The sequence below is a fragment of the Chelonia mydas genome, chromosome 13 (genome assembly GCF_015237465.2).
Source record: "Chelonia mydas isolate rCheMyd1 chromosome 13, rCheMyd1.pri.v2, whole genome shotgun sequence".
NCBI classification, from domain to species: Eukaryota; Metazoa; Chordata; order Testudines; family Cheloniidae; genus Chelonia; species Chelonia mydas.
The window spans coordinates 36,971,616-37,115,794 of record NC_051253.2 but is presented as its reverse complement, the minus strand read 5'-3'; the positions used below and the strand labels follow the sequence as shown (position 1 = coordinate 37,115,794).

Here is a 144,179-nt window from a genome sequence, read left to right as displayed (position 1 = left end):
ACTGCTGTGCTGGGCATCACAAAATGGGGAAGAGATGGCCAGCCCTCTGTAGAGATAGAGGTGGTTAGGGACTATTTAGAAAAGCTGGACGTGCACAAGTCCATGGGGCCGGAAGAATTGCATCCGAGAGTGCTGAAGGAATTGGCAGCTGTGATTGCAGAGCCCTTGGCCATTATCTTTGAAAACTCATGGCGAACGGGGGAAGTCCCGGATGACTGGAAAAAGGCTAATGTAGTGCCCATCTTTAAAAAAGGGAAGAAGGAGGATCCTGGGAACTACAGGCCAGTCAGCCTCACCTCAGTCCCTGGAAAAATCATGGAGCAGGTCCTCAAAGAATCAATCCTGAAGCACTTAGAGGAGAGGAAAGTGATCAGGAACAGTCAGCATGGATTCACCAAGGGAAGGTCATGCCTGACTAATCTAATCGCCTTTTATGATGAGATTACTGGTTCTGTGGATGAAGGGAAAGCAGTGGATGTATTGTTTCTTGACTTTAGCAAAGCTTTTGACACGGTCTCCCACAGCATTCTTGTCAGCAAGTTAAGGAAGTATGGGCTGGATGAATGCACTATAAGGTGGGTAGAAAGCTGGCTAGATTGTCGGGCTCAACGGGTAGTGATCAATGGCTCCATGTCTAGTTGGCAGCCAGTGTCAAGTGGAGTGCCCCAGGGGTCGGTCCTGGGGCCGGTTTTGTTCAATATCTTCATAAATGATCTGGAGGATGGTGTGGATTGCACTCTCAGCAAATTTGCGGATGATACTAAACTGGGAGGAGTGGTAGATATGCTGGAGGGGAGGGATAGGATACAGAAGGACCTAGACAAATTGGAGGATTGGGCCAAAAGAAATCTGATGAGGTTCAATAAGGATAAGTGCAGGGTCCTGCACTTAGGATGGAAGAATCCAATGCACCGCTACAGACTAGGGACCGAATGGCTAGGCAGCAGTTCTGCGGAAAAGGACCTAGGGGTGACAGTAGACGAGAAGCTGGATATGAGTCAGCAGTGTGCCCTTGTTGCCAAGAAGGCCAATGGCATTTTGGGATGTATAAGTAGGGGCATAGCGAGCAGATCGAGGGACGTGATCGTTCCCCTCTATTCGACACTGGTGAGGCCTCATCTGGAGTACTGTGTCCAGTTTTGGGCCCCACACTACAAGAAGGATGTGAATAAATTGGAAAGAGTCCAGCGAAGGGCAACAAAAATGATTAGGGGTCTAGAGCACATGACTTATGAAGAGAGGCTGAGGGAACTGGGATTGTTTAGTCTGCAGAAGAGAAGAATGAGGGGGGATTTGATAGCTGCTTTCAACTACCTGAAAGGGGGTTCCAAAGAGGATGGCTCTAGACTGTTCTCAATGGTAGCAGATGACAGAACGAGGAGTAATGGTCTCAAGTTGCAATGGGGGAGGTTTAGACTGGATATTAGGAAAAACTTTTTCACCAAGAGGGTGGTGAAACACTGGAATGCGTTACCTAGGGAGGTGGTAGAATCTCCTTCCTTAGAGGTTTTTAAGGTCAGGCTTGACAAAGCCCTGGCTGGGATGATTTAACTGGGACTTGGTCCTGCTTTGAGCAGGGGGTTGGACTAGATGACCTTCTGGGGTCCCTTCCAACCCTGATATTCTATGATTCTATGATTCTATGATTCTATGTGTGTAAGTGCTTGAGACAAAAATAAAGTGCAGCTCTTGTATTGTACTGTTTGCGCCAGTCACCTATCAGTCGAACGGCCGTGTCTCCATTAATTTATTTCCTGCCACCACCTCGACAAGTGTAATAGTTACCAAAAGCTTTGGGTGAGTACCCCTTGAGCAAAGAATTACAAGGGATGTTCCCCCCAGATCAGGTCCTGCAGCCACGGTAGGCAGAGGAACACCAGTCTTCCCCCAGTTTATGAACTGTACTGGGGCATAGGTGTCTTCACTCCTGGTGTGGGGCTGCATGCACAGAAGTGGAAAGGTAGACATAGATGCCTAGGGACCTCCAACTGTAGAAATGTAGATGCTGAATGAGTTTAGGTGCCTACATGGAATGGGGGCACCTGACTGGGGGGTTCTCTTTGAATCCCAGTGGGGCCTGATTCTGGTATTTATGTGGCTGAAATGGCAGTTAGGTGCCTAAATCCCTTTGTAAATCTGGCCCCTACTGAGATTTTCAAAAGTTCCTTAGCAAGTCAGGTGCCTAACTTCCATTCAGATCAGGTGATTGACCCTGTTTACTTGCTTTTGAAAATCCTACTAGGCACCTGTCTGCATCTTTAGGTTCCTAAATACCTCTGATAATGTGGCTCTTAGGACCAGATTTTGAAAGGTATTTAGGCAACTGGTGGGATCTTCAAAGGAATCTAGGGGCTAAAATACATTGAAATCAATGGCTAAATGCCTAACTGTTTTTGAAAATCCCATCACTCACCTAAATATCTTTCAAAATCTGGTCCTTACTTTATTAGAATAAGAGACATTTAGTGCAATGAGCCAGATCCTCAGAAGATAGATAGGGCACATTCACTTCAGGGGAGATACACCGATTTACACTAGCTGTAGATCTGACCTATAGCCTCCAATGGATCCACACTTCTAGACATAGGCTTGTCAAAAATTATTATTTGTTCAATAATTTTGACAGATAATGTCCATATAATATCAAAAAAGAACTTGGTAAATTCATGGAGGATAGGTCCATCAACGGCTATTAGCCAGGAGTCTGGATTCAGACGGGTTTAAAAAGCTCACAACATAAAATAATTTCATAAGTATTAATTACTAATATGCCCTTACTGTAGCATTCATGCAAGGTTCATGCACTTGGCAACATTCAGGGCATACCCGGAGTGTTGTGTAGGAGCAGTGCACACACGGCTCCTCTCAACGGCATGAACCTTGGAATCTCGCCCAGATGACATGAACCGTGGGAAGCCTCCCAGGACTGGGCTCAAGGCCCGAGAGCAAGGAATGCGGTAGATAGAAATTGGTAAATAAGAATATTATACAAAGCCAGTGTATTCCTTTTATCTGTTGGAGTATGTAATGCACGGGGGGAGAGAGAGAAATAAAGGAGAGCGTGGAAAAGCTGACAGGCGGACCAGCCCGTCGGCAGACCAGCCTGCTTGCTTGCTTAAAGCCTTGTCCTATCTTGTATTTGAACCGCAACACTTACTTATTTGAGGAGATGACTGTCCCTTTATCTATCTATCCATATACCCACCCTCTCCTTCTATCTATCTATCTATCTATCTATCTATCTATCTATCTATCTATCTATCTATCTATCCTTTGAGAATCTCAGCCTTACAGTGCTGTAGCCATAGGCCTTAACGTAGCCTTATATTAATTTACTTTGGTCCTGGTACGTCTCCATTGAAATCAGTGGAGATACACGTCTGTAAATTTGGAGTAATACAGTAGTTAATCATGTCCACACTTCCTTCATGTCCCAGGTGTCCTCATGGAGTTGATGACATCACTGTGCTGAGCTGTGCAATAGAAATGAAGTCTGGATTCTATGAGCACCCTCAAAGGTGAAGGGAAATCACTCATTGTCTTACAGGGCTAGGGCCCAAAAAACTCTCACCTGGTATAAGCTGAGGTAGGCACAAAGACTTCAGTGGAGCTATGGAGACTTATCAAAGCAGAAGAGGTAGTCCTTTCTCTAAACACAAAAGAAACAGTCCCTTGCTTTGCTTTCTTTCTTTCTTTCTTTCTTTCTTTCTTTCTTTCTTTCTTTCTTTCTTTCTTTCTTTCTCAAACACTTCCTCGTCTCTCCCTTTAAAGTAATTTCTTAATTTTATTTTCAGTGGCTTACACTTCCATGGGAAGTGATTTCTGTACTTCAGCTGAAGATCCTCACTGGAGTGAGAGAAGATAGGAGCCCAAATGACTGGACAACAAGCGTATACAATTCACATAAAGTAGAATAAAAAAATAGAAAAAAAGAATACATTTATAAAAATTGAAAATAAATTCAAAATAGTAATAAATAAAATACAAAAATATTAACAGACTTAAAAAGTAAAACAATAAAAACAGAAAAAAATTAAAGTAATAAAAAATGGTAAAATACAAAAAAAAAATAAAAAGAGAAATAAAATAAAAATTAAACTATATATAAACGACAATAAAATAAAAACAGGAAAAATAAGTAAACTATATTAAAAAGGTAAAAAATATAAATATTCAGAAAAAACACACAAAAAAAGAAAAAAAAAAAGAAAGTAAAAAAAAGAAGTAAAATTTTAAAACTGAGGGCGAGAGTCCATGGGACTTGTGTGCCTATATCATAGGTGAGGAGAGCTTTGGTGTGTGCTCCCATATCCCCATCTCTCTCTCTCTCTGTCCTCCAATGTCGACAGGGCTGGACAGCAGTCTCAATCCGGCCATGCGGCCACCCCAGGCTGGGAGTGAGGGGCGGCGCCCCCCCAGGCTTCCAGACCAGTGTTTTCCCCAGGAATTGAAATGGGAGGGGGTTGAATTTACGGGGGGGGGGGGGGGGGTAGTCAGGGCCAATGAGGGGTGAGACCGTAAGGGTGAAAGTGGCTCTATGGCACCGTAGTAAAAACTGAAAAATGTTTCATGACCATTTTATTAGATTTAACTCATGTTTTGAAATCATCACAAAAATTAAAGTTGGCTACTCAAGCCTTCTATGAAGCACTACATCTTCATCCTTCTTGGTTTCTTGTTATAAATTTGCACAACTCTGTTAATGAACTTCTTGAATGCAATGCGTTCATCTTTTGTGGCTTCTCGTGTGTCCACTACTTCCATTCCTTCAATTGATATGCTCATTAGATCATTCACATGATCAGGCAGAAGGCGACTTCTTTCAGAACACAAAATTCTATTCAATGAGGCAAAAGAATGCTCAACTGTAGCTGTTGTGACTGGGAGTAGCAAGAGATGAATTCCTACTTCTTTCATCCCAGGAAACATAGCACAAAGATTGGGTCAAGCCACTAGTGATGACAAAAAAGAAGCTGAAATCAAGTCTTCATCCATTTGTCGTACGATATTCCACTGTGAGTTCAAATTCTCTATTCTATCCCGAGCACATGGCAGCCCCATTGCTGGTAGTGCCTCACTCCACTCAACTGTCAATGTTTTATAGGACAGGGATCTGTAAAAGCTATGCAGAGGTTGAGTAGAATCTATAAGTCACCATTGTAGTTTTTTAAGAATCAAGTCTGTGTACTTTTTCAGTTGTCTTAAACACTTCTTGTCCTCTTCACTTAAGGATTCAATATAAATGCCTTCATTACTCAACTTCTGGACTGAAGTCTTAGCTTCTTCCAGTACTTTTTCAATGGATAGATCTCTGCTTGATCCAAATGTAGCTTCTATTGCTGGACAAAGATCTACTACTGTTGTAGCAGATGCCTGGATGGCATTGTTTAATGACCCAAGTTGTTTCAACAGTAGACTTACAAGGGAGAGAATGGCAATAGTATTCTCTGAATGTAGTCGCAAAAGTAATCCACCAGCCTCACTACTTAGATCCATCCCATCTTGGTAGATACTTTCCAAAGCCAGTAATAATGGCTGGCATAATTTTAAGATAACAGCCAAGGATCACTCATGAGAAAGCCAGAGGGTTTTCCCAGGTTGGACTAATTTGAACTTCCGTCCCAGCGTATCTTCTATATTTTCCAAGATATTCAGTCTTTTTGGATTCTTGCTGAAAAAAGAATATAATGAAGACATTAAATTTATAGCTTTTTAAATGTCTTTTGAAGAGTCTGCAGCTCATACTAGTGCTAGTTGGAGTAGATGGCCTTTGCAGTGTGTATAGGAGAGATTAGGGTTACACTTTTCTCTGAGCAAAGCTTGTACTTCACCATGTTTTCTAAAGAAGTTTGCAGCTCCATCAAACGCACAAGCAGCCATCTGTTTGGGGTCCAACTGACAAGCATTTAACTGTTTTAAGATGTGGGTTGTCACAGATGCAGCCAATGTGTCTTCTATAACTCGAACATCTAGAAATGCATCTACTGGCCTACACGGACATCAAGATAACGTATACGACGACTTAATACTTGATGCCCATTTGCATCAGTGCATTCATCAGCCATGTATGCAAATTTTTTTTGTGGTGACAGAGTTCTTCACGTTTTCAACTGTTGAGTCTTTCACTGTTGTACCACATGCTTCTAGCCAGTCAGTTGAGTTTCTTGCAGAAAGATAGTGAGCAATTTGCTGATCTTGTTCAGAACCAGTGTTCAGCTTCAGGATGAACAATTGACAATGCACTTAACATTGGCCTCCAATTTATAGTGTGTGGTATCTCGCGCTTAAATAGAAAGTATGATGCCACAGCCATGTTTGTTTGCATGAACTGTGTTGTGTCTCCAGCATGCTTAACAGCCTCATTAACACTCACCAGTGTTGTCCTTGGTCAGTGGAGACTCAGAGCTCAGAGTTCATGAATTCACCTCCCAGGTGGGGGGCAAGAAGGCACCTTGCTCGTTCCTCCAGCTGCTCAGTGTTCTCTTGCCACTGTTGTTCGTCATGCCACTGTTCACTCCATTGCTCTGTTGCCAATGACCCTGCACCGTCACCTTCTGCTGCCACCTGCCACTGTGACCTCTGCGAGTTGGTCTCTTGAGGTTCCACCCAGCTCTCAGTGATTTCAGGTGAGATCTCAGTGTGGGAACCTTGCTGCTAGTGCAGACTGGGCCATCCCCCAGCAGGTTCTAAGCACGTAGACCTGATTATCAGTGATTTCAGCTGTAGTGATCACTTAACAGAACAAAAGACTATCTATGGAGCCTAATCAGCTCTGCCTTTAAATAGTGGAGAGGGGCAGGTCAAATAGTACTTGTGACTGAGGCAGACCATCAAGCAAAACACCTGTCCCCACCCTCTCTCTCGATGCCCTCAGAACAGTTCTACTGCCCTTTACTCAGACAATAAGAATAGCAACATTTCCTGTGGATGCAGGGGAGGGACCAATTGGGGTACAGTTTTCCCGGACATTTCCTCTTATTTGAAAAATCCACCTGGACAGAGGGCGGAGAATCAAAAGAGAGGTCATGTCTGGGAAACCCCGGCCATATGATAACCCTCACATTATCTAGCTGGCCAAGGGAAGCGAGGCCCTGCACTCAGTGTGATGGCATTTCTCTGTCTGTGTGATAAATGAAAGGGGCAGGGTAGCTCCCTTTTATGGACCCAGCCAGCCAGTTAGCTATAAAATCCCTCTTAGTAGCTGTTCTCTACTTGCTTTACCTGTAAAGGGTTAAAAGAAGTGAGTGGGCACCTGGCCAGAAGAGGCAATGAGAAGGCTAGAACTTTTAAAAATTGAAACAATACTCCCCTTCTGTCTGTCTGTGGTGGTTCTTCCAGAGCGAGGGAACAGGAAAAAACTATGCTGTAAGAAGCTTATGGCCAGGTATGAAAAAATCATCAGGATCATATCTCGAAGGATCGTACTCATTTAAAACCCCAGATATGAAAGTAGATCAGGAAATGTCTAGGAAGACGCAATTAGGTTTATTCCTTTTATTTCTTTATGGCTTGTGGACTTCTCTGTGCTAACCCCAAATGCTTTTGTTTTGCTTGTAACCTTTAAGCTGGACCTCAAGAAAGTTATTCTTGATGATTAATCCTTGTAAGTGTTTTTTTTTTAAAGACCTAGAAATAGCCTGAATTTCCAGATGTTTTCTTTCTTTTTGTTTTTAATAAAATTTATCTTTTTTAAGAACAGGATTGGGCTTTTGTGTCCTAAAAGGTTTGTGCACATTATTTAATTAGCTGGTGGCAACAGCTGATTTCTTTCTCAGCTCTTCCCCGGAGCGGGGGGTGAAAGAGCTTGAGGGTACCCCACAGGGAAGAATTCCCAAGCATGCCTTCCTGGATTCTCAGAGGGGTTTTGCACTTGGGTGGTGGCAGCATTTACCAATCCAAGGTCAGAAAAAACCTGTAACCTTGGGAGTTTAATACAAGCCTGGAGTGGCAAGTATTAATTTTTAGAGTCTTTGCGGGCCCCCACCTTCTGCATTTGAAGTGCCAGAGTGGGGAATCAGCCCTGACAGTCTGTCTGTCTGTATTTATCTAACATGGCAACTTTTGAAAATCACATCCAATCAATTCCAAAATGTCAAGAAATGTCCTAGGCCCTTATATTCCTTTCTAGTTTCACCTTAACTGTCAATTTCCTGGTTTCCAATGCTTCCTTTTGGGGTAATTACAAATTCCTTCTAATATAGTTTACTCTAAATTACTAATACACACTATCAGCCTTTACTGCATGTGTTGTGTGTAACTGGTAATACTCTCAAGGTTGCACAGGTTATGTTGTCTTGGAATGACACAGAGGTTGAATCTGTTTAAATACAGACTTGCAACCAGGGCCCCCGTAGACATTGTATTATTTTAAAAAATGTTTAGGTCCTAATTCCCTGGTAATCCCCTAGTTGCTTTGGGCTGCTCCTGGGCTGCTCCTGAGTGATGCAAAGCAGCCAGAGCAGACTGCCCAGTGAAACTGACATTACTTAGATTGTAAGATGCATGGGGCAGGAACTGTCTTGTTGTTCTCTGTTTGTATAGTGCCTAGCACAATGGAGTCTTGGTGAATGGTGATCCTAGATGCTAGGAAAATACTACTACTGATGATGATGATGATGATGATGACGCATGGCTGTTTTGAACTGTCAGAAAAGTGTGAAGTACCTACTTTTGAAGATGGTGCTGTGGTTCCTGAAACTGCGAGAGGGGCTACAGGCAGATGCACAGATGGAGTGATGGTCGGATGGGGGCTTCGGCCTTGAGCTTATCCCCAGAGTGACCAGGAGGAGGTGCCATTCTGGTGGTGAGCGATGTGCTCCATTGACACAAGGGGAAAATATTGAGCAGAACTAACAAACATGAAAACACTCAAGAGGCGAGAGTAGCTGAGCAGTGTTATTTTTTTATTCAGTGAGCTGACTGCCGAAGTTTTGAATGTTGAGGAGAAAGAGGGACATGTTTCTCAAGAAAGTTTCCCCATTTTTCAGTCAGCTCTATTCATTTTTTATGAAGAGTGTGAAAGAAGAAATTCCCCCAGTGAAAATGGGAGACTTGTTATCGGGGACAGGGGATATTCCACGAACACCAGGCTGGTGGGAGGTCCTCTAGGGGCGAGAAGGTAGCTACAATCTAGCCCCCATGTTTATACAGTCCTTTAAATAGTAAAAGATTCTACCAGCTATGGTAAGGGTGATCAGCACCCACACCCTTTAACTGTGGCTGGACCTGATGCTTTTGAGTTAATCGTGCCTCTTTATCAACACAAAAAAACTGCCCAAAATTGGAAAAAATGGTTTTCAGATGTTTTTTTTTGATTTTCCAATAAAAAATCAAATATTTTTGAGGCAAGAAGAGACAGACCGGGAAAATGCAATTTTGCATCAAAAAAAGTTTGGAAAAATGTGGATGCCCCACCAATTCTTTTGGAACCTTCACCTTCACCTTCACAAATCTGGTTTAGGCCATGTCTATAACAGTGAGTTTACATTGGCATAGCTGCACTGAGTGGTGGTAGCTATGTTGGTGGGAGATGCTTTCCCGCTGACATAGCACTGTCAATGTCGCTGCTTCTGGCAGTGTAACTTATGTCGCTCAAGGGGTTGTTTTTTCCACACCCCCGAGCGACATAAATTATATCGACAAAAGTGGTAGTGTAGACATAGCCTTATTCTTATCTGAGAGTCACTCAGGGACTAATCCAAAGCCAAATGTAGTCAGCAAGAGCCTTTCAAATGACGTTGATCAATGGGCTTTGGATCAGACTCTTTCTGACTCCAGGACCCCTTAGTGCCAATGGGCAGGGGCAAAGGGGGTGCATAGGATTTTACAGGGATCCCCTGGGTCAGATATATACAGAATAGTTCAGCAAAGGGTGACACGTGAGATCGCTACGAGCCAGTAGCTCACTGGTTGTCATAATTATTGCAAAATGTATGTATGGATAATATTTAGAGTTATGTATCTATACTGAAAATTATTTCTAAGGTCTTGGAGCTGAGGCAGGTTACCAGGAGGCAACATACATCAGAAATGTCCCTTTCAGACAGGAGGTAAAAGACACTATCTCCCTGTCTGGTCTTTTGTGTATTGGGTATTGTCTGCCTCACAATAGAGGCCTATGTGCATACTGAGCCACAGACAAAGCAGAGATTGCAAAATCTGCAAGAGAGGAAAGAAATCTACAGGAATAAATGAACAGCAGAGAGTGTCCTGTTCATAAGTAAAAACAAAAAGATTGTTCTGGTCTATCCTGGAGAGAAAAGTGACATGCTGGATTCTTCATCTAGGAGTCAACTAACAGCGGGCTTGTGCCATGAAAGGAGGGTCACCACCAACCGTTGTGTAAAGCACTGCAAGGATTTGGGAGAGAAATCGTGTCTCTACAAGACACGAGAGTATCTAGTCAATTAGCTCTAGGCTCTAGAATGTGGGCTATAATTTTATTTTACATAATGTAATCATTCATTTCTGAGATGTCTACTTGCTCTCACTTGAACCTCTATGCTTTGTCACTTAAACTTATACCTGACACTTAAAAATATTTGTAAACATCTGGCTCCAAGTGCTGATCAGTCTATTCAGCAATTATCTTCGCTAAGGCCAGTTGTAAAGTGAGGCTGATTCCCAGCAAGGGGAAATTTAATGTTAATTTTTTACCATTATTAACTAAGTAGCTTCACTTGAGTGAGTCAGATGTAATGAAAAAAACTGACCATCTTTTGGTGACTTGTGGTGGTCAGGTCAAAATTCAGAATTGGGATTCATGAACAGGAGACTGTCAAGTTAGAGTAGAGTGGTTATTTTACCTCTGTATATGGCCCTGGTGTGACTGCTGCTGGAATACTGTATCAAGTTTTGATGCCCACAATTCAAGAAGAATATTGACAAATTGGAGAGGATTCAGAGAAGAGCCACACAAATGATTAATCTAGCAGACAGAGGTCTAACACCATCCAATGGCTGGAAGTTGAACCTACACACATTCAGATTGGAAATAAGGTTTACATTTTTCACAGTGAGTGTAATTAACCTGCTCGATGAATTATTTTGGGGAAGTTCTCTGCCCAGCGTTATACGGAAGGTCAGACTGACTGATCACAGTGTTCCCTTCGGGCTTTGAAATCTATGGCTCTAGTAAAAAAGTGTCTAAGCCAGTAAAATGCCCATATTCCACTGAGTGGGAGGAGGTAGGACACCAGATACGATGAAAAAAACCTCTCATGGCAGCAGCTGGATCTGTGGATAAATAGAATACTTGGGTCAGCTCTCATAAAAGGAGGGGTTAGGATAAAAATGAATTTGTACACAAGGAAAATCAGATATTCAGACTAATGAGGGCCAAATAAAATGCTAGATAAATATAGAAATGATGTTGGCTATACAGTTGAAATGCCAGGCAAATCATTTTCCTGGTCAAGATTCTTGACCCAACTGTTGGGCAACTAAATAGCAGGGACAGCGGAATCTCAATACCTCTGGAATTAAGGTAGAGGGATTAGTTAAAAATGTAATTTATTTTCTTCAGTTAAAATTGCCACATTTTCTCTCCCTTAGATGCAATCAATAGAAAACATGGAGTGGGGAAATCAAACCAAATTCATCACCAAATTCATCCTCCTGGGATTTGGAAATCTCTCTGAACTGCAGATCCTTCTCTTCCTGCTGTTTTTAGTTAGCTACCTTGTGACGATGGCTGCGAACATCCTCATCTTTGCTCTAGTTGTGGGTGATCAACAACTTCACACCCCAATGTACTTCTTCCTGGGGAACTTGTCGTGCTTGGAGACTTGCTACACCTCCAACATCCTGCCCAGGATGCTGGCCAGTCTTCTGACTGGAGACAGAACTGTTTCTTTTAGGGGCTGTATTGTACAAATGTATTTCTGTGATTCTCTGGGAGCTACAGAATGTTACCTCCTGGCAGCAATGTCATATGATTGGTATTTAGCAATATGTAAATCCCTGTATTATGCAACCCTTATGAATAGCAGGTTCTGTCTCCTGCTAGCACCCATCTCTTAGCATAATAATATTATTGGTGTCACAATTAACTTTCTGTGGCCCCCAATGAAATTGACAATTTCTTCTGTGATCTCACCCCTGTGTTAAAATTCTCCAGAACGGATAACCACCTGATGCAACTTACAGTGTTCATGTTCGCTTCGATTTTCACTCTCCCCCATTTCTGTTCACGGTTATAGCCTATGTTGCTATTATAGGCGCCATCCAGAGAATCTTGTCCGCCACGGAGAATCAAAACGCCTTTTCTACCTGCTGGTCTCACCTCCTGGTGGTTACAGCTATCTATGGGACCTTGACACACAAGCCATAAGGGCAGTGGTTCTCAAACTTTTGTACTGGTGACCCCTTTCACAGAGCAAGCCTCTGAGTGCGACCCCCCCCCCGATAAATTAAAAACACTTTTTAATATATTTAACACCATTATAAATGCTGGAAGCAAAGGGGGGCTTGGGGTGGAGGCTGACAGCTCGCGACCCCCCCATGTAAAACCTCGCAACCCCCTGAGGGGTCCCGACCCCCAGTTTGAGAATCCCTGCATAAGGGGGATGCATGCTGGTGAGCCACACTTCCACAATCCTCCTTGCACAACGGCCCTGCCATGTGGGGCAAACCCACTTTTCAACTATGAACTCCAGAGGCGTGGAGGCGTCTAACAATGAATCATCTGGTGTGTGCATAGGCTGTGTCTGCACTACAGATGCCTGTCTACATGGTAGATACACCTAGTTCTGCAGAAGAATTATTCCACGAAATTAGCGACTGCCTCTCAGGGAGGTGGATTAACTCCATGGAAAACACCCTTCTGCCAACGAAGGAAGTGTCTACACTAAGGTGCTACAGATAACCAATAGCTATACTGGGAGAGCCCCCTCGTCTAGACACAGCATATGCTGAGAGAAGGAGTTTTTCTGCTGGTGTAGGAACAGCACCACCTGAACAATGTTAGCTGTGCAAACAGAAGCCCTCTTCTGTCTACATAGCTTTGTCTATGCCAGAGGTTTCGTTGGCTTAGTTGTATTGCTTTGGGGTTGTGGTTAAGGGTAGACCAAGGCTTTGATCACATGATCAGTCTGCATTTGGAAGGGGTCACCTGACAAAGGAAATTGGAGGTTATAAAAGAGAGAGTCTCTCACCAGTTATTTAAGAAAGAAAGTAGAATGACACTGACTGCAGGGGTCAGAGATAGAGATTCCATGATTCAGAGAAGGAGCCATGAACTGCAGGAATGGGAATCCTGGGTACCCTAAAGGACTCCTGCCCAAGTTCTAAGAATGCCTCAGATGGGTGAGGAAACTGAGGCAGGGAAATGCATGTAAGTGTTCTATTGTTTCCTCCACCACAGTGTATTTCTCGTGCAATGTAAGTAAAGAATAATTGTGTTTAGAGACTTTTGCAAAGCCTGTGCACCTCTTTGCTTCACCTGTCACCTGCCCTTGGAGGTATCCGTAAACTCAGAGCTGCTACATGGGTGGAGTTCTGGGATGGGGTGTGCTTGATCTACTAGGGCATCTGGGGCATCAGCACTGGTCCTGGGGGCATAAGGCAACTGGGCCACATCATTCATTTCCATGAAGGGTTAGAAAGGAGAAACCATACTGCAGCATGCTGAGATCCAGAAAACACATGTCTAGAGAACTGGGACCCAACACAGCAGCCTGGCGAATACCCAGTCTTGGTTCCAAATGAACCATTTTTTCCTGGATTTTTTTATTTAGCCACTGAACCAAAAAAAAAATGAATTTTTTGCTCAGTTCTAATCATCAGGCACCTAATATCTCTAAAGCCCTGGCCATACATGGCTTATGAGTACAACACCAACTGGCACTTTGATGATTTAGGTAAAAATATGTATTATCCACACCATCTGTACATTAGTGTACATTAGGCACAAATAGTATAGCAGTTATATAGCTTAAACTGGCCTACACCTTAACTCTACTCCTATCCTCTTATGATTAGTATCCCACAACTCCTTGCATTATCTTAAGTCAGCTTTGGCTGAAGTAGATCAGATAGTTGTCCAAATCAGGATATATAATTATTTTATTATACCAACAGGTAGGAAATTGTTTTCACAGTCCTGTACTGGAATAACCCAAAGAGGACAAAACATATGATTGTACTGCCCTAGTAGAGGCTTAGCAGGTGCTTTCGTGCCCTTTGGTACTTGAAATGCATCTGTTCAGACCAAGGAGATAGGAGGTACAGCATGGTACCAGAAAACAAGGTATAACTCTGATTAGTTTCAAATGATGAACACAGCATCTTTTACTTGTAAACAGGACAGGTATAAAAAGATGGGCATAGCAGTATAAATTTGGGGGCTCACCTTCTGCGTCAGGTGAATGTAACACGACAACATGAGATGGCTTCCTGGAGATTGGTATCATACAAAACCTTTTTCCTGTAATATATTATTACTGGTTTATAGCAATAAACTTGACTGAAATTGATTACTTGGTCTCTTTTAATGAACCAAAGTGGGTGACGCAATTTACTATATGACAAATAAACACTAAGTAATGTTGTATTGGTTGCAATATAATAAAAGAGCAAATGGTATCAGTTGAACTGGTTTGTGCATGTCCTCAGATCAATACCGCCCCCTGAGTCAACTTCCCATCACCAACCAGCCTCCTACTGTATAAGTTGTCATCCTGTTAGTAGATACAAAATAGAGGCCAAACCATTCTTTATCTCACTATGGCTCATATGCACCAACATCTTGCACCTTATAATAAAGAGCCAGGTCCAAAGTCATCTGTAGCTAGGGAAAGACTCTCAGGACACGTCTTCACTAGTAATGTTAAAGCTTTGCCGTGGCAGCGCTATCATGGCAGCACTTTAATGTGGCTGTGAAGTCATGGCACCAATGCTGGGAGAGAGCTCTCCCAGCACTGTAAAAAAACCATCCCCACAAGGGGAGTAGCTACCAGAGCTGGTGCATTGTTGTGACGGGATCCCCCTGGGGTGCAGCCTGGAACTGTGGGACTGCTGTGCCCCCTGAATTCTCTCTAGCCTGGGCTGTCTCTCACAATGCCTCACTAGTGATCAACAGCAATCCCCTCCAGGCGCTGTGATCACTCAGCACAACAGCATGTGGAGCCCCCCACCCAGCTAGATTACATGAATGCTCCCAGAGCTACTCATGAATCTCACCAGAGCCAAATCCCCCCAGCTCCCAACACTGTACCCCAGTAATATACCATCCTGTACTGCTCAAGATGGGCAGTGCACATTTATTAATTGGTTCACCACTTCATCAATGCCCCACACTTCATACAAACTCACTGGTAAAGATAAACAATTAACAAAATTTATTGACTATAAAAGGTTGATTTTCAGTGATATTAAGTGATAGGCAAAAAATCTGAGTTAGTTTCCAAAAGAAAGAAAATATAAGCACACAGTCTAAACTCTCAACTCTACTACACTGGGCAGCAACTAGATTAAGCAGTTTCTCTCACCCCACAGAATATTGCAGTCCTTCTGTCAAGGTTCCTTCCCCACTCTGAACTCTAGGGTACAGATGAGGGGACCTGCATGAAAAAAACCCTAAGCTTATTTTTACCAGCTTAGGTTAAAACTTCCCCAAAGTACAAACTATTTTACCTTTTGTCCCTGGACTTTATTGCTGCCACCACCAAACATCTAACAAATATAACAGGGAAAGAGCCCGCTTGGAAACGTCTTTCCTCCCAAAATCCTCCCAAGCCCTACACCCCCTTTCCTGGGGAAGGCTTGATAAAAATCCTCACCAATTTGCATAGGTGAGCACAGACCCAAACCCTTGGATCTCAAGAACAATGAAAAAGCAATCAGGTTCTTAAAAGAAGAATTTTAATTGAAGAAAAAGTAAAAGAATCACCTCTGTAAAATCAGGATGGTAAATACCTTACAGGGTAATTAGATTCAAAACAACAACAAAATGGGCAAATGAAATGTAATGTGAATGAATGTAAAGTAATGCACATTGGAAAAAATAACCCCAACTATACATACAATATGATGGGGGCTAATTTAGTTACAGCTAATGAGGAAAAATCTTGGAGTCACCATGGATAGTTCTCTGAAGATGTCCATGAAGTGTGTAGTGGCAGTCAAAAAAGCAAATGGGATGTTAGGAATCATTAAAAAAAGAATAGAGAATAAGACGGAGAATATCTTATTGCCCTTACATAAATCCATGGTCCGCCCACATCTTGAATACTGTGTACAGATGTGGTCTCCTCATCTCAAAAAAGATATACTGGCATTAGAAAAGATTCAGAGAAGGGCAACTAAAATGATTAGGGGTTTGGAATGGGTCCCATATGAGGAGAGATTAAAGAGGCCAGGACTTTTCAGCTTGGAAAAGAGGAGACTAAGGGGGGATATGATAGAGGTCTATAAAATCATGAGTGGTGTGGAGAAAGTGAATAAGGAAAAGTTATTTACTTGTTCCCATAATATAAGAACTAGGGGCCACCAAATGAAATTAATGGGTAGCAGGTTTAAAACAGATAAAAGGAAGTTCTTCTTCACACAGCGCACAGTCACTTGATCATTACCTGTTAAGTTCACTCCCTCTGGGGCACCTGGCATTGGCCACTGTCGGTAGACAGGATACTGGGCTGGATGGATTTTTGGCCTGACCCAGTATGGCCATTCTTATGTTCTTATGTCTTCTTCTCAGTGTCTTGGTTGCTTGCAGCATAGGTGGGGGCAGGAGAAGGGCCCAGTATGTGTCTACTTTGTCTATTTTATATCCTCAGTCCATGTGCTTGGAGATCACAAGTCCAGGCATATCTGGGGCATTGCTGAGTCACCCAGTAAGGTTGAGCAATTCCCCTGGTGTGGCCTCATGCAGGTGAGTCACTGTATTGTAGCTCCCTTGCTGGACAATGGCTATTGATGGGTTGCTTGACACCCCGCCCGGGCATTGGTTACTTTCCTTGTTGATGCCTCTGGGGAGCTAATATCTGGCTGATTCTTCAATTTACATGTTTTAGTGACAACCATACAATGCAATTCTCGTAACTTCATGTGCATTAATGATATACGTATACAAAAAGAGAAATGACTTTCAGCAGATCATAACCTTTCCCCTGATACCTTACAAGGCATGCTTTATAAGTAAGATCACGATTATATGAAAATGAGGAATATGGGGATTACACTATGCTCCTCCAAAGTATAGAATGTCACAGTTATCAACACTGTTTTTTCACACCCCTGAGCGAGAAAGTTGCAGCGCTGTAAAGTGGCAGTGTAACCAAGGCCTCTGTCATTTACTACAAAGGGTTTTATGTCAAGCCCCGTACAGGGCAAAGGCAACAGTTATTTTCTCCATGTCTGATAAGGGCTACATTAATGTTTTACAGTACAGTAATCCACCTCCACCTTTCCCATCCCACATCCACAGTATATTCCCTCATACTGTGGGAGAAGGAGCCCCCGGCTCTTTCAGCAAAGACCAGAAGGATGGGTGCAAGGTAGGCCATCACGCATCAAAGTGGGGATTTTCAAAACAGCATAGAAAAGTTAGGTGCCCAACTCCCTTTGACATTCAAAGGCAGTAGGGTGCCTAGCGCCCTTAGGTTCCTACAAAAACCACAGCCAATGTCAACAAGGAATTAAAACTTTGTTCAGGTGGCAGCTTAGGGGTCTTCTTGCCCTGCTATTTGGAATTCCAGGTCCAGAGATCAGACTGACCTGGGAGCTTTATCCAAAATTTTATTTTTTACTTGGGAGCATTTAATTTTCTTCTTCCTGTAAAAATGAATTGATATTGGTTCCTTTTTTCCCCTATTATTCTAGCAGATCTACTCATCTAATATATAAGATGAACACAGATTTCCATTGAGATCAGAAGTTCTGTCTGCATTAATTTCCTTTGAAATGAGACATCCCTTTTTTTCTAATGCTTTGCCTTTTAGGTCAACAGTTCTCCTGTCTCCATTATTTTCCCTTTGGAATCACTTGTTTTCCATGACTTCCCCTTTGAGGTTAGTAATAGGACTGTCTTTCTGCTGTTGTTTTTCCTTTCTAAAAACAAATATTAACTTTCCTCTATGCAATAATTTCAGATTCCCAGCAGCAGAAGTATCAGGGGAGATTACATCATCTCATAGGAAGGAGAAATTACCACCCAGAAGAGACATTAATTGCTGTGAAAGGGAATAATAACAAAATACACCAAGAAGCACTGTAAGATCTGGCATCCAGATAGGAACCCAAAGCTCAGTTTACTGAGATAATTGAAGAATATGAATAGTAGAAGAGAGCGGAAAAGTAAGTGCACAGACTACAATCTTATCTCAGAAAATCTGAAGGAAGGGTTAGGGTCAGGGTGCAGCTGGCAATAGATCATCAGTGTGACAGGTAAAGCAGCACAGTAAAAATGAAAGAATCTGATTTAGAAAAGAAAAATACCTGCTCAGGCCCCCCCATATAGGGAAGAATAGGATTTTGCTTGTTCAATCCAGGAGGGAAGTAAATAAAGGTAGATGAGTCATAGCAAAACATGCCTAAGAAAGAGCAATGAATGGCTCTCAGATTTAGAACAGAAAAATGGCCATGCTGGGTCAGACCAAAGGTCCATCTACCCCAATATCATGTCTTCCAACAGTGGCCAATGCCAGGTGCTTCACAGGGAATGAACAGAACAGTTGATCATCAAGTGACCCAATCCCTCTCACCTATTTCCAGCTTTTGGCAAACAGAAACTAGGGACACCATCTCTGTCCATCCTAGCTAATAGCCATTGATGGATCTATCCTTCAGGAATTTTTCTAGTTTATTGGCTCCTTTTGTGTGTATTTTTCACCACATGAGTTTTATTGCTTGTTAAAATTTTGAAACAAAAATATAGTCTCACTTCTCTGTGCATGTGTGTTTTTCTGCATTTCCATTTTTCTGTCATGCACTTATGTTGTACCAGGGTCAATGTACCATTGCCGTAGACATAGTGCATATGGGTGCATCATGAATCAGTGGATGAAGAGATCAGAAGCTAGGATATATTAAGAATTGATATATTAAGATATACCAAGAAGGCCACATTTGGAGTATTGCGTCCAGTTTTGGGCCCCCCACTACAGAAAGGATGTGGACAAATTGGAGAGTCCAGCGGAGGGCAACGAAAATGATCAGGGGGCTGGGGCACATGACTTACAAGGAGAGGCTGAGGGAACTGGGCTTGTTTAGTCTGCAGAAGAGACGAGTGAGGGGGGATTTGATAGCAGCCTTCAACTACCCGAAGGGGGGTTCCAAAGTGGATGGAGCTCGGCTGTTCTCAGTGGTGGCAGATGACAGAACAAGGAGCAGTGGTCTCAAGTTGCAGTGGGGGAGGTCAAGGCTGGATATTAGGAAACACTATTTCACTAGGACGGTGTTGAAGGACTGGAATGGGTTACCTAGGGAGGTGGTGGAATCTCCATCCTTAGAGATTTTTAAGGCCCAGCTTGAGAACACTCTGGCTGGGATGATTTAGTTGGGGTTGGTCCTGCTTTGAGCAGGGGTGTCATAAATATAAAGGGAAGGGTAAACCCCTTTAAAATCCCTCCTGGCTAGAGGAAAAATCCTCTCATCTGTAAAGGGTTAAGAAGCTAGGATAACCTCGCTGGCACCTGACCAAAATGACCAATGAGGAAACAAGATACTTTCAAAAGCTGGGAGGAGGGAGAAAAACAAAGAGTCTGGGTCTGTCTGTGTGATGCTTTGGCCGGGGACAGAACACGAATGGAGTCTTAGAACTTAGTAAGTAATCTAGCTAGGTATGTGTTAGATTATGATTTCTTTAAATGGCTGAGAAATTAAGTTGTGCTGAATAGAATGACTATTCCTGTCTGTGTGTCTTTTTTGTAACTTAACGTTTTGCCTAGAGGGCTTCTCTATGTTTTGAATCTAATTACCCTGTAAGGTATTTACCATCCTGATTTTACAGAGATGATTCTTTTTTACTTCTATTAAAAGTCTTCTTGTAAGGAAACTGAATGCTTTTTTCATTGTTCTAAGACCCAGATAAACGTTTGGTGGTGGCAGTGGAAATCCAAGGGCAAAGGGTAAAATAGTTTGTACCTTGGGGAAGTTTTAACCTAAGCTGGTAAAAGTAAGCTTAGGAGGTTTTCATGCAGGTCCCCACATCTGTACCCTAGAGTTCAGAGTGGGGAAGGAACCTTGACAAGGGGATTGAACTAGATGACCTCCTGAGGTCTCTTCCAACCTTAATCTTCTATGATTCTATTATTCTAAGTGTGTAGGAGAAAAAGCAGGAAGAGATTTCAGAGTTACTGTCTCTGATACCTTTGCTTTAATAGCAAGGATCTGCTACTTCTCTTTAAACATATATGTATTTTATTGCTCATAAAATTTGGAGAAATAAACAACCTCTCTCTCTCTCCATATATTCATCTCATTCTGTCTATATATCTCTGTAATTCTCCAGCTTTTCATTTTTCTACAGGCACATTCTTCCTTCTGGATAAAAATGACTCTCTAATTTCTCTCTTGATGAGTTTTCATTTTTATTTCCCTTACATTTCTTTATATGGGGTTGGATTCTGATCTCAGTTGCACTTTTGTAAATCCATATGAAGCTGATGCAATTTACCCTGGAGTAACTGAGATCAGGAAACAGCCTGTGATGTGTGTTTAGGGGGTTTTTTGTGCGTCTTTGTCTGTTTCTCAGCTCCATCTATCAAATGGTGCAAATTTTTCTTTGAATCTAGTGTGCTAGAAGACAGCTGGATAGACCTTCATACAAACCACAGCCTCTTTGTTGTTTCAGTTTGTGTCTTACGGGGTATATCTATACTACATCTGGGCAATGTAATTCCCTGCTCTGGTAGACCTACACACACTAGCTTTGATTGAGCTATTGTGCTAAAAATTGCAGTGTAGCCTCAGCGGCACAGCCTAGCTGTCCGAGCCCGATCCCATCGGCAGTCCCAGGTACGTACACAGGTGCCTATCCCAAGCCGCTGCTTCTAGTGCCATGTTCTCACTGCTCATTTTCTCCTGCTAACTTGATCAAAGCTAGTCTATGTGTGTCTATCCAAGCTGGGAATTACACCTCCCCGCTGCAGGGGAGTCGTACCCGCAGTTGAACTCTAAACATCTTTCATTTCCAATCTATTGATTTTTGTCATATCTTCTAGATTTGTTGATGTGACACTGATGTGATAAAGATACTTCAAAATCCAAACTTAAAAGTCTCTATTTAGAGTTCAAGAGAGCTTATGGGTCTCAGATGGGACATTTCTGTAGTTCAATAGGGTTCCATGCTCTTGGTTCACCTATATTGGAAGCTCAACTTCTTAATGATATGAGTCTTCCTCTGTTTATTGACAACTTCATTTTTCCAGTGGAGAGATGCAGTGGCATGAGGTTAACTACTCCAGCTTTCAACCATGTAATTGACAGCACAACCTCACTGCGTGTACTCCATCAAGATATAATTGTTTTGTGTTTCTAGATACATATTATGGAGAAAGCGGAAGGAAGAAATGAAACCCTGATCATGGAATTCATCCTCTTAGGATTTGGGAATGCCCCCGAACTGCAGACCCTTCTCTTCCTGCTGTTTCTAGTGATCTACATTGTGACTATGGTCGGGAACATCCTCATCATTATCCTAGTTGTGGCTGATCAGCACCTTCACACCCCCATGTATTTCTTCCTGGGGAACTTGGCCTGCTTGGAGATCTGCTACACCTCCACCATCCTGCCCAGGCTGCTGGCCAGTCTCCTGACTGGGGATGGAACCATTTCTGTTAAGTGCTGCCTTGTGCAAACATATTTTTTTGCTATCATAGCAACGACAGAAAATCTGCTGCTCGCAGCAATGTCTTACGATCGGTATTTAGCAATATGCAATCCACTCCGCTATGCTGCTCTGATGAATGGCAGGGTTTGTTTCCAGCTAGTGGCAGAGTCCTGGGTATATAGTTTTCTGGTCAATGGCACACTAAATTATTTCTTGTTCCCATTAACATTCTGTGGTTCCAAAGAAATTGACCATTTCTTTTGTGATTTTTCACCCATGATAAAGCTGTCTTGTGGTGACACCCAGACTCTGCAACTGGCGACATTTACTGTCTCTACCATTGGGACACTTGTGCCTTTGCTACTGACCCTGACATCCTACATTTATATCATCACCGCCATTCTGAGAATCCCTTCCACCACAGGGAGACAAAAGGCCTTTTCCACCTGCTCCTCCCACCTCACTGTGGTGACAATTTTATACATGAGCGTGATTACTGTCTATGTGTTTCCAACAAGCAACACTCCCAAGGTCCTACACAAAATATTCTCTCTCTTCTACACAGTCCTGACTCCCATGATCAACCCTGTTATCTACAGCCTGAGAAACAAGGAGGTCAAAGAGTCCCTGAGAAAAACTATTCTGAAACAGGTTGCTTTCAGAAACAGGCATAGAAGCTTAAAGGAAAAAAATTAGCCTATAGTAAAATAGAGATGAACTGATACAGTTTCTTAGACATGGCCCATTTCATTCCTTCAGAAAAGGGTTACCCCTTATTGACCTTTCTTTCTTTCTTTCTTTCTTTCTTTCTTTCTTTCTTTCTTTCTTTCTTTCTTTCTTTCTTTCTCTTTCTTTCTTTCTTTCTTTCTTCCTGTGACTCTGCTGCTTTTTGAGCATTCATCTTTCATACAATTAATGCACATTTCTTTATACAAAACTTGATACTGTAAGAGACATTCTTTTTGAAAAGACAAACGTTTCAGTAGAGCACTCTGCTTCAGTCATCCGTACATGAACACTAAGGCTCAAATTCTGCAAGGAGCTTAATATCTCTTGAGTGCTTCTGGGTCTCTTCCACACCTACTGATGCCAATGACATTAATTCTCCAGTGATTAGGATCATCTGTTGTCAATTATGCCTCTGAAAAGTAGGTAAACAATGTTGCCGCTGCTGTGAGTGAAGAACTTTGATTAGGTAGTATTCTCTGCAGATCTGTAGCTGGGTAAACAAAACATGAAAGTTTGTGGAGGGTTGGGAGTCTCAGTGTCCTGCCATGTAAAATGTCCTGCCTATTCATCCATCTTTGCATGGTGAAGGCAACATTAACATATCTATTTCTATATTGATACTGATATCAATATAGACATCGATACATATATATAAAATGCTAACAGAAGATGTCTGGCCAAAATTTTCAAAGCTCGTAAGACCTGATTTCCCTCCCCCACCCAAATAAAAAGAAATGAATGAATTAAAACGAACGGGAAATGAGCACCCAAAAGCACTAGGCAACTTTGCCAATCTCAGCCTAAATAGTGTCACATGGCCTCCCTTGCCACACACAGTAACACCCTATACACATATAAATATTTACCACCAAGGTTTGACCAAAAAAATGAATTAAAGAATAAATTCTCACTGAGTCTTCCTGACTCTTTTTCCTGGTACTTTTTTCATAGTAAGTCTCAGGGCAGATCGGCACTAGGGGGAAAAGCTGATCCAACCGACGCAATTTGAGTTACATTAGTAGCATAACTCAAGTCAACATAGCTTAGATCTACTTACCACAGGATCCACACTGCCCTGGGTTGATGGGAGAAACTGTCCCATCAACTCCTCTTAGGCTATGTCTACACTACTGCGGTAAGTCGACCTACGCTACGCAACTCCAGCTACGTGAATAATGCAGCTGGAGTTGACTGAAAATCTCCAGTCGACTTACCTTACTCTTCTCACCGGGGGTAGAGTACAGGGATCGACTGGAGAGCAATCTGCACTTGATTTGGCGGGTCTTTACTAGACTCGCTAAATCGACCACCAGTGGATCAGTCTCAGAGCTTCAATCCCTGCCGTAGTGTAGACCTGCCCTTACTCATTCCGGTGGAGTACCGGAGTCGATGTCTGAGCGATCAGCAGTTGATTTAGTGGGTCTTCAGTAGACCCGCTAAATCGACCCCTGGTGGATCGATCACCACAGCGTCAATCCCGGCTGTAGTGGAGACCATCATCATCACCACTAGCATCTCTCTTTCTCTTGGAAAAGAGAAAGGTTTTTTGTTTGTTTGTTTCCTTCTTTTGTGGAGAATTTCAGCTGAAAATGTTAAGTTTTCAGCAGTTTTTAGCTAAAAATGTTTGGTTCTTTGTTGCCAAAACCTAAATATATGGGATTTTTTGTGGACTTCTCTGAACAGTCATTTTTTCTGCTAAAAAAAAAAAAAAAAAAAAACCTGCCAGGCTCTAGATGCTGATTGAATAGATAGCAAATGTTGCAATTGTAATTCATAATTATTGTTAGGGGACTTATTCCTTCACCCACATACTTCCCTGGTCCTTCTCGCATGAACAGAGAGCAACAATACCCGAAGTCCAAAGGTGCAAACAAGTCAATGTTTATTGGGGTGAACTTCCAGCAAGCATGAATCCAGTTTCCTTCTTTAGTGTCCCCCGTACCAACTCTGACACCACAGAGCCTTACACCTGTGTCCCTGTTCCCATTCCTACCCTTAGGCAAACATGATTTCAATTTCCCCACCCCCATTCCCTGTTCCCATTTCCCCCTTTAGCAAAACATGATTCCAATTTCCTTACCCCCATTCCCTGTTCCCATCTCCCCCACCCACACACCCACCCCCTCACTTCCTGATTGACTGCAGACTATATAGTAAAACTTGAGTTCGGCTTAGCTATACCTTAACCAATCATTTTCCTGAAATTGAACTAACCAATCCTAACATATTGTAACATGATTATGTAACCAACTATATCCCACCACCTTAATTAGTTTACACCCAGCAAAATTAATTATACAGCAGACAGGAACAATCACAGAACCAGACAGAGATTATACAGACAAACAATAGCAAAGTGGGAACTATAATGACAAAACAATACAGAAGTGGGGATTTCACATCCCAGCTATTGATAAGTGAGTTCTTGCCAGGCAGGATGCTATCAGACTAAGTTTCCTTTTACATTTTCTAGGCACTTCCCTTTCTCTGGAGGCGATGGGCACTATCAGGACAGGATTGTATTCCTAACAGACCAATAGCACCTTCTTTCAGTGTGACTAGTTCACTGACTAGCTCTCTGATCCTCTAAACCTCCAGCCCCCAAGAACACCACAGCCCCTAATCGATCCCTCTAAACCCTAACCACAAGGTCACGGCCTCACGCACCCCTGAATCCAGAACCTATGTAATCACATCGACTCAGATAGTAATGGAAATTAAAGCAGATTAAAAATTTCCGTTTGGAACATTTTTATTACAGAAAATAATGTTGATTGAAATCAGAACTTGCCATGTGTATATGTCAATTTCATTTTAGTAAATAAAAAGAATTGATATAAAATAAAAAAAAATGTATAATAATGTGTATGCATATATTACAAAATAAACCAAAAGAATATGAAACAAAAACTACTTAAATAAAAATTAAAAATAAAATAATACAAACAAAAATAACATAAAAGTCGAGAATTCGTAATATTTTTTTTAAAAAGTAACAATAGAAGTTTAAAAGTGTAATTTAAAAATGGAAATGAAATGTGCTGGTATGAGTCAATGAGACCTGTGCTCCCAGTTACACTTTAGGAGCTTCCGGGCCCCCTCCCCTTTCATCTCTCTCTACCCCTCAGGAACGGGGCTAGACAGCAGTCTCACTCCGGCCATGGGGGCCACCCCAGCCCTGGGAGGGAGGGGCGGCGCCCGCCCGGGCTTCCGAACCCACAGGCAAAGCCCGGGGGGAACCACAGACACTGAAACACCATCATCACACTTGGATGGGTATCCGAGGTTCTCTGATACAGGTGCTACATTTCTTTAAAGTGCTCATTAAGAATCAACGGTAACACATTACTGTATTTACTTGTAATTTCTCGGGCAGTTCATAAGAGTCGAAAACAGTAGAGGGACATTGTAATTAACCCAAAACCAAGCACTGCAGACACTGAAAAGCTGAGCTAAGATTACATTGAAAAGAAAGCCAGGTTTGTGCCAGTAAGAAATGTACAGTTAGGCAACCGACCAGCGTTAAATCTAAACGAAACGATCCTTAAATCTAATCAGGATTGACTCAAAACAACAATTACGTGTGTTTTCTTACTGAAATGAAAAACAGTTTACTACAATCTGAAAAAAAGAAATATTTTGGGTGGATTTTTAGCGATTTTGAGTAGGTGCACAGACGATAGTTAAGGTTTATAAATACAGTTTTTGAAACGCGTAGTTTTTAAAATGTGGAAACAAAACTGGAAGGGCTCTGTGTAAGCTGGAAGTTTGTCTCTCTCACCGAGGGCAGTGGGACCAGTAACAGATATGGCCGGACCCGCCTGGTCTCTCTGAAACAACCCTGAGGCCGTGTCCGCACTGACGAGTTGACAGCAGCGTAGCGGAGCCGTAGCTGAGCGGAGCGCTCCCGTAGCCAGGTTTTGCGGGCAGAAGTGGGAGCATAGCGTCGGTGTCAGAGGCCCTGCGGTAACCAGCCACGTGTGGCGATGGTGTTTCAGTCTCTGTGGTTACCAGTCAGATGAAACGGAGCGTTACAGGCAGGTGTTTCTGTCCCGCTTCCTGCTGCGAGCGCGACGGGGCCCGGCTCTGGAAGTCTCCATGGGCTGCGATCCGAGCGGCGGCCCCGGAGGCAGTTCCAGGAGGGCGGGGCGATTCCCCGCCCAGCCCGGCCGGGGGCCGCGTTGCCCTTTTCACTTGGCTCATTCCGAAGGCTTGGCCCGGAGCCGTGACACAAGGTTGTGTGAGCGGGGTACACGCTGGGAAAAGCCCTGAGTGGGGGGACTCAGGCCGGTGCAGAGAGGGGAGCAGAGCCCGGAGGCCTCCAGCCTGGCTCGCTCCCTCCCTCCCCTCTCCACCTATTACCTTGTGTACCCCGCTGCGGCTGGGCTGAATCTCGCCCCAGGGGGCCCAGCCGAGGGACACCCCGTCTCTCTCTCGCTCTCCCGGGGGTCTCTCCCGGAGTCAGGGTCACCGTCCACTGACGGAAGAGGTGCCTGGAGGTTGCGGGGAGTCTCGCTTGCTCAAGCAGAGATGACCCCCGTCCAAGGCAGAGTGGCGCCTGCCGACACTCCCCGCTCCGGCGGGGTCTGTACACCAGCTACCTCGTCCCTGGAGCGCAGGGTCTCGCCTCTGCCCACACGGAGGGGAGCCCTCATTGCTCAGTGTATAACAGGAGGGTCGCATATAGCCTCCTGTACAACAAGAGCAAGAGCCTTGTGTCCAGCAAGTATAAATGGGACTGGTTCCCCCCGAGCTTTGTCTGTGGGTCCAGAAGCCACGGGTGGGCGCCGCCCCTCACTCCCAGACTGGGGTGGCCGCATGGCCGGAGTGAGACTGCTGTCCAGCCCCGTCCCCATGGGGCACAGAGAGAGGGGGGTTTGCTGAAGAAGCCCCTGCCCCTGTGATTGGGGTTGACCAGATGTCCCGATTTTATAGGGACAGTCCCGATTTTTGTGTCTTTTTCTTATACAGAGGCTCCTATTATACGCCCCCCCCCCCCACCTCCGTCCCAATTTTTCACACTTGCTATCTGGTCACCCTTAGAGCGATCATACATCCCTGATATAGGAGGAGCAGCTGAGACATGCCCATATGATAACAGCAGGGGGTCCTGAGAAAGTCTGGCCTCCGGAAAATTCCTTCCTGAACCTAAACCTGGTGATCAGTCTCACCCTCAGCAGGTGAGCAAGGCCCAGTCAGGCATCTGGAAAGGACTGACTGGGTCTACCTCAAATTCTTCCCGATGGGGGGGGGGGGGATTGTTAAAACTGTACACACACACACACACACACAGTGCCGGGGGAGCAGGGGACTACTGAGAAGCTCCTCAGCTGTGATTGGGCGCACGGGTCAGGTCCCATGGTCTCTCACCCACCACATTTCAGTTTCAAAGTTCACATCTTTTTTTTTTTTTTTCATTTACCTCTCCATTTCTTTTCCTTTGAGATTCAGAATAGGTGTCTAGTTTTCCTCTGAGGGCGACATGTGTTGCGTTGTCCGTTACTGCTCCATGGGGGGGTGTAACGACCACGGAGGGAAGTAGCAGCAGTTTCCTCACATGGAAGGAACACGGGTGTTTATTCCGTCTGGGAGCATAAATGAGCTAGTCCCTTTCCCTTCCCTGTCATCTCAAGTGCCCATCGCGGGCCAATGGTACTTGCCACCCTTCACGTATAGGGGATGGACAATGCATCAAAAGAAACATTAACATTGTGTGGGAATGGATGCAGGACAAAATGATACAATTAAGGCAGTAAAACCAGGCATTATGGGTAGGGTCTCCTTCCATATATAGATTCTGAGTTAGGTAGGTTAAAGGAATCAGGATAGAAAATAGTCTTGTTGGACCATATCCTGATGCAAGAATCCAGAGTCCAAAGGCTGATGTCTGAAATTCAAGCTGCCCCCCTCATCCCCCGACTGGTGCCTCATCTTAGAGGTGAAAACTTCCTTTGTCATTTTCTAAAGTTTAATGTCTGTTAATGTCTGTTCATCCGATTTGGAGATGGAAACCGATGTGATTACTTTTGAGGTCATTTTGGGAGTGACTTTAAAAAGGTATCGGGAGCCTAGTCAGATTTTTTAACAGCATTCTCTAGTTCTTGTTTAGTTTTTGGTGCCTTAGGGTGCTTCTGAAAATCCCCCTATGCACATAAATACCTTTAAAAATGGCTATTTTTTGTTAATTGAAATCAGAACTTTGCTATGTGTGTATATATGTCAGTTTAATTTTTTAAATAAAAACAATTGATATAAAATAAAAATTAATGTATAATAATGTGTATACACAATATGATAAAATAAACCAAAATAAAATATCACCACTTTTACATGGCCTTCACTCAGTGTTTTGAATACATTATATCCTTGCTCAATATTTGTTTCATTTCAAATTACTTTTTTTCAAAAATGAAAATTTCACTAAAATTGTTTTTTTTTTTTAATTTTCCCCCCAAATTTGTTTCACAAAAAGTATTTTTCAGTGTGTTTAAGTTTGGGGTTTTCTTTCATTCTTTCACTGAATACCAAAAAATGAAAACATTTTGGTTATCCAGTTTTCCAAAATTCCATATTTTCATGGACAATTTTGATGTTTCCCTTTCAACATTTTTCATCCAGTGCTTGCTTCAGTAAAATGTCTGTCATATATGATTGCTGAGAAAATGAATTAATTGTTGATTTTAATAAATCATTTTGGGGGAAAAAGGATTGTTTTATGGCTCCAACTCAGGATAGACTTTAAGGATGTGCTTAACTTTAAATATGTGCTTTAAGTCCTTTCTAAGCAAATTCAGTGACTATTTAAATCAAGAGGAGTTTTGCTAAGATTTCACCCATTAACTCCAACAGGACTTCAGAACATGATTAAAGTCAAGTCCATAGTAACTTGTGCCTTGAATGTAATCATGATTTTTTTTTTTAAATCAAGATCTATGTACTTTATGCTAACTATCTTATTTGCTTCTCCTAAAGGGATAATGCTAAAGACACTGAATAGACAATGATAACTTCTCTGAGTAATTTTTAAACCAGCCTAGCAAAGATTTTATATTGTTTAGGTTGGTTTAAAAACTTTAAAGCAATTTTTTTATTCTCTATTGAATTCTATAGGCTTTTAGAGTTTTATTTTTTAAGAGAAACTTTACTAGTTTTATCTCTAGGCTTTTATTTTAAATGTTCAGGGGTTTTTTAAATTTATTTTATTAGTTATTGCTCGTTACGGAATCATTTATAATTATTAAGATGCAGAGGAAATTTTATTATAAGCCATAAAATGGGATTCTCAAATGGGGCCCTAAAGAATTTAGGCTCGCTACTGCTACAGAAATTAAATGGGAATTAGGGGTAAAATTTTCAAAAGCACCCCTAAGTAGCTTAACATTCTAAATCCCATTTTCAAAAGTCACCTAGGCACTTAGACACACATTTTAAGGGTATGTAGGGTGCCTAGTGGGGTTTTCAAAAGCACCTATATCCCTAACATCTATTGATTTAAAATACCTTTATAATACCTCAATACCTTTAAAACTCTGGCCCTTAGCCTAAGTCTTATTGACAGTCAATAGTACTAAGGTTCCTAAGTCCATTGGGCTATTTAAAAATTTGAGTGTAAAGTAGATGCAAAAATATTACCATTGCTGCTGGAGAATAGAAACATCCAGTCTGGAATTTCCCCCCACAACTTTTAAATCCCTTTGCAAAGGAAGGAGAGAGCAAGGCTCATATACCCATATAGAATTCAGTGCTTTCCGTCTGGATGTTTTGACTGGAAGGTCTGTCAAAATATTATTTTAGACTGATACAATTTCAGTCTTGAAAGCAAATTAGATGCCATTGATATTATTTTTACTAATATGCATTTGTGCTGGGCTAACAAAATGTTGTGCATTTTGAAACTGAGAGAGAGAGAGAGAGAGAGAGAGAGAGAGATCAGCTGCTTTAAGAAATTTTTGTAAACACAAGATGATCTGGACAATGAATAAAATAAACAACAATATTTTTCCCACCAGTGCAACCAAACATATATTTGTGTTTCATGGTGTTCACATCAGGTATCCCCATCAGAGCTAATTCTGTGGCTGAATTTTAGAAAGAACAGAACATTTGTATGATCTGTTATAATATTTTCTGCAATTCCAGCTGTGCCTCTGATAGTGATGTATCCTGTGGAAACCCTGCATTTGAAGAACACTTCCTTGTCAGGTTAAAAAGTGAAACATCAGCGAACCAGATTAGACTGTATTTTATTTTATTTTACTTTGACTGTGCTGTGATATTAATTCCTGGCATCAGAAGTGTAATCTCATTTTAGCAGCCCCTTTGTTCTCTAATATATCAGGACTCCCATTGGATGGGTTTAATCCTCCATCCCCATGGAAATTTTTGATTTTTCATTGAAAAAGCCAAAACCTGAAAATTGTTTCTTTGGTGGAGGGTGGGTGGATGTTTTGGGATTTTCAGCAACTGAATGCAAACATATTTGTCAATGTACTAAATATTTTCAGCCAAAGGCTGCTCAAAACTGAAACATGTTCATATTTAAAAAAAAAACAAAAAACGTTTGGGGTTTACAGATTTCAGACGAAATTTGGTGAAAATCATATACTTTCCATGAAGACTTTCAGTTACTCCAAACCCCAGTATTCCATTACAAAATCTTAATCAGTCCTAATCCAAAGGGAAATGAAGCCGTTTTCTGATTTTTTGAAGTGTAGTGGAGTTTCCAGAGACACAGTTTTTCTTTGCTCTGTTAGTGGAGAAGATAGGTACTCACATCTTAAATAACATATCACAGTAGTCCTGATACCAAGCAACCTGGGCAATTTCCTGGAGGCTTGATCAAGTAACAGAAAATTATAGAATTGTAGGGCTGGAAGGGAGCTCAAGAAGTTATCAAGTCCAGGCCACCTGGAAACCAAGGAAACCTGGACCATCCCTGAGAGCTATTTGTCTAACCTTTTCTTAACCATCTCTAATGATGGGGATTCTATGAAGAGAGGGCATAGATTTTTGAACATTTCTGCAATTAAACTGATGACATTTCAGTTCACTGCGATATTCAGCTTATATTGCAGAGTTTGTTAGTTTTCATCTAGTTCGACAATGAATTGACTTAAAAGTTGAGTTTATCTTTAAAATATATTAACAAATTTGCTTCATTTCCCCTAGATACATCCCAGGGCAAATGCTAACTGTAGCAATCAAACGTCCATTGAGGAATTTGTCCTCCTGGGATTTGGGAATCTCCCTGAATTTCAGATTCTTCTCTGCTTCCTGTTTCTAGTGATCTACATGGTGACCATGGCTGGAAATATCCTCATTGTTGTGCTAGATGTGGCTGATCAGCACCTTCACGCCCCTGTGTACTTCCTCCTGGGGAACGCGTCCTGCTTGGAGATCTGCTACACCTCCACCATCCTGCCCAGGGTGCTGGCCAGTCTCCTCACTGGGGACAGAACCATTTCTGTTAGTGGCTGCATGACACAATTTTATTGTTTTGGTATCCTAGCAGCCACAGAATGCTATCTGCTAGCAGTGATGTCTTACGAATTGTATCTAGTGATCTGCAATCCACTCTGTTATGCCACTCTGATGAACGGCAGTGTTTGTTTCCAGCTAGCGGCTTGTTCCTGGACAAGTGGCTTTCTGAGCAGTACCATCGTAATCATTTTAATGACTAAAATAAAGTTTTGTGGCTCCAATGAAATTGACCATTTCTTTTGTGATTCCTCACCCATCATAAAACTATCCTCTACTGTTACCCAGCTTCTAGAACTCACGATTTTCATGGTCTCCTCCGTCAGGTGACTAGTCCCATTTCTATTCACATTGGCATCCTACGTTTGCATCATCAACACCATCCTGAGAATTCCTTCCACCACCGGGAGGCAAAAGGCATTTTCTACCTGCTCCTCTCACACTGTCACTGTCACAACATTTTATGGGACTCTGATTATTGGCTACATGGTTCCAACTGCCCACCATTCAAAGGACTTATACAAGGTATCTTCTGTCTTCTACACAGTCCTGACCCACATGGTCTACAGTCTGAGGAACAAAGAGGTCAAAGAGGCCCCGAGAAGGGCTGTCAGTAAGTTTCTGGCTTTTGCAAGACTTCAGACTGTAAAATTAACAGATCTCTATCAGTGACCTACAGCAGGAGATTCTGGAAGACTGGCACCTCTCCCCAATCAGCTAATTTTGATCTTTGCAGTTGTAAAATAAGATTGAGATTTTTAAAAGGGACTTTAGGGGTTAGGAGCACTGTATTCCATGCTTTGATTTTCCAGAAACTTTTGGAGGGTTACTTAGGGTGATATCTCAAAGGAGTTGAAGGGAGTTAAACACCTAAATTGGAGTTAATCACCAAAGGGATTTAATCACCTAAATTGGAAGTTGAGTCACCTAATTCCTTCACATTTCTTTGAAAATCCTGGCCTAAAACTTTGGCAGACACGGATTTCACTGAATTTTAGGACTGATACTTGCTGCTGCTGCCTTTAGGGAGCGGTATTCGTATGGTATGCTTTGGCTGATATTTTTCTTTTCCAGGTGATGGAGGATAATTTGGGGAGAGGGGAGAAGGAAGCGGGAAACAATGATTGCATGAGTGAGAAAAGTAAATCTGAATTCAAATGCAATGTTAACTGTTGTAGATGCCTGTGGAATTACATCAGGCTTCCCTTTGCAAATCTAATAATAAAACAGGGCAACTGCATAAAAGTTTGGGTCAATATTTTTTTGGTCTTTGAGTCATATTTTAAGGTCAGAAGGGACTCTGATCTAGTCTTCATGACACAGGCCAAAGAACCTGACCAGCCATCTATGTTTCCCACTCCCTCCTATCTGGACTTTTCAGAGTCTCTGATTACCCTAGATTTACTGAGCTGGCCAGTGGAGATGCACTGATTCACAGAAACTCTGGACTCTTTCTTTTAAGGCATATTTCAACATTGTGGGCCTGATTCAACACTGGGTTACTTAGTCTCTATATATGCTACTTGACATTTGAATCAAAGCCTTCTGGTAGGGGAAATTCTTTCCAGCAGTTTATAGATAGACCCATTGTGACTGAGATTTCCAAAGAAACTAGGAAGACTTTCTAAAGAACCGGTGAATAACAGGCCACTAAATTTCACCCAGTTACCCCTGTGTTGAGCCCAATAACTTATACATTTATAAATTACCAATTTATAAATTTACCGATGAAGTGGGCATTCACCCACGAAAGCTTATGCTCCAATACATCTGTTAGTCTATAAGGTGTCACAGGACTCTTTGCTGCTTTTACAGATCCAGACTAACACAGTCCACCCCTCTGATACTTATAAATTTATAGATTCCGAGGCTAGAAAGGACGGTTGTGATCATCTACTCTGACTTTTTGTACAGCCCAGGCCAGAGAACTTCCCCAAAATAATTCCTAGAGCAGATTGTTTTTGAAAAAACAACCAAACATGAAATCTTGATTTAAAAATTGTGATGGGGAATCCACAACAGTTGGCAAATTTATCCAATGGTTAGTTAATCTCACTGTTAAAAATGTATGAGTTATTTCCAGTCTGAATTTGTCTAGCTTCAACTTCCAGCCATTGTTAGAACTTTCTCTGCTAGATCGAAGAGCCAACTGTTACATATTTGTTCCCTCTGTAGGTACTTATAGACTCCTTAACCTTCTCTTTGTTAATCTAAATAGATTGAGCTCCTGGTTCCAAATACAGAGGAAAAATAACCTCTCCACTCTGACTCAAGCTTCCCTGTTTATGCATCCAATGATCATATTAGCTCTCTTGACCACAGCAGCACACTGGGAGCTCATGTCCCCCATCCTGTAAATAAGGCCCACATTCTTTGTTCCTAGTTGTATATGTTTTCATTTAGCTGCATTACAACACAGATTCTTTGCTGGCACCCAGTTTACCAATGATCCAGATGGCTCTGAACATATGACCTGTCCTCTTCAGTATTTACCACTTTCCCAGTTTCTGTGTCATCCTCACATTTGATCAGCGATGGCTTATGTTTTTCTTCCAGCTCTTTGATAAAAATGTTAAATAGTGTAGGGCCAAGAAACTATCCCTGCAGGACCACACTGAGAACACACATGCTCGATGATCAGTCCCTGTTTATACATTTTGAGACCTACCACTCACCCGGTTTTTAAAACATTTAATGTGTGCCATGTTAACTTTATATCATTCAAGTTTTTTTAATCAAAATATTGTTTAGTCAAACGCCTTACCTCACTCTAAGTATATATGGTCAACACTCTTACCTTTCAGATTAACAGCCGTGTTAGTCTGTATTCACAAAAAGAAAAGGAGTACTTGTGGCACCTTAGAGACTAACCAATTTATTTGAGCAGGAGCTTTTGTGAGGTACAGCTCACTTCATCGGATGCATACTGTGGAAATTGCAGAAGACATTATTATATACACAGACACCATGAAACAATACCTCCTCCCACCCCACTCTCCTTCTGGTAATAGCTTATCTAAAGTGATCATCAAGTTGGCCCACGAAAGCTCCTGCTCAAATAAATTGGTTAGTCTCTAAGGTGCCACAAGTACTCCTTTTCTTTTTACTCTTACCTTTATCAACCAAACTTGTAATCTCATCAAAGAAAGATAGTTAGTGCAACAGGATCTGTTTTCCATAAACCCATGTTGATTGGCATTAGTTACATTGCCTTTCTTTAATTTTTTGCATTCGACTAAACATAACTTGTGTTTGACTAAGTCATGTCTTCCAAAAATGCATCCAAGATCTTAAGGGATGGAGAATCCAGCACTTTCCTTGGTCTTTTTTTTGCAATGGTTAATGTTCTTCATTGCTAGAAATTGTGCCTTATTTTTCATTTGAATTTGTCTGGCTTCAGCTTCTAACCATTAGTCTTGTTCTGTCTGTCTCCACTATATTAATGAGCCCCTTAGTATCTCTTGTTGTCTCCCCAGAAATGTACTTATACGTGGTGTCATAAATATAAAGGGAAGGGTAAACCCCTTTAAAATCCCTCCTGGCCAGAGGAAAAATCCTCTCGCCTGTAAAGGGTTAAGAAGCTAAAGGTAACCTCGTTGGCACCTGACCAAAATGACCAATGAGGAGACAAGATACTTTCAAAAGCTGGGAGGAGGGAGAGAAACAAAGGGTCTGTGTCTGTCAGTATGCTCCTTTTGCTGGGGATAGAACAGGAATGGAGTCTTAGAACTTTTAGTAAGTAATCTAGCTAGGTATGTGTTAGATTATGATTTCTTTAAATGGCTGAGAAAGGAACTGTGCTGAATAGAATGACTATTTCTGTCTGTGTGTCTTTTTTGTAACTTAAGGTTTTGCCTAGAGGGCTTCTCTATGTTTTGAATCTAATTACCCTGTAAGGTATTCACCATCCTGATTTTACGGAGGTGATTCTTTTTTTTTTTTTACTTCTATTAAAAGTCTTCTTGTAAGGAAACTGAATGGTTTTTCATTGTTCTAAGATCCAAGGGTTTGGGTCTGTGGTCACCTGTGCCAATTGGTAAGGATTTTTACTAAACCTTCCCCAGGAAGTGCAGTGCAAGGGTTGGGAGGATTTTTGGGGGGAAAGACGTGTCCAAACTCCGTTTTTTCAGGAACTCAGATAAAGTTTGGTGGTGGCAGTGGAAATCCAAGGGCAAAGGGTAAAATAATTTGTCCCCTGGGGAAGTTTTAACCTAAGCTGGTAAAAGTAAGCTTAGGAGGTTTTCATGCAGGTCCCCACATCTGTACCCTAGCGTTCAGAGTGGGGAAGGAACCTTGACACATGGTATTCAAGTCATCTTGCAGTCTTCTATTTTATTAGCTAAACAGACTAAACTCTTTAAGTCTTTCACTCCACGGCATTTTCTCCAACCTTTGAATAATTTTTGGTCACTGGTCTCAGCACCCACTCCATTTCTTTCTTTCTTTAAAAATGTCGATGCCAGAACTGGACACAGTGTTCCTGCTTGTGGAGGACAATGTAGTCCCTTATCTGCTCTTGCTCTGTAGTTCCGAAGAACTATTTGGTGAAGCATAGAGCAGGTTGGCATGGATTTGTTACAGTATTATTGCAACACCTGGGCAAATGTATGAGAAAAGTAGCACATTTTAAATTCTCACTCATAGTTGTTTTCAACTTTTTCAGATATTTCCCTTCCCAAAGGAAATTCAGACTATTCCTCTCAATCATATGTGGTTTAAGGGGAAAAGAATCTAGCAGATTTTGAATTAGGAAGCCAGGAAATGTTTATGCCTGCATTTAAACTTGATCCCTAAGTACATAAGAACGGCCATACTGGGTCAGACCAATAGTCTATCTAGCCTGGTATCCTGTCTTCTGGCAGTGGCTGATGCTAGATGCTTCAGATGAAATGAACAGAACAGGGCAATTACTGAGTGAGCTATCCCCTGTCCTCTTGTCCCAGCATCTGGCAATCAGAGGCTTAGGGACAACCAGAGCGTGGGGTTGTGTCCCTGACCATCTTTGCTAATAGCCATTGATGGACCTATCTTCCATTAACCTGTCACATTCTTTTTTTAATCGAGTTATAGTTTTGAAGTAAACATTTGAACAGTAAATGTACTTTCATGCTACAAATTTCTCAAGTAGTTTTGACAAAGGAGAGTTTAGACCTTGTGAGTGACACTCTGGAGAAGTAGTAGTCCCTCGAACGCTATCTGAGCATTCAAGTTTAATTAGGAGCAATTTATAGGATTTTTTTTTTTTCATCATAAGAGGGTTGCTATGAATGTTTCCTATCCACCAGCTTCAGGACTGAGTGCTTGTCCACTCTTACTTCAAACTACTTCTTTTCCATACACTTATCTGATCCCTTGACCTCTCTGAAATGAGACCGGGAACTTGCAGGCATGACCAGAGAATCATACGGGACACATGGTCAATGACAATACATAAGATGATACTAACCACCAGAGGGCCCCGCAGCAAAAATCACCTGTCCAGTGAATGAATGCCACTGTGACAAAAAGATATCCTGAAATGTTGCTAAGACTAGATCTGGGCGTATAACTGATTTTTTATTTCTCAGGTATAATATTAAAAATCTCAATTTGAGTCAAAGGACATCAAAAAATGCCAGAAAATGTTGCATTGAAAATGTCAATAGAAATTTAGTTTTGAGTGAAACATAATGTGTCTTTCATTTCACTTCATTTCATTTCTGGGATCTTTTTAACACAAAGGAAAGGAAACGAAGGATGCCTTTCACAATACAGTTGGCAGTGGTGACACTGCACTCTTTAGAGCTTTTAGATCAGTGGTGAGGGCACTCACCTGGCATGTGGGAGACCAAGGTTCAATACCTCCCTTTGCCTGATGGGGAGAAAGTATTTGAATTTGGATTGATCACAGTACAGCAAAGTGCTCCAGCCACTGGTCTATGGGGTACTCACACGTGTTGCACAGGGATGTTTCCTGTAAAATGACCAAGCTAAGCCAAAAATGTGAGGCAATTTAAATTAATTCAATGCAATTTACCAGAAGCTGGGAATGTGCGACAGGGGATGGATCACTTGAGGATTATCTGTTCTGTTCATTCCCTCTGGGACACCTGGCATTGACCACTGTTGGAAGACAGGACACTGGGCTAGGTGGACCTTTGGTCTGACCCAGTATGTCTGTTCTTATGTGTAATGTATATAAAGGAAAAGGGTTTGTATGTAACTTTGGCGCTGTGATGTATCCAACATCCACGCCCCCTCTGTTTGAGTCTATGCCAAATAAAAATACCTGAGTGACAAAGGCTAGAATCAAACTGAGTTCTTGAGAAGTTGAGTTGAATTAGGGCTCGGAAAATAGGCACCAATTCTGTGGGGGCTCCAGGGCTGGAGCACCTATGGAAAAACACCAGCAGCCTAGCTCCCTGCCCCTCCAGCACTTCCCACGAGCCGGCGACCCCACTGATCAACTCCTCCCCCTCCCCCCCAGTGCCTCCTGCCCACCATGATCATATGTTCCATGGCATGCAGGAGGCACGTGGAGGTAGGGGGAGGAGCGGAGATGGGGCATGTTTGGGGAAGGGGGTGGAAAGAGGAGGGGAAGAGGTGGGGAGGGGATGGGGGTTTGTGGAAAGGGGTGGAGTGGGGGCAGGGCTTGGGCTGGAGGGGGAGATTGAGCTTTCCCCGGGGTAGAGAGGAAGTCGGCACCTGTGGCCCAGAAGAAATCTCATCAATCTCACCTCACCTCACTTTAGTAGAACAGCACTGAGATGAATGTATAATAAAACCAGATTAAGTGTATTAACAAAGAACAGACATTTCAGGGATACTGAGATCAGAGACAGAGAAAATGGTGACAAATAAAACAAAACATATAATCATGCCTTCTCATGACGAAAATGTAACTCAACAGGTTATAATGCTTGTCAAAGACATTGTTCTCCCCTACAGCTGCTTCATAGCGTCACCAACCCACATGGCTGAGGAACGGCGTTTCCTAGACGCAAAGAGCGCTGACCTCTTTTCCCCCTCAGTGACGGATAACAAGATGCCCTTTTGTTTCTCCTTATATTCACCAAAGTTAATTTTCTTTGTCTCAAGAGTTAGGATGACCCCCTGGGTTCTCACTCTGGTATGTCCTCTGGTGTTTTGGTGCCATGCGGTTTCCTCAGCCTCCTGATATCTGGGGTTTACAAATGCAATGCCCATTGTCTCTAGCTCATCCTGCTTGATTTACGGTCGAGACGCAGGCAAATCAACATTCCTTTGTCCAGGACAAGCATGTTTACCAACTCTTCCTCCAAAACACATTTCAGGAACATATTTCCAGCACACATTGATTATTCTTTACACACCATCCATCCATCCATAATGCAATGATATTAATGGCCAACATGTCACCATCTTTCATTTGATACTTCACATGACATTCTTTATACATAAATATTATCACAGAAGAACATAAAAACTGCCATAGTGGGGGAGAACAATGGTAGCCCAGTATTCTGTCTTCCAACAGTGACTGGTGCCAGATGCTTCAGAGGGAATGAACAGAACAGGATAATTATCGAGTGATCCATCCCAGTTTCTGGCAGTTGGAGGCTAGAGACACAAAGAGCATGGGGTTGTGTTCCGGACCATCCTGGTTAATAGCCATTGATGGACATATCCTCCATCAGCTTATCTAATCCCAGACATATTTTTGGCCTTCACAACATCCCCTGGCAATGAGTTCCACAGGTTGACTGCCTTGTGCCAGGAACTACTTCCTTATGTTTGTTTTAAACTGGCTGCCTACTATTTTCATTGGGTGACCCCTGGGTCTTGTGTTATGTGAAGGGGTAATAATGACAGCAAAGTGTTAGGTGTAGTGAGTATGTCAGGCCTAATATGAGTGACTGTCCGGTGGCTCCTCTGCCAGTTGGCACCGAGGGGCTCTTAGCACCCCAAGAACATACTGCACTTGGCCAGTCTGGAGGTAAGAGAGACATGACAGAGTCGAAAAGACAGCTTACAACTTTCCCACTGGATGCAGAGAGAAAGACCCACCTTGGTCAAGGCAGTTCTTTAGCAAGCTTAAAAGCACATAGGAAACCAGCTAGGTACCCTCCATGCCTCCCGCACACCACCATACTTTGAACTCAGATCAAATTGGAGTGCACAAACCCTCAGTCAAGCGGGTTTTTTCAAAAAACACAGACACACAAACTCACTCTCCTGATGGTAATAGCTTATCCAAAGTGACCACTCTCCTTACAATGTGCATGATAATCAAGATGGGCCATTTCCAGCAAAAATCCAGGTTTTCTCACCCCCCTCCCTCCGCAAATACACACAGATACTCACTCTCCTGCTGGCAATAGCTCATCCAAACTGACCACTCTTCCCACAATGTGCATGACAATCAAGGTGGGCCATTTCCAGCATAAATCCAAGTTTAACCAGAACATTTGGGGTGGGGGGGTTAGGTAAAAACAAGGGGAAATAGGCTACCTTGCATAATGACTTAGCCACTCCCAGTCTCTATTTAAGCCTAAATTAATAGTATCCAATTTGCAAATGAATTCCAATTCAGCAGTTTCTTGCTGGAGTCTGGATTTGAAGTTTTTTTGTTGTAAGATAGCGACCTTCATGTCTGTGATTGCATGACCAGAGAGATTGAAGTGTTCTCCGACTGGTTTATGAGTGTTATAATTCTTGACATCTGATTTGTGTCCATTTATTCTTTTACGTAGAGACTGTCCAGTTTGACCAATGTACATGGCAGAGAGGCATTGCTGGCACATGATGGCATATATCACATTGGTGGATGTGCAGGTGAACGAGCCTCTGATAGTGTGGCTGATGTTATTAGGCCCTGTGATGGTGTCCCCTGAATAGATATGTGGGCAGAGTTGGCAACGGGCTTTGTTGCAAGGATAGGTTCCTGGGTTAGTGGTTCTGTTGTGTGGTATGTGGTTGTTGGTGAGTATTTGCTTCAGGTTGGGGGGCTGTCTGTAGGCAAGGACTGGCCTGTCTCCCAAGATTTGTGAGAGTGTTGGGTCATCCTTCAGGATAGGTTGTAGATCCTTAATAATGCGTTGGAGGGGTTTTAGTTAGGGGGCTTATTCCTTCACCCACTTACTTCCCTGGTCCTTCTCGCATGAACAGAGAGCAACAATACCCGAAGTCCAAAGGTGCAAACAATGCGATGTTTATTGGGGTGAACTTCCAGCAAGCATGAATCCAGTTTCCTTCCTTAGTGTCCCCCTTCCCAACTCTGACACCATAGAGTCTTACACCTGTGTCCCTGTTCCCATTCCTACCCTTAGCCAAACATGATTTCAATTTCCCCACCCCCATTCCCTGTTCCCATTTCCCCCTTTAGCAAAACATGATTCCAGTTTCCTTACCCCCATTCCCTGTTCCCATTTCCCCCTTTAGCAAAACATTATTCCAATTTCCTTACCCCCATTCCCTGTTCCCATCTCCCCCACCCAAACACCCACCACTTCACTTCCTGATTGACTGCAGACTATGTAGTAAAACTTGAGTTCGGCTTAGCTATACCTTAACCAACTATATCCCACCACCTTAATTAGTTTACACCCAGCAAAATTAATTATACAGCAGGCAGGAACAATCACAGAACCAGACAGAGATTATACAGACAAACAATAGCAAAGTGGGAACTATAACGACAAAACAATACAGAAGTGAGGATTTCACATCCCAGCTATTGATAAGTGAGTTCTTGCCAGACAGGATGCTATCAAACTAAGTTTCCTTTTACATTTTCTAGGCACTTCCCTTTCTCTGGAGGCGATGGGCACTATCAGGACAGGACTGTATTCCTAACAGCCCAATAGCACCTTCTTTCAGTGTGACTAGTTTGGAATGTGAGGCTGTGACCATTCGCTTCCCAGCTTATGGCTGCCTCTGCTGCTTAGCCAAAGGCCTTGGCCTAAGAACAGGGCCTCAGACTGTCAGAGTAAGAGAAAGACCTTGCACCGGCAGACAGTGATTTTGATTCTTTCTTGTATACCTGTATAACTAGCCAAGTGATAAGAATACACCTAAATTCTTCGAGTACAGGCCTTTACCGACAGGCCTGAATATCCATATCCTAACAATTATATGCTTAAATTTGCGCTCTATATTAATACCCTAACATATTTAAGTTAAATAGCAAACTTACTGTTTTGGTCTCTGGAATTTTTCCCAGCTTTTGATGAATTTGGTCCTCCAGTGCTAGGTATTATTTGTCATTAATCTAATCTATCTACCACTGTATTACCTTAGATCCTTTACCCTAGACAGCTACACCCTATTGTCTGTGTTGGGTAGAACTGTCTGAGAGGGGCTGGGAAGGGAGATGGGGAGGAGGTACTACGCACCAGAAAAAGTTACCAGAAGCCTGATGTTCACTAGCATTCAGGCCCACGCATTTGGTGATCCAGGTAAAGGAAGCTCTCTGATCCTCTAAACCTCCAGCCCCCAAGAACACCACAGCCCCTAATCGATCCCTCTAAACCCTAACCACAAGGTCACGGCCTCACGCACCCCTGAATCCAGAACCTATGTAATCACATCGACTCAGATAGTAATGGAAATTAAAGCAGATTAAAAATTTCCGTTTGGAACATTTTTATTACAGAAAATAATGTTGATTGAAATCAGAACTTGCCATGTGTATATGTCAATTTCATTTTAGTAAATAAAAAGAATTGATATAAAATAAAAAAAAATGTATAATAATGTGTATGCATATATTACAAAATAAACCAAAAGAATATGAAACAAAAACTACTTAAATAAAAATTAAAAATAAAATAATACAAACAAAAATAACATAAAAGTCGAGAATTCGTAATATTTTTTTTAAAAAGTAACAATAGAAGTTTAAAAGTGTAATTTAAAAATAAAAATGGAAATGAAATGTGCTGGTATGAGTCAATGAGACCTGTGCTCCCAGTTACACTTTAGGAGCTTCTGGGCCCCCTCCCCTTTCATCTCTCTCTACCCCTCAGGAACGGGGCTAGACAGCAGTCTCACTCCGGCCATGGGGGCCACCCCAGCCCTGGGAGGGAGGGGCGGCGCCCGCCCGGGCTTCCGAACCCACAGGCAAAGCCCGGGGGGAACCACAGACACTGAAACACCATCATCACACTTGGATGGGTATCCGAGGTTCTCTGATACAGGTGCTACATTTCTTTAAAGTGCTCACTAAAAATCAACTGTAACACATTACTGTATTTACTTGTAATTTCTCGGGCAGTTCATAAGAGTCGAAAACAGTAGAGGGACATTGTAATTAACCCAAAACCAAGCACTGCAGACACTGAAAAGCTGAGCTAAGATTACATTGAAAAGAAAGCCAGGTTTGTGCCAGTAAGAAATGTACAGTTAGGCAACCGACCAGCGTTAAATCTAAACGAAACGATCCTTAAATCTAATCAGGATTGACTCAAAACAACAATTACGCGTGTTTTCTTACTGAAATGAAAAACAGTTTACTACAATCTGAAAAAAAGAAATATTTTGGGTGGATTTTTAGCGATTTTGAGTAGGTGCACAGACGATAGTTAAGGTTTATAAATACAGTTTTTGAAACGCGTAGTTTTTAAAATGTGGAAACAAAACTGGAAGGGCTCTGTGTAAGCTGGAAGTTTGTCTCTCTCACCGAGGGCAGTGGGACCAGTAACAGATATGGCCGGACCCGCCTGGTCTCTCTGAAACAACCCTGAGGCCGTGTCCGCACTGACGAGTTGACAGCGGCGTAGCGGAGCCCGTAGCTGAGCGGAGCGCTCCCGTAGCCAGGTTTTGCGGGCAGAAGTGGGAGCATAGCGTCGGTGTTAGAGGCCCTGCGGTAACCAGCCACGTGTGGCGATGGTGTTTCAGTCTCTGTGGTTACCAGTCAGATGAAACGGAGCGTTACAGGCAGGTGTTTCTGTCCCGCTTCCTGCTGCGAGCGCGACGGGGCCCGGCTCTGGAAGTCTCCATGGGCTGCGATCCGAGCGGCGGCCCCGGAGGCAGTTCCAGGAGGGCGGGGCGATTCCCCGCCCAGCCCGGCCGGGGGCCGCGTTGCCCTTTTCACTTGGCTCATTCCGAAGGCTTGGCCCGGAGCCGTGACACAAGGTTGTGTGAGCTGGGTACACGCTGGGAAAAGCCCTGAGTGGGGGGACTCAGGCCGGTGCAGAGAGGGGAGCAGAGCCCGGAGGCCTCCAGCCTGGCTCGCTCCCTCCCTCCCCTCTCCACCTATTACCTTGTGTACCCCGCTGCGGCTGGGCTGAATCTCGCCCCAGGGGGCCCAGCCGAGGGACACCCCGTCTCTCTCTCGCTCTCCCGGGGGTCTCTCCCGGAGTCAGGGTCACCGTCCACTGACGGAAGAGGTGCCTGGAGGTTGCGGGGAGTCTCGCTTGCTCAAGCAGAGATGACCCCCGTCCAAGGCAGAGTGGCGCCTGCCGACACTCCCCGCTCCGGCGGGGTCTGTACACCAGCTACCTCGTCCCTGGAGCGCAGGGTCTCGCCTCTGCCCACACGGAGGGGAGCCCTCATTGCTCAGTGTATAACAGGAGGGTCGCATATAGCCTCCTGTACAACAAGAGCAAGAGCCTTGTGTCCAGCAAGTATAAATGGGACTGGTTCCCCCCGAGCTTTGTCTGTGGGTCCAGAAGCCACGGGTGGGCGCCGCCCCTCACTCCCAGACTGGGGTGGCCGCATGGCCGGAGTGAGACTGCTGTCCAGCCCCGTCCCCATGGGGCACAGAGAGAGGGGGGTTTGCTGAAGAAGCCCCTGCCCCTGTGATTGGGGTTGACCAGATGTCCCGATTTTATAGGGACAGTCCCGATTTTTGTGTCTTTTTCTTATACAGAGGCTCCTATTATACGCCCCCCCCCCCCCACCTCCGTCCCAATTTTTCACACTTGCTATCTGGTCACCCTTAGAGCGATCATACATCCCTGATATAGGAGGAGCAGCTGAGAGATGCCCATATGATAACAGCAGGGGGTCCTGAGAAAGTCTGGCCTCCGGAAAATTCCTTCCTGAACCTAAACCTGGTGATCAGTCTCACCCTCAGCAGGTGAGCAAGGCCCAGTCAGGCATCTGGAAAGGACTGACTGGGTCTACCTCAAATTCTACCCGATGGGGGGGGGGATTGTTAAAACTGTACACACACACACACACACACAGTGCCGGGGGAGCAGGGGACTACTGAGAAGCTCCTCAGCTGTGATTGGGCGCACGGGTCAGGTCCCATGGTCTCTCACCCACCACATTTCAGTTTCAAAGTTCACATCTTTTTTTTTTTTTTTCATTTACCTCTCCATTTCTTTTCCTTTGAGATTCAGAATAGGTGTCTAGTTTTCCTCTGAGGGCGACATGTGTTGCGTTGTCCGTTACTGCTCCATGGGGGGGTGTAACGACCACGGAGGGAAGTAGCAGCAGTTTCCTCACATGGAAGGAACACGGGTGTTTATTCCGTCTGGGAGCATAAATGAGCTAGTCCCTTTCCCTTCCCTGTCATCTCAAGTGCCCATCGCGGGCCAATGGTACTTGCCACCCTTCACGTATAGGGGATGGACAATGCATCAAAAGAAACATTAACATTGTGTGGGAATGGATGCAGGACAAAATGATACAATTAAGGCAGTAAAACCAGGCATTATGGGTAGGGTCTCCTTCCATATATAGATTCTGAGTTAGGTAGGTTAAAGGAATCAGGATAGAAAATAGTCTTGTTGGACCATATCCTGATGCAAGAATCCAGAGTCCAAAGGTTGATGTCTGAAATTCAAGCTGCCCCCCTCATCCCCCGACTGGTGCCTCATTCTGATGAGGTTCAATAAGGATAAGTGCAGGGTCCTACACTTAGGATTGAAGAATCCAATGCACCGCTACAGACTAGGGACCGAATGGCTAGGTAGCAGTTCTGCGGAAAAGGACCTAGGGGTGACAGTGGACGAGAAGCTGGATATGAGTCAGCAGTGTGCCCTTGTTGCCAAGAAGGCCAATGGCATTTTGGGATGTATAAGTAGGGGCATAGCGAGCAGATCGAGGGACGTGATCGTTCCCCTCTATTCGACACTGGTGAGGCCTCATCTGGAGTACTGTGTCCAGTTTTGGGCCCCACACTACAAGAAGGATGTGGATAAATTGGAGAGAGTCCAGCGAAGGGCAACAAAAATGATTAGGGGTCTAGAGCACATGACTTATGAGGAGAGGCTGAGGGAGCTGGGATTGTTTAGTCTGCGGAAGAGAAGAATGAGGGGGGATTTGATAGCTGCTTTCAACTACCTGAAAGGGGGTTCCAAAGAGGATGGCTCTAGACTGTTCTCAATGGTAGCAGATGACAGAACGAGGAGTAATGGTCTCAAGTTGCAATGGGGGAGGTTTAGATTGGATATTAGGAAAAACTTTTTCACTAAGAGGGTGGTGAAACACTGGAATGCGTTACCTAGGGAGGTGGTAGAATCTCCTTCCTTAGAGGTTTTTAAGGTCAGGCTTGACAAAGCCCTGGCTGGGATGATTTAACTGGGAATTGGTCCTGCTTCGAGCAGGGGGTTGGACTAGATGACCTTCTGGGGTCCCTTCCAACCCTGATATTCTATGATTCTATGATTCTATGATCTTAGAGGTGAAAACTTCCTTTGTCATTTTCTAAAGTTTAATGTCTGTTAATGTCTGTTCATCCGATTTGGAGATGGAAACCGATGTGATTTTTTTTGAGGTTATTTTGGGAGTGATTTTTAAAAGGTATCGGGAGCCTAGTCGGATTTTTCAACAGCATTTTCTAGTTCTTGTTTAGTTTTTGGTGCCTTAGGGTGCTTCTGAAAATCCCCCTATGCACGTAAATACCTTTGAAAATGGCTATTTTTTGTTAACTGAAATCAGAACTTTGCTATGTGTGTATATATGTCAGTTTAATTTTTTAAATAAAATAATTGATATAAAATAAAAATTAATGTATAATAATGTGTATACATAATATGATAAAATAAACCAAAATAAAATATCACCACTTTTACGTGGCCTTCACTCAGTGTTTTGAATACATTATATCCTTGCTCAATATTTTTTTCATTTCAAATTACTTTTTTTCAAAAATGAAATTTCACTAAAATTGTTTTGTTTTTTTTTTTCAATTTCCCCCCCAAATTTGTTTAACAAAAAGTATTTTTCAGTGTGTTTAAGTTTGGGGTTTTCTTTCATTCTTTCACTGAATACCAAAAAATGAAAACATTTTGGTTATCCAGTTTTCCAAAATTCCATATTTTCATGGACAATTTTGATGTTTCCCTTTCAACATTTTTCATCCAGTGCTTGCTTCAGTAAAATGTCTGTCATATTTGATTGCTGAGAAAATGAATTAATTGTTGATTTTAATAAATCATTTTGGGGGGAAAAGGAATGTTTTATGGCTCCAACTCAGGATAGACTTTAAGGATGTGCTTAACTTTAAATATGTGCTTTAAGTCCTTTCTAAGCAAATTCAGTGACTATTTAAATCAAGAGGAGTTTTGCTAAGATTTCACCCATTAACTCCAACAGGACTTCAGAACATGATTAAAGTCAAGTCCATAGTAACTTGTGTCTTGAATGTAATCATGATTTTTTTTAAAATCAGGATCTATGTACTTTATGCTAATTATCTTATTTTCTTCTCCTAACGGGATAATGCTAAAGACACTGAATAGACAATGATAACTTCTCTGAGTAATTTTTAAACCAGCCTAGCAAAGATTTTATATTGTTTAGGTTGGTTTAAAAACTTTAAAGCAATTATTTTATTCTCTATTGAATTCTATAGGCTTTTAGAGTTTTATTTTTTAAGAGAATCTTTACTAGTTTTATCTCTAGGCTTTTATTTTAAATGTTCAGGGGTTTTATTTATTTATTTTATTAGTTATTGCTCGTTACGGAATCATTTATAATTATTAAGATGCAGAGGAAATTTTATTATAAGCCGTAAAATGGGATTCTCAAATGGGGCCCTAAAGAATTTAGGCTCGCTACTGCTACAGAAATTAAATGGGAATTAGGGGTAAAATTTTCAAAAGCACCCCTAAGTAGCTTAACATTCTAAATCCCATTTTCAAAAGTCATCTAGGCACTTAGACACACATTTTAAGGGTATGTAGGGTGCCTAGTGGGGTTTTCAAAAGCACCTATATCCCTAACATCTATTGATTTAAAATACCTTTATAATACCTTTAAAACTCTGGCCCTTAGCCTAAGTCTTATTGACAGTCAATAGTACTAAGGTTCCTAAGTCCATTGGGCTATTTAAAAATTTGAGTGTAAAGTAGATGCAAAAATATTACCGTTGCTGCTGGAGAATAGAAACATCCAGTCTGGAATTTCCCCCCACAACTTTTAAATCCCTTTGCAAAGGAAGGAGAGAGCAAGGCTCATATACCCATATAGAATTCAGTGCTTTCCGTCTGGATGTTTTGACTGGAAGGTCTGTCAAAATATTATTTTAGACTGATATAATTTCAGTCTTGAAAGCAAATTAGATGCCATTGATATTATTTTTACTAATATGCATTTGTGCTGGGCTAATAAAATGTTGTGCATATTGAAACTGAGAGAGAGAGAGAGAGAGAGAGAGAGAGAGAGAGAGAGATCAGCTGCTTTAAGAAATTTTTGTAAACACAAGATGATCTGGACAATGAATAAAATAAACAACAATATTTTTCCCACCAGTGCAACCAAACATATATTTGTGTTTCATGGTGTTCACATCAGGTATCCCCATCAGAGCTAATTCTGTGGCTGAATTTTAGAAAGAACAGAACATTTGTATGATCTGTTATAATATTTTCTGCAATTCCAGCTGTGCCTCTGATAGTGATGTATCCTGTGGAAACCCTGCATTTGAAGAACACTTCCTTGTCAGGTTAAAAAGTGAAACATCAGCGAACCAGATTAGACTGTATTTTATTTTATTTTACTTTGACTGTGCTGTGATATTAATTCCTGGCATCAGAAGTGTAATCTCATTTTAGCAGCCCCTTTGTTCTCTAATATATCAGGACTCCCATTGGATGGGTTTAATCCTCCATCCCCATGGAAATTTTTGATTTTTCATTGAAAAAGCCAAAACCTGAAAATTGTTTCTTTGGTGGAGGGTGGGTGGATGTTTTGGGATTTTCAGCAACTGAATGCAAACATATTTGTCAATGTACTAAATATTTTCAGCCAAAGGCTGCTCAAAACTGAAACATGTTCATATTTAAAAAAAAAACAAAAAACGTTTGGGGTTTACAGATTTCAGACGAAATTTGGTGAAAATCATATACTTTCCATGAAGACTTTCAGTTACTCCAAACCCCAGTATTCCATTACAAAATCTTAATCAGTCCTAATCCAAAGGGAAATGAAGCCGTTTTCTGATTTTTTGAAGTGTAGTGGAGTTTCCAGAGACACAGTTTTTCTTTGCTCTGTTAGTGGAGAAGATAGGTACTCACATCTTAAATAACATATCACAGTAGTCCTGATACCAAGCAACCTGGGCAATTTCCTGGAGGCTTGATCAAGTAACAGAAAATTATAGAATTGTAGGGCTGGAAGGGAGCTCAAGAAGTTATCAAGTCCAGGCCACCTGGAAACCAAGGAAACCTGGACCATCCCTGAGAGCTATTTGTCTAACCTTTTCTTAACCATCTCTAATGATGGGGATTCTATGAAGAGAGGGCATAGATTTTTGAACATTTCTGCAATTAAACTGATGACATTTCAGTTCACTGCGATATTCAGCTTATATTGCAGAGTTTGTTAGTTTTCATCTAGTTCGACAATGAATTGACTTAAAAGTTGAGTTTATCTTTAAAATATATTAACAAATTTGCTTCATTTCCCCTAGATACATCCCAGGGCAAATGCTAACTGTAGCAATCAAACGTCCATTGAGGAATTTGTCCTCCTGGGATTTGGGAATCTCCCTGAATTTCAGATTCTTCTCTGCTTCCTGTTTCTAGTGATCTACATGGTGACCATGGCTGGAAATATCCTCATTGTTGTGCTAGATGTGGCTGATCAGCACCTTCACGCCCCTGTGTACTTCCTCCTGGGGAACGCGTCCTGCTTGGAGATCTGCTACACCTCCACCATCCTGCCCAGGGTGCTGGCCAGTCTCCTCACTGGGGACAGAACCATTTCTGTTAGTGGCTGCATGACACAATTTTATTGTTTTGGTATCCTAGCAGCCACAGAATGCTATCTGCTAGCAGTGATGTCTTACGAATTGTATCTAGTGATCTGCAATCCACTCTGTTATGCCACTCTGATGAACGGCAGTGTTTGTTTCCAGCTAGCGGCTTGTTCCTGGACAAGTGGCTTTCTGAGCAGTACCATCGTAATCATTTTAATGACTAAAATAAAGTTTTGTGGCTCCAATGAAATTGACCATTTCTTTTGTGATTCCTCACCCATCATAAAACTATCCTCTACTGTTACCCAGCTTCTAGAACTCACGATTTTCATGGTCTCCTCCGTCAGGTGACTAGTCCCATTTCTATTCACATTGGCATCCTACGTTTGCATCATCAACACCATCCTGAGAATTCCTTCCACCACCGGGAGGCAAAAGGCATTTTCTACCTGCTCCTCTCACACTGTCACTGTCACAACATTTTATGGGACTCTGATTATTGGCTACATGGTTCCAACTGCCCACCATTCAAAGGACTTATACAAGGTATCTTCTGTCTTCTACACAGTCCTGACCCACATGGTCTACAGTCTGAGGAACAAAGAGGTCAAAGAGGCCCCGAGAAGGGCTGTCAGTAAGTTTCTGGCTTTTGCAAGACTTCAGACTGTAAAATTAACAGATCTCTATCAGTGACCTACAGCAGGAGATTCTGGAAGACTGGCACCTCTCCCCAATCAGCTAATTTTGATCTTTGCAGTTGTAAAATAAGATTGAGATTTTTAAAAGGGACTTTAGGGGTTAGGAGCACTGTATTCCATGCTTTGATTTTCCAGAAACTTTTGGAGGGTTACTTAGGGTGATATCTCAAAGGAGTTGAAGGGAGTTAAACACCTAAATTGGAGTTAATCACCAAAGGGATTTAATCACCTAAATTGGAAGTTGAGTCACCTAATTCCTTCACATTTCTTTGAAAATCCTGGCCTAAAACTTTGGCAGACACGGATTTCACTGAATTTTAGGACTGATACTTGCTGCTGCTGCCTTTAGGGAGCGGTATTCGTATGGTATGCTTTGGCTGATATTTTTCTTTTCCAGGTGATGGAGGATAATTTGGGGAGAGGGGAGAAGGAAGCGGGAAACAATGATTGCATGAGTGAGAAAAGTAAATCTGAATTCAAATGCAATGTTAACTGTTGTAGATGCCTGTGGAATTACATCAGGCTTCCCTTTGCAAATCTAATAATAAAACAGGGCAACTGCATAAAAGTTTGGGTCAATATTTTTTTGGTCTTTGAGTCATATTTTAAGGTCAGAAGGGACTCTGATCTAGTCTTCATGACACAGGCCAAAGAACCTGACCAGCCATCTATGTTTCCCACTCCCTCCTATCTGGACTTTTCAGAGTCTCTGATTACCCTAGATTTACTGAGCTGGCCAGTGGAGATGCACTGATTCACAGAAACTCTGGACTCTTTCTTTTAAGGCATATTTCAACATTGTGGGCCTGATTCAACACTGGGTTACTTAGTCTCTATATATGCTACTTGACATTTGAATCAAAGCCTTCTGGTAGGGGAAATTCTTTCCAGCAGTTTATAGATAGACCCATTGTGACTGAGATTTCCAAAGAAACTAGGAAGACTTTCTAAAGAACCGGTGAATAACAGGCCACTAAATTTCACCCAGTTACCCCTGTGTTGAGCCCAATAACTTATACATTTATAAATTACCAATTTATAAATTTACCGATGAAGTGGGCATTCACCCACGAAAGCTTATGCTCCAATACATCTGTTAGTCTATAAGGTGTCACAGGACTCTTTGCTGCTTTTACAGATCCAGACTAACACAGTCCACCCCTCTGATACTTATAAATTTATAGATTCCGAGGCTAGAAAGGACGGTTGTGATCATCTACTCTGACTTTTTGTACAGCCCAGGCCAGAGAACTTCCCCAAAATAATTCCTAGAGCAGATTGTTTTTGAAAAAACAACCAAACATGAAATCTTGATTTAAAAATTGTGATGGGGAATCCACAACAGTTGGCAAATTTATCCAATGGTTAGTTAATCTCACTGTTAAAAATGTATGAGTTATTTCCAGTCTGAATTTGTCTAGCTTCAACTTCCAGCCATTGTTAGAACTTTCTCTGCTAGATCGAAGAGCCAACTGTTACATAGTTGTTCCCTCTGTAGGTACTTATAGACTCCTTAACCTTCTCTTTGTTAATCTAAATAGATTGAGCTCCTGGTTCCAAATACAGAGGAAAAATAACCTCTCCACTCTGACTCAAGCTTCCCTGTTTATGCATCCAATGATCATATTAGCTCTCTTGACCACAGCAGCACACTGGGAGCTCATGTCCCCCATCCTGTAAATAAGGCCCACATTCTTTGTTCCTAGTTGTATATGTTTTCATTTAGCTGCATTACAACACAGATTCTTTGCTGGCACCCAGTTTACCAATGATCCAGATGGCTCTGAACATATGACCTGTCCTCTTCAGTATTTACCACTTTCCCAGTTTCTGTGTCATCCTCACATTTGATCAGCGATGGCTTATGTTTTTCTTCCAGCTCTTTGATAAAAATGTTAAATAGTGTAGGGCCAAGAAACTATCCCTGCAGGACCACACTGAGAACACACATGCTCGATGATCAGTCCCTGTTTATACATTTTGAGACCTACCACTCACCCGGTTTTTAAAACATTTAATGTGTGCCATGTTAACTTTATATCATTCAAGTTTTTTTAATCAAAATATTGTTTAGTCAAACGCCTTACCTCACTCTAAGTATATATGGTCAACACTCTTACCTTTCAGATTAACAGCCGTGTTAGTCTGTATTCACAAAAAGAAAAGGAGTACTTGTGGCACCTTAGAGACTAACCAATTTATTTGAGCAGGAGCTTTTGTGAGGTACAGCTCACTTCATCGGATGCATACTGTGGAAATTGCAGAAGACATTATTATATACACAGACACCATGAAACAATACCTCCTCCCACCCCACTCTCCTTCTGGTAATAGCTTATCTAAAGTGATCATCAAGTTGGCCCACGAAAGCTCCTGCTCAAATAAATTGGTTAGTCTCTAAGGTGCCACAAGTACTCCTTTTCTTTTTACTCTTACCTTTATCAACCAAACTTGTAATCTCATCAAAGAAAGATAGTTAGTGCAACAGGATCTGTTTTCCATAAACCCATGTTGATTGGCATTAGTTACATTGCCTTTCTTTAATTTTTTGCATTCGACTAAACATAACTTGTGTTTGACTAAGTCATGTCTTCCAAAAATGCATCCAAGATCTTAAGGGATGGAGAATCCAGCACTTTCCTTGGTCTTTTTTTTGCAATGGTTAATGTTCTTCATTGCTAGAAATTGTGCCTTATTTTTCATTTGAATTTGTCTGGCTTCAGCTTCTAACCATTAGTCTTGTTCTGTCTGTCTCCACTATATTAATGAGCCCCTTAGTATCTCTTGTTGTCTCCCCAGAAATGTACTTATACGTGGTGTCATAAATATAAAGGGAAGGGTAAACCCCTTTAAAATCCCTCCTGGCCAGAGGAAAAATCCTCTCGCCTGTAAAGGGTTAAGAAGCTAAAGGTAACCTCGTTGGCACCTGACCAAAATGACCAATGAGGAGACAAGATACTTTCAAAAGCTGGGAGGAGGGAGAGAAACAAAGGGTCTGTGTCTGTCAGTATGCTCCTTTTGCTGGGGATAGAACAGGAATGGAGTCTTAGAACTTTTAGTAAGTAATCTAGCTAGGTATGTGTTAGATTATGATTTCTTTAAATGGCTGAGAAAGGAACTGTGCTGAATAGAATGACTATTTCTGTCTGTGTGTCTTTTTTGTAACTTAAGGTTTTGCCTAGAGGGCTTCTCTATGTTTTGAATCTAATTACCCTGTAAGGTATTCACCATCCTGATTTTACGGAGGTGATTCTTTTTTTTTTTTTTACTTCTATTAAAAGTCTTCTTGTAAGGAAACTGAATGGTTTTTCATTGTTCTAAGATCCAAGGGTTTGGGTCTGTGGTCACCTGTGCCAATTGGTAAGGATTTTTACTAAACCTTCCCCAGGAAGTGCAGTGCAAGGGTTGGGAGGATTTTGGGGGGGAAAGACGTGTCCAAACTCCGTTTTTTCAGGAACTCAGATAAAGTTTGGTGGTGGCAGTGGAAATCCAAGGGCAAAGGGTAAAATAATTTGTCCCCTGGGGAAGTTTTAACCTAAGCTGGTAAAAGTAAGCTTAGGAGGTTTTCATGCAGGTCCCCACATCTGTACCCTAGCGTTCAGAGTGGGGAAGGAACCTTGACACATGGTATTCAAGTCATCTTGCAGTCTTCTATTTTATTAGCTAAACAGACTAAACTCTTTAAGTCTTTCACTCCACGGCATTTTCTCCAACCTTTGAATAATTTTTGGTCACTGGTCTCAGCACCCACTCCATTTCTTTCTTTCTTTAAAAATGTCGATGCCAGAACTGGACACAGTGTTCCTGCTTGTGGAGGACAATGTAGTCCCTTATCTGCTCTTGCTCTGTAGTTCCGAAGAACTATTTGGTGAAGCATAGAGCAGGTTGGCATGGATTTGTTACAGTATTATTGCAACACCTGGGCAAATGTATGAGAAAAGTAGCACATTTTAAATTCTCACTCATAGTTGTTTTCAACTTTTTCAGATATTTCCCTTCCCAAAGGAAATTCAGACTATTCCTCTCAATCATATGTGGTTTAAGGGGAAAAGAATCTAGCAGATTTTGAATTAGGAAGCCAGGAAATGTTTATGCCTGCATTTAAACTTGATCCCTAAGTACATAAGAACGGCCATACTGGGTCAGACCAATAGTCTATCTAGCCTGGTATCCTGTCTTCTGGCAGTGGCTGATGCTAGATGCTTCAGATGAAATGAACAGAACAGGGCAATTACTGAGTGAGCTATCCCCTGTCCTCTTGTCCCAGCATCTGGCAATCAGAGGCTTAGGGACAACCAGAGCGTGGGGTTGTGTCCCTGACCATCTTTGCTAATAGCCATTGATGGACCTATCTTCCATTAACCTGTCACATTCTTTTTTTAATCGAGTTATAGTTTTGAAGTAAACATTTGAACAGTAAATGTACTTTCATGCTACAAATTTCTCAAGTAGTTTTGACAAAGCAGAGTTTAGACCTTGTGAGTGACACTCTGGAGAAGTAGTAGTCCCTCGAATGCTATCTGAGCATTCAAGTTTAATTAGGAGCAATTTATAGGATTTTTTTTTTTTTCATCATAAGAGGGTTGCTATGAATGTTTCCTATCCACCAGCTTCAGGACTGAGTGCTTGTCCACTCTTACTTCAAACTACTTCTTTTCCATACACTTATCTGATCCCTTGACCTCTCTGAAATGAGACCGGGAACTTGCAGGCATGACCAGAGAATCATACGGGACACATGGTCAATGACAATACATAAGATGATACTAACCACCAGAGGGCCCCGCAGCAAAAATCACCTGTCCAGTGAATGAATGCCACTGTGACAAAAAGATATCCTGAAATGTTGCTAAGACTAGATCTGGGCGTATAACTGATTTTTTATTTCTCAGGTATAATATTAAAAATCTCAATTTGAGTCAAAGGACATCAAAAAATGCCAGAAAATGTTGCATTGAAAATGTCAATAGAAATTTAGTTTTGAGTGAAACATAATGTGTCTTTCATTTCACTTCATTTCATTTCTGGGATCTTTTTAACACAAAGGAAAGGAAACGAAGGATGCCTTTCACAATACAGTTGGCAGTGGTGACACTGCACTCTTTAGAGCTTTTAGATCAGTGGTGAGGGCACTCACCTGGCATGTGGGAGACCAAGGTTCAATACCTCCCTTTGCCTGATGGGGAGAAAGTATTTGAATTTGGATTGATCACAGTACAGCAAAGTGCTCCAGCCACTGGTCTATGGGGTACTCACACGTGTTGCACAGGGATGTTTCCTGTAAAATGACCAAGCTAAGCCAAAAATGTGAGGCAATTTAAATTAATTCAATGCAATTTACCAGAAGCTGGGAATGTGCGACAGGGGATGGATCACTTGAGGATTATCTGTTCTGTTCATTCCCTCTGGGACACCTGGCATTGACCACTGTTGGAAGACAGGACACTGGGCTAGGTGGACCTTTGGTCTGACCCAGTATGTCTGTTCTTATGTGTAATGTATATAAAGGAAAAGGGTTTGTATGTAACTTTGGCGCTGTGATGTATCCAACATCCACGCCCCCTCTGTTTGAGTCTATGCCAAATAAAAATACCTGAGTGACAAAGGCTAGAATCAAACTGAGTTCTTGAGAAGTTGAGTTGAATTAGGGCTCGGAAAATAGGCACCAATTCTGTGGGGGCTCCAGGGCTGGAGCACCTATGGAAAAACACCAGCAGCCTAGCTCCCTGCCCCTCCAGCACTTCCCACGAGCCGGCGACCCCACTGATCAACTCCTCCCCCTCCCCCCCAGTGCCTCCTGCCCACCATGATCATATGTTCCATGGCATGCAGGAGGCACGTGGAGGTAGGGGGAGGAGCGGAGATGGGGCATGTTTGGGGAAGGGGGTGGAAAGAGGAGGGGAAGAGGTGGGGAGGGGATGGGGGTTTGTGGAAAGGGGTGGAGTGGGGGCAGGGCTTGGGCTGGAGGGGGAGATTGAGCTTTCCCCGGGGTAGAGAGGAAGTCGGCACCTGTGGCCCAGAAGAAATCTCATCAATCTCACCTCACCTCACTTTAGTAGAACAGCACTGAGATGAATGTATAATAAAACCAGATTAAGTGTATTAACAAAGAACAGACATTTCAGGGATACTGAGATCAGAGACAGAGAAAATGGTGACAAATAAAACAAAACATATAATCATGCCTTCTCATGACGAAAATGTAACTCAACAGGTTATAATGCTTGTCAAAGACATTGTTCTCCCCTACAGCTGCTTCATAGCGTCACCAACCCACATGGCTGAGGAACGGCGTTTCCTAGACGCAAAGAGCGCTGACCTCTTTTCCCCCTCAGTGACGGATAACAAGATGCCCTTTTGTTTCTCCTTATATTCACCAAAGTTAATTTTCTTTGTCTCAAGAGTTAGGATGACCCCCTGGGTTCTCACTCTGGTATGTCCTCTGGTGTTTTGGTGCCATGCGGTTTCCTCAACCTCCTGATATCTGGGGTTTACAAATGCAATGCCCATTGTCTCTGGCTCATCCTGCTTGATTTACGGTCGAGACGCAGGCAAATCAACATTCCTTTGTCCAGGACAAGCATGTTTACCAACTCTTCCTCCAAAACACATTTCAGGAACATATTTCCAGCACACATTGATTATTCTTTACACACCATCCATCCATCCATAATTCAATGATATTAATGGCCAACATGTCACCATCTTTCATTTGATACTTCACATGACATTCTTTATACATAAATATTATCACAGAAGAACATAAAAACTGCCATAGTGGGGGAGAACAATGGTAGCCCAGTATTCTGTCTTCCAACAGTGGCTGGTGCCAGATGCTTCAGAGGGAATGAACAGAACAGGATAATTATCGAGTGATCCATCCCAGTTTCTGGCAGTTGGAGGCTAGAGACACAAAGAGCATGGGGTTGTGTTCCGGACCATCCTGGTTAATAGCCATTGATGGACATATCCTCCATCAGCTTATCTAATCCCAGACATATTTTTGGCCTTCACAACATCCCCTGGCAATGAGTTCCACAGGTTGACTGTCTTGTGCCAGGAACTACTTCCTTATGTTTGTTTTAAACTGGCTGCCTACTATTTTCATTGGGTGACCCCTGGGTCTTGTGTTATGTGAAGGGGTAATAATGACAACAAAGTGTTAGGTGTAGTGAGTATGTCAGGCCTAATATGAGTGACTGTCGGGTGGCTCCTCTGCCAGTTGGCACCGAGGGGCTCTTAGCACCCCAAGAACATACTGCACTTGGCCAGTCTGGAGGTAAGGGAGACATGACAGAGTCGAAAAGACAGCTTACAACTTTCCCACTGGATGCAGAGAGAAAGACCCACCTCGGTCAAGGCAGTTCTTTAGCAGCTTAAAAGCACATAGGAAACCAGCTAGATACCCTCCATGCCTCACGCACACCACCATACTGTGAACTCAGATCAAATTGGAGTGCACAAACCCTCAGTCAAGCGAAGGGTGGATGGTTCGGAGTTTAAATCAAGACATTGAGACTTGAGATACTCAGGCATCTTACCTTACGACTGGAAAACTGCAAATATAGAACCTATATTTAAGAAATGGGGTGCGGGGGGGGGAGGGATGATTCAGGAAACTACAGGCCTGTTAGTTAGATCTCAATTGTTTGCAAGCTCTTAGAACAAATATTGAAAGAGGGGGTAATTAAAGTTATACGGATAAACTGCAAATGGGATCAAATAAACTATGGTTTTACTGAAGGTAAATCATGTCAGACTAACCCAATCTCTCTCATTTTTTCTGACATAGTCTGTGAGTTACTAGAGAGAATTCTTCCCCAGGTGTCTGGATGGTGGGTCTCTCCCACCTGATCAGAGTCTATTTGACCACCATATTTGGGGTTCGGAAGGAATTTTCTCCCAGGTCAGATTGGCAGAGACCCTGGTTTAATTTTGGTATTTTGGGTTGTTTTTTTTCCCCACCTTCCTCTGCAGCCTGGGACATAATCACTTGCTGGTTTTAACTGGAGTAAATGGTGGATTCTGTGTAACTTGAAATCTTTAAATCATGATTTGAAGACTTTAGTAACTTAGCCAGAGGTTATGGGCCTCTTACAGGAGTGGGCTGCTGAGCTTCTCTGGTCTGTGATGTGCAGGAGGTCAGACTAGATGATCATGATGATCTCTTCTGGCCTTAAAGTCTGTGAGTCTAAGACTCTACTTGGCTCTCTCACACATTCACTGTGTGTCTTGGAGATGCTGTTGAATCTCCCCTTGCCTCAGTTTCCCTTGTGCATAATGATGCACTTGGATGCTGGGAGACTAAATCCATGAATGTGTGTGACACTCCCTGATGCCACATTGATGGGCATATTAGAGCCTAGATAACGAAAAATGTGAAGTCACTAAGATGTGTGTGTGTAGACATTTGTGTCTCCATAGAAGTCTGGGACCTGAGGCTAGGCTTTTCACGAGTGTCTACATGATTTAAGAGCACAGGTCCACTTGAAAGTCAGCGGCATCTCGGAAAATCCCAACCATGAACTGTACACTGAGTACATGAACAGGTGTCACACCCTCCCTTTCTCTGGCCACCCTGAAGACATGGGTGAGGGACTCCACTCTGTTTTTTTAAAGAGTCTCCTAAACAGCGATTGGGTGGGAAAATCTGCAATAGGTTTCTTGTAAGCATCTCTTCTTGGACTGTGGCACCATAATTGGAGGTGACCACTGACCTCATCACCTGCATGTAGTAAGGAAGGCCATTTCCTTGGAGGATAGAAGTTTGTCTCCATTCACTCTGGTGTTTGTACCGTCGACAGTGCTAGCATGTTACTGAGGTTTCCTTCTCATTAATCAATGTAAGCATCAAGGGAGATGTCGCCTTCCCACAGAAAGGATAAAAGCGAAATCTTGAGAGGGTCTCTCTTGCAGGAACTGGGCATGAGGCAAATAGCACCATATAGAACACTCGGAGTAGATCTCTTTCCTGGCACTGTTAAAGAACGTGAAGCAGATGATGGTAGAAGATAAACTGCGGAACCAGTATCCTGGTCTCTGAATCACTGTGAAAAGGGGCAGTATCTGAAAATCAGCCTCACTTAGAACAGATTTAAAGGTAAAACATTTCCACCATTTCTGTTTCAATTAAATCATGGGATTTTGAAGTGGCAAACATGAGCTTCTGTGCACCGTACTCCGGCCACCTCACTGGGGTGGTGGGGAAGAATGGTCTTTAACGGGCTAGGAATATTCAATGTGCTGTGTCAAAACTATGTCTTATCATGCTTCTTCTTCTCCGGAATTACTGGGAATGTTGATGAATGTGAATAATTGACTGATCTGAATAATTCCATAGACCACACTAAAATGAGGAGTAATTCCATTATTATATGAAATTGAATTAAAAGAAGATACACATGTTAAGAAGGTCTGAAAAAATACAGAAGGGTTCAGAGATAGATAGGTAGATAGATAGATAGATGTGTATGGGGATAGGACTTTCTTTCTTTCTTTCTTTCTTTCTTTCCCAATACACCTCATCTATCTATCTATCTATCTATCTATTTATCTATCTAACCATTTCCATATACCTTTCTCCTCCCCCCTTTTTCTCTCTCTTTCTGTCACTATAGACTTCCTGCAGAGTCCAAATATTTTTTTTTAATCCAGAACATTGAGCTGAAAACTCTAGCTATAATAGCAGACTTGGTGTAATCCCATTTAAATCAATACATGAGGTTCTCTCATTTAAATCAGTGTGAATTAGGGGTGACTCATTTCTCCTTGCATTCACACTGGAAGTAATGGAGTTATTCTCAGGGCAGTGGCCAAGAATTTCAAAATTGTCTAACCATTTTGTGGTACCTAAATATAAAGAAGGCTGAACTGAGACAACTCAAAGATGCACTTTCTGAAAACCGGATGCTTTGAACATATTTCAGGCAGAACATCCAAAATCTATGGTCCCTTCTTGACCACGGTATGGAGACACAACCAAATCAAAATCCTAAAATTCTCCCACCATAGTAAGAGGAAGATCCTATAGTTGGACAGGAATATAGGAATGGATCCAGAATGGAGGAATTCAGTGGTCCATATAATCAATAGACTCTGTTTGACAGTGGTCAATATCAAATGCTTCTGAGGAAGCAAAGGAATTATATAACACATTTCTGTATTATCCCAGACAGATATTCATTGCTTTATGCCCTGAAACAAAGGTATTTATTTCTCTTATGAAACTATAGATTATGTAATGTACCTGGACATATTCTGATTATTCAAATCAAAATCCAAGTCTTGTGTTGATATTAAGACTGGTCCAAAACTTTCCATGCAAAGTTTTCTGTAAATTTGAGATTTTGATAAAACAATGGCTTTCACCAAAAGGCTCTGCTTTCCTGCAAAATTCTTTCATTTTTACATGAAATGCCAAGAACACAAAATAAGAGAGAACACATTCAGGCAAAAACAGGAAATGTTTTTGTTTGGTGTTGAAAAATGTTCAGTAATTTTCAGCCAATTCAGTGGCCAAAGCAAAAATAACTGACAAATAAATATTTTTTTAAAAATGTTTTGAGGTTTTAACTTTTTTTTTCAACTAAAAACCAGCATTTCCTTGGGAGAAAATGTCTGTTGACATTGTGAGGGATGGGACACTGAACAAAACACTCCTCTGATCTTCTTCAGTGTGTTCCATTTTATAATGCCTAAGTATAATGATGTTCAACACTTCAAAAATGGTGAAGAGAAAAACAAATATATTAAAAGGGAGAGATAGGGAGATAAAGAAAGAAATCAGGATTGAGAGGACAACTCTTAGAAGAATTGTGTCTGACCCTCCTTTAAAGAATGGGTGACATTAGGGGTTATTAGTTCATAATGGTAAATGTCTATCTTATGAAACAAGAAAAAAAAACATGATAAGAAGTGAAGCCCCAGCCTAGGAGATTATTTCTGCTGTAAAGTATTCGGAGTTTAGGGTACCATTGAGGATTTATAAAATTAAACTTTCAGAGTTCTGTCAGGGGTATGGATTGGTAGAGAATTTGTTGATCTCTTGGAGAAGGTGGGAAACTAGAATGTGCATTATCCAAAGCAGAAGGTCAGAGATGCACCAGCGATATGGACACATCACCAGAAGGGGAAGTAGAGGACTCAGCATTTGTGCAATGAAATAGAAACAGTACATTGAAAAGTACCCTGATGTTCTTCAACTGCCAGTTCAGTTTGTTTTCTCTTCCAAGGTAGAACCCATGGCAGACACAGAACTAGGAAACAAAACGGCTGTCAAGGAATTCATCCTCCTGGGATTTGGAGACCTCCCTGAACCGACGAGCTTTCTCTTCCTGCTCTTTCTACTGATCTACATTGTGACCCTGGCGGGGAACATCCTCATTGCAGCATTAGTTGTGGCTGATGAGTGCCTTCACACCCCCATGTACTTCTTCCTGGGGATTTTGTCCTGCTTGGAGACCTGCTACACCTCCACCATCCTGCCCAGGGTGTTGGCCAGTCTCCTGACTGGGGACAGAACCATTTCTGTTAGTGGTTGTTTTGTACAGTATTATTTCTTTGGTGGCCTGGCAGCTGCAGAATGTTACCTCTTATCTGTGATGTCTTATGATCGGTATTTAGCTATATGTAAACCACTGCATTATGGAACTGTTATGAATGGCAAGTTTTGCCTCCGGTTAGCAGCAGGGTCTTGCATCATTGCCTTTGTGGTTGTCACCATATTCATATGTTTGATGTCACAATTAACTTTTTGTGGCCCCAGTAAAATTGACCATTTCTTTTGTGACTTTACCCCAGTGGTCCAACTGTCCTGCAGTGATACCTACTTGATAGAACTTGTTGCTTTCTGTTTTGCTTCCATAGATATCTTTCCCCCATTTCTATTAACCCTGACATCCTATATCTGTATCATAGCCACTGTCGTAAGAATCCCATCCACTACTGGGAAGCAAAGGGCATTTTCCACCTGCTCCTCTCACCTGATTGTAGTTACAACCTTCTACGGGACCCTAATCATGGTGTATGCCGTACCAAAAACACATACACTGAGAAATCTGAACAAAGTGTTCTCTGTCTTCTACACAGTCCTGACTCCAATGCTCAACCCCCTCATCTACAGCCTGAGAAACAAAGAGGTCAAGGAGGCTTTGAGGAAATCTCTCAATAGAGTTGTGGCTTTTGTGAGAATTTGGTGACACTGAGCTAACTCATTTAAGTTACACTAAAACATGATACCCTGAGCTGTGTTTTTGAATCTGAAAGGCAATTAATCAATGTCTTGTTCCCTATCATAGTCTTGGCAATTTTGGTTCATTCTTAAGAAACCACTGAAATAAGCACCATCTCTGTCTGGGCTTTCAGGATGGTGTTTTCAGGAAGATCACCGATGGATTGTAGTTTCTGTATGAGTTTTCTCATGAAGTTGATAGATTTCCATTCCATACAGCTAAATTCAGTGCCTTGCATAATGACAGGTTTCAGAGTAGCAGCCGTGTTAGTCTGTATTCTCAGAGTAAATGTGGGAAGACAAAAATACAAAAGAGTAAAGTTCAGAGAGAGAGAGAGAAGCAACCAGCTTTACCATAAAAGTTATTTATTGAACAATAGTGATAACTACACAAGGAGGGCTAAACCAACATAACATACATTATTAAAGGTTAATACCTGAGGTAGAAAGGAAAACAGAGAGAAAGAGTACTTGTGGCACCTTAGAGACTAACAAATTTATTTGAGCATAAGCTTTCATGATCTATAGCTCAATTCATCGGATGCATTCAGTGGAAAATACAGTGGGGAGATTTATATACATAGAGAATATGAAACAATGGGTGTTACCATACACACTGTAATGAGAGTGATCACTTAAGACGCCCCATCATCTCAGGCATTGGCACCCTGACAGCAGGATTGTCTGGCTATGTAGACTCTCTTCTCAGGCCCTACGCTACCAGCACTTCCAGCTATCTTCAAGACATCACTGACTTCCTGAGGAAACTACAATCCATCGGTGATCTTCCTGAAAACATCATCCTAGCCACTATGGATGTAGAAGCCCTCCACACCTACATTCCACACAAAGATGGACTACAAGCCGTCAGGAACAGTATCCCCAATAATGTCACAGCAAACTTGGTGGCTGAACTTTGTGACTTTGTCCTCACCCATAACTATTTCACATTTGGGGACAATGTATACCTTCAAATCAGCGGCACTGCTATGGGTACCCGCATGGCCCCACAGTATGCCAACATTTTTATGGCTGACTTAGAACAATGCTTCCTCAGCTCTCGTCCCCTAACGCCCCTACTCTACTTGCACTACATTGATGACATCTTCATCATCTGGACCCATGCAAAAGAAGCCCTTGAGGAATTCCACCATGATTTCAACAATTTCCATCCCACCATCAACCTCAGCCTGGACCAGTCCACACAAGAGATCCACTTCCTGATACTACAGTGCTAATAAGCGATGGTCACATAAACACCACCCTATACAGGAAACCTATTGACTGCTATTCCTACCTACATGCCTCCAGCTTTCATCCAGACCACATCACTCGATCCATTGTCTACAGCCAAGCTCTACGATACAACCGCATTTGCTCCAACCCCTCAGACAGAGACAAACACCTACATGATCTCTATCAAGCATTCTTACAACTACAATACCCACCTGCTGAAGTGAAGAAACATATTGACAGAGCCAGAAGCGTACCCAGAAGTCACCTACTACAGGACAGGCCCAACAAACAAAAGAACAGAACGCCACTAGCCATCACCTTCAGCCCCCAACTAAAATCTCTCCAACGCATCATCAAGGATCTACAACCTATCCTGAAGGATGACCCATCACTCTCACAGATCCTGGGAGACAGGCCAGTCCTTGCTTACAGACAGCCCCCCAACCTGAAGCAAATACTCACCAGCAACCACACACCACACAACAGAACCACTACGCAGGAACCTATCCTTGCAACAAAGCCCATTGCCAACTGTGTCCACATATCTACACAGGGGGCACCATCATAGGACCTAATCACATCAGCCACACTATCAGAGGCTCGCTCACCTGCACATCTACCAATGTGATAGATACCATCATGTGCCAGCAATGCCCCTCTGCCATGTACAGTGGTCAAACTGGACAATCTCTACGTAAAAGAATAAATGGACACAAATCAGATGTCAAGAATTATAACATTCAAAAACTGGTTGGAGAACACTTCAATCTCTTTTGTCACTCGATTACAGACCTAAAAGTTGCAATTCTTCAACAAAAAAACTTCAAAAACAGACTCCAAGGAGAGACTGCTGAATTGGAATTAATTTGCAAACTGGATACAATTAACTTCGGCTTGAATAGAGACTGGGAGTGGATGGGTCATTACACAAAGTAAAACTATTTCCCCAGGTGTGGCGGTTCAATGACAAGACAGAACACAGCTTTTAGCAAGCAAGCAGGCTGGTCTGCTAATGGGCTTCTCTCTGCCTGTCAGCTTTCCACCTTCCCCTTTATTCTCTCTCTCTCCCCCCGCGCATTACATTCTCCAATAGATAAAAGGAATACACTGGCTTTGTTTAACATTCTTATTTACCAATTTCTATCTACTGCATTCCTTGCTCTCGGGCCTTGAGCCCAGTCCTGAGAGGCTTCCCATGATTACTGTCCTTTAATTAACTTCCCAGGGTTCATACCTGGTCCTCGTCCTTGGACGGAGCAATGTGTTGCTCCTACACAACAGTCAGGGTGTGCCCTGACTGTTTCCAGGTGGATGGACAAAACATGAACCCTTCACCCCACGTTTATCCCCCCCCACACACACACACACACTGTTCCTGGGGGAAGTCCCAGATGACTGGAAAAGGGCTAATGTAGTGCCAATCTTTAAAAAAGCGAAGAAGGAGGATCCTGGGAACTACAGGCCAGTCAGCCTCACCTCAGTCCCCGGAAAAATCATGGAGCAGGTCCTCAAGGAATCAATCCTGAAGCACTTACACGAGAGGAAAGTGATCAGGAACAGTCAGCATGGATTCACCAAGGGTAGGTCATGCCTGACTAATCTAATCGCCTTCTATGCTGAGATTACTGATTCTGTGGATGAAGGGAAAGCAGTGGATGTATTGTTTCTTGACTTTAGCAAAGCTTTTGACATGGTCTCCCACAGTATTCTTGTCAGCAAGTTAAAGAAGTATGGTCTGGATGAATGCACTGTAAGGTGGGTAGAAAGTTGGCTAGATTGTCGGGCTCAACGGGTAGTGATCAATGGCTCCATGTCTAGTTGGCAGCCGGTGTCAAGTGGAGTGCCCCAGGGGTCGGTCCTGGGGCCGGTTTTGTTCAATATCTTCATAAATGATCTGGAGGATGGTGTGGATTGCACTCTCAACAAATTTGCAGATGATACTAAACTGGGAGGAGTGGTAGATACGCTGGAGGGCAGGGATAGGATACAGAGGGACCTAGACAAATTGGAGGATTGGGCCAAAAGAAACCTGATGAGGTTCAATAAGGATAAGTGCAGGGTCCTGCACTTAGGATGGAAGAACCCATTGCACAGCTACAGACTAGGGACCGAAAGGCTAGGCAGCAGTTCTGCGGAAAAGGACCTAGGGGTTACAGTGGACGAGAAGCTGGATATGAGTCAGCAGTGTGCCCTTGTTGCCAAGAAGGCCAATGGCATTTTGGGATGTATAAGTAGGGGCATAGCGAGCAGATCGAGGGACGTGATCGTTCCCCTCTATTCAACATTGGTGAGGCCTCATCTGGAGTACTGTGTCCAGTTTTGGGCCCCACACTACAAGAAGGATGTGGATAAATTGGAGAGAGTCCAGCGAAGGGCAACAAAAATGATTAGGGGTCTGGAACACATGACTTATGAGGAGAGGCTGAGGGAACTGGGAATGTTTAGTCTACAGAAGAGAAGAATGAGGGGGGATTTGATAGCTGCTTTCAACTACCTGAGAGGTGGTTCCAGAGAGGATGGTTCTAGACTATTCTCAGTGGTAGAAGAGGACAGGACAAGGAGTAATGGTCTCAAGTTGCAGTGGGGGAGGTTTAGGTTGGATATTAGGAAAAACGTTTTCACTAGGAGGGTGGTGAAACACTGGAATGCGTTACCTAGGGAGGTGGTAGAATCTCCTTCCTTGGAAGTTTTTAAGGTCAGGCTTGATAAAGCCCTGGCTGGGATGATTTGATTGGGGATTGGTCCTGCTTTGAGCAGGGGGTTGGACTAGATGAACTCCTGAGGTCCCTTCCAACCCTGATATTCTATGATTCTATGATTCCTCAGACGTTCTTGTCAGCTGCTGGAAATGGCCCACCTTGATTATCACTACAAAAGGGTTTCCCCCCCTCCCTCTCCTGCTGGTAGTAGCTCACCTTAAGTGATCACCCTCGTTACAGTGTGTATGGTAACACCCATTGTTTCATATTCTCTATGTTATAAATCTCCCCACTGTATTTTCCACTGAATGCATCCAGTGAAGTGAGCTGTAGCTCACGAAGGCTTATGCTCAAATAAATTTGTTAGTCTCTAAGGTGCCACAAGTACTCCTTTTCTTTTTGCGAATATAGACTAGCATGGCTGCTACTCTGAAACCAGAGAGAAAGAGGGTGATCTCACCCATTCCATGAGGTTTGAACTGGTCGGGGTTCCCAGGTGATGGTGGTAGCTCTGGGTCCTGAGTGCTGGAGACAGGCAGAGCCCCCAGCACGATCAGTCAGGAGAAGATGGAGTCCCATGGAACTGATGCATAGTTTGGATCTAAGCATCAGAACACTTACTTGGGCATAGGTAGGGGTTTTAGTAGAGAAAATACAATGGTTCAAGGGAGATCACTAGATTTGTTTATGGGTAAACTGATGACTTAAGGGTTTTCTTTAGGCTAGATAATAGAAGCTGATCAGTCTTGGCTATGGGTGGTGTTTTCTTCCAGGGAGCTTACAATGCAATTAGGCTGCTTCAGTATTTTGGATATCAATCAAGGATTTATTACTAGAATTGGTCTGATAATTGCTGAGCTGGGTGTGTGCAGGTGTCGGTTCATTAACATCTGGAGCAGAGAGCCCCATGATGCAGTGCATCCCAATTTTTCTGATCCCAGAGTTCAGCGCGGTTCTCTGTTTTCCATTCTGTATGCAAATTGAGATGTCTCCCTGTCCCATCTTTCATGCAGATGAGGCTAGGGGAGTTGTCTCTGTTTTCCATTCTGTATGCAAATGGAGACGTCTTAATCTTTTCACCCTTGTCAGGAGGGGTCTAGGTGTGTCTCCCATCCACCCTTCATTGTTCTCTGCAAACCTTTTCTCTGATCGATTTTGGTTCAACAAGAGACTGGTGGTGTGGGGGGGTGTCTTTCATGAGTCAGACAGGCTACATACTACATCCTGGTTCCCCAAAAACACAGAGCTGACTGGTATAACCCCATGGAAAATGTTGACTTTTCACTGAAAAAGTCACAACCTGAAAATTGTTTTTTGGTGGAGGTGGGTGTTTTGTTTTTTCAGGAACTGAATGCAAACATATTTCTCAAAGCACTAAATATTTTCAGCCAAAAGCTGCTCAAAACCGAAACGTGTTCTGATTTTAAAAAAAGTTTTGGATTTATAGATTTCAGATGAAATTTGGTGAAAAGCATATAGTTGAGTTTATCTTTAAAATATATTAACGAATTTGCTTCATTCCTAGATACATCCCATGGCAAATGCTGACTGTAGAAATCAAATGTCCATGGAGAAATTTGTCCTCCTGAGATTTGGGAATCTCCCTGAACTTCAGATTCTTCTCTGTCTGCTGTTTCTAGCAATCTACATGGTGACCATGGCCGGGAACATCCTCATTGTTGTACTAGATGTGGCTGATCAGCACCTTCGCACCGCCATGTACTTCTTCCTGGGGAACTTGTCCTGCTTGGAGATCTGCTACACCTCCACCATCCTGCCCAGGGTGCTGGCCAGTCTCCTCACTGGGGACAGAATCATTTCTGTTAGTGGCTGCATGACACAATTTTATTGTTTTGGTATCCTAGCAGCCACAGAATACCATCTGCTAGCAGTGATGTCTTATGATCGGTATCTAACGATCTGCAATCCACTCCGTTATGCCACTCTGATGAACAGCAGTGTTTGTTTCCAGCTAGTGGGTTGTTCCTGGACAAGTGGCTCTCTGGGCAGCATCATAGTAATCATTTTAATGACTAAAATAAAGTTTTGTGACTCCAATGAAATTGACCATTTCTTGTATGATTCCTCACCCACCATAAAACTGTCCTTTAGTGATACCCAGCTTCTAGAACTCACGATTTTCACGCTCTCCTCCATCAGGTCACTGGTCCCATTTTTATTCACATTGGCGTCCGTTTGCATCTTCAACACCATCCTGAGAATTCCTTCCACCACCAGGAGGCAAAAGGCATTTTCTACCTGCTCCTCTCACATTGTCACTGTCACAACACTTTATGGGACTCTGATTATTGGCTACATGGTTCCAACTGCCCACCATTCAAAGGACTTACACAAGGTATTCTCTGTCTTCTACTCTGTCCTGCTCCCACGGTCAACCCCCTCATCTACAGTCTGAGGAACAAAGAGGTCAATGAGGCCCTGAGAAAGGCTCTCAGTAAGTTTCTGTCTTTTGCAAGACTTCAGACTGTAAAATTAACAGATCTCTATCAGTGACCTACAGCAGGAGATTCTGGAAGACTGGCACCTCTCCCCAATCAGCTAATTTTGATCTTTGCAGTTGTAAAATAAGATTGAGATTTTTAAAAGGGACTTTAGGGGTTAGGAGCACTGTATTCCATGCTTGAATTTTCCAGAAACTTTGGAGGGTTACTTAGGGTGGTATTTCAAAGCAGTTGAAGTGAGTTAAACACCTAAACTTCACTGGAAGTTGTGTCACCTAATTCCTTCACATTTCTTTGAAAATCCTGGCCTAAAACTTTGGCAGACACGGATTTCACTGAATTTTAGGACTGATACTTGCTGCTGCTTCCTTTAGGGAGCAGTGTTTGTATGATATGTTTTGGCTGATATTTTTCTTTTTCAGGTGATGGAGGATAATTTGGGGAGAGGGGAGCAGGCAGGGGGAAACAATGATTGCATGAGTGAGAAAAATAACTCTGAATTCAAATGCAATGTTAACTGTTGTATATGCCTGTGAGATTACATATTTTTTTCCTTTGCAAATCTAATAATAAATAATAATAAAATAGCGCAACTGCATCAAAGTTTGGGTCAATATTTTTTTGGTCTTTGAGTCATATTTTAATGTCAGAAGGGACTCTCATCTAGTCTTCATGACACTTGACCCGCCATCTAAGTTTCCCACTCACTTCTATCTGGATTTTTCAGTGTCTCTGATTACCCTAGATTTACTGAGCTGGCCAATGGAGATACACTGATTCACAGAAACTGGGGCTCTGGACTCTTTCTTTTAAGGCATATTTCAACATTGTGGGCCTGATTCAACACTGGATTACTTAGTCTCTATATATGCTATTTTACATTAGAATCAAAGACTTCTGGTAGGGGAAATTCTTTCCAGCAGCTTATAGATAGACCCTGTTAGGCAAGAGTTCAAATTCAGTTAGCAGCTGAGACAGAAACCCATGTAACTAACAAGCAGGAACACTGGAAGCCCAAGGACACTGGCAGCTGTAAACACTTGATAAACTTGTATGGTCAAATGTCTGCCCAGTAACTTGGCTCTTAGAACAGAACAAACCCTCACTTCACAGCCCTCCGGATATCTGTAAACACTCACCCCCCCACCCCATCCCTTCACTTTAAGGTAGTCATAGATAATTGATGTAATCAAAATAGTTTTATGCGTATGTTCTGCTCCTGTCAATGTCATGTTAAATGTTTTCTTTCTCTCTGAAACAATGTTTGCCTCTGTAAGTATAAGGTATGTGCAAATGGAGTGATAAGAAAAGGTATATAATTGGTCACTGTGGTACTACACTTTTGAAGCTGTTCTGTCAGTCTTCCCGGTACCGTGAATAAACCCCTTCAGTATTGTCTGTGCCTGCCTGATTCTTGGGGAAAAGAATCTCCTTGCTTCACAGTTTGGCATAGCGAGCAGGGTGTGATCGGGAATCCTCAGAGAGTTTGTCACAACCAGGGATAGAGGTGAGTATCCTTTTACTTACCACCTCTAGTGCACACCTTGGTTTGGGACTCCCCGAGACACCCCTTAGCACCTTTTTTTTTAAATATGAACCACATATAGGATGCACAGAGAAGAGGATGGAACAGGATTTTGTTTGTGGTCAGGGTTTTCGGGTTGCAGGGATCACTGTGAGTGAAGGCTGCAATACAAGTACTGAGCACCAGAGTGTTCTTCAGTAGTGCTGCGTACAAGAGTGTGCTCAGTCAGTTCCCCTGAAATGCCACTTGAGTGGGTTTCAGGAAGCTGGGTAATAATGTTGTATGACTGGCCCCAGGGTGTATCAATGATACCCTCTAAAGGAGGGAGACTCTTTGATTTTATAAAAGGAAAACATGGGACGGTTCAAAAGACTATGGCAAAGGATGGATGGAATGAGGGTATGAGTGTGAAGGATAGCATGTTGTGGTGGTCTGGTCAGATGAAAGGAAAGTTAGAGAAAGGAATTGTGATACTGTACTGTGAATATGAAAGAAAGTTACGGAAATTGGAAACGCTCCAAAAGATTCTTACATCAGAGCTGAACAAAAAGACAGATTTAAACCACAGATTAAGCGAGCTTCAAGCAGAGAACAACACTCTAAAAGCAAAAATAAAAGAAAGCAGCTCCTCTGCATGCCAGATTGCTGCTAGCATACAACAGAAGGGTAATTTTACTGACCCTGGTTCAAGCAGTGAGACTGATAAAGACCAAAACTAAATCAATTGGAAACACCTTGAAAAACAAATCCAGTATTGGAACCTGGCACACACGGGGAAAAACTGGGATAATTGGCCTCCTTTTAACCCAGACTTAAGTGCCAGCACTCCCCTGGCCCCTCTTCAAGTAACCATGCGGTGGTCAGGGCCAGAAAATAACAGAGTGGCTCATGATACTTATAAGTACACTCCTCTCAGCACAGAGAAAATGAGGGGCTTACTGAAAGATCTCCCTGATTTAAAGCCCAAAGATCCAAATTTGGTATTTTGGAAAAAAAATAAGTTAGATGGTTACCACGTATACATTACATCCCTGGGATCTTCATATCCTAACTAAGGCTAAATGCCCTCACCTTTCATGGGGCAAGATCCCCTCAGAAGAGCAGTGGAATGGTACTTGGGCCTCTGTCAAATTTGTATTAGAAAGTGACATGACTCGTGCCTGCACTGATTTTAAGGAAGCCGTCCAAAATGCCTTGGGGAATGGAGCTGGTAATTGGGGACTAATAGTGGGATGCGTACAAGGCAAGGACGAACCTGCTGCTCAATATTGTGAGTGGAAATGGGAAAGGTATTCAAGTAATGCAGGCACTGGCAATCCAAAGAAAACTGATCAGGCATTTCTAAAAATGTTAAAGGAAGGTTTTAACTCCCACCTGCAAATAGCCCTTAACTTGGGAGTGAATCCAGGCTCTGATTATGAATCCATCTGTATTTGGGCCTCTGAATGTGAAGCCAGTCAAGCTAAATATATAAAGAGCAAGGCTACTCGCATTCCTGTGGTAACAGCAAAAAGTAAACTATCCTGTTATAATTGTGGGTTTCTCGGGCATACCCAACAGAACTGCAGGTGCAAGATCCAAAAGTCTAGTCAGGGACAGAATCATGGCCAGTTGAATCCCCGCAGTACCTCACTGCCCTTTCAATCTGGTCCTGATCCTGCCCCCACCGCCTCCCCTACCTTACAGTGTTTTGTATGTGGGGAGACCAGATACTGGGCAGCTGGATGCCCAAGCCGAGTAGCCCTGGGCAACCAGCCCCAACAGGTATCTCAACCAGCTGCTAACCCTTACTAACACCTAAGCAAAGAGCAAATGGCCAGGCTTTTAAATTCCATGACCTGCTAGGATCCAGCAGCCCCCCTTGCTCATCAGTACTGCTGATGCAGATATAAATCTCTTGAGGCCACACTTACAAGCCTGGATAAGGGGCCAGTCATGCACAATTCTTGTGGACACGGGAGCATCTGTTTCCATTACTGACCTCCCCCTCCCCACTACTAAACAGTATTTTACTATTTCAGGGGTAGGAGGTGCACAACTCATGTCTTATAAAAGCTACCCTGTTCTTGTAGAATCTAATCTTCTGGACTCAGTCTTTTTATGTAGCTCCAAATGCAGAGGGGACTATTTTGGGCACGGACGCCCTCTGCAATGCAGTGACTCTTAACCTTTCTCAGAGTACAGGTGCCTTTGCTGATAAACTTCTGCATACTCATACGGTTCCTCTCCGTAATGATAACTCTCTCACTTCTGTTGCAGCTGCCAAATCCATGGCTCTCACTTGGGACACCTCTAACCCTTTTCAAGAATTATGTTCCAGGTTCCCCTCTGTTTGGGCAGAGAATAAGCTGTCTTGCATTTTGGTGCCAGCTCATCTCTGCCCACCCATACAGGTTACCAGTCAACTCCCTCCACCTACCTGAGGCTGTGAACATGGTAGGTGACATTGTTCACTCTTTACTTCAGCAAGGTATATTGGTTCCTTGTGGGAGTGCACCCTCTTAAGCCCGCACATTACAATTGCACACTTTAATCTTCTTAATTCTGCTACTTTGATGCCGACTAAGGGGAACCTCATCAGTGCCCTCTTTCTGAGGATACTATTGTTAAGGAACCAACTGGGTAGCACAACCACCTGCTGCCCTTCTTTCCATGAGGGCAACCCCTCTCGCTAGTACAGGAAGAAAAGGAGGACATGTGGCACCTTAGAGACTAACCAATTTATTTGAGCATAAGCTTTCGTGAGCTGCAGCTCACTTCATCGGATGCATACTGTGGAAAGTGTAGAAGATCTTTTTATATACACACAAAACATGAAAAAATACCTCCTCCCACCCCACTCTCCTGCTGGTAATAGCTTATCTAAAGTGATCACTCTCCTTACAATGTGTATGATAATCAAGGTGGGCCATTTCCAGCACAAATCCAGGGTTTAACAAGAACGTCTGAGGACGGCGGGGGGGGGGGGGGGGAGGTAGGAAAAAACAAGGGGAAATAGGTTACCTTGCATTATGACTTAGCCACTCCCAGTCTCTATTCAAGCCTAAGTTAATTGTATCCAATTTGCAAATGAATTCCAATTCAACAGTTTCTCGCTGGAGTCTGGATTTGAAGTTTTTTTGTTATAATATGGCAACTTTCATGTCTGTAATTGCGTGACCGGAGAGATTGAAGTGTTCTCCGACCGGTTTATGAATGTTATAATTCTTGACATCTGATTTGTGTCCATTTATTCTTTTACGTAGAGACTGTCCAGTTTGACCAATGTACATGGCAGAGGGGCATTGCTGGCACCTGATGGCATATATCACATTGGTGGATGTACAGGTGAACGAGCCTCTGATAGTGTGGCTGATGTTATTAGGCCCTCTGATGGTGTCCCCTGAATAATATGTGGGCACAGTTGGCAATGGGCTTTGTTGCAAGGATAGGTTCCTGGGTTAGTGGTTCTGTTGTGTGGTATGTGGTTGCTGGTGAGTATTTGCTTCAGTTTGGGAGGCTGTCTGAAGGCAAGGACTGGCCTGTCTCCCAAGATTTGTGAGAGTGTTGGGTCATCCTTCAGGATAGGTTGTAGATCCTTAATAATGCGTTGGAGGGGTTTTAGTTGGGGGCTAAAGGTGACGGCTAGTGGCGTTCTGTTATTTTCTTTGTTAGGCCTGGCCTGTAGTAGGTGACTTCTGGGAACTCTTCTGGCTCTATCAATCTGTTTCTTCACTTTCACAGGTGGGTATTGTAGTTGTAAGAATGCTTGATAGAGATCTTGTAGGTGTTTGTCTCTGTCTGAGGGGTTGGAGCAAATGCGGTTGTATCGCAGAGCTTGGCTGTAGACGATGGATCGTGTGGTGTGGTCAGGGTGAAAGCTGGAGGCATGTAGGTAGGAATAGCGGTCAGTAGGTTTCTGGTATAGGGTGATGTTTATGTGACCATCATTTATTAGCACTGTAGTGTCCAGGAAGTGGATCTCTTGTGTGGACTGGACCAGGCTGAGGTTGATGGTGGGATGGAAATTGTTGAAATCATGGTGGAATTCCTCAAGGGCTTCTTTTGCATGGGTCCAGATGATGAAGATGTCATCAATATAGTGCAAGTAGAGTAGGGGCGTTAGGGGACGAGAGCTGAGGAAGCGTTGTTCTAAGTCAGCCATAAAAATGTTGGCATATTGTGGGGCCATGCGAGTACCCATAGCAGTGCCGCTGATTTGAAGGTATACATTGTCCCCAGATGTGAAATAGTTATGGGTAAGGACAAAGTCACAAAGTTCAGCCACCAGGTTAGCCATGACATTATCGGGGATAGTGTTCTTGACGGCTTGTAGTCCATCTTTGTGTGGAATGTTGGTGTAGAGGGCTTCTACATCCATAGTGGCCAGGATGGTGTTTTCTGGAAGATCACCGATGGATTGTAGTTTCCTCAGGAAGTCAGTGATGTCTCGAAGGTAGCTGGGAGCGCTAGTAGCGTAGGGCCTGAGGAGGGAGTCTACATAGCCGACAATCCTGCTGTCAGGGTGCCAACACCTGAGATGATGGGGCGCCCAGGATTTCCAGGTTTATGGATCTTGGGTAGTAGATAGAATATCCCAGGTCGGGGTTCCAGGGGTGTGTCTGTGCGGATTTGATCTTGTGCTTTTTCAGGGAGTTTCTTGAGCAAATGCTGTAGTTTCTTTTGGTAACTCTCAGTGGGATCAGAGGGTAATGGCTTGTAGAAAGTGGTGTTGGAGAGCTGCCGAGCAGCCTCTTGTTCATATTCCGACCTATGCATGATGACAACAGCACCTCCTTTGTCAGCCTTTTTGATTATGATGTCAGAGTTGTTTCTGAGGCTGTGGATGGCATTGTGTTCTGCACGGCTGAGGTTATGGGGCAAGCGATGCTGCTTTTCCACAATTTCAGCCCGTGCACGTCAACGGAAGCACTCTATGTAGAAGTCCAGTCTGCTGTTTCGACCTTCAGGAGGAGTCCACCTAGAATCCTTCTTTTTGTAGTGTTGGTAGGGAGGTTTCTGTGGATTAGTATGTTGTTCAGAGGTATGTTGGAAATATTCCTTGAGTCGGAGACGTCGAAAATAGGATTCTAGGTCACCACAGAACTGTATCATGTTTGTGGGGGTGGAGGGGCAGAAGGAGAGGCCCCGAGATAGGACAGCTGCTTCTGCTGGGCTGAGAGTATAGTTGGATAGGTTAACAATATTGCTGGGTGGGTTGAGGGAACCATTGCTGTGACCCCTTGTGGCATGTAGTAGTTTAGAAAGTTTAGTGTCCTTTTTCTTTTGTAGAGAAGCAAAGTGTGTGTTGTAAATGGCCTGTCTAGTTTTAGTAAAGTCCAGCCACGAGGAAGTTTGTGTGGAAGGCTGTTTTTTTATGAGAGTATCCATTTTTGAGAGCTCATTCTTATGGCTCACCTTGATTATCATACACATTGTAAGGAGAGTGGTCACTTTAGATAAGCTATTACCAGCAGGAGAGTGGGTTTGTGTATGTGTGTGTGGGTGGGGGGGTGGGGTGAGAAAACCTGGATTTGTGCTGGAAATGGCCCAACTTGATTATCATACACATTGTAAGGAGAGTGATCACTTTAGATAAGCTATTACCAGCAGGAGAGTGGGGTGGGAGGAGGTATTTTTTCATGCTTTGTGTGTATATAAAAAGATCTTCTACACTTTCCACAGCATGCATCTGACGAAGTGAGCTGTAGCTCACGAAAGCTCATGCTCAAATAAATTGGTTAGTCTCTAAGGTGCCACAAGTACTCCTTTTCTTTTTGCGAATACAGACTAACACGGCTGTTACTCTGAAACCAGCTAGTACAGGAGTTTCACTTTGAACTCATTACCGTAATGACTATGTCACTGGGGGAAGGATGTGTAGTCCCGGCTCCCCTCTCCTGATTTCTGACACTGCACAGGAATATATCAAAGGCCTAAATGAAGTCTTGCACCCCCTAAAACTAACTGTCCAAGACCGACAAGAAGCCCAGGACCCTCCAGAGACCTCCTCCTGGATGGACGTACAGAGGGCGCTCTGGTGGCTGGACGAGCTAATTCCCGACAACGACCAACAGGAGGCACCGCCGGGTGAGTCCGAACCTTTACACCATAACAAAACACTTTTGCATGATGCCCTTATGGTCTCTGTTCAGTTTAAATATGTTTTGTCCAATTTTTTGGCACCCTTGCAAAATGTATGCTCAGAGCACCCCAGCTCCCTGCAATGGCTGCAGGATCAGCTACAGTTTCTAATGCACCAGTATGTTATTCGGGCCCACACAGCCAAAAGTCAAAAATGTAGCATCTTAGGTGATATTGGAGGATTCTTTAGAAGCACCAATTCTATACTAAATACACTTAACCTAAACTCTGAAAGGTCATACAATTCTTGGGTCAAAAGCCAAACCACCCAAGCCCTTAGATATACAAACACAGGTTTATCCTATGCTCTTACTGAAATTGATGTAGCAATAAAGGATTTTTACCAAATCATTGAAAAGACCTCAGACTCTATAGTCATCCTGGCCAAGTCACAAGCTAAAGGCCGTGCTTGTGATATGTTAGCTCATGACCTATTTAATATTGCAAAAGAAGACATGCTAGATGTATGCCTGGGTTTCCCCCCTTCCCATACCCTTTCTTCCCCTACCCTTGCCCACATTGCAAGCATTTCCACTCAACTCATCGTGGCCTCTTTACTTCCTCCAGACTCACCCTTCCCCTTTAATTTCCTCCTTGTGTACCCCTCTGTTATTCCTACTCATGTGTTTCCTTCTTCTTTCTGTTTCAAGTGTATTGGATATGTAACTAACAATACAGTGTACGGAGTAGGACTGTCTGGATACCTGGCACCATCTCCCCATAATACCACACTAATGACAACATCGGACTGCTGCATAGAGACGGATAATTATATCGTGTGTTCCTGTTCTACTCTCCGTCCTTTAACGTCATCCACTTCTATCATCCTTCCTCTTATAGATGCTGAAGCTGCTGTGCAAGTATCCACCACTCAGTGGTGTTTTAGCACTGCTGCATCCAAATATATATACGGACCCCTACAGTGCCAGGCAAACGCTTCCATGTGCATGCAGATTACTGACTCCTTTACCCTAGGTGATGTGCACCTCCCGGGCAGTGTGTTCACTGGAATGACAACGGCTCCACAATCCACTGTGACTGAGATTTCCAAAGCAAATAGGAAGACTTTCTAAAGAACCGGGAAATAACAGGCCATTAAATTTCACCCAGTTACCCCTGTGTTGAGCCCAATAATTTATAATTTATAGATTCTAAGGCCAGAAAGGACTATTGCGATCATCTAGTCTGACTTCTTATACAGCCCAGGTCAGAGAACATCCTCAAAATAATTTCTAGAGCAGATCTTTTAGAAAAACAAACAAACATGCAATCTTGATTTAAAATTGTGATGGGGAATCCAAAACCACGAATGGCAAATTTATCCAATGGTTAGTTAACCTCACTGTTAAAAATGTGTAACTTATTTCCTGTCTGAATTTGTCTAGCTTCAACTTCCAGCCATTGGATCGTGTTAGAACTTTCTCTGCTAGATTGAAGAGCTAACTATTACATATTTGTTCCCTATGTAGATACTTATAGACTATAACCAAGTGTCTCCTTAACCTTCTCTTTGTTCATCTAAATGGATTGAACTCCTTGAGTCTACCACGACAAGGCAGGTTTTCAAAATGTTTAATCATTCTCATGGATTTTCTCTGAACCCTTTCCAATTGATCAATATCCTTCTGGAATTGTGGGCACCAGAACTGGACACAGGATTCTAGCAGCGGTTGCACAAGTGCCAAATACAGAGGAAAAATAACCTCTTTACCCTGACTCAGGATTCCCCTGTTTATGCATCCCATGATCACATTAGCTTTCTTGACCACAGCAGCACACTGGGAGCTCATGTCCCCCATCCTGTAAATAAGGCCCACATTCTTTGTTCCTAGTTGTATATGTTTTCATTTAGCTGCATTACAACACAGATTCTTTGCTGGCACCCAGTTTACCAATGATCCAGATGGCTCTGAACATATGACCTGTCCTCTTCAGTATTTACCACTTTCCCAGTTTTTGTGTCATCCTCACATTTGATCAGTGATGGCTTATGTTTTCTTCCAGCTCTTTGATAAAAATGTTAAATAGTGTAGGGCCAAGAAACTATCCCTGCAGGACCACACTGAGAACACACATGCTCAGTGATGAGTCCGTTTATACATTTTGAGACCTACCACTCACCCGGTTTTTAAAACATTTAATGTGTGCCATGTTAACTTTATATCATTCAAGTTTTTTTAATCAAAATATTGTTTAGTCAAACGCCTTACCTCACTCTAAGTATATTTGGTCAACACACTTACCTTTATCAACCAAACTTGTAATCTCATCAAAGAAAGATAGTTAGTGCAACAGGATCTGTTTTCCATAAACCCATGTTGATTAGCATTAGTTACATTGCCTTTCTTTAATTTTTTGCATTTGACTAAAGCATAACTTGTGTTTAACTAAGTCATATCTTCCAAAAATGCATCCAAGACGTTAAGGGATGGAAAATCCAGCACTTTCCTTGTTTTTTTTTTTCTTTTTGCAATGGTTAATGTCCTTCATTGCTAGAAATTGTGCCTTATTTTTCATTTGAATTTGTCTGGCTTCAGCTTCTAACCATTAGTCTTGTTCTGTCTGTCTCCACTATATTAATGAGCCCCTTAGTAACTCTTGTTGTCTCCCCAGAAATGTACTTATACATGGTATTCAAGTCATCTCGCAGTCTTCTATTTTATTAGCTAAACAGACTATTCTCCTTAAGTCTCTCACTCCTAGGCATTTTCTCCAGCACTTCAAACTTCTTCTTTTCCATATACTTATCTAATCCCTTGACCCCTCTGAAATGAGACCAGGAACTTGCAGGCATGACTACAGAATCGTACGGGCCATATGGTCAATGATAATATGAAAGATGATAGAAAGCATCATAGGGCCCCACAGCAAAAATCACCTCTCGAGTGAATGAATGCCACTGTGACAAAAAGATATTCTGAAATGTTGCTAAAACTAGATCTGGGCGAATAACTGATTTTTCATTTCTCAGAAATAATTTTAAAAAATCAGTTTTGGTCAAAGGGCATCAAAAAATGCCAGAAAATGTTGCATTGAAAATGTCAATAGTAATTTAGTTTTGAGTCAAACATAATGTGTCTTTTGTTTCATTTCATTTCTGGGATCTTTTTAACACAAAGGAAAGGAAACGAAGGATGCCTTTCACAATACAGTTGGCAGTGGTGACACTGCACTCTTTAGAGCTTTTAGCCCAGTGGTGAGGGCACTCACCTGGCATGTGGGAGACCAAGGTTCAATACCCCCTATGCCTGGGGAGAAAGGATTTGAACTTTGATGGCTCACAGTATTGCAGAGTGCTCCAGCCACTGATCTATGGGTTACTCATATATGTTGCACAGGGATTCTTTCCTGCAAAGTAACCAAGCCAATCCAAAAATGTGTAATGCAATTTATAATAAATGCAATGAGATTTAGCAGAAGCTGGGAATGGGAGACGTCCACCATGACAATCTGTTCCATGGCATGCAGGAGGTGCTGGGAGGTAGGAGGAGGAGCAGGGATGGGGCATGCTTGGGGAAGGGGGCGGAAAGAGGAGGAGAAGAGGTGGGGAGGGGATGGGGGCTTGGGGAGAGATTGAGCTCCCCCAAGGTAGAGAGGAAGTTGGCATCTATGGCCCAGAGGGTATCTCAACCATGCCCACCTCACTTTAGTAGAACAGCACTGAGATGAATGTATAATAAAACCAGATTAAGTGTATTAACAAAAAATAGACATTTCAGGGATACTGAGATCATAGACACAGAAAATGGTTACAAATAAAACAAAACAAAACATATAATCATGCCTTCTCATGACGAAAATGTAACTCAACAGGTTATAATGCTTGTCAAAGACATTTTTCTCACCTACAGCTGCTTCATAGCAACACCAACCCACATGGCTGAGGAATGGCTTTTCCTAGACGCAAAGAGCGCTGACCTCTTTTCCCCCTCAGTGACGGATAACAAGATGCCCTTTTGTTTCTCCTTATATTCACCAAAGTTAATTTTCTTTGTCTCAAGAGTTAGGATGACCCCCTGGGTTCTGACTCTGGTGTGTCCTCTGGCGTTTTAGTGCCATGCGGTTTCCTCAACCTCCTGATAACTGGGGTTTACAGATGAAATGCCCATTGTCTCTAGCGCATCCTGCTTGATTTACGGTCGAGATGCAGGCAAATCAACATTCCTTTGTCCAGGACAAGCATGTTTACCAACTCTTCCTCCAAAACACATTTCAGGAACATATTTCCAGCACACATTGATTATTCTTTACACACCATCCATCCATCCATAATGCAATGATATTAATGGCCAACGTGTCACCATCTTTCATTTGATACTTCACATGACATTCTTTATACATAAATATTATCACATAAGAACATAAAAACAGCCATACTGGGGGAGAACAATGGTCTATCTAGCCCAGTATTCTGTCTTCCAACAGTGACTGGTGCCAGATGCTTCAGAGGGAATGAACAGAACAGGATAATTATCGAGTGATCCATCCCAGTTTCTGGCAATTGGAGGCTAGAGACACAAAGAGCATGGGGTTGTGTTCCAGACCATCCTGGCTAATAGCCATTGATGACCTATCTTCCATCAGCTTATCTAATCCCAGTTATATTTTTGGCCTTCACAACATCCCCTGGCAATGAGTTCCACAGGTTGACTGCCTTGTGCCAGGAACTACTTCCTTATGTTTGTTTTAAACTGGCTGCCTACTATTTTCATGGGGTGACCCTTGGGTCTTGTGTTATGCGAAGAGGTAATAATGACAGCAAAGTGTTAGGTGTAGTGAGTATGTCAGGACTAATATGAGTCACTGCACGGTGGGTCCTCTGCAAGTTGGCACTGAGGGGCTCTTAGCACCCCAAGAATATACTGCACTTGGCCAGTCTGGAGGTAAGAGAGACGTGACAAAGTTGAGAAGTCAACTTACAACTTTCCCACTGGATGCAGATAGTGAGACCCACCTTGGTCAAGGCAGTTCTTTAGGGACCTTAAAATCACACGCGAAACCAGCTAGATGCCCTCCATTCCTCCCGCACACCACCATACTGTGAACTCAGATCAAACTGGAGTGCAGAAACCCTCAGCCAAAATGAAGAGTGGATGGTTCTCAGTTTAAATCAAGACAGTGAGACTTGAGATACTCAGGCATCTTACCCTATGACTGGAGAACTGTAAATATAAAACCTATATTTAAGAAAAGGGGGGGAAATAATTCAGGAAACTACAGGCCTGTTAGTTTGATCTCAATTGTTTGTAAGCTCTTAGAACAAATATTGAAAGAGAGGGTAATTAAAGTCATAGAGGTAAATTGTAAATGGAATCAAATACACTATGGTTTTACTAAAAACTTCCAGCCTGAATGTCCTCTCTCATCCTTCCCAGGGTGGAACAGAAGATACAATGTGTGGGATTTTCATGAGTTTCTACGTGATTTAAGAGCACAGGTCCATTTGAAAGTCAGCGGCATCTTGGAAAATCCCAACCATTCACTGGTATCTTACACTGAGTACATAAACAGGTGTCACAACCTCCCTTTCTCTGTCCATCCTGAAGACATGGGTCAGGGACTCCACTCTTTTTTTAAAAAAAAGTTTCCTAAATAGCTATTGGGTGGGAAAATGTGCAATAGGTTTCTTGTAAGCATCTCTTCTTGGACTGTGGCACCATAATTGGAGGTGACCAGTGACCTCATCACCTGCATGTAGTAAGGAAGGCCATTTCCTTGGAGGGTAGCAGTTTGTCTCCATTTACTCTGGTGTTTGTACCGTCTACAGCACTAGCATGTTATTGAGTTTTCCTTCTCATTAATCAATGTAAGCATCAAGGGAGATGTTGCCTTCCCACAGAAAGGATAAAAGCGAAATCTTGAGAGGGTCTCTCTTGTAGGAACTGGGCATGAGGAAAACAGCACCATACAGAACACTTGGAGTAGATCTCTTTCCTGGCACTGTTAAAGCACGTGAAGCAGATGATGGTAGAAGATAAATTGCAGAACCAGTTTCCTGGTCTCTGAATCACTAGGGAAAGGGGCAGCATCCGAAAATCAGCCTCGCGTGAAACAGATTTAAAGGTAAAACATTTCCACCATTTCTGTTTTATTTAAATCATGGGATTTTGAAGTAGCAAATGTGAGCTAAGACTTCCCTACACGGTACTCCAGCCACTTCACTGGGGTGGTGGGGAAAATGATCTTAAACAGGCTAGGTATATTCAATGTGCTGTGTCAAAACTATGTCTTACCATGCTTCTTCTTTTCCAGAATCACTGGGAATGTTGATGAATGTGAATAATTGACTGATCTGAATAATTCCATAGACCAGACTAAAATGAGGAATAATTCTATTATTATATGAAATTGAATAAAAAGAAGATACACATATCACGAAGGTCAGAAAAAAATACAGAAGGGTTCAGAGATAGATAGATAGACAGATATAAAGATAGATAGATGTGTATGGGGCTAGATTCTGTCTTTCTTTCTTTCTTTCTTTCTTTCTTTCTTTCTTTCTTTCTTTCTTTCTTTCTTTTTTCCCCATACACCCGCTCTATCTATCTATCTATCTATCTATCTATCTAACAATTTTCATACACCTCTCTCCTCCCCCATTTTTCTCTGTCTGTCTGTCTGTCTTTATTTCTCTCATCACTATAGACTCCCTGCAAAGTCTCTCTGTCTCTCTATATATATATTTTAAATCCAGAACATTGAGCTGAAAACTCTAGCTATAATAGCAGACTTGGTGTAATCCCATATAAATCAATATGTGAGGTTCTCTCATTTAAATCAGTATGAATCAGGAGTGACTCATTTCTGCTTGCATTCACACTGGAAGTAATCACGTTGTTCTCAGGGCAGTGGCCAAGAATTTCAAAATTTTCTAACCATTTTGTGGTACCTAAGTTTTAAGGAGATTGAACTGAGACAACTTGAAGATGCACATTCTGAAAACCAGGTGCCCTTAACATATTTCAGGCAGAACACCCAAATTCTCTGGTCCCTTCTGGATATCTTGACCATGGTATGGAGACACAACCCTGAATTTCTACAGAAAAAAGAAAAAGAGATACAGTAACTCCTCACTTATTGTCTTCCTGGTTAACATTGTTTCGTTGTTACATTGATGATCTATTAGGGAACATGCTGGTTTAAAGTTGCGCAATGCTCCCTTATAACATTGTTTGGCAGCTGCCTCCATTGTCCACTGCTTGCAGGGAGAACAGACGGTGGAGCTGGTGGGGGCTCGGAGCCAGGGTGGGCCAGCAGCCCCCCATCAGCTCCCCTAAGTTCCCTGTGCGGCAGCCGCCCAGCAGGCTACCAATTGCCGGCAGTTCAGGTGTCCCTCCCCCCACTGTCCTGTGCTGCTCCTGCCCTCTGCCTTGGAGCTGCTCCCCGGAGCCTCCTGCTGCCGTGCAGAGGGTGGAGGGGAAGAGGGGTGCTAATGTCAGGGTGTCCCCCTCCCTTCACTTCTGCTCCCCCCGGCTCCTGTACCTTATCTCCACACAGCGGGGGGCGGGGGGAGAGGGGAGGACTCAGGATGGAGGGAGCTTGCTGTTTCAATTTGCTTATCTACTTAAAAAGGCAATGTACTTCGAGTGGGGTCAGCGTACTTTAAGGGGAAATGCGTCTCTCTCTCTCACACACAGAGTGTGTGTCTCTGTCTTTCTCTGCCATGCTGACTCTCCTCCTTCCATTCCTGCTGTCTTGTAGAGTGTGAGGCTACATTAACAACAAAGTGTTAACTCTTGAGGGCTCAGCCGAGTGCTAGTTCATCATTTAGCAGTAAGACATCCCCTGGGAAATATCCCACCGTCTTCCACCCTCTTACTTCACCACCTCAAGCAAGCTTCACAATCAGCACTGCTGTGTACAGTATTAAATTGTTTGTTTAAAACTTATACTGTATATATGTGTGTGTGTGTGTACATATATATATGCACAAAAATATGTACATATATATGCACACAAAAAATCCCTGGAACCTAATCGCCCCTATTTACATTAATTCTTATGGGGAAATTGGATTCACTTAACATTGTTTCGCTTAAAGTAGCATTTTTCAAGAACAAAACTACAACGTTAAGCGAGGAGTTACTGTAAAGGGAAAAAGTAGAAAAGGGCTAACATATATTTGTCTGGGTTTTCTAAAAGATCTCCTCTAGTTCAAAGAGGAATGAATTCAGGAAAGTCCTATGCCTGTATGTCCAGACTGCACATAATTTCAGGTCCAGGCATTGTTAGCAGTGCAGTCTGGATGCTCAAGTGCAGGCATGGAAACACTGAGACCTGGGTTTACAATGCACTGTAGACATATCTTATGAGATGCAAGGTCAGACTAGATCATCACCGTGATCCTTTCTAGTCATATAACCTATGAGTCAATGAACCCAAGTCTGACAAATATAAATCTGCAGAGACTGAAGAATTAGAAGGAGCAGACATGAGTTTGTTTATAACTCTTATGTGAGAAGAGAAGCTGTGGGCAGCTTCATAGTAACACCAAGCAACATTGTTGGTAGCTAAAAGGGGTCCAGACACACTCTGGACATGAAGATGTCACAGGCAGGAGGTCAAATGTCTCCATTAACACTTAAGTCCTAAAATTCTCCTACCATAATAAGAGGAAGATCCTATAGGTGACCAGGAACATAGGAATGGATCCAGAATGGAGCAGTTCAGTGGTCCATATAATCAGTAGCTTCTGTTTGATGGTGACCAGTATCAAATGCTCCTGAGGAAGCAACAGAATTATATAACACATTTCTTCATTGTCCCAGAGAGATATACATTGCTTTAAGACCTGAAAAAAAGGTATTTATTTCTCTTATGAAACTATAGATTATCTAATGCACTTGGGCATATTCAGATGATTCAAATCAAAATCCAAGTTTTGTGTTGACATTAAGACTGGTCCAAAATTTTCGATCCAAAGTTTTCTAGACTGGAAAACTGAGGTTTTGATAAAAAACAGCTTTCTCCAAAAGGGTCTGCTTTCCTGCAAAAGTCTTTCACTTTTACTTGGAACACCAAGAACACAAAATAAGAGAGAAATTTTTGAGGCAAAAACAGAAAATATTTTGGTTTGGGGTTAAAAGATGTTCAGTAATTCTCAGCCAGTTCAGTGGCCAAAGCAAAAATAACTGACAAATGAATATATTTTTTTAAATGTTTTGATGTTTTAACTTTTTTTTCAACTAAAAACCAGCATTTCCTTGGGAGAAAGGATCAGTCAATTGTGAGAGACAGGACACTGAACAAAACACTCCTCTGATCTTCTTTAGTATGACAGTTCCCATGTTCCATTTAATAATGCCTAAGTATAAAGATGATCAACACTTCAAAAATGGTGAAGAGAGAAATCAGTGTATTAAAAGGGAGAGATAGGGAGATAAAGAAAGAGATCAGGATTGAGAAGTCAACTCTATAGCTTAGAAGAGTTGTGTCTGATACTTCTTTTAAAAATGGATGACATTAAGGGTTATTAGTATATAATGGTAAATGGTAAATTTATTGGTAACTGGTTAAAAGATAGGAAACAAAGGGTAGGAATTAATGGTCAGTTTTCAGAATGGAGAGGGGTAAATAGTGGTGTCCTCCAGGGGTCTGTTCTGGGATGAGTCCTATTCAACATATTCATAAATCATCTGGAAAAAGAGGTAAAAAGTGAGGTGCCCAAATTTGCAGATGTTACGAAATTACTAAAGATAGTTAAGACAAAGGCAGACTGTGAAGAGCTACAAAAGGATCTCTCAAAACTGGGTGACTTGGGCAACAAAATGGCAGATGAAATTTAATGTTGATAAATGGAAAGTAATGCACATTGGAAAGTATAATCCCAACTATACATACAAAATGATGGGGGTCTAAATTAGCTGTTACCACTCAAGAAAGAGATCTTGGAGTCATTGTGGATAATTCTCTGAAAACATCCACTCAGTGTGCAGTGGTAGTCAAAAAAGGGAACAGAATGCTGGGAATAATTAAGAAAAGGATAGATAATAGGACAGAAAATAATGTTACCTCTATATAAAACCTTGTGACGCCCACATCTTGAATACTGCGTGCAGATGTGGTCGTTCCATCTCAAAAAAGATATATTGGACTTGGAAAAAGTTCAGAAAAGGGCAAGAAAAATTATTAGGGGTATGGAATGGCTTCCATATGAGGAGAGATTAATAAGACTGGGACTTTTCAGGTTGGAAAAGAGATGGCTAAGGGGAAATATGATTAAGGTCTATAAAATCATGACTGGTGTAGAGAAAGTAGATAATGTTGTTTACTACTTCTCATAATACAAGAACTAGAGGTCAACTAATGACAGGGCAGTCCCTACCCATACTCAAAGTACGCCGCTGAGTAGTGCACCAGGAAATTTGGGGCACCAAATTTCCTGGTGCCCTATGCAGCTGGGTATTGCTCCAGCCCCCTGCTCTGCCTCTTCCCCATGGCCTCCGCCCCTGCTACACCCCAGCCCCACCTCTTCCCACCCCTGCGCTGCCCCAGCCTAGCCCCCACTCCCCTGAGGACTGCAGCAGGGGTTGGACCTGCACTCACCGGAGACAGTAAGTGGAGCAACCCAGCCCCAGCCCACTCCACGCTGCCGGTGTGTTGAGGGGCGCAGTTTCCCCCCTGCCCCCCAAGCCTGCTCCTGCCCCCAAGGAGGCCTGGGCCCCCCCCCCACACCCCGCAGGGGGGCTGTGTACGGCACCAAAATGGCTAGGGATGGCCCTGTCTCATGAAATTAATAGGCAGCAGGTATAAAACAAAGAAAATGAAGTATTTCTTCACACAGTGCACAGTCAACCTGTGGAACTCCTTGCCAGAGAATGTTGTGAAGGCCAAGACCATAACAGGGGTCAAAAAAGAACTATATAAATTCATGGAGGATAGGTCCATCAATGGCTATTAGCCAGGATGGGCAGGAATGGTGTCCCTAGCCTCTGTTTGCCAGAAGCTGGGAATGAGCAACAGGGGATGGATCACTTGATGATTACCTGTTCTGTTCATTCCCTTTGGGGAACCTGGCACTGGCCACTCTTGGAAGACAGGATAATGGGCTAGATGGACCTTTTGTCTGACCCAATGGGGCCATTCTTATGTTCTTATGTTCTTATTAATGTCTATTTCCTGAAACAAGGGGGAAAAAAAGCAAACATGATCAGAAGTGAAATCCCAGCCTAGGATATTGTTTCTTCTGTAAAATAATAGGAGTTTAGGGTACCACTGAGGATAAAAAAATGAAACTTTCAGAGTTCTGTCAGGGGTATGGATCAGTAGAGAATTTCTTTGATCTTTTCTTGGAGAAGGTGGGAAACAGGAATATACATGATCCAAAGCAGAAAGTCAGATGATGCATCAGCCATTTGGACACATCACCACAAGGGGATATGGGGGACTAAGCCTTTGTGCAATGAAATAGAAGCAGTACATTGAAAAGTACCCTGGTGTTTTTCAGCTGCCAGTTCAGTTTTCTCTTCCAAAGGTAGAACCCATGGCAGACACGGAACTAGGAAATGAAACGGCCGTCAAGCAATTCATCCTCCTGGGATTTGGAGACCTCCCTGAACCGACGAGCTTTCTCTTCCTGCTCTTTCTACTGATCTACATTGTGACCCTGGCGGGGAACATCCTCATTGCAGCATTAGTTGTGGCTGATGAGTGCCTTCACACCCCCATGTACTTCTTCCTGGGGATTTTGTCCTGCTTGGAGACCTGCTACATCTCCACCATCCTGCCCAGGGTGCTGGCCAGTCTCCTGACTGGGGACAGAACCATTTCTGTTAGTGGTTGTTTTGTACAGTATTATTTCTTTGGTGGCCTGGCAGCTGCAGAATGTTACCTCTTATCTGTGATGTCTTATGATCGGTATTTAGCTATATGTAAACCACTGCATTATGGAACTGTTATGAATGGCAAGTTCTGCCTCCAGTTAGCAGCAGGGTCTTGCATCATTGCCTTTGTGGTTGTCACCATATTAATATGTTTGATGTCACAATTAACTTTTTGTGGCCCCAGTAAAATTGACCATTTCTTTTGTGACTTTACCCCAGTGGTCCAACTGTCCTGCAGTGATACCTACTTGATAGAACTTGTTGCTTTCTGTTTTGCTTCCATAGATATCTTTCCCCCATTTCTATTAACCCTGACATCCTATATCTGTATCATAGCCACTGTCGTAAGAATCCCATCCACTACTGGGAAGCAAAGGGCATTTTCCACCTGCTCCTCTCACCTGATTGTAGTTACAACCTTCTACGGGACCCTAATCATGGTGTATGTCGTACCAAAAACACATACACTGAGAAACCTGAACAAAGTGTTCTCTGTCTTCTACACAGTCCTGACTCCAATGCTCAACCCCCTCATCTACAGCCTGAGAAACAAAGAGGTCAAGGAGGCTTTGAGGAAATCTCTCAATAGAGTTGTGGCTTTTGTGAGAATTTGGTGACACTGAGCTAACTCATTTAGGTTACACTAAAACATGATACCCTGAGCTGTGTTTTTGAATCTGAAAGGCAATCAATCAATGTCTTGTTCCCTATCATAGTCTTGGCAATTTTGGTTCACTCTTAAGAAGCCACTGAAATAAGCACCATCTCCATCTGCAGCTTTCATTTGTTCATAGATCCTTATATTTAAAAGCCAGAAGGAACCATTATGTGCATCTAATCTGACCTCCCATACAAACAAGGGCAGAGAGTCTCAGTCAATGATCCCTGCATCCCAAGAACTTGGTGTGAAACTAGAGCATGGATCTGGAGCTGCTGTGTAATAATTTACTAATGTTGTATGTTGGCCTGGTTACTGACACTGTTTTCTGTATGACAATATGGGGTTAATTCAACAGGCGACTGTTTAAAAAAAAAACAGGCAGGATGGAAAAGGTAAGGCACCTTTCCACAAACCTTTCAGGGACAGTGCCAAAGTTATTAACTTTGATGATTTTGGCTTGCTTTCCTATTGAGCCTACAGGACTGCTTTGATATGGCTCAAAGTCCTGTGAACACAGAAGATCGAAAGAACTGCAGCAGGCCCTAAGGATTCCTCTATCAATTGTGGGTAGTAATTTAAGGGGAATCAGAGTAATATACACAACACCACAGTGAGGGCATCTAAAGAAGCTAGGTATTCCTAGGTCAACATCAGGCCTGGTGGGGCTTTAGAAAAGACACAACTGCATATATCCTAGATCCCATTGATTTACAATAGGACTTAAGCACATACATCACTTAGGTATTTTGAACATTTTATCCATAGTCTATATCATTATTGCCTTTGCACATTGGAATACTACATACCCCAGCTATGTAGAAGCTACCATTTGCTGTGGGATGCTTCTTTGAAAGCATCTTCTTGTTGTCATCTCTTTCCCTGAAGAGAATTGGTTTGTTTTCTCCAGCTCTTGGGGATGAATAAGGTTATCTTTAGATTTCTCACTAAAAAACAAAGTAGACAATTGTTCTTCCCAACTAACCAAACAGAAATACCTAATCTAAAATACTTTAACATGGACCCAGTCTACCTCCATTTGGAATAATGTTGTGCATCAAAACTTTGCTAGCAACAATTCCCACTCATCCTTATTTCATGAAAGACTACGTGGGGAGAACATGAAATATAATGATGAATCATGATTTTAATGCTTGGAAGGATATTTGTCTATGTTATAATGGTTGGATGTAATGAAAATGTAACAGTATGTACAATGTCAGTGATAACAGGCCAGATTCTGACCTTAGTTAGACTTTTGGAAACAGGAAGGAAAGGCTTTGACTTCAGAGTTCCATATTCAGCTGGAATTGAGATCAGAATCTGATCCTAAATGCACTTAAATTGGTGAGATGGTTGATCCTTTCCCATCCCTCACCCCCAACTGTCTCTCGTGCCCATTATACAGTATAACTGCCCCTTCCCTGCCCCTACTCTCTGCTGCCCCTAGTTTCCATTATACAGTATAGCCACCCCTTCCCCATCATTACGCTCTGTTGCTCCCTATCAACCATTCCAGGATAATAATTTAGGTGATCCCAAGTTGTCAAACTTTTTCAGGCACTCAGGCAAACTTTTCCATACCCCCACCAAATATTTCACACCCCTCTTGGCATGCACCCTGGTCAATCAGTGCTAAGGTCATGGCATCAGTCCCACCCCAACCATGTGTAGGGAGGTACAGGCAGGCCTTCGGGCAGCAATTTTTCCTCTCCCCACGTCAGTCAACATTGAGGTGGGTCCAGGAATCATACCACTCAATGTATGCTGATACCTCTCCCCAAAAGCCAAGCATGTCAGGGGTTTGTTTTTATGTCTTGCCTGAACCATCCTGAATCACTCCCCCTCACCTCCACTGAGAAGCACCTGAATCAAAAACATTTGGGCAGAAAACCCCATTGTACAACAAGGCCAACATGATATGGGATTAATAAATTATTCCATATCTGTCACACCCAGCATGTGTTCCCAACTCTCCTAACTTTCACTCTCATGATTTGGTCAATGGGCCAGGCTCTGTTCAGTGGGCAGTACATGAGATCTTGGTCCTATTGAAGTAAAAGCCAAGACACAACTTCACCTGTCAATTTTAGCAGAAGAAAGGACCCTTACGAGGCTGTAGAATTTCACTAAGTGATTCCTATGTCAAACACAGAGTATATCCATGAAGAGATCTCTCATCATGCAATAACTTTCCTACTAACAGCTAGATTTGGCTAAGGATTTGAAGCTGGTGTTTCCCGACCTCAAAACAAGAGCCTTGTATATAGATCAGTGGTTTTCAATTTTTTTTCATTTGCAGACCACTAAAAAAATTCAAATGGAGGTGTGACCCCTTTTGAAAATCTTAGACATAGTCTGCAGACCCCGAGAGGTCCACAAACTACTGGTTGAAAACCATTGATTTAGACCATCATGCCACTTGCTAAATGCTTACTGAAGTCTAAGCTGGCTTGAGCTGGTGGATTGTAATGTGAAGAAAAGAGGGAAAATTTTATGTTTGTGTTGTGTGTGTCATTTTGTTTTGCTTGTTGACCTTTGATCAGTCTTGATTTCTCTGCTGCCAAAACCGATGTCTGAAAATGAATGCACATAACTGCAGATATTATGAGAAGTGCATTAACTGAAAGGAAAGACAGACACAATAAATAAGACTGATACTTTGCTTTGTTTTTGTTTCATTATAATGGAAATATTAGTCAAAATATTAAAATGCTACATAGACAACCACCATGGACATTTTCATAAAAATAAAGGGAAGGGTAACCACCTTTCTGTATACAATGCTATAAAATCCCTCCTGGCCAGAGGCAAAGTCCTTTTACCTGTAAACGGTTAAGAAACTCGGTAACCTGGCTGGCACCTGACCCAAAATGACCAATGAGGGGACAAGATACTTTCAAATCTGGAGGGGAGGGAAAGGCTTTTGTCTGTCTGTGTGATACCTTTGCTGGGAACAGTTCAAGGATGCAAGCCCTCCAACTCCTGCAAAGTTAGTAAGTAATCTAGCTAGAAAATGCATTAGGTTTTCTTTGTTTTGGCTTGTGAAATTCGCTGTGCTGGAGGAAATGTATATACCTGTTTTTGTGTCTTTTTGTAACTTAAGGTTTTGCCTAGAGGGGTTCTCTATATTTTGAATCTGACTGCCTGTAAGATTATCTTCCATTCTGATCTTACAGAGTTGTCCTCTTATTTTTGTTTTTGTTTTGTTCTTCTAATAAGGTTCTGTTTTTTAAGAATCCGATTGAGTTTTTTGAGTCTTAAAAATCCAAGGCTGGTTTGTGCTCATCTTGTTTATTCTCAAGCCTCCCCAGGAAAGGGGGTGTAAGCACTTGGGGGGATATTTTGGGGGAAGAGGAACTCCAAGTGGTCCTTTCCCTGTTCTTTGTCTAAATCACTTGGTGGCATACTGTTCAAGGACAAGGCAAAGTTTGTACCTTGGGAAAGTTTTTCACCTAAGCTGGTAAAAATAAGCTTAGGGGGTCTTTCATGTGGGTCCCCACATCTGTACCCTAGAATTCAGAGTGGGGAGGAAACCCTGACAGACAGCCATCGGTAAATGATGTTTTTACTGAGTTATATATTTTAGCACCTTCAACCCTAGAATGGATCTTGTCTGTTGCAATCTTGGTCAGATTTATCTACTCCATTTCAGATCCTCCACATGGTGGGATTCATTATTTAGCCTCCTCTGCACCCCTGAGACACCCAGTACCCCCCACAAACCACCCCATGCATCCCACAAGTGAGAAGTGAAGCAAACACCTGTCCTAAAGTCGATGCAGCTGTCTGAGAACTCAATACATCCCAACATTCTCTTATGATGGTGCCGGATGGTTTGAGTGTTCATCAACCTAGTTGCAGCCCAACCAGACTTTTTAAACCATAGGGATTAATTCTCATTTAATGAATCCCAGCTGATGTCTTGTGATCACCATGGAGCAGCCAATCAGCTGGTTGAACCAGCATAGCTCCATTTACTTCTACAGAGACGGTGCTGAGAATTTTGTGCAATGAGTTTACTGAGAGCTTTTCTGAAGGCCTCCTTGACCTCATTGTTTTTCAGGCTGTAGATGAGGGGGTCGGCGAGAGCTAGAGGTGTCCTAAATAGTGCTTCCTGGCTAATAAATCCAGACTGATTTATTCCAATGCATTAAAACGTGTGAATGCAAGATACTTAAAGCAAACTTTTCTCAGGGCCTCCTTGACCTCTCTGTTTCTCGGGCTGTAGATGTGGGGGTTGGCCAGGGGAGCAAGGATGGTGTAGAAGATGGAGAACGCTTTGCTCAGCTCTCTCAGTGTACTGTTTTTTGGCATCACATAGACGATAATTATGGTGCCATAAAAAATTGTGACCACGGCAAGGTGAGAGGAGCAGGTGGAAAAAGCCTTTTGCCTCCTGCTGGTGGAAGGGATCCTCAGAATGGTGATCATGATGTAAACACAGGATGTCATGGTTAACAGAAACGAGATCAGGGTTTCAGTGGAAGAAAGTATCAGAGTCACCAGGGTGGTCAGACTGATGTCACTGCAGGAGAGTTTAATCATTGAGGTGAAATCGCAAAAGAAATGGTCAATTTCGTTTGGGCCACAGAAAGTTAATTGTGATACCAAAAATGTCATTATTGTACTGCCCACAAATCCACTGATCCAAGACCCAGATGCCAGCCAGAGGCAGTTCCTACCATTCATGTGGATGGCATAATGCAGTGGTTTGCATATTGCCAGATACCGATCATAAGACATCGCTGCTAGGTGGTAACATTCTGTAGCTGCCAGGAAACCAAAAAAAGGAAGTTGCGTGATGCAGCCACTAACAGAAATGTTTCTGTCCCCGGTCAGCAGACTGGCCAGCATCCTAGGCAAGATGATGGAACTGTAGTAGGTCTCTGGCAGGACAAGTTCCCCAGGAAGAAGTACATGGGGGTATGAAGGTGTCGATTAGCCACAACTAGGGCAATGATGAGAATGTTCCCAACCATGGTCACAATGTAGATCACTAGGAACAGGAGGAAGAGAAGAACTTGCAGTTCAGGGAGATTCTCCAATCCCAGGAGGATGAATTCTCTGATGAACATGTGATTTCCCCACTTCCTTTCCTCCATTCAATGCAGCTATCTCAATAAAGAAAAGTAATAACAATATACAAATATACCAGAATAACTAGAATCAGTATTCAGCCAGTTCACCTTAAAATGTCCAAGAAGCAAACTCAGTCCCCTGCCCCACTCTTCCAGGACTAAGTTAATGATCATTTTAAAACATTGTAAGGAAATAGGAATATAACAATTGCCACACCACATCAGAAGATAGTTTCTTATCATCTTGTACGTTGTCTCCATCCGTAGCCAGAAGCTGATGCTATAGGTGAGTGTGTAAAAGAAGCAGTGAGAGGCAAAAAGGCATCCTTTAAAAAGTGAAAGTTAAATCTTAGTGAAGAAAATAAAAAGGACAGAGCATAATGGAGGTCCTGGTGAAGGCAAGGAATTATGACGTGATTGGGATTATAACAGAGGAAGGCAAGGAATTATAACAGAGACTTGGTGGGATAACTCACATGACTGGAGTACTGTCATGGATGGTTATAAACTGTTCAGGAAGGACAGGAGGGCAGAAAAGGTCGGGGAGTTGCACTGTATGTAAGGGAGCAGTATGACTGCTCAGAGCTCCGGTATGAAACTGCAGAAAAACCTGAGTGTCTCTGGATTAAGTTTAGAAGTGTGAGCAACAAGAGTGATGTAGTGGTGGGAGTCTGCTATAGACCACCGGACCAGGGGGATGAGGTGGATGAGGCTTTCTTCCGGCAACTCACAGAAGCTACTAGATCGCACGTCCTGGTTCTCATGGGTGACTTTAATCATCCTGATATCTGCTGGGAGAGCACTACAGCAGTGCACAGACAATCCAGGAAGTTTTTGGAAAATGTAGGGGACAATTTCCTGGTGCAAGTGCTGGAGGAGCCAACTAGGGGGAGAGCTTTTCTTGACCTGCTGCTCACAAACCGGGAAGAATTAGTAGGGGAAACAAAAGTGGATGGGAATCTGGGAGGCAGTGACCATGAGTTGGTCGAGTTCAGGATCCTGACACAGGGAAGAAAGGTAAGCAGCAGAATACGGACCCTGGACTTCAGGAAAGCAGACTTCGACTCCCTCAGGGAACTGATGGTAGGATCCAGTGGGGGAATAACATGAGGGGGAAAGGAGTCCAGGAGAGCTGGCTGTATTTCAAAAGAATCCCTATTGAGGTTACTGGGACAAACCATCCCGATGTGTAGAAAGAATAGTAAATATGGCAGGTGACCAGTTTGGCTTAACAGTGAAATCCTTGCGGATCTTACACATAAAAAAGAGGCTTACAAGAAGTGGAAGATTGGACAAATGACCAGAGAAGAGTATAAAAATGCTGCTCGGGCATGTAGGAATGAAATCAGGAGGGCCAAATCACACCTGGAGCTGCAGCTAGCAAGAGATGTTAAGAGTAACAAGAAGGGTTTCTTCAGGTATGTTGGCAACAAGAAGAAAGCCAAGGAAAGTGTGGGCCCCTTACTGAATGAGGGAGGCAACCTAGTGACAGAGGATGTGGAAAAAGCTAATGTACTCAATGCTTTTTTTGCCTCTGTCTTCATGAACAAGGTCAGCTTCCAGACTGCTGCGCTGGGCAACACAGCATGGGGGGTAGGTGGCCAGCCCTCTGTGGAGAAAGAGGTGGTTAGGGACTATTTAGAAAAGCTGGACGTGCACAAGTCCATGGGAACGGATGCGTTGCATCCGAGAGTGCTAAAGGAGTTGGTGACTGTGATTGCAGAGCCATTGGCCATTATCTTTGAAACCTCATGGCGAGCGGGGGAAGTCCCGGATGACTGGAAAAAGGCTAATGTAGTGCCCATCTTTAAAAAAGGGAAGAAGGAGGATCCTGGGAACTACAGGCCAGTCAGCCTCACCTCAGTCCCCAGAAAAATCATGGAGCAGGTCCTCAAGGAATCAATCCTGAAACACTTAGAGGAGAGGAAAGTGATCAGGAACAGTCAGCATGGATTCACCAAGGGAAGGTCACACCTGACTAATCTAATCGCCTTCTATGATGAGATTACTGGTTCTGTGGATAAAGGGAAAGCAGTGGATGTATTGTTTCTTGACTTTAGCAAAGCTTTTGACATGGTCTTCCACAGTATTCTTGTCAGCAAGTTAAAGAAGTATGGGCTGGATGAATGCACTATAAGGTGGGTGGAAAGTTGGCTAGATTGTCAGGCTCAACAGGTAGTGATCAATGGCTCCATGTCTAGATGGCAGGCGGTATCAAGTGGAGTGCCCCAAGGGTCGGTCCTGGGGCCGGTTTTGTTCAATATCTTCATAAATGATCTGGAGGATGGTGTGGATTGCACTCTCAGCAAATTTGCGGATGATACTAAACTAGGAGGAGAGGTAGATACGCTGGAGGGTAGGGATAGGATACAGAGGGACCTAGACAAATTGGAGGATTGGGCCAAAAGAAATCTGATGAGGTTCAACAAGGATAAGTGCAGGGTCCTGCACTTAGGACGGAAGAATCCAATGCACCTCTACAGACTAGGGACCGAATGGCTAGGCAGCAGTTCTGCAGAAAAGGACCTAGGGGTGACAGTGGACAAGAAGCTGGACATGAGTCAACAGTGTGCCCTTGTTGCCAAGAAGGCCAATGGCATTTTGGGACGTATATGTAGGGGAATTGCCAGCAGATCGAGGGACGTGATCGTTCCCCTCTATTCGACATTGGTGAGGCCTCATCTGGAGTACTGTGTCCAGCTTTGGGCCCCACACCACAAGAAGGATGTGGAAAAATTGGAGAGAGTCCAGCGAAGGGCAACAAAAATGATTAGGGGTCTGGAACACATGACTTATGAGGAGAGGCTGAGGGAACTGGGATTGTTTAGTCTGCAGAAGAGAAGAATGAGGGGGGATTTGATAGCTGCTTTCAACTACCTGAGAGGTGGTTCCAAAGAGGATGGTTCTAGACTATTCTCAGTGGTAGAAGATGACAGGACAAGGAGTAATGGTCTTAAGTTGCAGTGGTGGAGGTTTAGGTTGGATATTAGGAAAAACTTTTTCACTAGGAGGGTGGTGAAACACTGGAATGCGTTACCTAGGGAGCTGGTAGAATCTCCTTCCTTAGAAGTTTTTAAGGTCAGGCTTGAGAAAGCCCTGGCTGGGATGATTTAATTGGGGATCGGTCCTGCTTTGAGCAGAGGGTTGGACTAGATGACCTCCTGAGGTCCCTTCCAACCCTGATATTCTATGATTCTATGATTCTATGATTAAACTCTGACAAGGGAAGTGGAAAAATATAATTAGGAAGGCCAAAAAAGAATTTGAAGAACAGCTAGCGAAAGTCTCAAAAAGTAATAGCAAAAATATGTTTAAGTATATCAGAAGCAGAAAGCCTGCTAAACAACCAGTGGGGCCACTGAACAACCAAGATGGTAAAGGAGCACTAAAGGACATTAAGGCCATTGCGGAGAAAATAAATGACTTCTTTGCATCGGTCTTTATGGCTCAGGATGTGAGGGAGATTTCCAAAATTGAACCATTCTTTTTAGGTGACAAATCTCAGGAACTGTCCCAGACTGAGGTGTCATTAGAGGAGGTTTTGGAACAAATTGATAAAATAAAGAGTAAAAGTCATCAGGATCAGATGATATTCACCCAGGAGTTCTGAAGGAACTCAAATGTGAACTTGCAGAACTACGAACTGTGGTTTGTAACCTATGATTTAAATCATTTCTGTACCAAATGACTGGAGGATAGCGAATGTGATCCCAATTTTTAAAAAGGGCTCAAGAGGTGATCCCGGCAATTACAGGCCAGTAAGCCTGACTTTCCAATTGGTTGAAAGTATAGTAAACAAAAAACAGAATTGTCAGACACATAGATGAACATAACTTGTTGGGGAAGAGTCAACATAGTTTTTGTAAAGGGAAATCATGCCTCTCCAATCTACTAGAATTATTTGAAGGGGGTCAACAAGCTTGTGGACAAGGGGGATACAGTGGATATAGTGTATGTCAAGGTTCCTTCCCCACTCTGAACTCTAGGGTACAGATGTGGGGACCTGCATGAAACCCCCCCCCCCCAGCTTATTTTTACCAGCTTAGGTTAAAACTTCCCCAAGGTACAAACTATTTTCCTTTTTCCCTTGGACTTTATTGCTGCCACCACCAAGCATCTAACAGATATATAACTGGGAAAGAGCCCGCTTGGAAAAGTCTTTTCCCCCAAAATCCTCTCCAAACCCTACACCCCCTTTTCCTGGGGAAGCCTTGATAAAAATCCTCACCAATTTACATAGGTGAACACAGACCTAAACCCTTGGATCTTAAGAACAATGAAAGAGGCAATCAGGATCTTAAAAGAAGAATTTTAATAGAAGAAAAAGTAAAAGAATCACCTCTGTAAAATCAGGATGGTAAATACCTTACAGGGTAATTAGATCCAAAACATAGAGAATCCCTCTAGGCAAAACCTTAAGTTACAAAAAGACACAAAAACAGGAATATTCATTCCATTCAGCACAGCTTATTTTCTCAGCCATTTAAACAAACAGAATCTAACGCATCTCGAGCTAGATTACTTACTAAATTCTAAGACTCCTTTCTGTTCCCGGCAAATGCATCACACACACAGAGAGAGACTTTGTTTCTCCCTCCTTCCAGCTTTTGAAAGTATCTTGTTTCCTCATTGGTCATTTTGGTCAGGTGCCAACAAGGTTATCCTAGCTTCTTAACCCTTTACTGGTGAAAGGGTTTTTCCTCTGGCCAGGAGGGATTTTAAAGGTGTTTACCCTTCCCTTTATATTTATGACAATGTACTTAGATTTTCAGAAAGTCTTTGACACGATCCCTCACCAAAGGCTCTTAAACAAAGTAAGGTGTCATGGGATAAGAGAGAAGGTCCTCTCACAGACTGATAACTGGTTAAAAGATAGGAAACAAAGGGTAGGTATAAATGGTCAGTTTTCAGAGTGGAGAGATGTAAATAATGATGTCCCTCAGGGGTTTGTTCTGGGACCAATCTTATTCAACATATTCATAAATCACCTGGAAAAGGGGTAAATAGTGAGGTGAAAACTTTGCAGATGATACAAAACTACTCAAGATATTTAAGTCCAAAGCAGACTGTGAAGTGTTACAAAGGGATCTCACAAAACTGGGTGACTGAGAAACAATATGGCAGATTTCAGAGTAGCAGCCGTGTTAGTCTGTATTGGCAAAAAGAAAAGGAGTACTTGTGGAACTTTAGAGACTAACAAATTTATTTGAGCATAAGTTTTCGTGAGCTACAGCTCACTTCATTGGATGCATTCAGTGGAAAATACAGTGGGGAGATTTATATACATAGAGAACATGAAACAATGCATGTTACCATACACACTGTAATGAGAGTGATCACTTAAGGTGAGCTATTACCAGCAGGAGAGCGTTGGGGGGGGAACCTTTTGTAGTGATAATCAAGGTGGGCCATTTCCAGCAGTTGACAAGAACGTCTGAGGAACAGTGGGGGGGGGGTGCAGAGGGAGAATAAACATGGGGAAATAGTTTTACTTTGTGTAATGACCCATCCACTCCCAGTCTCTATTCAAGCCTAAGTTAATTGTATCCAGTTTGCAAATTAATTCCAATTCAGCAGTCTCTCCTTGGAGTCTGTTTTTGCAGTTTTTTTGTTGAAGAATTGCAACTTTTAGATCTGTAATCGAGTGACCAAAGAGATTGAAGTGTTCTCCGACTGGTTTTTGAATGTTATAATTCTTGACATCTGATTTGTGTCCATTTATTCTTTTACGTAGAGACGGTCCAATTTGACCAATGTACATGGCAGAGGGGCATTGCTGGCACATGATGGCATCTATCACATTGGTAGATGTGCAGGTGAGCGAGCCTCTGATAGTGTGGCTGATGTGATTAGGCCTATGATGGTGTCCCCTGAATAGATATGTGGACACAGTCGGCAACGGGCTTTGTTGCAAGGATAGGTTCCTGCGTAGTGGTTCTGTTGTGTGGTGTGTGGTTGCTGATGAGTATTTGCTTCAGGTTGGGGGGCTGTCTGTAAGCAAGGACTGGCCTGTCTCCCAAGATCTGTGAGAGTGATGGGTCGTCCTTCAGGATAGGTTGTAGATCCTTGATGATGCGTTGGAGAGGTTTTAGTTGGGGGCTGAAGCTGATGGCTAGTGGTGTTCTGTTATTTTCTTTGTTGGGCCTGTCCTGTAGTAGGTGACTTCTGGGAACTCTTCTGGCTCTATCAATCTGTTTCTTCACTTCAGCAGGTGGGTATTGTAGTTGTAAGAATGCTTGATAGAGATCTTGTAGGTGTTTGTCTCTGTCTGAGGGGTTGGAGCAAATGCGGTTGTATCGTAGAGCTTGGCTGTAGACAATGGATCGTGTGGTGTGATCTGGGTGAAAGCTGGAGGCATGTAGGTAGGAATAGCCGTCAGTAGGTTTCCAGTATAGGGTGGTGTTTATGTGACCATTGCTTATTAGCACCGTAGTGTCCAGGAAATTGATCTCTTGTGTGGACTGGTCCAGGCTGAGGTTGATGGTGGGATGGAAATTATTGAAATCATGGTGGAATTCCTCAAGGGCTTCTTTTGCATGGGTCCAGATGATGAAGATGTCATCAATGTAGCGCAAGTAGAGTAGGGGCATTAGGGGACGAGAGCTGAGGAAGCGTTGTTCTAAGTCAGCCATAAAAATGTTGGCATACTGTGGGGCCATGCGGGTACCCATAGCAGTGCTGCTGATTTGAAGGTATACATTGTCCCCAAATGTGAAATATTTCAGAGTAGCAGCCGTGTTAAAGAAAAGGAGTACTTGTGGCACCTTAGAGACTAACCAATTTATTTGAGCATAAGCTTTCGTGAGCTACAGCATCCGATGAAGTGAGTAGCTGTAGCTCACGAAAGCTTATGCTCACATAAATTGGTTAGTCTCTAAGGTGCCACAAGTACTCCTTTTCTAAATGTGAAATAGTTATGGATGAGGACAAAGTCATAAAGTTCAGCCACCAAGTTTGCCATGACATTATCAGGGATACTGTTCCTGAGCGCTTGTAGTCCATCTTTGTGTGGAATGTTGGTGTGGAGGGCTTCTACATCCATAGTGGCCAGGATGGTGTTATCAGGAAGATCACCGATGGATTGTAGTTTCCTCAGGAAGTCAGTGGTATCTCGAAGGTAGCTGGGAGTGCTGGTAGCGTAGGGCCTGAGGAGGGAGTCCACATAGCCAGACAATCCTGCTGTCAGGGTGCCAATGCCTGAGATGATGGGGCGCCCAGGATTTCCAGGTTTATGGATCTTGGGTAGTAGATAGAATATCCGAGGTGGGGGTTCCAGGGGTGTGTCTGTGCAGATTTGATCTTGTGCTTTTTCAGGAAGTTTCTTGAGCAAATGCTGTAGTTGCTTTTGGTAACTCTCAGTGGGATCATAGGGTAATGCATCCTGGCCACTATGGATGTAGAAGCGCTCTACACCAACATTCCACACAAAGATGGACTACAAGCCGTCAAGAACACTATCCCCAATAATGTCACGGCTAACCTGGTGGCTGAACTTTGTGACTTTGTCCTTACCCATAATTATTTTACATTTGGGGACAATGTATACCTTCAGATCAGCGGCACTGCTATGGGTACCCGCATGGCCCCACAGTATGCCAACATTTTTATGGCTGATTTAGAACAACGCTTCCTCAGCTCTCGTCCCCTAATGCCCCTACTCTACTTGCGCCATATTGATGACATCTTCATCATCTGGACCCATGGAAAAGAAGCCCTTGAGGAATTCCACCATGATTTCAACAATTTCCATCCCACCATCAACCTCAGCCTGGACCAGTCCACACAAGAGATCCACTTCCTGGACACTACAGTGCTAATAAACAATGGTCACATAAACACCACCCTATACCGGAAACCTACTGACCGCTATTCCTACCTACATGCCTCCAGCTTTCACCCTGACCACACCACACGATCCATCGTCTACAGCCAAGCTCTGCGATACAACCGCATTTGCTCCAATCCCTCAGACAGAGACAAACACCTACAAGATCTCTATCAAGCATTCTTACAACTACAATACCCACCTGCGGAAGTGAAGAAACAGATTGATAGAGCCAGAAGAGTTCCCAGAAGTCACCTACTACAGGACAGGCCTAACAAAGAAAATAACAGAACGCCACTAGCTGTCACCTTCAGCCCCCAACTAAAACCCCTCCAATGCATTATTAAGGATCTACAACCTATCCTGAAGGATGACCCAACACTCTCACAAATCTTGGGAGACAGGCCAGTCCTTGCCTACAGACAACCCCCCAACCTGAAGCAAATACTCACCAACAACCACATACCACACAACAGAACCACTAACCCAGGAACCTATCCTTGCAACAAAGCCCATTGCCAACTGTGCCCACATATCTATTCAGGGGACACCATCACAGGGTCTAATAACATCAGCCACACTATCAGAGGCTCGTTCACCTGCACATCCACCAATGTGATATATGCCATCATGTGCCAGCAATGCCCCTCTGCCATGTACATTGGTCAAACTGGACAGTCTCTACGTAAAAGAATAAATGGACACAAATCAGATGTCAAGAATTATAACATTCATAAACCAGTTGGAGAACACTTCAATCTCTCTGGTCACGCAATCAGAGACATGAAGGTCGCTATCTTACAACAAAAAAACTTCAAATCCAGACTCCAGCGAGAAACTGCTGAATTGGAATTCATTTGCAAATTGGATACTATTAATTTAGGCTTAAATAGAGACTGGGAGTGGCTAAGTCATTATGCAAGGTAGCCTATTTCCCCTTGTTTTTTCCTCCCCCCCCCCCCCCCCCAGACGTTCTGGTTAAACTTGGATTTATGCTGGAAGTGGCCCACCTTGATTGCCATGCACAGTGTGGGGAGAGTGGTCAGTTTGGATGAGCTATTGCCAGCAGGAGAGTGAGTTTGTGTGTGTGTGGGGAGGGGGGGGTGAGAAAACCTGGATTTGTGCTGGAAATGGCCCACCTTGATTATCGTGCACATTGTAGGGGGAGTGGTCACTTCGGATGAGCTATTACCAGCAGGAGAGTGAGTTTGTGTGAGTATGGGGGTGGGGGAGTGAGAAAACCTGGATTTGTGCTGGAAATGGCCCACTTTGATTTTCATGCAGGTTGTAGGGAGAGTGGTCACTTTGGATAGGCTATTACCAGCAGGAGAGTGAGTTTGTGTGTGTGGTTTTTGGAGGGGGATGAGGGGGTGAGAGAACATGGATTTCTGCAGGAAATGGCCCACCTTGATTATCATATGCATTGTGAAGACAGTGGTCACTTTGGATGGGCTATTACCAGCAAGAGAGTGAGTTTGTTTGTGGGAGGGCGGAGGGTGAGAAAACCTGGATTTGTGCTGGAAATGGCCCAACTTGATGATCACTTTAGATAAGCTATTACCAGCAGGAGAGTGGGGTGGGAGGAGGCATTGTTTCATGGTGTCTGTGTATAAAATGTCTTGTGCGATTTCCACAGCATGCATCCGATGAAGTGAGCTGTAGCTCACGAAAGCTCATGCTCAAATAAATTGGTTAGTCTCTAAGGTGCCACAAGTCCTCCTTTTCTTTTTGCGAATACAGACTAACACGGCTGTTACTCTGAAACCTGTCATATTGTAACATGATTAGCTAACCAATTATATCCCACCACCTGGATTAGTTTACACCCAGCAAAATGAATTATACTGCAGACAGAAACAATCACAGAACCAGACAGAGACCATGCCAATAAACAATACCAAAGTGGGAACTATAATGACAAAACAATACAGAAGTGAGGATTTCACAACTACATCTATAAAGACATAAGGGTTTCCCAGCTGTGTCTATTGATAAGTGAGTTCTTACCAGACAGAAAACTATCAACCTAAATTTCCTTTTACATCTTCTAGGCTCTTCCCTTTCTCTGGAGGTGATAGATTGGATCACCTTCCTAACAGCCCCATATTGACTAGTTTGGAATGTGAGGATGTGACCGGTCGCTTCCCATCTTATGGCTGCCTCTGCTGCTTAGCCAAAGGCATTGGCCTAAGAACAGGGCCTCAGACTGTCACAGTGAGAGAAGGCCCTTACACAGATTATTTCCTGTATACCTCTATTACTAGCTAAATGATAAAAATATACCTACATTCTTAGAGTATAGGCCTTTACAGACAGGCCTGAATATCTATATCCTAACAGATGGATACCCACTCCATAATTTGTGTGTCTTGTAGACAGACCCTGGCACCTAGTTGCATTGTAAGATACTGCTTTTGACCTCTTTAGCACTATGTGACGTGGGATCAGCCTATCTGAGAGGCCACCTCTCCCCCCATGACCAACTGCAATAGCTGTGAACAACAGAAATTCTCATGCTAGATATCCCTGAGTGTAGCAGGGAGGAGGTGGCTGGAGGGGGCTCTCCGCAAAAGCGTGGGAACTATGGAATGTCCTCCACTCCTGGTCTGAAATAACCCCATGATATATCAACATCTAGGGTGCTCTCAAAGGCCACTTTGTTTAGCCAGCTGTTTAAGGAGCATTGAGATGAGAAGGCTGAGACATTGCTTGTTCTATTGGGGTAACATTAGTATCTTATACTGAGAGGTGATGTTTGGGAGGAGCATTTGAGGGAGGCTGAGATAAGAAAATTGGATTACAATCATTTGAATTGGGAAAGATGACTCTATCAGACTATCCATCCCCTTCTCCCACACTTTGGCATGCAAGTAGAGTCCATGATATGAATGCACTGCATTTCAGACATTGAAATGACTTTGGCACTGCAGTGATGGGTGCTATGGAGTATGCTACCAGAGAGATAGACAGGAATTAGTTCCAAACTCAGAAAGCAGAAGTTTGCTGATACTGTTGCTGTCACGGTTCCTTCCCCACTCTGAACTCTAGGGTACAGATGTGGGGACCTGCATGAAAACCTCCTAAGCTTACTTTTACCAGCTGAGGTTAAAACTTCCCCAAGGTACAAACTATTTTACCCTTTGCCCTTGGACTGCCACTGCACCACCAAACGTTTATTTGGGTTATTTTATTAGGAAAGCATTGTTTGGAAATCTTTCCCCCAGAATCCTCCCAACCCTTGCACCCCACTTCCTGGGGAAGGTTTGGTAAAAATCCTCACCAATTTGCGTAGTTGAACACAGACCCAAACCCTTGGAGCTTAAGAACAATGAAAAAAGCATTCCGTTCTTGAAAAGAAGAATTTTAATAGAAGTAACAAAAAAAAGAAGTAACAATAAAAAGAATCACCTCTGTAAAATCAGGATGGTAAATACCTTACAGGGTAATTAGATTCAAAACATAGAGAATCCCTCTAGGCAAAACCTTAAGTTACAAAAAGACACACAGACAGGAATATCCATTCTATTCAGCACAACTTAATTTCTCAGCCATTTAAAGAAATCATAATCTAACGCATCTCTAGCTAGATTACTTACTAAATTCTAAGACTCCATTCCTGTTCTGTCCCCGGCAAAAGCATCACACAGACAGACCCTTTGTTTTTCCCTCCCCTCAGCTTTTGAAAGTATCTTATCTCCTCATTGGTCATTTTGGTCAGGTGTCAGCGAGGTTATCCTAGCTTCTTAACCCTTTACAGTTGAGAGGATTTTTCCTCTGGCCAGGAGGGATTTTAAAGGGGTTTACCCTTCCCTTTATATTTATGACAGTTGCAGAACAGGCAAGTTTGTTTGAGCTCCAGGAAGTTGTCAGAGGCAAGCAGGAGAAATAGAACTGTGATTTTAGCTCTAGCTCCTCCTAGGAGTCCTGCCAAGCCCACTTGTCACATGATTATGTTAATCATAGAGTAGTAAATTCTAAGGCCTTAAGGGACAATGTTATAATCTGGTCTGACTTCCTGTATAACACAGAACATATGCCTTGCCTGAAATAATTCCTCTTTGAACTAGAGCATACCTTTCAGGAAAACATCCAATCTTGATTTTAAAATGGCCAGGGATGAAGAGTCTGCCATGATTCCTTGTAAATTGTACCAATAGTTAACTACCCTCACTAGCAAAAAGGTAAAAAAAATTCACTCCCCCAGCTATACCCTCTGGACATTTCAACCCAAGTCCTCTAACACCACAAGTGGAAGGACAGACTGCTATTCTAGAGAACCAGCAAAAAATGATTTAACAGGGCTGAGTGAAATTTCACCCTGGGTTTACAAGCCAGTTCTCTAATGCCTGAGCTATGGAAACTTTGCATAGCACCATAAGTTTTACATGATGTTTCAAGGGGCAAGGTACTAGATGCAAAACCAGGAGACCTGGGTTCTGTTGCTTGGCTTTTACCACCCACTATTTCTCTATTTCTGTTGTAAGTTTTGGGGGCAGGGACAATCTCTCCCTGTGTGTGTGTGTGTGTGCAGTGCCCCACACAGTGCCACCCCCAGTCTCTATTTCACAGATTCATAGAAGGCAAGGCCAGAAAGGAGCATTCTGATTATCTAGTTTGACCTCTTGTAGAACACAGGCCAGACAGCTGCCCTAAAATAATTCCTAGGTCATTTGTGGCCTTAAAGCATCACCACAGTCAACTATTAACAGCCCTTCTGCTTTTTGTCCTTTCTTCTGGTGCTGACCTGGATATTATGTAACAGTGTCAGATGACTCCCCCTTCTCTCCTGACTATCAGAAGCCTGCAACCCAAGAAAGGGGGAAAAATTCATAGGCAGGAGTTGTAGACCAAGCTGGATGAGCAAGCATCTCAGAGAGGTGATTGAGAAAAAGCAGAAAGCATACAAGGAATGGAAGATGGGAGAGATCAGGAAGGAAAGCTACCTTATTGAGGTCAGAACATGTAGGGAGAAAGTGAGAAAGGCCAAAAGCTGTGTAGAGTTGGACCTTGCAAAGGTAATTAAAAACAACAGTGAAAGGTTCTATAGCCATATAAATAAGAAGAAAACAAAGAAAGAAGAAGTGGACTGCTTTAAACTCTGAGGATGGAGTGGAGGTTAAGGATAATCTAGGCATGGCCCAATATCTAAACAAATACTTTGCCTCAGTCTTTAATGAGGCTAATGAGGAGTTTAGGGATAATGGCAGGATGACAAATGGAAATGAGGATATGGAGGTAGATATTACCACATCCAAGGTAGAAGCCAAACTTGAATAGCTTAATGGGACTAAATCAGGGGGCCCAAATAATCTTCATCCAAGAATATTAAAGGAACTGGCACATGAAATTGCAAGCCCATTAGCAAGAATTTTTAATGAATCTGTAAACTCAGGGGTTGTACCATATGACTGGAGAATTGCTAAAATAGTTCCTATTTTTAAGAAAGGAAAAAAAGGTGATCCGGGTAACTACAGGCCTGTTAGTTTGACACCTGTAGTATGCAAGGTCTTGGAAAAAAATTGAAGGAGAAAGTAGTTAAGGACATTGAGGTCAATGGAATTTGGGACAAAATACAACACGGTTTTACAAAAGGTAGATCATGCCAAACCAACCTGATCTCCTTCTTTGAGAAGGGAACAGATTTTTTAGACAAAGGAAACACAGTGGATCTAATTTACCTAGATTTCGGTATGGCATTTGATATGGTTCCACATGGGGAATTATTAGTTAAATTGGAAAATATGGGGATCAATATGAAAATTGAAATGTGGATAAGGAACTGGTTAAAGGGGAGACTACAACGGGTCATACTGAAAGGTGAACTGACAGGCTGGAAGGAGGTTACCAGTGGAGTTCCTCAGGGATCGGTTTTGGGATCAATCTTATTTAATCTTTTTATTACTGACCTCGGCACAAAAAGTGGGTGTGCTAATAAAGTTTGCAGATGACACAAAGCTGGGAGGTATTACCAATACATAGAAGGACCGGGATATCATACAGGAAGATCTGGATGACCTTGTAAACTGGAGTAATAGTAATAGGTTGAAATTTAATAGTGAGAAGTGCAAGGTCATGCATTTAGGGATTAATAACAAGAATTTTTGTTATAAGATGGGGACTAATCAGTTGGAAGTAACAGAGGAGGAGAAGGACCTTGGAGTATTGGTTGATCACAGGAAGACTATGAGCTGCCAATGTGATATGGCCGTGAAAAAAGCTAATGCGGTCTTGGGATGCATTAGGCGAGGTATTTCCAGTAGAAATAAGGAGGTGTTAGTACCATTATACAAGGTACTGGTGAGACCTCATCTGGAATACTGTGTGCAGTTCTGGTCTCCCATGTTTAAGAAGGATGAATTCAAACTGCAACAGGTACAGAGAAGGGCAAACTGGGATGATCCGAGGAATGGAAAACCTGTCTTATGAAAGGAGACTCAAAGAGCCTGGCTTGTTTAGCCTAACCAAAAGAAGGCTGAGGGGAGATATGATTGCGCTCTATAAATATATCAGAGGGATAAATACCAGGGAGGGAGAGGAATTATTTAAGCTCAGTATCAATGTGGACACAAGAACAAATGGATATAAACTGGCCATCAGGAAGTTTAGACTTGAAATTAGATGAAGGTTTCTAACCATCAGAGGAGTGAAGTTCTGGAACATCCTTCCAAGGGGAGCTGTGGGGGCAAAAGACATATCTGGCTTCAAGACTAAGCTTGATACATTTCTGGAGGGGATGGTATGATGGGATAGCCTAATTTTTGGCAATTAATTGATCTTTTACTATTAGCAGTAAATATACCCATTGGCCTGTGATGGATGTTAGATGGGGTGGGATCTGAATTACTACAGAGAATTCTTTCCTTGGTGTCTGGCTGGTAAGTCTTGCCCACATGCTCAGGGTTCAGCTGATCGCCATATTCGGGGTCGGGAAGGAATTTTCATCCTGGGCAGATTGGCAGAGGCCCTGGGGTTTTTTTTCCTTCCTCTGCAGTGTGGGGTACAGATCACTTGCTGGAGGATTCTCTGCATCTTGAAGTCTTTAAACCATGATTTGAGGACTTCAATAGCTCAGACATAAGTTAGGGGTTTATTACAGGAGTGGGTGGGTGAGATTCTGTGGCCTGCATTGTGCAGGAGGTCAGACTAGACAATCATAATGGTCCCTTCTGACCTTAAAGTCTATGACTCTATGTCTCCCCCAACCAAATCTACACCCCAAAAAAGGAAATAAATCCAATCTAAAAAATTCAAAACCAGTATCCCTCCCCCAAAACAAAGATCTGGTTTTGTTTTTAACCCAAAAAGGGAGAAGAGCCAGATACTCAATTAAATCTATAAGGGACTTAGCTATTCCTGTACATTTTATGTCAAAGTTGCCCAGATACTACGGTGAGGGGCTGTAATATAAATCCCTGTGATACACACTGAAATCTTTGCAAATCAAGAGACAAGGTTCTCACTCGGTGTGGTCCCACAGCCAGAGTGCTACATTTTGATGGAGGAAGCCTGGGGGCTACTCCCAGCTATGCCAATGTCCTGTTTCATGACACTATGGGAAACACAGCCCTTCGCTGGGCCTTTGTATAATGGGGATAATGATACTGGCTACGCTGTGTAATGTGCTTTGAGATCTATGGATGGCAAATGGTCTCTTAGAGATAGACATTATAATTAAAGGCATGGCAATTTATTTCCCATTTTCTTGGTCTCTTGATGCATGCATAGCACATGTGGGAAAAGGGAGATTTCTTTTGGGATTTGAATGCTGCTGGCATTGGCTTTGGAGCTACACTGTTCTAGCAAACACCACAGGGCTGATTCCCTCGTGAAGGAAACTCTAAGTGCTCATCAGCAGGAAGGCTCAGGGGAGATCCCAGCAGCAGGAAGGGCCAGCGGAGGCTGCTGTAGCTGATAAACCCTGCAAGAATCCAGAGCAGGAGTCGTATAAGGGTTTGTGCGGTGCAAAGAATCATGCTGGGCGCAGGAGAGACCCAACCCAACAGCAATGTGTAAGAGTCTCTGGAGGAACTGAGAGGGCAAATCTGACAGCGAGACCAGACCCTGGCATCGTTGATGAAGAGGTCACTGCTTTATGCTGAGGATTAAAAGTGAGTGTTATCATTCTCAGGGCAACCCCCCCAATCTCTTCCTTGGATAGAGTCCTTAATCTGAAAGACACTCTTCTTGGGCAGTGTCCTCACTCCCTGGGAGCTTTGCCTGAGTGAGGACTTTAGCATTTCACCTTGATGTACTACTTGGGAAACTGATGAAACTTAAAAGAGATCTCTCTATCCACAGACACACCTACCTATCTATCTCTTTATCAAGCCCTTTACACAGCCATCTATATCTCTAGCCTTACATATCTATCTATCCCTCTATTGAACCTCTTAAACAATCCCCCTATATATCCCTGTCTCTAATCCCTTATAATCCCTCTATCTATCTACCCCTTACACATCTCTCTCTCTCTCTCTCTCCCCTTAAACATCTATCTACCCCGTAAACACCCCTCTGTCTGTCTAGCCATCATCAGCATCATCTGTCCACCCCATCATCTTACATATCCCTCTGTCTATCTGTCCTTCACTCTCCTGCTCTTTAGCCATCTCTCTCTCTCTCCCTAACATCTCATCTTGTTCTCAGGGAATTTTCCACCTCAGTTTCTCAGTGGCCTCTCCCGACTTTCTTGTGGGGCCAATTCCTATGCACTTCCTCAGACCAATCTTGGGAGATGACACAAGTCAGCCACTGAGTATCTTCAGCCTGGATTGCAGAGGCAGTTGAGGACATACAGCATTTCTTGGGATATACTGAGCACCACACAGGAATGGGGTGTTGTTACCTTAGATTTATCTATTCCCAGTTAGCAGTACAACAATAAGGAATAAAACCAGCCTGAATTCTTTAAAGTTTGAGCCTCCAGGGTGGTGATGGATTATTGAGTTTACTGGAGCACGGGGAATGGCACAATGAGTGAAAAAATTTAAAGCTTTATTTAGAATAAACGGGGTAGCTAAAGCGAGCAGGTATTTCAGTATAGCCACACACTGTATTTTATACGCACCCACTAAGATGAAATGACGCCATTCCGAGGTGATGCTTTCTTTCACCGTATCTTGATGGACAATGGGCATGTCTAATTTAAAATTAGCCTACTACTCTTCATGTAATCACTTATAATCATGCCCCTTGATTAACTAACTTTCAGTCTTCCTATTGCCATATCTGTATTTCTGCTACCATAATTAAATATTTCCTAGTTTCTCATTGGCTTTTTAATGTTAAACATTGCCTTAATTAACATCTGTGTAATAGCCATATGAAGAGCTACCAATATTGATAGCATTTTCAAAAATACCAGCATTAATTTAAAAGACTTGTAAAAGCCAATTAGGACCAAAACCTGCTTACACCATGACCAGGGGTTCCACCCTAAGATGTTTCTAACATACCTCTGAATTGTCTCCCTTCACTTTATTCATATTTTAGGAAGCCTTCCTTGGCTATTGTCATGCCTGTTTTTTTTAGGAAAGAGTTTTGGATCTGCTTACATTTCAGTGTATTTTTGTAGAACATGAACAAACATAATTTCTATAGACCACCAAGGAAATTGGCATTGCATTGAATAGCAACTGGATATCCTTACAGATTAAGAAGCATTGGGTCTCCTGTGATTACGGCACTCGCCTGTCAATGGGTGACTTGGGGCTTGTACCCACTAGTGCTTACTTTGGTATAATTTATGTCGCTCAGGGATGTGAATAAGCTACCTCCCTGAGCATTGTAAGTTACACCAACCTAAGTGCATGGGCAGCACATAATGGGAGCTACGGGAGGCTAAGCCTCCCTAAACCTCCACTAATGCTCCCTGCCAGGGCTGAGCCACAGCAGGGTTCATAGCCTCCAGGTGGCTGGGGCTCAGGGAGGCTTGGGCGGGCCGGCGCTGGGGACGGCTGAGGTGGGCAGGTGGGCCGGGGCTCAGCACAGTGTGGGTGGGCCAGGACTTGGGGTGGCTTGGGCAGGTGTGCTGGAGCTCCTCTGGCTGTGGGGGGGGGAGGGTTGGGGCTCCTCTGGCCCCTGTGAGTGAGAGTGGTGGGGGTGGGTCCTAGGTGGAAGGGGCAGGGCAGGGGGCTAGCCTCCTCAAAAGGGGGGTCATGCGGCACCCATGCCTAAGCACCGGTGTGGACAATGCTATGTCAGCAGGAGAAGCTCTTCTGCCGACATAGCTCCCACTGCCTGGGGAGGTGGCATAGAGCATCTGCACTCTAGCAACGCAACAGCGGTGCAACTGCATCGGTACAGCAGCGTTGTGTAGACTAGCCCTTGGTTTCTCTTCTCTGATCTACCACAGACTACCTGTATAGCCTTGAGCAAGTCAGTCTGGGCCAGATTTTCAAAGGTATTTAGTCACCTAATGGGATTTTAAGAGCATTTAGCTGCCTAAAACCCATTTAAATCCATTTAATTTAATGTAACTTATTAATTAATAATAAATATAAATAAATTAATGAATTTAAATCAAGTTTCCCAGAGGCTTTTGAAACTCCCACAACTCACATAAATATGTTTGAAATCGGGCCTCGGAAGCTTTTCTGGAAAATATGTTTTAACCATACACAATAAGTTGAGCTCAGTGCAGGGTTAACTGGGGACATTCTTTGCCATGTGTCCTAATGAACATCAGACATGATGATATAATGATCCCTTTTGGCCTTTACTCCTATGAGTGTACAGTGCTTACTTACATTTATTTTTATTACAAATATTTACACTGTAAAAAACAAAATAAATAGTATTTTTCAATTCACCTAATACAAGTACTGTAGTACAATCTCTTTATCATGAAAGTGCAACTTACAAATGTAGAATTATGTACAAAAAATAACTGTATTAAAAAATAAAACAATATAAAACTTTAGAATCTACAAGCCCATTCAGTTCTACTTCTTGTTTAGTTAATTGCTCAGACAAACAAGTTTGTTTACATTTGCAGGAGATAATGCTGCTTGCTTCTTGATCATGTCATCTGAAACTGAGAACAAGTGTTCTCCTGGCACTGTTGTAGCCTGTATCACAAGATATTTACATGCCAGATGCACTAAAGATTCATATGTCCCTTCACGCTTCAACCACCATTCGAGAGGACATTCATCTATTCTGCTGACAGGTTCTGCTCAATTATGATCCAAAGCAGTGCGGACCGATGCATGTTCATTTTCATCATCTGAGTCAGATGCCACCAGCAGAAGGTTGATTTTCTTTTTTGATGGTTTGGGTCTGTAGTTTCCACATTGGAATGTTGCTCTTTTAAGACTTCTGAAAGCATGTTCCACACCTTGTCCCTCTCAGATTTTGGAAGGCACTTCAGACTCTTAAACATTGGGTCTAGTGCTGTATCTATCCTTAGAAATCTCACACTGGTACCTGCTTTGCGTTTTGTGAAATCTGCAAGAAAGTGTTCTTAAAATGAACATGTGCTGGGTCATCTTCTGAGACTGCCATAACATGAAATCTATGGTAGAATGCAGGTAAAATAGAACTGGAGACAAACAATTCTCCCCCAAGGAGTTCAGTCACAAATTTAATTAACACATTATTTTTTTTAACGAGTGTCATCAGCATGGAAGTATGTCCTCTGGAATGGTGGCCAAAGCATTAAGGGGTATACAGATGTTTAGCATATCTGGCATGTAAATACCTTGCAATGCCAGCTACAAGTCTCATGCAAATGGCTGTTCTCACTTTCTGGTGACATTGTAAATAAGTGGGGAGTATTGTCTCCCATAAATGTAAACAAACTTGTTTGTCTTAGAAATTGGCTGAACAATAAGTAGGACTGAGTGGACTTGTAGGCTCTAAAGTTTTGCATCATTTTGTTTTTGAGTTCAGTTATGTAACAAAAAAATTCTACATTTGTAAGTTGCACATTTACAGTAAGGAGATTGCACTATGCTACTTGTATGAGGTGAATTGAAAAATACTGTTTCTTTTGTTTATCATTTTATAGTGTAAATATTTGGAATAAAAATAATAATATAAAGTGAGAACTGTACACTTTGTATTCTGTGTTGTCATTGAAATCAATATATTTGAAAATGTAGAAAAACATCCAAAACTTTTAAAACATTTTAACTGGTATTCTATTGTTTAACATTGCGATTAAAACGGCAATTAATCATGATTAATTTTTTTTGAGTTAACTGTGATTAATTGACGGCCCTAGTAGAAAAGTGATAAATTAACAGTTTTGCAGCTATTTGGGTGTGCTGGAGGGGAATCTATATCCTAATACCCTATGCCAGTGGTTCTCAATCTTTCCAGACTACTGTAATACTTTCAAGAGTCTGATTTGTCTTGCATACCCCAAGTTTCACCTCACTAAAAACTACTTGCTTGCAAAATCAGACATAAAAATACAAAAGTGTCACAGCACACTATTTCTGAAAAATTGCTGACTTTCTCATTTTGTTTGTTTGAAATTGTAGTTTGCACTGACTTCACTAGTTTCTTATTTAGCCTGTTGTAAAGCTAGGCAAATATCTAGATCACTTGCTTTTTCTCAATCACCAGTTACATTACACAGATAATGGCGAAAGTGGAAACCTACACACACCTCATGGAGAAAGGAGAAGGGGGAAATAAAACGTCTGTCACAGAATTCATCCTGATGGGATTTGGGAATCTTCCTGGAATGCAAATTCTTTTCTTCCTGCTGTTTCTAGTAATCTATATAGTCACCATGGCTGCAAACACTCTCATTGTAGCGCTAGTTGTGTTTGATCAGCACCTTCACACCCCCATGTACTTCTTCCTGGGAAATTTGTCCTGCTTGGAGATCTGTTGCAACTCAACCATCCTTCCCAGGATGCTGGCCAGTTTCCTGACTGGGGACAGGACCCTTTCTGTTACAGGCTGCATTGTGCAGTTTTATTTGCTTGGTTTCCTAGTGACCACTGAGTGTTATCTGCTAGCTGCGATGTCTTATGATCGATACTTAGCGATATGTAAACCTCTGCACTATGTCACTCGTATGAATGGCAGGTTCTGTATCCAACTAGCAGCTGGATCGTGGCTAAGTTCATTCATAGTTCTTAACATATTAATGTGTTTGGTGTCACAATTAGCCTTCTGTGGCCCTAATGAAATTGATCATTTCTTTTGTGACCTCACCCCAGTGATCAATCTCTCCTGCAGCGACACCAGTCTGGTGACCCTGGCAACCCTCATATTGTCCTCCATAGACACTGTTCCCCCATTTATGTTGACCCTGACATCCTATGCTTATATCATCTCCACCATCCTGAGAATCCCTTCCACCTCTGGGAAACAAAAGGCCTTTTCCACCTGCTCCTCCCACCTTATTGTGGTTACAATCTTCTATGGGACCTTAATGATTGTCTACATGTCACCAAACACTGGTGCACTCAGAGCCCCAAACAAAGTGTTTTCTGTCTTCTACACAGTCTTGACACCCCTGATCAATCCTCTCATCTACAGCTTGAGAAACAAAGAGGTCAAGGAGTCCCTGAGGAAATTTCTGCAGAAGTATAGGATGTTCCCATGAATTCAGATAAATTGATTGAAATGGGATTATATCAAATCATTAGTCAGAAAGGAACCATCTACATGGTCCAAGTTCTTATCAGTTAAATCATCCTGAGTTTTAGGAAGAAGATACAGAGGATTTTTTTAGAGTTGTATTTATTTAGGTAAACAATGGCAGATCCTCAACCGGTGTCAATGTCTAGAGGGACATTCATTTCTACAGTGCGATACCATTTAAACCAGACAATGATCTTCCTCTAAATATATTTTTAAAAATCTCATCCTGAGCTCAAACTATCTTTGCCTAAATAAAAAATACAGTTCAAGTGCATGATGGGAGATTAAAGCATTCTTTTTTTATTCCCAGTATTGTTTCAGTCTCTACTTCTGGCTGCCCAGGGTTCTTGTTTTGCAAGGAGATACAGGAAGAGTGAGGAAAGTGTATAACCCTAGTGTGAATGGGAGAGATGTTCAAAGGTGGGGTTGGCAGCTCAGCATCCAATCTTTGTTGAAAGTCAGTGGGAGTTGAGCTCCTAAATTTGTTAAGATGTCTTGAAAACTCCAGCCTATATCTTCATAGATTTGTAGACATTAATCATCAGTTAAGTTTGAGGACTTTCAAAGAAGATATAAGAAACAAAGCCAACACCCACTGAAGTCAACAGAATGGTTCCCATTGGTCTCCACAGGTCTAAATCAGGCTATTCATCTTCAGTTCATCATCACCTTTCCAACTGCAAAATAAATATAGAGTAGAAATTTACCAGTTGGCTTGATCATATACTGTTGAGTATTATGTGATAATACATTTTATTTTCTGTTTTCCTCTTGAATTTTTTAAGTACTTGTTCATACATTTTCTGAACACTTCTTAGGTTGTTTGAGCTATAACTATGAGAACTTCCTAATCTATATTTATTATATTTCCCATTTATTATTTCACTCAGATAAATGTTTTGAATGTCTCCAATGAAACAAAGGTGGGATCTGTTTAATAGAGATGGTAGATAATTTTTTCCCCTATGAAGATGTTCTTTTTCTTTCAGGATTTGTTCAAAAGACTGAAAACCCTCAGTCTGAAAACTGTTGATTTTAAATGGGCTCTAGTTCTGATTATTAATCCACTATGTTTAATATCTTCAGAAATCCACTTTTCCTAAGAAAAACAAACCAGTTAACAAGCGACCAGCTGGTCCAGTCAAAAGATGGTTTCAGAGTAGCAGCCGTGTTAGTCTGTATTCGCAAAAAGAAAAGGAGGACTTGTGGCACCTTAGAGACTAACAAATTTATTTGAGCATAAGCTTTCATGAGCTACAGCTCACTTCATCGGATGCATTCAGTGGAAAATACAGTGGGGAGATTTATATACATAGAGAACATGAAACAATGGGTGTTACCATACACACTGTAACCAGAGTGATCACTTAAGGTGAGATATTACCATCAGGAAAGCAGGGGTGGGGGGAACCATTTGTAGTGATAATCAAGGTGGGCCATTTCCAGCAGTTGACAAGAACGTCTGAGGAACAGTAGGGGGTGGAGGGGGGGAACAAACATGGGGAAATAGTTTTACGCTGTGTAATGACCCATCCACTCCCAGTCTCTATTCAAGCCTAAGTTAATTGTATCCAGTTTGCAAATTAATTCCAATTCAGCAGTCTCTCCTTGGAGTCTGGTTTTGAAGTTTTCTTGTTGAAGAATTGCAACTTTTAGGTCTGTAATCGAGTGACCAAAGAGATTGAATTAAAAGAGGGTGATCTGAATGGGAAAAATGTGTTAACTTCAGGGAAACTCCAGCAGGAACCATCTCTCTATTGATGATCAATTATTGAGGAACCCCTCAGACCCTAGGATTTTCTAGGCAGATGTGAGCATGACGTATGCATGGGTATTTTTAGGAATTTTATATGCTTAGATAATCATAACCTTGCTGATAACTTTAGTAAAATGGATAAGGCAGACTAGACATTGTTCTTGTGAATGGCTTATGTTACTTTCCTTGGTCTTTGTGTGTTCTTGGAGACTAGATCTGAGACAAATGACAGAGTTACCTTTCAATGTGAGCTTGAAACTGTAGCCAACAGAGACGGAACCATGGTAATATAATACAAAATTACTTAATAGTAAATTAATGTAATTAACTAAATTCACTTGAAATAAAATAAAAGGCTACAGATCCCACCAGTCAGTGCTCATTTCTTGGGTCCAGAAGCTGCGCTCCACCATCTACCACTGCTCTGTGACTGCTACCAACAACGTTGAATTGATTTGCACTCTGTCCCACAGCAATCTGTCCTCCATGAAATTGTTACATTTCCCTGCTGCTGCGTTTCTTCTTGCGGCTCTCCAAATATTGGAGGATCATGCTGTGATGTTGCACCCTATAATGCTTTATAGAAATATGCTTATGAATGTAAATATGACATAACTGGAATATGTTTTATGCTACATATGCCATGTAACATATCTCTGAAAAGGTTATGATCTACTGGATATATTCATCCCATTTGTATGCATGTATAATTTTTGTATTCAAAATTATGAATATTGGCTGTGTACTTGTTTGATTTTAAGTAGCTTCAGTGAAGTATTTGGTCAGCTTCCTGAAAAAAAGACTATTCTCAGTAAGTGCCCAATCAAGAAACAGTTAAGCTGACAATAGACTTTGATAGATGCCAGTCCACATCTGAGCTTTCCTGGGAATGTTCCTGTAGAGAACTAAGTCATGCATGGACATGTGACTTGCCCAGATGATTACAAAACTCCATCTTGTAGAGGGGATTCTACACAGGGGCAGGGAGGGATTTCCACCCACAAGAGAAAAACTATATAAAGCCCTGGGAGACCCCTCCCTTTTGGCTTCTGCTGGCTCAAGAGGTAGCCTCTCCACCCCCAAAGGATACATGAAAGAAACTGGAACAAAGGACAGTAATCACAGGGGTGTGAGCGATTGCTGGACCCAGACTAGAAGAAGGCTAGTCTGTAAAAGAAGTTTATTGGAACATCTCTGAGGGTGAGGGGAGCCTCAGTGCTGGTGCACTCAGAACCACGAGCCCAAAGTAGGTCTAATGCTTAGACGTAGATGTCAGTGATTTCAGCTCTGCAGATTATAACAAGACTCCCAATGGAGTCAAAATTAGCTCTGTTATTACACTATGGAGGAAGAGGGAGTCAAAGTGGTGCTTAGGACCCTCAGAAGGGGCCCACACTACCAGGTACATATACCTACCCCCAGGTTCTCTAAATTCCCTAGACTTTGGAACCCATGTCCTTGCCTAGCAAGTGCTACTTAGTTGAGGGTGAGTCCCTCCGTCATAAAGTGCCAAGTACAGTTCTACTGTCCTTGATTCACATAACCAGGATAACAACTTTATTACTCCTTCCCCAACAACAAAGAGACTGGGGATCCCACAGAAGCCAAACTGATCATTTGGGCAAGCAGTCCATCATGCTAGGCAGAATGGGTGTGCCCATGCAAACGAGATCAGCACCTGAAGTCCTTTTACACAGCTCACCACTTGTAGCCAGACAGCCAGCCCCCCCCCTCAGACCAGCATTGCTGGAAACACACGGGAGCCAAAACAACAGGGCACTCAACATAAATTCCAGCACAGCCTTTGAAGCTGTGAGAAGCACAGGTGTGCTGTGACAATGTGCCTCTGGGAACATATACAACGATTAGGCTCACAGCAGACAGAGAAGCTGTGACAGACATGGCTCTTAGCCCCTACTAAATAGCGTGATGCACACACCCCAACATCCTAGGTGGGAAAATATTTACCCTGATAAAAGAAGTGTCCAGTAGTCGAAACTTATTGTTTCTCCCTTGCAAGTGTGAACTACTCTTGCGAGAGCTGGCGTCGCCCAGACAGACCAGCCCCAATTTGGCATAAGAAAGGAGAAAGAGAATAAAGGAGTACAGAGGTATAAGTATGGGACCTACAGCACCATGATTTTTGAGTGCTTTTCACTATCTATCTGCTGGTCAGATAAGTGACAGCCTCCCAAGGCTTCTGCAGCTAAGAGGGTCCCTAAGCCTTGTCCCTTATTCGTCTTTCCGCGGAATTGAGTGACCGATCCTGGCTTGGCACCGCTGGAATCGAGAGATGCAAGGAGGGTAAGAAGCACCCACACCTGATCTCCTATCTTTAGTGTACACATATTTTGAAATAGAGCTCTATACTTTGTTTTCTTTTCTTTGGGATTGTGGCTTCAGTTTTGTAACTTGTTTGTGTGTGTAACATCTCTACATTTAAATAAGTAGGCACTAGCAATTTTGTAACCACATGATTAGAATCTAGTTTAATAAATTTTGGTAACCATTGTGCATAAGCCTGACTTGTTTCTCTGGTTTACTGTAAAGCAGCCAACACAATTAAAGAACCTCAGCCGTTTTGGCTATAAAGCCTGGCCATTAGGTGAGAGTACTAAGAGCCTAGCGTTGAGTTGTGCCGCCTCCACGGGGCAAACTCTTGGGGCACCTGTCAGTCAATCCTGGCTGCCCGCTGCGAAGGAGCTCTGAGCTCTAGCAGTTAAAGTCACGGGTGTGGAGAGGCTCTTAGTGCTGCCATTGGGGCACCTGTCAGTCAGTGTTGACTGCCCGCTGCGAAGGAGCTCTGAGCTCTAGCAGTTAAAGTCACGGGTGGTTAGGACCTTGGGGCATCCGTCAGCCTAGCCCGGGCTGCCCGCCGCGAAGGGACAGTGCGTCCTAGCGGTTAAAGTCACGGATGGTATAAACGGGCATAGCTGGCACCTCACCAAACATCCCTGGCCATCGGCTAACAGATTTGGCGTCACGAACAGGATTGTGATATAGGCTGCACTACAGTAACACAATGAAACCAGTCATGATAAACACCACAGAATTCCCTGAGCTAGAGAAAAGTTTGACCCAAGAGGGATGGGGAAATCCTCTGTGGAGCAAAGAACTGCTGGAGAAATATTGGGGAAAACCAGCAGAGATCTGGCAGCATTTCTGTAACTGGAGAACTGCCTGCAAGATGAAGAAAGGGAAAGGAAAAGGTGCTTGTATATGGCTGCTTACTAACATTTGGCAAGCTACCTGTAAAGATTATCATAGTCTGGCAATAGAATTTAATAGGCTACAACAGGAAAGGGACACACTGCGCAAGGAATGCCAGAATTTAGATACCAGAGTAAGAACACTGAATAGGGATATGGAACATCTTCAGAAAAGATTACTTCCCTTAATTGAGAAAGAAGGGATAGAACGAAGGGAAAAGCTGGAGACTAAAACACGCAGAATCAACCGGGCTAAAGTTGAGCCTGCTCTCTGGCTAGACCCTGAGGAATGGGATGGAGACATTTGGGATTCAGCAGATGAGTCCCCCTCCTCTGAGGAGGAAGGTCCCTCTGTAAAATTAAGACCAGCTATCACACATCACAAATCAGAAGAACATGAGGGAAATTTGAGTGGGGCAGAGCTGGATGAAGAAGGGGATGATAATGATCCATCCACCTCTTCAAAAACAAAAAGGGGAGGTAAAAAGGGAAAAGGGAGTAAAGCTCCAACACACTTTACCAAAATTACCACCCGCCAATATACTCCCATGGAGTTAAAAACAATCCAGGAAGATTTTGCTAAAAAGCCTGAGGAAGGTATAATAGAGTGGCTGGTCCGCCCCTGGGACACTGGGGGTGGATATATACGCCTGACAGCCCAAGAAACTGAGCGCCTTAACTTAGGTGCAGGAATATTCCTGGAACACTCAGAGGGGAACACCCCTAAAACACTTTGGTCTCTGGCTTGTCGATGGGCAAGAGGAATTTACCCAGCAGACCGAGATGAACCCACAGTAATGCACTGGACCAACATAGATGAGGTAAAAGCAGTTCTATTAACTGTGGCTGTCATTAGCATGCTTGGCCAAAACCCTCAAGAGTTAGCCTATGAAAGTCCATGGGAGGGTCAGGTAAATGTAGAGGATCTCAGACCCCTGCTTAAGGGAGCTCCGAGTAACCATAGGGCTGTGGCACTGTCCCTTAGATCAGAAGCTGCAGCACATAACAGTACCTTTCGGGCACTGCTAAACCTTCTGGTGTCATACTTTAGAGAATTCGGAGACATCAGAGCACTGACAGGCAAAGCTAAGATGCGTTCCCTTCAGGGAAACAAGGGGGCACCATCTAAAGGACATAAAAACAAGCGAGAGCCAACCCAGGAGGAAAAGGAGCTTAGAGCCAAGTTGTGGAGACAATGTCTGGCTTTAGGGTATCCCAGAGATGTGATAAATGGACTGCCCACAGAGCGGCTAAAATTATTCACCACCTTTAAAAGAGCTGACTGGGAGACAACTAATGCTACTCCCAGTGCACCTCTGCAGCTCTCTCCTCCTTCCCCAGCTGCAAACACCCTGTATACTCCATTGCTGCAGCAACTGCAAGAGTTACCAGAACAGGGAAACTAGCTTGCGGGGGTCACTCTCCTCTCCCAATAAACCAGCTTAAATCCAAAGAGGAGAAAACAACAGCAAAAGACCCCCGGATATATGTAACTGTAAATGACAAACACATTGTTCCTTTCTTAATGGACACAGGGGCTCAAATGTCCATGATTAAGCGAGAAAGTTTTCAGGGCTCACCACCTACTGGCCGAAAGCAGGTACTTGTTACAGGAGTAAATGGCAGTACCATAACTTACCCATTAGTTAAGATAAAACTGGATATCCCATTGCAACCCCACCATCAGCCCCGAAAATATGAGGTGATTTTGGGCAATGCCAACATACTGGGCATGGACGTTTTAAGAGGAAAGAAGGGAAGGATTAATGGGGAAAGATGGGCTTTTGGAGTCAGTTCTGTTCCTCATGCCACCCACCTGGAAGAGGAAAGCCCTCCCCACTATTCTGTAAACTTACTTAGCAGCGCGCCTGCTCTCCCGCCCTCAACAGTAACAAACATAAAGCAGTATAATGTCCCAGCTGAGGCCATAAGCCCTGTTACTGACCTGATCAAAGATTTGGAACAGCGAGGAATTTTAATTCGTACCCACTCTCACTTTAATTCTCCTGTGTGGCCCATCAAGAAACCAAATGGCAAATGGAGACTCACTATAGACTATAGGAAGCTAAACAGTAACACTGGACCATTAACTGCAGCAGTCCCTAGCATAACAGATATTGTAAACACCATACAAACCTGGGATAAACCCTGGCTAGCAGTATTAGATGTAAAGGACATGTTCTTCATGGTCCCTTTGCAACCAGCTGACCAGGAAAGATTTGCTTTTACTTGGAAAGGTGTACAATACACTTTTACCCGAATGCCACAAGGGTTTAAACACTCACCCACTATTTGCCATGGGGCACTGGCAAAGGTCCTAGATGACCTTATACTGCCACCCAATATACAAACTGTGCAATACATTGATGACATCTTAATAGGTGGGAAAACCTCAGAAGAGGTACAGGAGGCTATGAATCAAATCAAAGAAGCACTAGAAGCCCTTAATTTAGAGTTACCAGCTGAGAAATGCCAAGGTCCCTCCCAAGAGATAAAATTCTTAGGTACTGTATGGATGGGAGGTAGGAGGTCTGTGCCTAATGACACTGTGCAAGAGCTAAATCAGGCACCCTCCCCTGAAAGTAAAGATCAATTGAGACAGATTTTGGGAACCCTGGGGTTTTGGAGAAAACATGTACCTGGCTTTGCCATTATAGCCAGACCATTGTACAATTTGTTAAAGAAAAGTGCTGCCTGGGAATGGGCTCCTGCCCATGAGGAAGCCCTCAGGCAACTGATAGGGGAGATACACACCTATCAGGCTCTGGGTCCCATACATCCTGAAGCCCCATTCCATTTGTACCTAACTGTGGGAGCCACTGGAATGTCTTATGCTCTCTGGCAAGAAAGTGACACTGCTCCCAGACGACCAATTCAGTTTGGTTCCAAGTCATGGCAAGGGTCACAGGCTAACTACACGCCTTATGAGAAGGTGCTTCTGGCAGCTTACACAGCCTTGAGAGAAACTGAGGAATTAACTCAGAATAAGGACATCACAATTCACACTCCTCTTCCAATCATTAAACCTATATTGGAAGGGAAAGAGTTACCACCTGGTGTAGCACAAAAAATGACTGTCCAGAGATGGGCACTTTACATACACCACAGGGTAGGTAGTGCAGACACTGCACAAAACCCCACTATGATTCAGGAATCCCTATGGAAAGTAGGAATGCCTGATGAATACCGCCTACCTCCACAGCAGTCTCCCATTAAGGATGCTGCCCCATTTGACCCTTCTAAGCCTGAGGGAGTATGGTTCACTGATGGCAGTGCCAGGCTGGTTAAAGGAAAATGGAAGGGAAAAGCTGCAGCAGTGCCTGCAGACACCTCTGCAGCACCCCTAACTGCTGAAATTGATGGGTCAGCACAACTTGCAGAATTGGCTGCAATTAAACTGGCCTGTGAAGCAGGAGCCACCGCAGTATATACGGACTCCTATGCGGTATGGGCAGGTGCCACTCAGTGGATCACTAACTGGAAAAATAACCACTGGGAAATAGGAGGTAAACCAGTATGGGGACTGGAATACTGGAAGTGGTTATATCAGCATGCCCTGCAACAACCCCTGTCTATAGGACATGTCTCAGCTCATCAGAGGAATAATACCCCAGCTGCACAGTTAAACAATTTAGCCGATGCAGCTGCCCAGCTCTTTACCACCCAAGTAGAATGGGAACGCTTATATTCATGGTTACATGATAATTTAGGACACACAGGAAGTGATGAGTTAGTGCGGCAAGCACATATCAGGGGGTGGCCTATCACCCACAGACAGGCTAGAGACCTGGTGCAAGCCTGTGCTATTTGTGCTGAGACTAGAAAACATATAGCAGAAGGACAAAGGTTTGCCAGGCTAAGAGATGGAAAAACACTATGGGCAACCTGGCAGGTCGATTATGTCAGACCACTGCCCACTACAAGGCAGAGGTGGAAATACATCTTGACTGGGGTAGAAATTGTTTCAGGGATTGGTTTTGCATATCCAACCCGATTGGCAACAGGGTTGTCCACAATTATGGGACTAAACCGCTTAACAGCAATTGTCCCAATGCCTCAAGAAATCCAATCAGATAATGGTTCGCATTTTAAGAATAAACTTATAAGGGAATGGACCCTTAACCATGGAGTCCAATGGACCTTCCACCTTCCATATCGACCTCAATCTAATGGCATGGTCGAGCGCTGGAATGGGTTGCTAAAGAATCACTTGAAGCCTACTGATGGCACATGGGGAGACAGACTGGACGAAGTGGTGCAGAGATTAAACAACAGACAGACTCCTACAGGAAGTCCAATCAGCAGGGGATTCTTCCCTACAGGGAAAGCTATCTCCCCTGCCAGAACACCACTGCACAGTTCCAAGTATGCTCCCGGGGACACTGTTGTGATTAAACACCCAGCCCTGGGAACCTTTACCTGCGTTTTGCACGCCTATAAAGAGAAAGGTGTATGGAGTGCCTTAAATGCTGATAAAAGGCTAATAACCATTACAGAGGCTTGGATCGCATCCAAGACCGGCTGACCATGTGATTTATTGCAGGAATGGTCCCATGGTTCCGAGCAACCTGCCAGCTAACCTGTCAGCAAAATGGACCATGCAGCAGATCTGTTTGATCACTAGAGACTACTATGGACTGTTGATATATTTGCTATTACTTATAATAGCAGGTGTAATTTTTGCTTTTGGTTTTAAAATAAGTTTTTTTGCTAGAACACGACCCACCCGAGATATGTTCCTGCAAGCCCTCATGATCCTTCTGTTGGCTCCAGTTACCTTGGCAATACCAGAACATCCTCTTCGGGGAGCAATCCAAACCATCGCCTCAGCTGCTGGTGCTACAAATTGCTGGATGTGCACCTTGCTAAATTCAACCAATGGACTGGGAATTGAATTTGTACCACTCAGCCTAAATGATTGGTGGAACAAAAGCGACATCTTTCAGTGGGGAGCAGCATGGTACACCAACCACCCTCGCATTGACTCGGGGGAGGTGGGACAATGGCATCGCACTGTTTGGGGACGGCCTGTGGAATATGTAACGGGATCATCTAAAGAAGTATACCCTATTTGTTTTGAAACTCAGGGTGACATACAAATGGGTAGTCTAGATAAGCAGCAATGTGCCCATACAATTGTATTTGACAAAAGAAGTGGGGATTGGACTACCTACCCACCCATGAACGACAAAAGGACTTTGAAATGTTGGAAAGGTCCCATCAACGGCACACTTGAACATAGACCCCTTTTTAGAATATATAATGCCACAATTGTTCCCCTGAATATGAGTAGATACCCTGAAAGCAGAGATTGGTATGACCAATCACTGTTCTTTATTCCCAGTTCCGGACACATTTATAACCCATTGCTAATCAAATCTATTAACTCCTTATTAGATCAGTGTAATGAAAATGGACTTTTTCGCTCAGACCAAATTTTAGAAGATTTGTTAATGGTTTTGCTCTGTACTAACATTAAGATGGGATATTGTGTTCCATATCACCAACCCATACCTAAACGTGAGGGGGGCAGGTGGCACAGAGGACCTTATTCACCTATTCTTAGTAAAGAACCTGGCTTGTTCTTTATTTGTGGGAACAAGGCATATAAATATCTGCCTGTAGGTTGGACTGGAAGGTGTTCACTGGGACATGCAGTACCCGAGGGACTAACAGTACACCCTCATGTTGATGCCCCCAGAATAACAAATCTGGGAAGTTTTATACACCGATCCAAACGAAAGTTCACCTACAACCCCCTGATTGAACGGCCCTCTGGTTTTCACCGATTTACACGTGCACTTATACCTTGGTTAGGTATAACTGAGCTCGAGATGGCAATAGCAAACGTTTCTGGACAATTGGAAATTGCTCTTAATCATACTGCTGATGCATTAGGGCTTTTAAATGAACAACTTCAGTCTGTGGCCCGATATGCTCTGCAGAACAGAATAGCACTAGACGCTACCCTAGCCCAGCAAGGAGGAGTGTGTGCTGTCATCAACCAATCTTGTTGTTTTTATGTAAATCATTCAGGGCAAATAGAGCAAGATGTGGTTGCTATTAAAGGTGCAGTTAAAATTTTACATGCAGTGGCTGAGAATGGACAAACCTCATGGATGCAATGGTTAGCTCAACACTTGGGATTTTCCCTCTCCCCGTTTTTACATTCAGTTGTAAATACTGTTTTAACCATTTTAATTATTGTAATTGTTTTTTGTGTAACTTTATGTATTATGAAGCGTTTGATTCAAACTGCTCTTTCCTCCACACAAATCAGATACCTAGAGCTAAAAAGGGATCCTAACCAATTCCGCGAACCCTCATCCTCTAATTTGGTTGTTGGGTATTTCTAGATTTCCCCAAGGAGGGCAAGAGGTGCTGGCATCACCGCCACCTTGCAATCTGGGATGTAGTGTGGTGCATCAGGGGGTGGAATGTAGCCAGACAGCCAGCCCCCCCCCTCAGACCAGCATTGCTGGAAACACACGGGAGCCAAAACAACAGGGCACTCAACATAAATTCCAGCACAGCCTTTGAAGCTGTGAGAAGCACAGGTGTGCTGTGACAATGTGCCTCTGGGAACATATACAACGATTAGGCTCACAGCAGACAGAGAAGCTGTGACAGACATGGCTCTTAGCCCCTACTAAATAGCGTGATGCACACACCCCAACATCCTAGGTGGGAAAATATTTACCCTGATAAAAGAAGTGTCCAGTAGTCGAAACTTATTGTTTCTCCCTTGCAAGTGTGAACTACTCTTGCGAGAGCTGGCGTCGCCCAGACAGACCAGCCCCAATTTGGCATAAGAAAGGAGAAAGAGAATAAAGGAGTACAGAGGTATAAGTATGGGACCTACAGCACCATGATTTTTGAGTGCTTTTCACTATCTATCTGCTGGTCAGATAAGTGACAGCCTCCCAAGGCTTCTGCAGCTAAGAGGGTCCCTAAGCCTTGTCCCTTATTCGTCTTTCCGCGGAATTGAGTGACCGATCCTGGCTTGGCACCGCTGGAATCGAGAGATGCAAGGAGGGTAAGAAGCACCCACACCTGATCTCCTATCTTTAGTGTACACATATTTTGAAATAGAGCTCTATACTTTGTTTTCTTTTCTTTGGGATTGTGGCTTCAGTTTTGTAACTTGTTTGTGTGTGTAACATCTCTACATTTAAATAAGTAGGCACTAGCAATTTTGTAACCACATGATTAGAATCTAGTTTAATAAATTTTGGTAACCATTGTGCATAAGCCTGACTTGTTTCTCTGGTTTACTGTAAAGCAGCCAACACAATTAAAGAACCTCAGCCGTTTTGGCTATAAAGCCTGGCCATTAGGTGAGAGTACTAAGAGCCTAGCGTTGAGTTGTGCCGCCTCCACGGGGCAAACTCTTGGGGCACCTGTCAGTCAATCCTGGCTGCCCGCTGCGAAGGAGCTCTGAGCTCTAGCAGTTAAAGTCACGGGTGTGGAGAGGCTCTTAGTGCTGCCATTGGGGCACCTGTCAGTCAGTGTTGACTGCCCGCTGCGAAGGAGCTCTGAGCTCTAGCAGTTAAAGTCACGGGTGGTTAGGACCTTGGGGCATCCGTCAGCCTAGCCCGGGCTGCCCGCCGCGAAGGGACAGTGCGTCCTAGCGGTTAAAGTCACGGATGGTATAAACGGGCATAGCTGGCACCTCACCAAACATCCCTGGCCATCGGCTAACACCACTAGCTGTCAGCGTAGAGCTCACTCTGACTCTGCTTACACTTGGAATCATTTAAAGCCTACTTTTTTGTAATTAATAAAATAACTTTTTACTTATTAATTAACCCAGATTATGTATTAATACCAGGGGTGTGGGCGGGACAGCTGGGTGGGACAGCTGTACATATCTCTCTATCAGTGTTCTAGAGGGCGAACAATTTATGAGTTTACCCTGTATAAAGCTTATATAGGGTAAACTTATAAATTGTATAAGCTTCATACAGGGTAACATGGATTTATTTGGGGTTTGGACCCCATTGGGAGTTGGATATCTGAGTGCTGGAGACAGGAAGACTTCTTAAGCTGTTTTTGGTTAAGCCTGCAGCTTTTGTGGGACGTAGTTCAGACCTGGGTCTGTGTTTGTAGCAGGCTAGTGTGTCTGGCTCAAACCAGGCAGGGCACTGAAGTCCCAAGCTGGCAGGGAAAACAGGCTCAGAGGTAGTCTAAGCACATCAGGTGGCAGTCCCAAAGGGGTTTCTGTGATCCAACCCATCACACGTGCATCCTCTGTTTGCAACAGTCTTGACAACAGTGCAGAGCTGTGCAGTTTCCACGCTTCTGTCAGAAAGAGAGAAAGGTCATGCGAGATTGTTGTATTTTTAAGAAAGGTGCAAAAATGATGGGATATGGAGGGCATTATGGGATGGAGAAATTGCATGGTGGGAAGTCGACTCTTGCTCCCAGTCACCCCTGCCTGACTCATTTCTGCCCCATAATGCATTGCCAAAACTTCCCAAAAGACAGTGAGCTGGATGATGATGAGTTGAACACCAGGATACCTACTCATGGTGTACTGCATTGTGGATTGACACAAGCAATCCTGGTGTGTATGCAAGGAGCCAAGCATGCATGCACACAAGTGACATAGTATCTGTAAAGGATTTATGACGAAGTAACTTGCATCAACCAAAGTTTGTAGTGTAGACATAGTCCCTCAAAGAGTTCCTAGAGCAGGTCTTTTAGAAAAACATCCAATATTGATTTAAAAATTTCCAGTGATAGAGAATCCATCATGACTTTGGTAAATTTTTCCAGTGTTTAATTACCTTCACATCTTTCACTCCCCCAACCACAGTCCTTGGGCATTTCAACCCTCGGTGAGGGCACAAGGCCTTCTGAAAAAAGGCAAGAAACTTCAGTGAGATTAGCACACATAACCTGGGATTTACAAGTGCTGGCCTCCAATGCCTGAGTTTTGAAGACTTTTTAAATGTCTTGAATCTTACACAGTGCTCCATTGGGTAAGGCACTGGACAGTGAATCAAGAGATCTGGATTCTGTTTGCTGCTCTGACCTGAAGTGGGGTCTTGGACAAACCATTGTATCTGTCCCTTCCCACTCTCCTTGGTCTATGTCAAGTGCAAGTTTTTGGGACAGGGACAGACACTTCCTCTTTGTGTGTGTAGCACCCATTACAATGGGGCCCCCCATCTCTATTTGAGTCCTTAAGGAGTCACCAGCATAAAATAATCACAGCCCTTGTGTTTTTGGTGATTTCTGCTGGGCAATATAAAATCAGTCCCCTTTCTATCCCCAAAGCCACAACCAAATCCCAACTCAGGGAAAAAGGAATGAATACAGTCTAAAAAATCAAAAATGAAATTCAACCCAAAGCAGAGGGTTTTGTTTTCACACCAAAAAGTAACACGAGACAGAGACTCCAGTAAATCTACAAGGGACTTTGCTATGCTTATTGATTTGATGTTGAAGTTACGCAGATTTAATTTTTTTATTAAAGTTAATGTTTAAAATCAAATTTACACAAGTTAAGAGGGAAGGTACTGTACATCTGGGGTCGGGCTTGGGTTATGGGGGATTGCAAGTATCGGTTACAAGGTTCATGAGGTACATACATATCACATAACTCCAGCATAGATCCAGATTGGGGTGTGGGAGTTTTTAAAGTGTCAGTGGATAAATGGGCTTGGGTACGCCATCCATGGCATGTATTAGGAGTACAAGTCAGGACTGGTGTAGAGAATAAGTTCATGGGTGGAGAATAACTACAGTGATGGGCAGTGATACAAATCCCTCAGATACACACTGAAATCTTTGAATGGTAATAGACAAAAGCTCTCAATCTTTGTGGCCCAGCAGCCAGGGCCGACATATTGGTGCAGGAACCCTGGAAGCTATTTCCATCTATGCCAGTGGCTGTTTCATGACTCTTTGGAAATTGTGTCCATTCTCTGTGCCTCAGTTTCCTCATCAGTCAATTGGGTATAAGTATGCTGGCCATACTGTGTTGTGTGCTTTGAGATCCATGGATGGAAAACAGCCTGCTAGAACTAGATATTATTATTAAAGGCATGGAAACTTATTCCCCATTCTCTTGAGTTCTTGACATACACAGAGCACATGGGGGAAAAGGAAAATTTCCTTTGGAATGAAAATGCCGGAGGCGTCAGGTTTGGTGTTATACTGTTTTAACAAAACAGCACATCGTTAATACTTTCCCTATGAAGGTAATTCTAAGTGATCACCAGCAGGAGGCCCAAAGGAGCTCCCAGCAGCAGAGGTGGATGGGGGGGGCTACTTTCCCCAATAAAGGATGCAAGAATCCAGAGCAGGAGACATTAAGGATTTGTGTCATGCAGCCTGGCATGCTGAGCAGCAGGAGAGAGACCCATCCCAACAGCAACATGCAGCTATCTCTCCAAGAACGGAAAGGACAAGACTGACTGTGAGGCTAGACCCAGGCACCGTCAATGGAGAGGTTGTTGCTTCATGCTGAGGATTAAAGGTGAGTGAGATCAGTCTCAGGGCAAACCCTCAATCTCTTCCTCAGAGGACACTCCTCTTGGTCAGTGTCTTTGCTCACTGGATCTTTGCCTGATAAGGACTTTAGAATGTGATGGTGATTTATTGCTAGAGAAATTGATGAAAGACAAAGGAGATCTGTCTACCACCTCCCCACCCCCATCTCTCTCTCTAATAAGCCATTATGCATCCTTCTAAGCCCTTATATTTATCCCTATATCAAGCCTCTTCTACAGTCTCTCTGTCTTTTTATCTCTCCCTCTACCAAACCCCTTTCACATCCCTCTATCTTTTTATTTAGACAACTCTAAATCTCTGTTGAGTCCCTCACACATTTATCTACCTATCTCCTTAAACATCTGACTGTTCCCATACAAACTCCTCCATCTATCCATCAATCACCTTACACATCCTTCTATCTGTCTGTTTCCCTATCCTGGACATCACTTCACTTTCTCAAAGACCTTTCTCCTCCTTTCTCCTCAGTTTCTCAACTGTTTCTCAGCTGCCTACCCAGCCTTTCCTGCAGTGCAGATTCCTATGCGCCTGCCCACCCTAGACCTGTGAGATTCTACGTATCTTCTGTTGAGTGTCTTTGGCATGGATTTCAGAGGGAGCAGAGGGCCTGCAGCACTTCCAGGGAGGGTCTGAGCACCACACAGGAAAGGGCTCTAGTTTTGAAATGCATGGAGACTGGAAATCCTTACAGATTAAATAGTGGCACCAGTGGGACAGACTTTCTCTGGCCATTTAATGCTCCATCTTAGCTTTCAAGAGGAAGGGTAGTCCAATGGTTAGGGCACTACGTTGTCCTTTGGTTTCTAGACTAGACTTGGGTTCTATTCTCTGCTCTACCACAACCTTCCTGTATAGCCTTGAGCAAGTCACCCCGGGCCAGAATTTTAAAGGTATTTCGGTGCCTACTTGGATTTTCAAAAGTAGCTACCTGCCTAACACCCATTCAGATCAATGACTTTTAGTTGCCTGGATGCCTTTGTAAATCCCACTAAATCCCGAAATACCTTTAAATATCTGGCTCTGGCTGCTTTTTCTGAAAATATGTTTTTTGCCAAACACAATTAATTGAGCTCAATGCAGAACTAACAGGGGACATTCTTTGGTGTGTGTTATAGGGGATGTCAGATGAGATGAGCTAATAGTCCCTTTTGGCCTATAATTCCATGAATTGATGAATGAAAAAAGTTGAGAACTGGTGTAGAAAAAATGAGAAATTCACTGTGTTGCTGCTCTGTGGCTGGGATAGTGGGGAAATTCTACACCTGTGCAACACCTGGGTGAGAAGCCGTTCCTCAGCTGGGAGGGAATATAAACCCTCATCTTCATTGGCACCCTGAATTTATAATTAATCAGATAGAGGGAAACCACAGCATTGTACAGCAAACTCCTTAACAAATCAGCACTTTTTCTCAATCCTTAGTTGCATCACATGGAGAAAGGAGAAGGGGGAAATCAAACATCTATCACAGAATTCATCCTGCTGGGATTCGGGAATCTCCCTGGACTGCAAATTCTGTTCTTCTTGCTGTTTCTAGGGATCTATATAGTCACCATGGCTGTGAACATGCTCATTGTAGTGCTAGTTGTGGCTGATCAGCCCCTTCACACCCCCATGTACTTCTTCCTGGGGAACTTGTCCTGGTTGGAGACCTGCTACACCTCCACCATCCTGCCCAGGATGCTGGCCACTTTCCTGACTGGGGACAGAGCCATTTCTGTTATGGGCTGCGTGGTTCAGTTTTATTGGTTTGGTTTCCTAGCAACTGCTGAATGTTATACATTAGCCATTATGTCTTATGATTGGTAGTTAGCTACATGTAAACCCCTGCGTATGCAACACTTATGAATGGCAGGTTCTGTATGCAGCTAGCAGCTGGATCTTGGCTAAATTCACTCATCCTTCTATCCATATTAATATATTTTATGTCACAATTAGCCTTCTGTGGCCCTAATGAAATTGATCGTTTCTTTTGTGATCTCACCCCAGTGACTAATCTCTCCTGCAGTGACACTTGTCTGGTTACCCTGGCGACCCTCATCTTCTCTTCCATAAACATTGGTTTTCCATATTTTTTGACCCTGGCATCTTATGTTTATAGCATCTCCACCATCCTGAGAATCCCTTCCACCGCTGGGAAACAAAAGGCCTTTTCTACCTGCTCCTCCCATCTTATTGTGGTTACATTTTTCTATGGGACCCTAATAACTGTCTACATGTTACCAAACACTGGGGCCCTGAGAGCCCCAAATAAAGTGTTTTCATTCTTCTACACAGTCTTGACACCCGTGATCAATCCCCTCATCTACAGCCTGAGAAACAAAGAGGTCAAGGAGGCCCTGAGGAGAGCTCTGCAGAAATGTCTGGTATTCTTATGAATTCAGAGAAATTGACTGAAATGGGAATAAATCATTTAATTAGTCTGAAAGGAACCATCTAAGTCAGGCTTTTTCAAACTGTGATCCACGGACCCTTGGGGGTCCATGAGGGTACCCCAGGGGGTCTGCAGGCCCCACTTATCAACTCCTTCCCCTCTCTCCCAGCACCTCCTGCCTGCCAGGAAACAGCTGTTCAGCTGCACTGGGATTTGGTTCCTACTTTTCCTATGCTGCTTTGAAAATCCCTGCCTCTGTCTTTATGGATTTGTTTACATTAACCCTCAGTTGAGTTTCAGAGTTTTCAAAGAAGATTTGAGGGACAAGTCCAACTCCCACTGAAATCAAGGGAAAAATTCCCATTGACCTTAAAGGGCTCTGCATCAGGGCATCACAGCCTTTCCCACAACAAAACAAATGAACTAAAGAATTACCAGCTGGCGTGACCGGGAACTGTTCAGTATTAAGTGGCAATAAATGTGGTGGTTTCTTTCTGTTTTCCCCTTGAGTGTTTTTAAATAATTCTTCAAACATTTTCTGAATACTTGTAAGGTGATTTGAGATATAATAATAAGAACCGTTCTGTTCTGGATTTATTAGATTTCCCCATTAATTCTTCCAATCTTTTGAAAATGTTCTGAAAGTCTCACATTAAACAAAGGCAGGGGTCTGTTTAGGAGAAGTAATGGATGATATATATATCCATCATCTTCAATCCCCATAAGTATATATACAATATATATTGCTAATAGAAAATTTTAAAAAAAAACAGGATTTTTTCCAAAAAACTGAAAACCTTCAGTCTGAAAAATGCTGGCTTTAAGTGAGCTCTGGTTCAAACTACTCATTCACTGTGTGTAATCTCTTCAGAATCTACTTTTCCTGAAGAAAATCAAACCAGCTTACAAGTGACCAACCAGCCCAGTAAAAAAACAGCTATGTATTCAGTTATTATATAATAGATTGGGGTTGTTTTTCCCCTTCTCACTTTTTCCCCCATGTATTTTAAATAATATTTCTAAATCTTTTGACCTTGTCAGAAGCCTATTGCATTTGTGACAGCCTGGTTGTCTGTGTTCCTTGGATTCTCCATTAATCTTTGCAAAATATCCCGTATTGTTGAGATACCCTTGGTTTACAAGCCCCAGTGCTCTAATACTTGAGCTATGGAGAGTGTATGTGACCCCTCATGTCTTACACTGGGCTCCAGCGAGTAAAGCACTGGGCTAGAAATAAGAACACCTGTTTTCTGTTATTTATTCTGATCTCAGGTGGGGTCTCAGCCAAGCCATTGGCCTCTCTTTTCTCAACACCACTTTTGTCTATTTCAATTGGAAAGGTTTTGGAGCAGGGAGTTTCTCTCCCCGTGTGTGTGTAGCATGCAGCGCAATGGGGATCCCAACACTATTTGAGTCCTTAAGGAGTCACCATAGTCAATTATAACACCCCTTGTGCTTTTGGTGATTGCTACAGGGGCTGACCAGGACATTACCTAGGGAGGTGGTGGAATCTCCATCCTTAGAGGTTTTTAAGGCCTGGCTTGACAAAGACCTGGCTGGGATGATTTAGTTGTGGTAGTTCCTGCTTTGAGCAGGGGGTTGGACTAGATAACCTCCTGAGTTCTCTTCCAACTCTAATCTTCCATGATTCTAGAGTATTTAACAATGTAAAATGACTCCGCCTTCTACTCCCAAAACCCAACCAAATCCCCACCCAGAAAAAGAGAATGAATATAATAGAAAAAATCAATACGAAAAACTCCACCCCAAAGCAGAGGGTTTCGTCCCAACCCCACCAAAAAAGAGGAAAGAGCCAGAGTCTGCATTAAATCAAGATGGGATTTTGCTATTACTGTTGATTTTATGCTGACTTTGCTTAGATGCTACAGGAATGGGCAGCAACACAAATCCCTGTGACACATACAGAAAACTTTGAATGTTAACAGACAAAGGCTCCCAGTCTGTGTGGTCCAGCAGCCATGGTGATACACTTTGACTGTGGAAGCCTGTAAGCTACACCCAGCTATGCCAATGTCATGTTTCACAACCCTTTGGGAATCACTTCCTTTCCCCTTGCTTCAGTTTCCAGATCTGTATAATGGGGATAAAGATACTGCCATGTGGTATAAAGTGCTTTGAGATCTATGGATAGGCATATGTTATTAGTAAAGATATGGAAAATTATTTGCCATTCTCTGGGGCTCTTGGGACAGATACAGCACATGGGAGGAAAGGGGAGATTTCCTCTGGAATTAGAATACTCATGGCATCAGCTTTGGTGTGACACTGGTTTAACTAACAATACAGTGTTAATTCCCCTATGAAGGTAATTGTAAAAGATAACTGGCAGCAGGACCCAAGGAATATCCCAGAAGCAGGAAGGGCCAGGGGGAGGCTGCTGTACATGATAAACCCTGCAAGGATCTAGTCATATAACAATTTGTGTGATGCAAACAATCATGCTGGGCTACAGGAGAGAGAGACATCCCCCAGCCACATATAGGTATCTCCCGAGCAGAGGACAAATCTCACTCTAAGACCAAACCCAGTCACCGTCGATGGAGAAGTCACTCCTTCATGCTGAGGATTAAAGGCGAGTGTTACCAGCATCAAACTCTTCCTCAGACTTTACCTCACTTAGAAGAACACTCCTATTAGACAGGGTCCTCACTTCCTGGCAGCTTCGCCTGAATAAGGACTTAAGCAGCTCATCATGATACTGCGAGAGAAATGGATGAAACACAAAGAAGCTCTATGTGTTAAGCCCCTTATCTATCTAATCTAATCTATCTGTCTATCTATCTATCTATCTATCTATCTATCTATCTATCTATCTATCTATCTATCTATCGAGGAAAATTACTCATCGCTCTCTGTCTACTTATTTATCGGTTCATCTCTCTGTTGAGTTCTTTACAGATCTATCTAACCTTTAAACAAGTATCTGTCTCTGTGACCAAAACCTCGCTCTATCCACCCTTCTCCTTACACATCCCTCTAGCTATATATCCTTCTTTTACCTTCTCTCTGTCTGTCTCTCTCTCTTTCTGCTGGCAGCCCATTGTTTTCTCAGGGTTCACCTGCCCCACCCAGTCCAGGGAGATGCTATATGTCTCTTGTTGAGAATCTTCTCCATGGATTACAATGGGAGTTGAAGCCCCTCAGCATTTCTTGTGGGGTGCAAGTTAGAAATGCACTGGCATTCCTTACAGCTTGGGAAGCAGTGACATCTGCATAACGAACTTTGCCTGGCCATTTGCTGCTCCAACCTTGCACTCAAGAGCAAGGATAGTCCAATGATTGGTGCACTATGGTGATGTTTGGGAGACCTGACTTATGTTTTCTGCTCTGCCACCGCATCAATGTGTAGTCCAATCAAGTCACTCTGGGCCTGATTTTTAAAGGTATTTGGGTGCTTAGTGAGTTGGGAGCTAGGCACTAACTGCTTTTGAAAATGGCCCTAGGCACAAAATGCCTTTAAAAATCTGGCTTTTTCTGTCTCTGCTTCAGCTCTCCACCCATAAAATGTGGATAACAGCATTGCTGTACCTCACAGAGATATTATAAGGTGTGCTGCTGTAATGGGGTTATGTAAGAACCTCACAAGGGTACACTTTCCTTTCTTCCCCCTGCTATATCCCTTTAGAGCTCCTGATGTTACTGAACAGAGAGTGTGGCCCGGTGTACTAAGTTAGTATTGCTCTTTTTGCTACTCAGAGCTGATCTGTAGTTACACCCCAACAGAGTCATGACAGTCAAGGAACTGCTGAGAGCTATTAATTGGTTATATGTTTTTACAGCTCCTAGAAGGACCTAATCCCATGGGATCACCATGAACACATATAGCCAGGAATTAATCAGTAACCTTTAATAGTTGATCAATAGTTCACAATTCATGACCAATAATAAGAGGGTTTAGTTTTCCTTGATCGGTCACTAAGGCAATAAGAATGAGAGGAATCTGCATGTGTGACTGATTGGGGGATTTCCTTTGTGCATTGGGCAGGAACCTCTATACAGTCTCTTGCTTCTGTGCTGCTGATCAGTATCCCACCCTCATTTAAGGCACTAGCTAGATACAATTACATTCATATCCTGTAGCGTCTGTCTGTATGGCCCTATCTCCCATCAAATAAATTTAGGAGTCATAGGTGGAGGAGCAACTCAGAATAAGCTCCCCCTGTGATGCCATGGTTAAAAGATCAGATGTGATCCTTGGATGGATAAACAGAGGAATAATGAGCAGGAAAGTGTAATCACCTCTCTATACAGCACTGGTGAGACAGGCAATGGAATACTGCATCCAGTTCTGGGGTCCACATTTTAAGAAGAATGTTGCAAGATCACAGATGATCGTAAATCAAAGAGACACAAAAATTATGCCAGGGCTGGAGAAAATGTTTCACAGTGAGAAACAGTTCAAAGAGCCCAACTGTTTAGCTTATCAAAAACAAGACTGAGAGCTGACTTGGTTACAGGGAATAGGGAGGAAGGAGAAGGTACTAAAGGGCTCTTGAAATTAGTGGACAAAGGAAGGACAAAAACCAATGGCTGCAAGTGAAAGTCAGACTAATTTAAATTAGAAGTGAACACACTTTTTTAAAAGTGAGGGTGATTAACCTGTGGGCAAACTCCCAAGGACAGTTGTGGATTCCCTGTCTCTTGATGCCGTCCAATCAAGATGGCAGGTCACATTTTTAAAGGCATCGAGATGGCTAAAACCCATTGAAGCTGCTAATCCTTGGGAGCCTAGATTCTTTTAAATTCCTACTAAGTTGCTAAATAGCCTTAAAGATCTGGCTCTGGACGCTTTTCTAGAAGATCTCCGTTAGCCAAACACAGGTTATTGAGTTCAATGTGGGAGAAACTGTGGGAAACCACGGTGTGTGTTATACAGGATCTAATAGCCCTTTTGGGCCTCAAAATCTATTAATCCAGTGGTCCCCAACGTGGTGCCCATGGGTGCCATGGTGCTCGCCGGGGCATTTATGTATGCCCACCGTCAGGGCCAGCGCCAAGGAACGAAGAGTAGAGGAGCACATCCGCCGGAGAACCTGCCACCAAAATGCCACCGGAGGCCACCGGAGGAGAAGCGTCGCCACCAAAATGCCACCCAGCTTCATTGTACAGCATCCGCCCTAACTAATTATTACTTTTCCTCTATCACGAGATATGTCACATGGAGAGAGGAGAAAGAGGAAACCGATGTACATCTCATGGAGAAAGGAGAAGGGGAAAATCAAACGTCTATCTCCGAATTCATCCTGCTGGGATTCAGGAACCTCCCTGAACTCCACATTCTTTTCTTCTTGCTGTTTTTAGTGATCTACATAGTCACCATGGCTGTGAACATGCTCATTGGGGCACTAGTTATGGCTGATCAGCACCTTCACACCCCCATGTACTTCTTCCTGGGGAATTTGTCCGGCTTGGAAATCTGCTACACCTCCACCGTCCTCCCCAGGATGCTGGCGAATCTCCTGACCGGAAACAGGACCATTTCTGTTAGCCAGTGCATCATACAGTTTTATTGCTTTGCTCTGCTACTGACCACTGAGTGTTACCTGCTAGCTGTGAAGTCTTTTGATCGCTTCTTAGCATATGTAGCCTGCTGCACTATGTCACCCATATGAATGGCAGGTTCTGTATCCAGCTAGCAGCTGGATCTTGGGTAAGTTTATTCATACTTATTACCATATTAATATCTTTGGTGTTGCAATTAGCATTCTGTGGCCCTAATGAAATTGATCTTTTTTTTTGTCATCTCACCCCAGTCATTAAACTCTCCTGCCGCAACATCAGTCTGGTTACCCTGGTGACCCTCATGTTCTTCTCAATAGACACTGTCCCCCCATTTCTTTTGACCCTGACATCTTATGTTTATATCATCTCCACCATCCTGAGAATCTACCTCTGGAAGGCAAAAGGCCTTTTCTACCTGCTCCTCCCAGCTTATTGTGGTTACAATTTTCTATGTGACCCTAATGACTGTCTACATATTATCAAACACCAGAGCCCTAAACAAGCACTCAGAGCCCTACACAAAGTGTTTTCTGTCCCTTACATCACTGGTTCTCAAAGCTGGTTCACCACTTGTTCAGGGAAAGCCCCTGGCGGGCCTTGACTGTTTGTTTATCTGCCGTGTCCACAGGTTTGGACAATCGCGGCTCCCACTGGCCGCTGTTCGCCACTCCTGATCAGTGGGGGCTGCGGGAAGTGGCGCAGGCCTAGGGAAGTGCTGGCCACACTTTCTGCAGCCCCCATTGTCCTGGAGCAGCGAACCATGGCCAGTGGGAGCCGCGATCGGATGAACCTGTGGGCGCGGCAGGCAAACAAACCGGCCTGGCCTTCCAGGGGCTTTCCCTAAAAAAGCAGTGGACCACTGCTTTACACTGTCTTGACACCCCAGCTCAATCTCCTCATCTACAGCCTGAGAAACAAAGAGGTCAAGGAGGCAATGAGGAGAGCTCTCCAGAAAGGTAGGATTTAGAGAGGGTAATTGATATGGCAATAAATCAGTTCTGGTCTGAAATGACCCATTTAGGTGGCCCAAGTCCTTGTCAGCCCTCCTGAGTTATAGCAAGGAGATACTCAGCATTTTTTACATTTGCATCTCCTATTCAGTTGTATTTATTTAGGTAAATTGGGCAGATCCTCAGCAGGTGTAAATTGACACAGCTGCATTGGTTGTTATTCCCTATCTTATCTCAGTCTCTCTAAGATAAGCCAATGTTTCTCCCACTGCAATGAGAAATAGGAAAAATGGGGAGAGTGGGAAGCCGTGGTGTGAATGAGAGATCCATCTTTAAACCTTAATTTTATTGTTTTGACATTAAACACATAACAAAATGAAACATCTATAAATACATGCCCAAGATGCATATAGCATATAAATAACCAAATTCAATGTTCGTTATTTTCTAAACGTGGAACCAAACAAGTAAACAGCTAAAAATCTGAACCCGCAGAGGTCATCCAGGGCATCAACTATTAAAGTGACTAAACAGGTAAACGTGTGAGAACATATCCTCTGAGTATCGAAGACTAATAAATACTAAACTGCAAAAGTATGCAATAGTTTCATGTGTGACCAGATATCTTCATATGTTTTCCAAGTGTTTCTATAAGACAGAGTCATTTTTTCCATTAATGCCACCATGGAGAGCTCACTAAGCAAGTCTGTGTAGGATGGAGAAATTGCATATTTCCATTTTCTCAAAATAACTCTTTTGGTCACTAAAATAATTACTGCCTGGTAATATCAACTCCTCCAGCACCCCCAAAATACACAAACTTGCAGAAGGAAAAACTTAAAGTTTTTGTGAGAGCACTAACTCATAGAATCATAGGACTGGAAGAGACCTTGAGAGGTCCACTCATGGCAGGACTATTTAGACCATCCCTGACAGCTGTTTGTCTAACCTGCTCTTAAAAATCTCCAGTGATGGAGATTCCTCAACCTCCCTAGGCAATTTATTCCAGTGCTCAACCACCCTGACAGGTAGGACGTTCCAGAAAACATGCATTTTTGACAGGTATAGAGGACATGTGGAAGGTTGGCATGGGGCTCTTGGCACCTCCAACATTCATTGTGTGGTGCCAATCTAGCTTTAAACCAACATTCTGGAGTCCAGCAGCACCTGTTTAATATTTTGTTCTAGAACAATTGCAAGGATAAAGAACCTGAAGAATCAGTTTTCTCTTGTGATAGTATGGCTAGGTTACTTTTCCCATTTTTTCTTTGAGACTGAGATTGAGAGGGTAATGCAAAGCATTAAGCCACCTATAAGTCATTCCTACAAAAGGACTTTTGTTTCCGTATTTCTTAACATGCTCTTAAAGGTGATAGCATAGAAACAGACCAATTCCCCTTTATCTTTGCATGAATCCTTGAGCTTAGCCACTGAAGAAAGGAACTGTGTGACAGTGGTAGCTGATATTTGTTGCATATGCAATCAAAGGAGGCCAGTCTATCATCTTGTATTATATCTTTAATTTTTGTTAATACTTTTTCTATCCAAATTGTTTTAAGTACGGTTTGATCCTGATGCATGAGCTAGCCCATAGTGTTATGAGAAGAGAATGTGTAAAAACAGATGCTATGATCATCTTAAAACACTGTATGATGGCCCATGTAGATGTAAAGATTGGATTTTTCTTTAAGGGAGTCAGTATCTCTTAAGATTTATAATAGAAGAGAGGGAACCAAATGACATAGCTAAGATTTTTCAGTCTCAAACCAGGCCAGTGTTTATACAAAGCTACTGGAGTGGAACGGCCTTACAACAGGACACATTTGGAATGCTATATTATATAGATACAAATCTGTCAACATCATTAACCTTTATTCTGAACACAGCTATACGTTTGGCCAATACACTATCCCATGGAAATGAGTTCCACAAGTTAATTTTGCATTGTATAAAAAAAGTGTTTCCTCTTGTTATATTAAACCTGCTGCCTATGAATTTCATCAGGTGACCTCTGTTTTTGTATTGTGAGAAAGGTTAGATAAGACTTCTCTATTCACTTTTCCACACTATCCTCTATGACTCCCAGATCTCTTTCCTGAGGAGTGCCAGCTAATTTAGAACCCATCATTATGTATACATACTTTGGACTATTTTTCCCACTATGCATTACTTTACACTTATAATATTAAAATATTAAATATTAAATTTCATCTTTCATTTTGTTACCCAGTCAACAAATTTTGTGAGATCTCCCTGTAATTTTTTACAGTCAGCTTTGGAAATAGCTATCTGCTATAGTACTATAGCTTTTTATCATCTGCAAACTTTGTTTTTTATCATCTGCTATAGCTATCTGCTATAGTTTTTTATCATCTGCAAACTTTGCCACTTTACTATTTACTCCCTTTTCCAGATCATTAATTAATATGTTGGCTAGCATACAGATCCTTGGGGGTGCCTGCTGTTTATCTGTCTCATTGTGAAAACGAACCATTTATTCCTACCCTCTGTTTCCTGTCTTTTAACCTGTCATTGATCCATGAGAAGACCTCCCCTTTTATACCATGACTGCTTATTTTGCTTAAGAGTCTCTGCTGAGGGATCTTGTCAAAGGTTTTCTGAAATTCCAGGTACCCTATATCAACAGAATCACCCTTATCCACATGCTTGTTGACACCCTCAAAGAATTCTAATAGATTGGTGAGGCATGATTTCCCCTTACAATAGGTGTACAGACTCTTCCCCAACAAATCATGTTCACCTATATGTCTGATAATTCTGTTCTCTACTATAATTTCAACCAGTTTTCCTGGTATTGAAGGTAGGCTTACCAGCCTGTCATTACCAGGGTCACCCCATTTTTGAAAATTGGTATTGCATTTCCTACCTTCCAGTCATCTTGTACAGAGGCTGATTTCACACAGTTAGTGATCTGCAATTTCATATCTGAGGTGCTACAGAATTTGTGGATGAATCCCATCTGGTCCTGGTTACTTATTACTGTTCCATTTATCAATTTGTTCTAAAACCTTTTCTACTGACACATCAGTGTGGGAACTTATTTCAGATTTGTTGCCCAAAAAAGAATGTCTGATGATGGGGATCTCCCCCCACATCCTCTGCAGTGAAGACCAGCACAAAAAGTTCATTGAGGTTCTCTGCAATGGCCTTGTTTTCCTTGAGTGCTCCTTTAACACCTTGGTCATCTAATGTCCCCACTGCCTTTTGGGCAGGCTTCCCGCTTCTGATCTACATATATATAGTTTGTTTGTTTGTTTGTTTGTTTTCGTCTTCAGCATTTGCTTTTCAAATTCTTTTATGGCCTGGTTATGGTACATTTACACTTAATCTGACAGATTTTGTGCTACTTCCCACTATTCTTACTGGCACTGGATTCCAAATTTTACAGGATGCCTTTTTGCATCCAATGACCTCCATTACTCTGCTGTTTAGCCATGGTGGCATTCTTTTGGTCTTCTTATTGTCCTTTCTGATTTAGGATATACATTTAATCTGAATCTCTATTATGCTATTTTTAAATACTTCCCATTCTGCTTGCAGACCACTTGTATTTTCTGATTTTGTTGCCTCTCTAAGCTTCATTAGCAATTCACCATCCCTGTCACCATGTTCGTCAGATGGTCAGTAGTATATTCCCACTTCTATACACTTATTCTTGAAGCATGTAATTTCTATCCATAGAGATTCTATGATACGCTGGTAGATACGCTGGAGGGTAGGGATAGGATACAGAGGGACCTAGACAAATTAGAGGATTGGGTCAAAAGAAATCTGATG

General features: G+C 42.8%; 6 protein-coding genes, 1 long non-coding RNA gene and 1 pseudogene across 7 annotated transcripts; 7 read left to right on the top strand and 1 right to left on the bottom strand.

Annotated features, from left to right (window-relative positions):
- Positions 1–21,487: 21,487 nt before the first annotated feature.
- On the top strand, positions 21,488–23,208 carry LOC114020042 (olfactory receptor 1M1-like). Its single transcript, XM_027824578.2, has one exon. It carries the CDS (start codon positions 21,488–21,490, stop codon positions 22,463–22,465), a length of 978 nt encoding a protein of 325 aa, XP_027680379.2. The 3' UTR covers positions 22,466–23,208.
- Positions 23,209–26,447: 3,239 nt separating this feature from the next.
- Positions 26,448–33,215, top strand: LOC122462740. Its single transcript, XR_006285490.1, has 2 exons — positions 26,448–27,678; positions 31,667–33,215. It is a non-coding gene; the product is annotated as an uncharacterized LOC122462740 (long non-coding RNA).
- A 20,581-nt stretch (positions 33,216–53,796) lies between these two features.
- On the top strand, positions 53,797–69,487 carry LOC119563628 (olfactory receptor 6C4-like). The gene is made up of 2 exons (XM_037877069.2): positions 53,797–53,843; positions 68,475–69,487. The coding sequence occupies exon 2, from the start codon at positions 68,484–68,486 to the stop codon at positions 69,363–69,365; it is 882 nt and encodes a 293-aa protein (XP_037732997.2). The 5' UTR covers positions 53,797–53,843; positions 68,475–68,483; the 3' UTR covers positions 69,366–69,487.
- On the top strand, positions 62,026–62,982 carry LOC102931132 (olfactory receptor 6N1). Its single transcript, XM_007052875.2, has one exon. The coding sequence runs from the start codon at positions 62,026–62,028 to the stop codon at positions 62,980–62,982; it is 957 nt and encodes a 318-aa protein (XP_007052937.2).
- A 19,054-nt stretch (positions 69,488–88,541) lies between the features above and the next one.
- Positions 88,542–89,498, top strand: LOC119563629 (olfactory receptor 6N1-like). Its single transcript, XM_037877070.1, has one exon. It carries the CDS (start codon positions 88,542–88,544, stop codon positions 89,496–89,498), a length of 957 nt encoding a protein of 318 aa, XP_037732998.1.
- Positions 89,499–93,679: 4,181 nt separating this feature from the next.
- On the bottom strand, positions 93,680–111,582 carry LOC102930910 (olfactory receptor 6N1-like). The gene is made up of 2 exons (XM_037877072.1): positions 111,513–111,582; positions 93,680–94,428 (listed from the first exon to the last, which is right to left on the bottom strand). Exons 1-2 carry the CDS (start codon positions 111,580–111,582, stop codon positions 93,680–93,682), a joined length of 819 nt encoding a protein of 272 aa, XP_037733000.1.
- Positions 111,583–115,064: 3,482 nt separating this feature from the next.
- LOC114018423 (olfactory receptor 11A1) lies at positions 115,065–116,012 on the top strand. Its single transcript, XM_027818002.3, has one exon. The coding sequence runs from the start codon at positions 115,065–115,067 to the stop codon at positions 116,010–116,012; it is 948 nt and encodes a 315-aa protein (XP_027673803.3).
- A 17,076-nt stretch (positions 116,013–133,088) lies between these two features.
- LOC102930687 lies at positions 133,089–133,912 on the top strand (annotated as a pseudogene).
- Positions 133,913–144,179: the final 10,267 nt, after the last annotated feature.

Excerpts from the sequence above, each read along its gene's own strand:
- LOC102930910 (XM_037877072.1), bottom strand. The coding sequence starts at position 111,582 with ATGCCCATTGTCCATCAAGATACGGTGAAAGAAAGCATCACCTCGGAA. Across the intron at positions 94,429-111,512 it reads GCGTCATTTCATCTTAGTGG|AGACCTACTACAGTTCCATC; the intron begins GTGCGTATAAAA and ends TTGTCCTGCCAG.
- LOC114018423 (XM_027818002.3), top strand. The coding sequence starts at position 115,065 with ATGGAGAAAGGAGAAGGGGGAAATAAAACGTCTGTCACAGAATTCATC.
- LOC119563629 (XM_037877070.1), top strand. The coding sequence starts at position 88,542 with ATGGCAGACACGGAACTAGGAAATGAAACGGCCGTCAAGCAATTCATC.
- LOC102931132 (XM_007052875.2), top strand. The coding sequence starts at position 62,026 with ATGGCAGACACAGAACTAGGAAACAAAACGGCTGTCAAGGAATTCATC.
- LOC114020042 (XM_027824578.2), top strand. The coding sequence starts at position 21,488 with ATGGAGAAAGCGGAAGGAAGAAATGAAACCCTGATCATGGAATTCATC.
- LOC119563628 (XM_037877069.2), top strand. The coding sequence starts at position 68,484 with ATGGCAAATGCTGACTGTAGAAATCAAATGTCCATGGAGAAATTTGTC.